We start from the raw sequence: 144,179 nt of genomic DNA, 5'->3' as shown, positions 1-144,179 counted from the left end.
AAAACAGGCAAAGGAAAAAAAACAAAAAAAACAAAGAAGCACTTTTTTTTTCTCCCTCCTCATCTCAAATCCCCGCAGAGAACACCAAAGGTATGAAAAGTGAAGAAAGGAGGAAATAAATCCAGGCGATGATGAATAATTTGAATGTAGAAATGAAGCTGTTTCAGGAGTGAGTGAGATACCGCACAAGGAGCAGCCATGGGGAGCGTGCAATTAGGTCACCCAAAATAAAACGCTATCCTCCAGAAAGTCTTTCTTGGAGTTGTCAAATTCAATATATTTCACTGCCAACAGAATTCTTGATTTGGCTGTGAAGTGAGAGGGCGAAAGAAAGGAAATGGAGGCCTATTTGAGAGAGACAGCTCAGGACCGCATACATTTCATAATTTATGTAAAAAACGGGGGCTTTTCATTTAGAGTCAGGCTGTCCTCTTAGGAGGGACAACAACAAGAGCCTTATTGTCAAGCATGTGCCGAGAAGCGTGACGTGCCTTTGCAAGGATACCTGGTGCTCCTCTGATTTTTTTATGAAAGCACGCTGACATTGTTTGCTCTCAGAGGCTTTATATTAGATTTAATGACACTCACAGAAGAGCCCGAGCCATTGCGCACACATGTGTCCGCCTCGTGTACCGGAGCATGGCAACAAAACTTTGGGGTGGCGGAAAGTTTACGAAGCATCAATACAGTGACAAAAGTCAACAAACAACCCCAGCCAGCCAGCATCTCTCTCCCTCGCTCCGCTCTCTCTCCGTCTACCCCCACGACACCCAACAGGAAGGTGAGGCTTCTCCGGAGAGCACGATACGGCACGTCTCCAGGTGACAGATATGTCACACCACCTAAAACCCTGTGGCACAATTATACCTCTGTCGCTCTGAAGACAGAAGGGGAGGGGGGGCGGGGGAAGCGTGGTGGGGAACGGGGGTAGCAGGGGGGAGAAAGGAGATGGTGGGTACAGAGCAAGAGTGAGTGAGTGAGAGGAGAAGTGGAGGGTGTGCGGGCTCGGTGGTGCTGGTGGATGCTTTACTCCCGGCTTATTCAAAGAGACAGCCCAAGGGATGCCTCTCGTTCTTCTAACAAAGCACTTCTTTTTTTCCTTTTTTTTTTCCTTGAGTATTGCTGGGTGTGCTCCAGTCGAATCCTCTGGGCCCCCAGTCTTCCCCCTCAGCCATTTGAGGATGCCTCAGAAAGTTTTTCTCGCAGATATCGGGCCTGTTTCAGTGCTGATGTTTCAAATGAATATTGCAATGCTGCTGCGGCCATGCAGAGGGGTTACTTGGGGAGTAAGGATAGATGCCGGTTTAATGTCAAACTTGCAGCTGAGGGATTGTCACTCTACTCGTGTTGTGCTGCACAGCGGTGACAGCCTGCTTCAGCCGCTTTAAAGTCATTTCATAAAATTGTCTTGATCCTTGATGAGTTTTTTCTTTGGCTCAAACTTAGTTAAAAAAAAAAGAAGGTGCTTTTTTTTCTCCTTCGTAATGCAAATAAAACCTCGCATTTCCAGTTGCACACAAACACATACACAGTTTATATTAGCTCCTTCTGACATGTGATGACTTGGGAGTACCTAATATGGGCCCACGGCTTTAACAATGCATGAGTGAGGGAAAGAGAGAGGGGACGTGCCTGCACTCCAACTAGGTCAAACTGTCTAAGGAACAAAACAGAACAGACCTCAAGTTTGCGGAAATCATTACAGGAAAACAAACTTGTCACTCGCTTGACACCCTTGACTGTTTTGCTTTCCGAAGCAGAGAGAACAATAATAATAATAAAAAAAAAGAAAAAAAAATCTCCATTGCAAATTAGCCTCTATGGTTGTGAAGTTTTTTCCCCCGTTTGAAATGCATATCAAAAAGCCAGCCAAAGCCACAACTTACCTTGTCGTTGACATCGGGGGACAGGAGAAGAAAAGGCGCTTTTCTCTGCGAGAGCTGGTTTCGGTTGTATACACAAGCCCCACAAAGGAAGATAAACCAGAGGCATACATTCATAAAATATACATTTGCTTCTTTGTCTTTCGTTAAGATCTTCAACAAATAGTGCTGATGCAAGAAGGACAAAAAGAGAGAAGGTTACGGGGTGTTTGAAAAATAGAATTGCAGCAGGATGACTTAACCCCCGCCTGTTCCTTTATGAATTACTGCTAATCACAGCAACAGGCTCATTTATACTTAAAGAAGCTTTGAGGGGCACTTTCGGCGCCATTTGCCACACTCTGTCGTGGGTTTCCAGAGCGGATGACTTTGGTCTGCAACCCCTGCTAACTCACTTAGGATGCTCCACCGACACAGTGACAGACACCTGTGTCAATGCGCGACACTTAGTTTGTCATTATCTTATAATACGTGTTGATATCGCCCATTTCCTCGTAGTTTATTAACACCTGTCACCTGAATTTCTCCGTCAGTTTGCAGTCGGTTTCCAAACCTGCGCTCCTCACCTTGTCTGTGCATGCATGCGTGGCCATGTTGCCTGTGCGTGTGCGAGTTTGTATATGTGTGTATGATTGCCAGTACAGGAGAGAGCGGCAGGAGTGACAGCGCCCCTCCCCAAGGTCACGTCCAAGGAGAGTCGAGCCAATTACTATGCAGATCAGAGCTGATGGCGTTTAAGGGGATTGCTCCGATGCAATCACATTAGCTGGCCAGAGAGGAATCTCCAGGCTGACCCCAATCACAAGGGCTACAGCGCCGGGGTCAGCCGGGATGGAGGACTGCCACCCATGTTTTCTTTTCACAAAACACTTTTTCCTTATCTCGAGCAGGCACGTGATTATCAAGCCAAACAAGCCTCCTCCTTCTCCACCAGTCGGCTTCCTACAGGCGTGCACTTGCATATATATAAATATAAATATATATATGCATATATATATATATATATATATATATATTTTTTTTTTTTTTTAAACTTTTTTTAAGAATGCATATGGATTGCAACACGTACTTTAGTGCTGTGAGGCCCTTTTTGGCTGAAAATGATGCATCTGCGTGGTAAACCGGGATCCAAACACAGCCCAACAATGTGCACAGTTGACCACAGTTATCCACGGACACATATTCACACTTTTCTTGCCATCTTTTTCTCCCTGCTCCTCTCTTTCTCTCCCACTCGTCTTTCAGGCGAACGCCTGTCTGTGATCCGCCGCGGTCTTGGAGGGCAGATTGCAATTTACTCTCTCCCTGTGGGTGAGGTGTGTGTGTTCAGGTTGTAAATATGCCTCCTCTCTCTTTTTTTTCTCTCCTCCGTCAGTAGTTTCCCTGTTGCCCATATGGCCAGTAATGAGACTGAGTCTGATCAGGTCGCCTCTGTGTTCCTGGAAAGATCTCACTTGAGCCACTGGCCCGTAATGGAATCTGCATCTAATGCATACATAAATCACACCTCTTTCAGGACATTTTCATATGCATAATGTCTTTCAGCCCCCCTTCCCATTCCTCTTTCTCTCTCCCTCCCTCTCTTTTTTCCATCCGGTGAGCTTTGTATGGAGGGATGGGGAGAGAGGTGGCAATGGAGAGAAAAGGCAAGACAGAAAAAAGAGAAAGGTGATGAGTCCCTCTTTATTGTGCCTTTTTTTTTTTAAAGAAAGAAAGAGAGAGATCCATCTGTAATTCTGTCCTGTCTATTGTGCTGACAAGACGGGGCTGAGTGGTGAGATGATGCTAAGATTGGGGAGGATCTTCTTTAGGTGGCTGCTCGACATCTGTTCTCACTGTCTGTATCCTGTGTGAATGTATGTGTGTGAAAGAGTAGCACAGAGAAAGAAAGAAAGAAGCTAAAAGGAAAAAGAGAATAAATAATAATAGCTAAAAAAAAAAAAAAGCCTGGTGAATTTGTCAATTCTGCACATCGGGGGTTGGACTTTGGGTTGATTTAAGAAGGACAGTTACTGTGGCCTTTCTCTTTCTGTCTTTCTCTTTCTACCTCTCTCTCTCGCCCCCCACACCCCACCCTCGGAGGCTTTGTTATGTTAATGCAGACGGATGTGGCGGATTCACAGTGATTTTTCATCTGCCGGTGACGAGAGATAAAAGGCGAGTGACGAGTTGTCGCGATCGTCCTCACTGTTCGCCTCTCAGTCACTAACAAGCTTCTGCATTGTACCTCCGCCATTTTCCACGTGCTCCATTTGCATCTGCAAGCCTCCACTTCATCCTGCCTCCTAAAAGTTTATGCCTCCTCGTTAGGGCCACGTAGGTGTGAGATTAAAATGTTGGGCACACTTTCATTTTCGTAAGCGTACTGACTGCGCGCAAGTGTGTTGCATTTGTATGTGTGCGTCTACATGTCTAGGGCACGTGTGCATTTTCGCATGCTGTAAAGCTGATATTACCATACAGCATCTATGCTAGTCAATGTTATTTATTTATTTGAGTGCCTCCTTAGTATGTGGCACTTTTCTTCCCCCCCGTAGGTGCTCTGCATCTCTTTAGATGATACAAGCTGCCATATCAGCACAGGCTAACCCATTCTTAATCACATTTGCATTTTTATTTTGAGATATTCCTCAAACGTTTGCATTATTGAGGATTTATGATGAGCTCTTCGCCTGATCCTCCATCAACTTCACTCATAAAGAAGGTTCTCCATAACTCATAGGCAAGTGGAATATGCTGCCCCCCCCCTGAAGTAATTAGATAGCAGAATTCTGATATGGAAAGTTTGAATAAATCACTTTGTTTATGAGTGCTGAGGCCCTGAGAACAGGGGAGTCAAAAAGGGAGGCCTGTTCACACCAAAGAGGAGGAGAAATTCCCGGTGTGCAGTTTAGCCGCAGTGCTGCGGAAGTGCACCATTTGATTTTGAACCGTAGACATGAAACTATAATTGTGGTGTAACACCACTCATGTCATTGTTTCTATCTCTTTTGATAACATTGTACCAGGGAGCGCTGCAATGATCCTGCAAGGTGGGGGGGCGGGCATGACACGAGCTATCAGAAGTCTGAACCACCAAGCGAATGTGAGCAAACCCGAGATGTCTCTCAGGAAGAGTGTGTGTGTTTGTGTGCACAACTTACGTCGAGTACAGTAGGTTCGGGTTGAACCAGGAAGTTTGTGTGCAAAACCTGCATGTTGGGAGGTTCTTAAGCGGCTGCTATGACATGCCAGGCAAGAATAATGTGAGAGATGAGGATAGCTGAAGGTGTTAGCGAGCTAGTTTTAGTGTCTTTGCCAGCTGGGCGTCGCGCCTGTGTCATCTGTAGGATAACATTTAGAGGTGTGACATTCGCAAATTCCTGTTTACAGGAACCACTTTTCTCCCCGCGCTGGTTCATACCTTTCTTTCATCCGATTGTCAGACATGCAACTTGAAACCTGCCACTGTCGTCAGCCGTGGCCAGTCAGAGCCAGTAAGGTATTGAAAGGGGCGCTGAATGCCAAATGACTGGAAACTAACCGAAACAGAAATTGTACACCTACGGAAAGGTTTTAACGATAGTTTAAGGAGCTAAAGGAGTGGGCTATATGACAAGAGAGTGGGTGTTCAAGAAATTCAGAGAAACCTCTCGCTGATGACTGAATGAGAGACCCGAGTTTTCCCATCACGAGCAGCATTAGCATAATAGCGTGCAGCCGATAATAGTAAACAAGTAGTACATGCTAGCAAATTAGCCATCTAGCAAGGTAGTCCAAGTAGTAGTAGCCTTCTTTCAGGAAATACAAGCACATGTGCTTTTACTTGCCAGCTTCTCTCTGGTTCTGAAGGAACCAGAAAAAAACATGGAGGGAGTCTTTTAAAATAACAATATCGTGTTGCGTTATGGGAGAGGTTCTTTTCCTACCCCTAATCCATATCAAACTACAAAGTGGATCGATGACAACAAGTCTATCGGCAAACAATGGTTCGAGAAACTCTTCTGCACACTTAATCTGTGAAGTCCGGAAAACCGCGGTGGGATCGGGTCGCGACATTTGCTGGCACAGAGCAGTTGCTCTCTCTCTCACACGCCACAGTTAATGGGAGATAGCTGGCGTCGGCTGCGTGGTAACGCCTGGAAATAATCCACCTGCGTTGAGCATGCAGGACACATGACAGCCAATCACTCGCTGCAAATTACCCGTGCTACTCTTACAACGCGCAATCAGAAACCGCACAGATTTTGTGCCGTGGCGTGCCGGCGGGTTAAAGATCATTTAATGTCCGATCCAGCCGCGAGGATAATTGCGTCCTCACATGCACCTCCGCCGTGTAATGTCCACGAACACGTGAAAGCGGTTTTGAGTTGTTTTTGTGCAGGCAGGAGTGTTGCGTTTACGATTTTGACATCTGCTAAAGTTCATACTTTGGTACAATAACCTTAAACAGGTGCATACCAGTGTCTCCTTCTTTGTCTGTCTTTTTCCCCTGCAAGAAATTTAAATGATGTTCTCTCCAATTCCAAATGAGTGTTTTTGGCAAATCTATGGGAAATGAATCAAGTCGAGTTTTATTAAAAAGGATTTGAATATTCAGATGAACGCTTGACTGATCTTTTGTTTAAGCCCTCTTCCTGTCGCCAGTTATTAGCTCAAGAGGGCGAAAAGTTTCCCATATTTTGGCGAATTTCACATTGGATTTACACTGGAGGGGATTTTATTAAACCATTATTTACATTGACTCATTTCCATTTTAGTTCCCTACAGAAAGTTCAAGCTTGACATTTTTGAACAAACTGTGTTTTTTCTTATTAGTTTTTATTATAGATTTGCAATGATGCTTCGGTAAAAATAGGATTTCCAGTGACTGTTTACCGAGATGTAATTGGCTATCTGGAGTAGAGAGGTATTTGGTGTTGGGCTGAACTTTGGGATGAGACAGAAATTACTGCCTCAATGCCTCTGCCTAATTGCAGGTAGTTATTCTACAAATAGAAATCTCTGCCTCGTGATAATTACTGCCACACACTCTCCAAGTGATGCAATATGAATGTGTGAATCCATTGTATGTGGGGATCAAAATAATGACATGTCGACCCATGAGAGGAAAGGATTAAAAATGAGATGGATTGTTTTTTTGCATGAAAAGCAGTTCAGTGATGTTGAACAAGTGGAATTCGGTGCAGTGATTCAAAAAAAGGACAACTTGCCCTCTGTGTGAGGCGCGTTAAACAAACCAAGTAATAGTGGCAGACTTCCCATTAATTAAGCTTGAAGGATTCAGTTTCAATCCTCCATTTGTTGATGGGGAATTGCATACTTCACAGCCTCTGCCCCTTTGATGGTAGTTTTGGGACCAACAAATTGATTGATGGATAGCTATTTGCATGTATCTTAAAATGCATCTTTTTTTCGCCACATTTTCATTGAAAATAATGGAATGGCAGTAAGTGCGTGTAGGTGGGGCTGGCAGTGTGCAGGGTAGGGCGGTGTTGGTGGTGGTGGTGGTGGGGGGGGCCTTGTTAAGCAGAATTCATTTTCCACCAGATCATAATGCAATCATAGTGGGTCCGCTTTATTGTGCCAGTCAGCACATGTGCACACACACAGACACACACGCAGAAAATGTTTCTTACTCCGTTTAGGATTTGATTTTATTATTCCATCTCACTGTGTCCTATTCAAGCATGCACAACAGCCCGACATTCCTATTTATTTATTCTCAGACTGTTATAATCAACCATATCAAGCATGTGCAACGCGGTTACACACTTCCTTCGCGTCGCATGCGATTCACATTCGTTTAAAGTAAAGTATCACTTTTGTTGCCCCGCACAAAAAGCGGGGCTCGATTACACGTTGGCCTGGTGTAAGAAAATTGAAACCCTCTGTAATCCCACCCAAAAGGAAATTACTCTGATTTCCATGTTCATGGCAATTCCATTATTGATGAGGCAAAGTGAATTGGCAGAGGTGGTGTCCAAAGACCTACATTAAGTGCAATATTTAAATTGTACCCCCTCTCTCAGTATGAGCTGTGACCTTCGGGTGCCATGAAAGCCCAGCCTTATAACCGAGGCAGTTAGTTTGCCTAAGGCATATGAGATATAAGCATATGTATATTGATATATTGAGGTAGTTCGTCCCTCGGCAATGCAACGATGCAGCATATATATTTATATCTCGTGTCCGGTGGACGCAGTGCCTGTGTCCGCTGATGAGAATGGGTATCTAGCTCCACAGCATGTGGGTGAATTTACTCGAGGTAGCGTATGCAGGGGTTTCAATCTCCCCTGCAAACCATTTGAATATAGGCCGCTGATTTATTACCTTATTTGGTCTGTCTTCTGTATGCAAATGCATTAGTGGGGGGTGGCGGGCAGTAGGGTTGAGGGTGGCGGCGGCAGTGGTTCTGTCGTTGGTGGTGAGGGGGGGGCACACTTTGGTTGTATGCATAATGAGATTCCCAGGGTCATCCCTCTGGTGTGTCAGGGACCCGTTCTGAAGCAAGCCTCCAGGGGATGTAGAAGAAGATGGGTGGGGGTGGAGGGCGTCGGGGCGGGGTAGGAGAGCTAAGGGGAAGGTTGCAGGGGAATGGGCTTCACTAGGCATAGTCCTCAGGTGCCCCCCGCACCGCCACCTCCACCAACTCCAACCTTCGCGGCCCCTCCTAAACTCCTGGCAGTTCATCAGCCTATCTGCTGCCAGCTCCAGCTACCCCTGCCACCCAGCCTAGCTTGCACTAAGTGTCTTCTGTGACTCTTGGCTCAGTGGAAGTGCATTAGCCCCCATGACAATATATCCCCCTCCCCCGCCAATTATGGATCTGATCTGTGTGTTTAATAATTGCCCTCTTCAGACGCATTCAATTGTGTCCAAATGGGAGTGGAATTGATTTTTTTTTTTTTTTTGGTAGGATATTAGCCGATTACTTTGAGTGCTCCCCTAATTTGAATCGATTTGAATAATGGTTATTCATGTGATCTTTGCCTTTGCTACTGTGCCACGCAACGACACGCCCTCAAGGTGCAGCGCTGCCACTGTGATAAGTGCACTGTACGCCCAAGTGCTGGCATGCGCACACACAGTTTGATATTACACGTTGTTTCATAACTCGAGAAATGTAAAACGATTAATACGTTACAAGTTAGGGGATACGAGGGAAATTGCGGGGCGCGGATTAATGCGTAATCTGAAGAGTCATCTCCTCAGCCGATCACAATCGGGCTTAAATTGAATCAGAATCAGAACGGCGCCTTTGAGTGTGGCAGTTTAAACTCTAAATAAATATATGGTTTTCATTTGCCTGCTTGCACGCGCAATCGCATAAACCTGCTACATCGGAATGAAAATTTATGAAAGAGATGCTCGGCCTTGACTCACTTTTGTCGAGCATATATGCAAAAAAACGCAGACCTGGCTGCTCTCATCCGTAACCGCGTAAATGCTACCCCGGTCATCCCATGTGTCTCTCAAAGAGACCTGGGGGACGCAGACAGTGATTTACCCTCCCCTCCCCAATAGATAGACAATAGGTCTGTCTGACACTTAAAATATTAAAGAGTGGAATATGCACCGCTACGTTGATCTTCACTATCAATATTTAACATCCTCTTATGCATGTATGCTGAGTTGTCCAATTTCATTAAGGCCATTTGTCATCTTGGAGGGCACTGGTCTTGGGCCCTGAGGAGTACAGGGACAAACTGAGGGGGGGATTGTGTCACCAGCACCCATATCAGGGAGTGTGGGGGGGACTAATCTGCAGTCCTTACGGTATACACACAACAAACACACAAGTAAAATCTCCAGCAACACTGTTTCAAGTGAGTGTTGAGCAGCTGAAACATCACCTGCAGTGTTGAATATGGACTGAACAAGTAAAAAAATTATAAATCTATTTGGGCCGTAGATTAACATGTCTGTGCAGCTGCTCTCGATGGAAGTGCACGAGCACGTGTTGTATTTCTCTAATTTGTCAGCTCTCTGAACAACTCAACACGGGGCTTTCATTTATGCTCTGAATGTCATTATGTGCGTACATGTTGCTTTTTTTTTGTCATTATAGAGAAAATGCATGAGTTCCTAAGAGAAAGATGCAAGGAAGTATATAACCACAAATTGTGCATTCATCAGTTTGCTTCTGTTCTGTGGGCGTCGTTCTGAGCACGTTGACTAAGACAACGTGGTATACACGGAGCTCTATTTGCTACCCGTACATTTGGCTCGTGTTTATCACATTTCCTCTAACAATACATCTCGATTCCTAAAGGCACAGAATCTCAAATGTGACATTTTAACAACCCTTATTCCTTTCACGCTGCACCATTTCCTTTTTGCACTTTAGTGTCATTTTCATTCCAAACCTGAATTACCAATTTGTCTTTGTGGCACGGGCAATTTACATGCATCCGTTTCAGTTTTTTTTTTTTATATGCAAAATGCACTAAAGTGTAGCATTTTTCCCATCACAAGGATATTTTCCCGGGTCTAATTTCATGGTTTTGATGGTGAGTGAGTCTGTCTCGGAGGAACTGTACCTCTTGTTCTCATAGCTCCTGGGTGACGTCTTGATGACAAGTGTCTTTAATATGCATGGAGAATGGCAGGTCCCACATTTTGTCCCCACAGTTTTGCATGTTGAGGGGAAATTGCCCAGCGTTGGGGCTGTGGTTACTGTAGGAGACGAATGTCAGTAACCATTCAGAAAGAGACCCTGGCTTTTTATGATTATTGCCTCTGTGTACCACCATTAAAAACGGAGTGGAGGGAATTGTCCGTGCAGCGTTCTTGGCTCTCTGTGCGGTGGCTAGGTTCCAGCAGAAAGGGTTGCACAGACATTTCCCTCTTACGAAGGAGGTACAGTGATCCCGTGCCAAACCCAGAGGCCTCGTGTCCTACAATGGCACAGCCAGCCTTAAATGGAATCTGAGGGCTCGTTTGCTTGCTTGCGGGAACACGTAACCGTGTTTGTTTGTCAGGTTTGTGCAGGCGACAATGGCCCGAAACTCTGCAAAACGTACAGATTTTCGGCAGAACGTCAACATCCGAGCGTATGAAAGAAATGTCTACCAGTATTAGTTGCATGTATCTTGCAGCTGAGATCACGAGCGCCGGTGTAGGTGCAGGTGTTTTGGCTCTGTGGAAAGAGGTGCACTGCAGTTTCAAACCACAGTGGGCTGAATCCAGCACACAGCCTTTTCACCGTCTGCGCTAAACTGGCAGTGCCAAACAGAATGACGATCAAATGTAATCAAAGTAAATGTAAACATGTTTGTACAGCGTGCATGTTTCTGTTATATCTGACAGACTTTTGAAGCTTCTTTTTTTTAATTGACTATTAAAGGTTTGTCTACAAATGCCAGTCTTTGATGCTGAAATTCAATATTCGTCATGTGTTACTGGCATATTTGATTTCATGTAGCTGACATGGATTCCAGTTTGGCTCCTCTATTTTTTTCTTGGCAAATCGGAGACGTTGTCCTTCTACATTATTAACTTTAGTTAATAAGTTGCTCCACCATTAGTATAACCTCTGTTACTGCTGGGACTCTTTAACTACTGTCAGACCTCTTGATTACTACAAATACCCGAGAGGTAACGCTTCAAATAAGAGGTTTTTTTTCTGGTAAATAGATCATTTTGCTAGCGTTTCAGTTCTTGTCATTATTTCATCATTGTGGTTTGTTCCAACTGACTGTATAAGTGCTAAAACAGAAAAAGAAACAAAACCACAACCTTTTCTGTCGATGCTAAACGGCACATCCACCACATGAGAAGTCATCTTTATCTCATTTGACCTTTAAGTCGCCAAAAATAATTGTGGAAAACATGTATTTGCACCAGAATATGGAATCTTAGAGATATGAAGACTTTTTTGTAAATAATTTAAAAAAAAAAGCATGCTCGCGATTAGTGCGGCTGCACAAAAACAGGTGTAAACATGCTCGGAGCGATCTCGCTGTGGCTGCATAACGGCTTTCTTTTTAAACAAAGACCAAGTTTGATCTGTCACGGGCAACTTTTAAAAATGACAATCAAAGGAGAGGAAAGAGATTGTTTTTAACGATTTCTGACGCTGAAAAATTGAACTTAATTATTCAATGTACAACAGATGCCCTACTCGCATTGTGTGTTTGCGCGAGTTTGGCGAATACGTTGTAAAAACACACTTCCTCATAAAAATCATTTAGTCTCATATTTAGTGCCAAAACCCTGATCAGCTCTGACAAAGCGAACACGGTCTTGTAATAATTTCTCAAGTTTTCCCTGCACGGGGTTCGCTCTCTTCTTTGAAACACTGCAGAATAAGACGCATCACTCAGGCATTATATAGAACATGACAGGTGATACCCAATTATTGAAAACTTGAAAACTGTAAAGGCATCTCGGGCCACTCAGATATGTTTTATTTAAGAATGAATGCTAAATAAAGTCACTTGTTTGGATTGTTTTGCGTTCACTGTTTGATTGCCTCCACTAATGAGTTTATGAAGCTTATCTGTTTTTCCCCTTTCCTCAGTTTTTTTGATTCCACCATCTCTCATCTCTCACCTAAATGATACTCTCCGCAGCCATTCCAAACACACATGCACAAATGAGCACAGCGACACGTCGCACACACCTATTCACTTGCACACTAACCTTTTTTTCCCCTCATGCACACAAACACACACACACACGTCACGGTATATTCATGACTTCAAAAGACCTTTCACCCATATACATTAATTTCCTGCAACCTTAGTCGTAACTGCTCACCTACCGCTAACCTTTATCATAACCTCTTTTTTTTGTCCTCCACTGGAAAGAGACATTCCCATAATGCGACTGTGTAAACTGATTCGAGTCCCCACAACATGAGTGATACCCAGACTACACACAAACGCGCACGCACACCTCTGGTGGCCATATCCGCCACACTTCTTACTGGCGCTAATCAATCTTACAATACATTCATCATCAGCACCCCACCGCAGGCTCCGTCCTGCTGAGTGAAATCTCATTTAGGCCTCTTTGGATGTTTCACTGCGGAAATACGCAATTACATCACGGACATGGAGGGACCGGGCTTGGCGGGGAGCAGCCACTGACAATTAGACACCAAACAGACCAGGTATGAACTGTGTCGCTGCACACCAATGAAGAAGAGCACAGTATTTAAAAACTCTATCTAGCTGTAGAACCGTAGATTGTGGATAGTTTAACATTTAAACCGTCCCCCTTTTTAGTTACATTTACCTTTACCTGGCCCCATTTTTCCTTCAGATCTGCCCTAAATCTTCATGGCATTAGAATCAACAAGGTGCTTAAAACATTCCTCAGAGATTTTGGTCCATCTCCAGCTCCATCACATCCCAAAGGTGCTTCACTGGATTAAAATCTGGTAAATATCGAGGCCATTTGAGTGCAGTGAACTCAAAAAAATTTGATTTGTGATCACTGATTTGACTGATACACTGATGATCTGGGGTCATCAAAGGATGAACATGGTAGGCTGTGGAGTTTAAATAATGCTCATTTAGTACTAATGAGCCTAAACTGTACCAAGAAAATACCCCCACACTATTACCAGCACCCTGAACTGCTGATTAAAATTAGGATGGATCCATGCGTTCACAGAAATTGAGACTGATCAGCCAGGGACTGCTTTGTGTTGTATATTCAGAGATGCTCTTCTGCACACCGTGTATGTAATGAGTGGTTCTTTGAGTTCCTGTCGCCTTCCTATCAGCTTGCAGCAGTCAGGCCATTCACCTTTGACCTCTGGCACCAACAAGGCATTTTCACTGGGTTTTCTCCTCTTTTTCTGAATATTCTCTGCAAAAACTAACATATCAGCTGTTTTGAAATGCTCAGACCAGCCTGTCTGGCTCCAGCTACTGTGGCACATTCAAAGCCACTTAAATCACCTTTCTTCTCATTCTGCTGCTCGACAAGTTCAGCATCTTGTCTTGACCGTGTCTACATGCCTAAACGCACTGAGTTTCTACCACATAATCAGCTGATTGGATATTTGGATTAATAAATTGTTGATGAGGTGAGTGTATGATGCTGTTAATGATTAATTTGTGTGTAAAATTGCAAAGAAATAATACAAATGTCCATTGTTTGCCTCTGATATATGTTGTCAAGCATGAAATAGCATACAGCCAAAGCACCTCAACATGATATGCAAACGGACTGAGTGAGTAATTGTACTTAGTTACATTCTACACCAGGTTATTCATTAAAAATGGCTTAAGTTGACTTGAGAATTAGACCGCAAAGCAGCTAAAACTGGAGTCCATTTTCATTTCTGTAAGATTTACACCACAAATGAGACTTAGTTATGGATTCATGGAGCAGCAATGAGATTTTAGAGTATTGGTTTGGCAAATCCTTAAATTAGCCCTGTTTTGTTTTGCACGGTGAGTTTACAGAAAAGGAAAAGGACACGTGGAACCGTTATAAGCACTGACTACAGGTCTGCGGCAACTCTCAGCTATTTTAAATCAGTAGTTGTTTTCTTTGTTTTAGAATGAAATCAAATCATTTGTTTACTCTTTTCCTTTTTTAAAAATTCCTGCTTAAACGCTTTTACTCTGTCAGGTATGATATCTGCTGCTCATTTTACTTTAACACCTCGACTTTCTTGTCAATTACAAGCATTATTTCACTAAAATTTTATTTCATTAAAATAAGTGTGAAATACAGCTTACCTTTACATATCACATTAGTGTCACTAACCAACCTTACATGGCTTGTTTGTTCCACCAGATTTCCCTTTGCTGCTTTGAGACTGTGATGTGTTGAATGCATCGGTGGCAGCAGAGGGAATTAAAGGTAACTTACTGTAACGTGTACTCTTTGAGTGTACTCTCTTGTAAGCACTCTATTGCTCTGATCTCCCTTGGACACGTGATATTGTGCATCGGTTTTTTAAAAACACGTTTTAAAGAAGGAACGATCTCAGACGAATAAAGCATTAAAGGTGGCGCTCGAGATGACAGTCGGCACAGCTGGGAGGCAGTGAAACGAAACACAAAGGCTCATCCATTAATTATCACTCTTTCACTCACTAATTTCAAGAAAATATAATTGGTATCTTCACAATGGTTGTGACACAACTGGACTGTGACTGGAATGTGACAGTGAATAACAAAATCAGAAAACTGCTCTCCTTCAGATATGTGTGTGTGAGTGTGTGTGTGTGAGTGTCTGTTCACACAGCCAGCTCTAACTTATGATTGTGAATGAACATGCATGAGTACAGTGCAGGTGTGTGCACGTGTACGTGCCCGTCTGCGTGCAGGGTTCACAGGCCCAGGCTTTGACATTCACGCTACACCACCTACGCACTGGGGTCCCATCTCGAGGTCATTTACATATCTTTGAAAGACAGATTGAAAAGAAAGAGAAAGGAGAGGGGCGAAGGGGAGGGTGGGAAGAAGGGAGATAGATGGAGAGGAAGAGAGAGCGATGGAGAGAGTGTGAAAGGGGAGGAAAAAGAGAGGAAGACCAAGCCCGAAGATTACAATTCCCCCCATCTAGAAAATGAGGGGAAAAAGGCAGGGTGTGTATGGGGCCTACTGGGAGGATCCTTATTCATATTTGTGTGTGAATTGTTTATCACGGTGACAGAAGCGTGCCAGGGCTGAGATAAAGGCAGCGCTCCATCACGGGGCTGTGACAGCGGGAGGACACGCCGCGCACTCACCGCAGCAGCCCCAGAAATATTATTAATAGATGCTGACTTGATTTGCCACGATTGCAGCGTCTTGGCACCGCTTGATTGTGGCCTGTGAAGTTCCGTCCAAAGGGGAAGCTATTTTTCATGAAGTGACAGAAGTCTTCGCGATTTCTATCCCCTCCCCATCTCTCCCTCCTTCCTTTCCCTACCCCCTCTTTTCCTCCTCTCCTGCCTTCTTCCCTTCAGTTGAGCAGTTGCATCTCTTTCCAAGGAGCTGATATGCAAGGCTGCTTATTATGAGAGCAGTGTCAGATTTAGAGAGAAAAAGCCAGACAGGGACCGGGAGAAATAGTGGCTCCTTTGATGGGATGGCCTGTGAGATGGCCTGCAGATGATATCCGGTGTGAGCGCGAGCGTGCCGCGCACGTGTGCGTGCGAGCGTGCCGCGCGAGTCTTCAGTAGTTTCGAGCAATATCACAGCTTTTAGGAATATTGGAAAATTTGTTATCACATGTGCACATACATAAATTCATAAGTTCACACAAAGCTGGTAAACACAGGTTTCCTTTAAATACACACACACACACACACACACGTGCGAACGTCAACGGCGGCGATGATGCACGCATTAGCCGCCCCTTGCTCGCAGCACGGCTTGGATGAAGAGCAGAGCAATTTACAGTACAGAGCGGGAGGCTCGAAATCCTTTCCATACTGACAACATGTGAACCCCCCCGCTCCCCGAACACGTCCACAATATCTCGCTCACATTGCGGGAGGCTTGCTTTCACTTTTTTCCCCCCTCTCCATTTAAACTGCTCTCTGGGTGTGTGCTCGTGCAGCCATGAGAGGGCATTGCAGTCCCAGATGTGTGAAGAAACTGTGAGCAAACTTGGTTTTTGCCTGTCAAAGTTCAGCTCATGCACACGTTGCCTTTGACAAATGGGTTTGCGACTCTGATTTGAATTTCAATCCCGGGCCACCAACAAGTTTCACAGGCGTCCTCCCCCTCCTAAAGTGCCAAGTGGCACAAAAAGATCAGTGACGATATTTGACAATGAAATAGAGACAGAAACCTTTGTATTGAACAGTGTCATCTCAAAACCGCAGACGAGCCTCAAGTGAGGGGAGTTGAAAGAGTACAGTGAGATCACGACATCTGTAGACCGCCGTCATAACGGTAGGGCCGCCTCACCCCTCCTGACCTTGTTTGCTTAGAGACTTATCAAAACGACCATGAGATCAGAACACGGCGGAGTTTCTCAGGTCTGTCTTTGTCGCCGCACATACACACACACACCTGCGCCTGGCAACCGCAGGCTCTGTCCTCATTGGCGTGGAGACGGGAAGGAGCCTGCGGTCACACACACACATACACACTTGTACACACACAAATATACATTGCAGCGGAGTGCTGCGCTGGTGGGGCCCTAACCTCATACAGGATGTGCGCTTGTCTCCGTACAGCCCTTATCTCTGCGCGCTGCACTGCTACTGCAGCCCAGAGGCCACAGTGTGGGTGTGACACCTGCCAGGGAGAGAGAGGGAGGAAGAGGGGGGGTGGGGGGGTGCAGAAAGAGAGAGAGAGAGCAGGAGAGCTGACAGAAGAAACAGAGACAACAAGATAACTTTTCAGAGGATAGGCTCGTAATTTGACTATCAAGTCTCTTTTAGCCTTTCTTGCACCGTAATGAACGAAGCTGGGAAAAACGAAAAAACAAAAGCTGCGAGGCCGGGGTTGGCACCCACGTTTGAACGTTTTATCCAAGAAACAATCCCCCCTCGCTACAGTCCACACATGCGCGCGCACATTTCTTTGAAAACTGCGGGAAATCTCTTCAGTCTCCTGACAAATAGTCGATGTTCGGTATCGTCTGACAAATTAATTCCAATAATATTCAAATGCAGCGGCGGCGGTGTTGGCAGCAGCGGGTCATCTTTATTCAGCATTATACTTTCCACGCCCAACGTTGTTTATTCAATCTGCACCCATGCCGACCAGCCGCCGTCTACTTTGGAGTGTTCTGTTTTTCAAGCAATCTGTTTCTGATATTGCTCTATTTTCCTCAGACGGAGTGATATTTTCACACTGCACCACCCTTAATGGAATCACGGCGCTGCCACCCCTCCCCAACCAAGTCCCCCTCGATTTGAAGGAAAAAAAACCCTCATTCAATTAAATCAAAACCTGGAATACTGTAGCTTTTAATTGAAAGGGAATTATCCTCTATATGATTTCAGAAACGATCTCTGGGGAGGTAGCGCTTGCTTTTCAGCAACTCACCAATTAGACACTTGTCTCTTAAATGGAAACTACCTCCAAAGGAAATGCCCTGCATTAGGGCTTAATGATTTGGGCACTTACCAATTACGGTAGCAATGAATTTCTTTTCTCGTTAAAACAAGACATCATTTTATGGATTCATAAAAAGCTGCGCTTGTGCATACTGCCGAGGAGCATTTCAGGGTGAGGGGAAGCAGCGCACAGTCGCATCGTGTTCCTTAGAATACCATTTATTTAGTTACGTAATCGTTCCAGCGAGAGGAATATATTAAGAAAACGAAGGAGCAGATTTTAACAGGTTAAATGATCTGAAAGAAGAAAATGTGTCCAACATTTAAACTGTTCTCGGATCGTCAGTTTGACCACCGAGTTTTTTCTCTGCAAGCCTTTGAATGCTCCGATCAAAACAACAGTCCAGCGCAGCCATGACACTGACAAAAGAGGGCAGCAGGCTGCTGCTGAATGACCACTGAGGAAAAAACAAAAAAAAAGGAAAAAGAAGGGAAAAAGGAGAGAGCGAGATTTGGCCAGAGAGAATCTGGGTCTGGTTTTGCTCACTGAAGAGGGTCTGCCTGGCTGCTCGCCTGCCTCCCTGGCTGTCTGTCTGTGTGAGTGACTGTGAGATTGGTTTATTTTGGTTCATCATCTCGCTCATCAATCTTTTACATGGGACTGGGTCAGCAAAGATGACAAAAGTGAATCGCTTATGTGGTCTAAAGTTTCTGGCAGCGACTCGGTGTGAGTAAACACAAAAGACTTGCTCTTCCCTTTCTTCTTCACCCCCCCTCACACACACATCCACCCACCAGCACCACCATCCACCCCTCCTCCCCTGTCACCCGCTCCCAGTTTCTGTCTCTTGCTCTCATTCCCCATCACACGCCCTCCGCTCACCCCGTTTCCAGAGATATATGAAGGCAATGTGTGGATCTGGTTGGCTTTGTGAACTAGGTGCCAGACCACATCTGAGACGCTGTGCTGAGGGAGCAGATTGCATGGTGACGTCTTTCTCCTCTCTCTCTCTCTGTTCCTTCTCTTCTTGCACTTCTTCTTTTTCTCCTCAGAAGGTGTTGCGAGTGGCCACTGATTGATAGGTTTCTCAGTTTTTCCATGCATCTAACTGAACTAAAGAAAAAACAAAAAAAAACTGTGCCGCTCTTCCAAAAGTCCACTCCGGAGTAATTCTCAATCATGTAATCAGCTGAGTGACTACTGTACTGCAGCCTGCGTGGGTGGGGCGGGACGTGTGACGATGGCCCACCGACAGCTCTAATCAGGAGCGAAATGCAGAAAAGATGCGAGAAAAAAAAGGGGTGAGAGAAAGCAAATGAAAAGATGAGCATGGAAAAAGTGGAGTCTCCACTTGACCTTTTGAATTCAAACACATGTCAGATGTTGTAAAGACTTCTCAAAAACACAGGGGCAGAGGGAATGCTGGGACACATTGGCGAGGAGCGTCATTAGGGAAGCCTGACAAATCTCAGTGGGCCACATGAAATTACTCACAGCTTCCATAGGTTTATCATGGAAAACTTAAATAGGATGGGAAAGGTAAGATTAACTTTCCGTGACCTTTTTCTGCCGAGCGACTGTTTAATGACACATCAGGCTGTCGTGTAAATTTTATGAAGGCGAGATTTTACATTTGTTCGTCATAATAAGCTGCACGCCCATATAAAGTTTTTTAAAATCACGGCTACTGATTGCTTTATTTCTTAAGCTGATTAACTTAAAAGACAAAAGCTTTCCAAATTTAAATATTTTGATTGCATGCTATATGTACTATTTAATTAAGCCTTAAATTAAAGGGCTGATTAAGTCAACTCAGATATTTTCAGTTAATGTGACTTTGTTTTCACAATTTCTCCTTTAATTATTTTATTTGCGTAAAAGCACTGTAGCTCCATTACTTTAGGCAGCTATGAGTAATGTATACCTTCTTAAATTAAATGTGGCAATTACTTATATCTAAACGCAATCATAAATCATTAGTGCTGCCTTACATAAAACTTCTGTTGACTGATTACCCGCTTCTGAGCATCAGTAAGAGATCTTGAAGTTAAATTCCAAAATCTTCCCGTTTTTTTCATTTGTTACAATGAGCAAAGTAGCACTCTGCACACTGTGTGCTACTAGATCTGCAGTCAATATCCCAGTTATGCACCTCACTCTGCTACAGCTTTGATATTCTAACACGACGGCACATAAAGACAACCTCAGCTGCTGAACCGTGATCGTAATGGAACAACTCAGCATGACCGAGCAGGCAGAATATTTAATGTCCATAACTTGCAAACTTACAAACTTCCACTCTGGACACTGCAGTATTAATGGATTAGTGCGAGTTATAATACGAACACAAAATAGAAAAGAATAAGAACTGAAACTACAAACGAAGAATCTGTTTCATCAACTCAAAAAAGGGAGAAAATGTCACAGAAACTCAACAGATTGAAGCAGAACCACTGAAAAAAACATTTACAGTGCGCAACAGCAACAATTAGTTCGAGCACGTGTGTTTTCTGTTGATTTCTCTGTACATAACTGTCGGTCCAAAATCTCCCATATCTGTCCAGTTTGGTTGAGGTGAGGCAGCTGCAAAGGCCACAGCTTATGAAGTACTTCTTGGTAATACTCATCAACCCATCCTGTGCTCCCCCCCCCTCTTCATTCAGGTAGGCAGGTGCACCCAAACCATGCTACCCTACAACATCTAAGAAGCACCAGATTATCCCTAACAAAGCACATGAGCTGGACAGGCAACCACCACTGACAAGGGCTCTTTTGGCTCAACTCACTTTGCTGTTTCATTTTTTAATAAAGTATATTTATGCTATCATCTGTGTGCACAGTTGGACTTGGAGTCACACATGCTGTGTGTTGCACCGTCAGAGAGACATGACTCCATTCTCCTTATCATCAGCAACCGACGCTCTCACGTCTCACACACTGTTTTTCTTTTTTCCTTCTGCGCTTACTGATGACATCACAAGTCTGAACTCTAACCTCCTGGAAGTAGTGAACTAAAATAACACTGAAAATGTGTCCAAAACAAAATACAGTTAAATCAGTATACTCTTTAGAGATTCAGAAAATGTCAGTTTTATAACCACTCTTAGATTGCAACATGTGCACTGTAAAATAAGCTAAATGTAGATTTAGGACAGTACTGCAAGAGATATAACAGGCTACCTTTACACATGCTTCAAATGCAATAAACTCCTCTTAACTGCACTCTTATTGCAGTAACTTTAAAAATATTATTTCTCTTGTCTTTGTGTACTTTTGCAGCAGTTTTCTAGCTCCTGGTGTTTTCTAAAGTTGCAGTGCAAATGTGACCTCTCAGGGCCACCCTATAAATCAGTCAGATAGACAATTAGTTCGTGTCCATTAAATGTCACAGGTTAACACAATTTCTCTAAAGCCCAAGGTGACAGATACAAACGAGTTGAGCACAGTTAAAGATGTTCAGTTTTCCACAAAAGACAAAAAATAAAAAAAATAAACCTTGCACAACTGAATATAAGCGCAGCATTAAGTGACCTTACACTGTTTAGTTGCAGGTTAGGAGTTAATAACATCTTTACTTCTCAGCTTTATGTGTTAGACGCTTATTTAAACGAATCCTTAGTCATCTGTAATCTTTTAAAAGTCCCGGCTGTGCAAAATATGCGAATAGTTCAACATAACAAGATACACTCTGACTGTATTTTATAGATGCAGATGGAAAGCAGCTAGTAGCTAATCTGGCACAAACCAAAGAGATCAATGCTGTTTTTTTACATGATGCATAAAAAATACATATAACAAAAGTTAAACTGACATATAAAGTCAGGAAACGTTCCTTAACAGTCTGCTTGCATTACATCCCATCCTGTGTCTTACATTAAAAACTAGAAACACCAGATAAACGTCTTTAAGGCTTAAAGGTTAAGAACAAACAACAAACAAAACTTGCGGTCAGCAGCTGGAAAGAAAAACTCTTCCTTAGCCAAACTGTGAAAACACAGCTCTGCAGGAACATGTGACTCACCATACAAACTGCTTAGCCACAAACGTGATCAGCGCCTTTCCAATTCGGCCCTTTGCCGCCCTTTCTCTCACTAACCCGCACACATATAGCGCGCAGCGAACGCAGGGCAGGGTCGGCCAGCGCACATGAGAGGGACGCTTTGAAAAATAAGCCCTCATTTGGACAGAGTGGATTCAGATGGTTTGGCTGCAGCTCAAAGGCGAGCAGCTCTCTGGGTCAGCTTATTATTTCAATGGATGCAAGGCGCTGATGTTCTCAAGTGTGGTGCACTTCAATCAAGCAGCCCGGCAGCTCAGCACATGGGTCAAGGCTACAGTCTCATCTTTCGGGTCTGAACCGACTGAAAGGCTGTCCTGTAGCGGTTTGGACCGGGCACTGCTATCCCCTACCCCCCTGCGCCCCAAGTCTTCTGTATGAGACAAACTGGGCACCCCCCCCCTCAAAAAAATAAATAAAAGTGCAGTAAATTGAATTCAGCTGCAGTAAGGGAATCCCAGACCTGACCAGGAAAAAAAGGAAGAAAGAAAAATTACTGAAAGATGCCAAGTTTTGCAGGAGTGAGGAAGAGAAAAGACAGATGTTTAATTTCCGTCAGTGTGTGAGCAGTGGGGCTAAGAGGTGTGGATAAATGTGTGTGTGTGTGTTGGGGGGGTGTTTGTGTTTGCACAGAAAAATATTTTTTGACTCTTATTCTTCTGAAACAGCACAGAGTGTAATTAACATAAGCAGAGACTCTGAGCAAAAACAAACAATTAAACCTGTGAGTCACACAAAAATATGGAAGTAATCTTTGTTGTTTCGTCTTTATCTTACTTTCTGGCCGCTCTCAAGTGATTCCTTGCTCCGTGCGTTTACTTGTGTATACACACTTTTGTTTGTTCGGCCGAGGACCGATTATTACCATAAAGGATTGCCTTTCCATTTTTAAAGTTGTGGTAGTGGATTTCATAAACACCGGCTGCAATTAAATCACACTACAATTGACCGCACAGAACAGGAGACACCTAGCACACACACACGTGGAGAAATGTGCCTGTGCAGCCACACGCACACACAAACAAAAAACTAAAACTAATAAACACTTAACACAACAGAGTGAAACACAATCACAGCTGAATGAGAGCCATCATGTGCGCTTGACCGAGCCTGCGCCTCTCTGACTGGTCAAAGGCAGCCTTGCGAGAAGGTTAACCGGACTATATTTGTTGTTATTCCACTGTGGGCATCTGTTCCATTGCTTACATTAGCAGTTATCGACTGCACCAATATTTGTCATGGCCCCGGAGTTGTGTAATTCAGACTTACCAAAGCGTACCATCCACCACCATGGTCTGTTTCCCCCTCTAGCCATGCCCTGATAGGGTAATGTGGGGTGTAATGATGGCCAATTAGAAGGGATCACGAAGCAGGACGTGCAAACAGAACCCAACAGACCAGATCTGAAGGTGCGGCGCCCTGCTGTGGCTGCAGGCAACCTAGCTATCGCCTCGCTTTCCCTGGTGCTGATCCGTTATCGGCATTCCTCCTAATGAATAAGGACTTCATCTAAGGCAAACTGATTTGAAATCTGCGTCCCTGAGAAACATCACGGGGATTACGGTACGACTGCGCTGGGCAGTGTAAAATAGTCGGACCACCCAGCTTCCAGCCCCACCAAAAGCCCATTGTGCAGCCACACAGGCAGCACCTTGATTCATAACAGAGCTGATGGTCTATGTCTGAATGAGTGCAGTATGTGGCGAGAGAAGATAACCTCCAGCACTTTGTATCAGTAATTGGCCCTGATGAATTGAACAGCCTTAGAGATTTGCTTGGTGCAAATTGAATAACGGTTGTTTTCCTGCTGTAGATGTATTAGATAATGATACTGAACAATGACCTGCACACAGTGTGTTTGTGCGCAGGTCATTGTGTGTCTTTCTGCTCCTCGTGTTACAATTCAAAAAACTTGGCCCTATTGTTTGGGTGACTTTGGCTTTTCTTCCTCATTGTCTGAGGTCCCGCAGACTGAAGCTAATTGCTGTTTCCTCTAAATGTGTGTTTTCTGCTGACCTTGAACCTTTGTGATCAAACTCTAGTAACACAAATACAAACAAACTTCACTAACTCTGGGGGGGGGGGGGGTATTTTCACTAGTGTGTCATAGTTGATTCATGGGTTTATGACTCTTCTATCATCATGTGTGATTTCCCTCCCTGAAAACCTCAGTGAATCCTGAAATCTAATCCTGAAAAGACTTAGCAAGTATTATGCATATTAAAACTCATATAAGCGGATGAATATTTAAATATTTGAGAAAAATGTCAACCCTCTATTTTCAAGAAACTTCTGGAGGTTATTTCACGCTTTTAAATTTAAATGGTTCGGGGGGTTTAATAATTCTATAACAGATAATGAAAATGTGATATAAACCTCCACAGTATTGTGCCCATGTGGTGATAGTTGCGTAGAGCTGTTAATGCCTGATTTAACAGCCTCATTTTCTTTTTAGAAAGACTATAAAGATTGTAGTGTATATATCTGTATATTAGGGATGGAAGGAAAAAACATCAATCCAGTTTAGTATCCCGATGTTTCATGTGTATACCCAATGTCTATATTTTAAATTAAATAGTAAATAATAAATAAAATAAAATAGTTTGATAATGCATTCTGGTCCTGAGATGGTTACCGAGAAAACCTGTATTAAAATGGCCAAACTGGAAAACTACCCACACTTAGCTAACACGCTTAGCTTAGCAAAGCTACCTACTTAACTCGTGGTGAGTAAATGGTTGCCCAAAAATTTACATAATAATAAAAACTTTTCTGCTGAGAAACTTTGCATGGACATCGTCAGATATACAGCAGTTATTATCATCTATGTGTTAAGTTCTCCGTTTGTGTTTCTGTCATGTGTTACGTGACTTAACGGTCACGAAAAATTAAAAAAAACTTCAATAGGAAATATAATTTCCTAAAACTCATGCAAATTCTAAAAAAAACACAAATACATGCACACAAAAAGTAGTGTGTCACCATGGAAACCAACAAAAGGCAAAGTTATAAAAGACTTAATTTTTTAACATCGAAGGAGGATATTTTTCTAAAGCAATTTTTTTAAGTAAACCTAACCAATCGACATATTTGTAATTAATGATATGTTCTAAAAATGTGTGTGACTCAAACTTAGCTCTCTGGTGTGGAAGGCTGACGCTTCTCACAGTCCTCCACAGTTCCTAAATGCAGACTTTCTTCTTGCCTTTTAAAGAGAACATATGAGAGCAAACTATCCGATTATCAAGCAGAGCCAGACTTTATCCTCATTATTTACCTGCAGATTAATTGAGGCCATTTGATTATATCAAACGTTTATAATATTTTGGAGTTAAATATGGGCAGGGATAGCTCAGTAGGTAAAGTGGTCGCCCCATGATCGGAAGGTCGGCGGTTCGAATCCACTTAACGGCTACCCTGAGGTACCCCTGAGCAAGGTACCGTCCCTACACACTGCTCCCCGGGCGCCTGCTTAGTGGGCTGCCCACTGCTTCACTGAGTGAATGGGTCAAATGCAGAGAAAAACAAGTAATTTCCCCATGGGGATCAATAAAGTATCCATTATTATTATTATTATGACAAAACGAAAGTGTGGCCCCTTGCAGTTAGTCCGATAAAATCTAATAAAGCTAAGTGAATGTGCTAGTGAGCTGCACAGATCAGATGCAGGAAAAGCATTTCAATATGAGTTAAGTACACAACTTCAAATGCAACATTAGCTCTGGTGCATCTAATGGTGTTACCAAGTAATAAAGCCCACTGGCAAGCATAGTACTGTAGACAGGTATTGCTGACAGTTTTAATCTCACCTGTTGTTCACCTGAGCTTTGCCTCATCTCTGGGTCTCTTTGACTGATTGACAGGTAAGTAATTCAAAGTGTCCCCTCCCCAAACTCTACCGAAAGCCGAGCCGAAACCAAGCCACTGTAGGGCAGTAGAGGAAGCTACAGGGGAGCAGTGTGTCATGAGCTATGAGAAGAATCAAAAGTGCACATTTTTTTGAAGACCAGGAACATAAGCAGCCCTGCATCTAAGGCTACATCCACACATACACAAGTATTTTTTTAAATCCCGTCCACACGTGCAGTTTTGAAAAAATATCTCCGTCCACATGTGAATGCCAAATCCTAACAATGCAGAAATGTTGGCCAATCCAAAATCTAGTAGCCTGGGAGGGAAAGAGTAAACAGGGTTTTGTGCCTTAAGTACTTCTGAAAAGTTTTTGTGTTTTTCTGGGAGGGCAGCTAATTTTGTGTTACTTTTCAAGTGCCTTCATCATTTCAAATGTTAATAACTAACGACAGTATTTTGGCTGGTGTAGACTCACAACTTAAGGAATGGACAAAACACATACAGCATACATAAGTTTAATGTTAAAAAATTAAATTTATTCAAAACCAATGTTGTGATTTGGGTTGTGAGAGCTCTGTGTTGACTGTAGAAGCCACATCCGAAGTTCACGCTGACGTCTTTCTAAATGGAGGGACAGTAACTGTGTGTGTACATGTGTGTAAAAACTGTACATAGTAAGATTAACTGCAACAGTATTTTGTCTGTACCCGCTAATGTTGAAATTAATCTCATGTAAACAATAACGTGGCGCACAGAGTGACGTCATAAAGGCGCACACCTTTGACGTTGCGTCCACGGGTGAATGCTAAAAGTTTTCAAAACATCTCCACCCTGGAAGGAGTTTTTAAAAATCTCAGTTTTCAGTGATCCAAAACGCTGTTTACGTGTGGACAAAAGGACCGTGTACGTGTGGACGTAGCCTAAAGCACTTTGGGTCAACTTCTGTTGTTTAAATCTGCTGCAGGCTATAAATAAAAGGTTTCATCGTTTTTCACAGTGCATGATTAAGGTATATTTTTTCATTTCCCAAAAAATTTATTTAACATAATTTGCTACATACTGAATCTTAGGGATAAAAACAAAGTGCTAGTATAGACCCGATGTTGATACCAGAGTTGGTATCGATACTATTCTTTGGCTAGGACTAAATCGCTTCCTGTAGAGATGTTGTGATGGGGAAAGCATTCTCTTGCTGTATTTTAACATGTGATTCTGTATTGAGTTGCCTTGTTTTAACCAGCCTCAAGGGGAAATAAGAGGAACTCCAGCTTTATTCTTCAACATTAGCCTCGTTTTTCAACTTGGAGGTTGGAAGTAATGTTTTTTCTCCAGTAATAAACTTCTGAAGCATAATTTAAAAGCCATGTTTTTACAACAAATTCTCATACAGTTATGGAACGTCACAAAGAATCAAGATGATAAAACCATGTCAAATATCATTTTGAGTGTCGAACGAAGGTCAAGGTCTTTCAACATGAAAACTGTGGCCCAAAAGCTGAAATATTACTTACTCTAATGATCTCCTGATGACACTCCAGTCTGTGTATGCAAACATGACCAAGTCTCTCCCAAAACTGCAAACCACACATACCAGAATGCTAATTTGTGATGTTTATGACAGAGATGATCTGGAGCTGCGACAACTGCAGTGAATACACGACTGGCAAAAATATATTTATTTAAATCTCTCATAAATTCTTTTTGAAATCTGTATTGTGTTAACAGTTCTCCAGAAGAAAATACCCACAACACAAGAAAATCGCCCTGAGAACCCAGCCTCGACACTTCATCTATGCAGGATACACAAGCAGCATCACGAGTGCCTTTTTTAAAGCCACGCGATTAATTCATTCATGTGCACAATTCATATCGTGAACTGATGACAACGCCAATAAAACCATATGAATTAAGTTTCTGTGCAGATTTCCACTGTTAATGCTTCAAGTCTGAAACCCATTTGCTGTAGCAGGAGATGGAGGAGATACAGAAATGCTTCAGATGTTTTACAGCCAGTTTTACCAGCAGTAAAATTGCCTCACTTCATATACAGTAGTACTGCTCAGTGTCTGCAGGGTAACATGTGGGCATCTTGATACAGTATGGAAAACATATAAAACACAGCCATGAACTCTGTGTTGGATGACATGAAAAAACATTTGGATAACATGTGAATTTACCTCTAAATGACTGAGTCATGCTGGACGTGGATTTACTGCGAAGCCTCCAGAACAAGTAGGTCCTAATGTTTAATTTATATTTTACTTTTGTTTTTATTCACTATTAAATATTATTGCTTTGTTTCTGGGCTGCCTTGTGTGTTTCATTTATGCTGTTTGTGTTTAACATCTTGGACTTGTGTTAGCTGTCTGAAATGTTATACATGGTTTTTGTTTTATGCCAGAAATCCATACATAGACCAACTGATGACCTAAAAACACTAAGCCAATGGCTGTTTTAATAGTAGATTTATAATGTTTAACCTCGTATTGCTTCCCAGTGCAACCTTATAGTAACTACAGTGATTTCAGTGCAAAAAAGGGAGAGATACCGAATATACTGAGCAAAGGATGTTAAAGCTGCCAGGGAGGAAAACAGGGAGGCCACGGAGAAGATTCATGGATGTAGGGCAGGAGGTGGTGCTGAGGACTAGACAATAGTAATATCCAGATGGGCAGAGTGAGAAGTCCACAGAACAGACAAATACAAACAATTTATTCATCCTCATATTCATGTAGTCTATTATTTTTATACAGTCGTGTGAAGAGAGTGTGAGAAACAGTCGCAGTGTATGAAAAAACGACAACTTGGTAAACAAAAAGGTGTCCTCTATCTCATCTCTTTGTGAAGCACAGCACTGCTCCCAGCGCTCCTGATTCACTCCCAGGAAGTCCAGACTAACCGCAGTTGCATTTGATTCCCTGGTAAAGAGGTTACAGAGTCAAATCAGTTGGTGCAAGGCTTGAGCGGTGGAAATGTCCTGTAGGCTCAACTGCCAAAGAGCGCTGAGAGTTTGCGTCTTTTGGCCTTTGCACTCTCCTGCAACATGTTTCTTCATCACAATCAGTTTTTTAAGAAAATCTTTATTTCATATTAAAGGGTGATACAGGACATATAAAAATGTGTGGATAACGATTAGTAAACTTTATAAATTGCTGAACAGAATAGAAAACTGAGCACAGACAGCCTGTGAATGGATCTTCTTTAGCTAAAGCAGCAGTTTAGCTAAAGAGCCTAGCTAAACTGCTGCTGTTTAGCTAACTTCTCCATGTGCCTTTGTGGTACTTGCATGTCATATTACTTTGATTTACTTTAACACAAAACAGTTTTGTCAATCTGTATGCTTACTTCATAGATCGATCTGTGTGCTTATAGACATGCAAACTTAATTAGCTAACTAGCTGTATGGCAGCTAAACCATGCTTACAAAGGAGACAGGTGATGCCTTGCAATGAGAGGTCTGTTTTTATCTTTGTCTGTTTGAAAGGAACAAGGAACTGCTTTAAAAAAAAAAGACTTTCAATTACTTCAAATCAGTTGAGTCCAGCATTATTTTCACGTGCTAGTAACTGCTGATTAGCAGCTAAGCACGATTTAGCAGTTGGCAAGTTACACAGCACTACAACAGCACCTAAATCCTTAACAACTAATTGGTGAGAAAGAGAAAAATAAATGCTTAACTGCATGGTTAAACACGTTCTTGACGCAGTTCTCTCTGAACGATGAGCTCCAGCTTCGTCGGGAGCTGCAGGTCTTGCAGTTTCCACACAGTGCGCGCAGTCTCTCCCTTTCCTCATAGTTTGTTTTATTGGAGCTTCATCACTAGATGCACATGCACACATAAATTATGCTCAGCTATACACACGCACATGCAAACAGGCGCATACCGCTCGTACACATGCACTCTTCTCTTTGGCTTTGAGATGCCTCCAGTGGGTCACAAAGCGAAACAGGCGATTGACACCCTCTGGTTTCAACTTCTGTGACCCTTCCAGCTGCCTGTGAAGTAGGCACAGAACAGCAGAGCGAGGCTCTTGGAAATATCTGCGGTCAGCTGCATGGGGAGGAGGGAGCGAAGGAAAGAAACTTGCTTTTAATAAACAAGATAATGGGTGCCATACGCCCCTTCTCACACCACCGCTGCTCAGTCGCTCCCTCGCTCCCATTACTTTGTTTCTGTCTCCGCGCCTCGCCCGCTCTATCTGACTTTCGCTATAAAAATTACATTCATTGTTTAAGGATGGAATGAAAAGACGGAGTAAGTGTGAGAAAAAAGGAAAGCAGAGTTGAGAGGGGAGGTGGGAAAGGGATGGGGTGGGGGGGCTGCTGATCTTCAAACCAACAATTAACTGGCGTCAGGATGTTTATGGGCAGAGTTAGTTTAAGCGACTGGTCCTCAAGTCAGTTCAGCTGTGGCCTTAAAAACTCATTCCCTTTAATACTGAAATTACGTAGAAAGAAAGAACGAAAGACAAAAAAAAAACAAGCATGTTCATTTTCAACTCTCGGAGGAAGAAAATCTGTTCATACCAAAATCAAAGGACGACTTTCTGTCTGTAAATTGAATTGTTTAACAGCAACAACTTCATTCCTGCAACTCGGGAGCCCAAGCGCTGGCCCCAAAGCGCATTTTCTCGATGTGCGCGTGTGCCAGAATAGGAGCCGATGGCTTACAGCACCGTCCTATCTGCCTCACCCTGATTTCAATAAGTTTGACAGCAGTCTGAGTGCTTTTCCAAGAATCACAGAGAGGTGTGGATGGGCTGACATGAAAACTCCACAATGAGATTTTAAACTAGGGGGAAAAAAAAAAACGCTCACCCACAGCAGTTAGCACTTACACAACCAGGGTAAGCTGCGGTGCTGTGTGTGTGTTTGGGGCCCACATCTGGGAGAACCCCGTTTCCCTTAGACAAACACTTGTTTGAATTAAATGCAACCAATCAGACTCTTAATATTTTCCTGATTTACGTGTCAAAAGTGGGAAGAAAGACGTTTAAAATGTGTCTTTTAGAAAGCTTTTCTAAAGCACAATCTTGGAATATTAAATAGTGAGATAGTTTTCCAAGAGAAGCAAACAGGATTCATCTAATCTCTCCTTTTTTCACCTATACATATTTCTCTCTCCTTTCCAGATTAAGTTCGATTACAGCTTTGAGAACAGTCATTCAGACAGATTCATGTCTTCACGTAACCTTGCGGTCTCAGTTGTCAACAAATTGCCCTGCGTCTGCTTGACAAATCAGCTTAAACGTAACTGTTAACAACTTCACTAACAACTACTCTTAAGTGAACCGCAGGACGAGCCGATGAAGTGTCTTTAAGGAGCTGCAGTCCTGGGAAAGTGCACAGCCAGAGTGCAGCCTCATGTCATCGAAGTCACACACAAAGACAGTAAGTGGCTCAACGATTTTCATGTTCATTGAGCGAGTCCTACCCAGCAACTCGAGCCGTAATAATGCCCAGACTTTCCAAATATGAGACATCTGAATACTTTTTTTCTTTATGGCTTTGTAATACATATTCATGTCTGGTGAGTGGAAAACACAGAGGATCAGTATTTTGGATCCTTTCAGTGTCAGAGCCCGTGATTCTGTATGAACACGTAATTTACATCCTAGGCAACAAAGTGGTTTTCACCACAGTCATAGCTGTAAAACCGCTGCTAACTGGTTGATGTGGATCCCAGCGTCTTGTGAAATGTAACGTCCCACAAGACTCCATCCTGGCCATCGCCCCGCTGTACTGGGACTCCTTTTTTTATTAGCAAGTCCTTTCTTTTTTTTCTCACTTTCTCAGCTACCACCCCCCCCCCCCACCCCTTCTTCATTTTCATTGTCTTTCTCTCCCACTTTTTGCTCTCCGCTTGTGCTGTTAAGCCCTCTGAGACCGCCGCTGTGGTGTTGCGCCAAGTATTTTTGGCTCGACACTGCTTACATGCAGAATGCAAATTATGGTGAAATCCGTTGCTCCACGATCTAATTTACTGCTAAAACCGCATTTTATAGTGATATCTTTTCTGTCACCCCTGCTTGTTTCAGATAGGTTTTCACTGACACATTAGTTATAGTGCCTCATATTTCTGGCAAAGAGAGCATGTGTTTTATTCAATTATATCACTTGACTTGAAATTGACATTTGGTAATGGATCCAGTGCTGTTATTAAAATGTACTCACCCTACCACATCTGCATCGCAGCATCTTCATGTGACTTTTCTCCTCAGTTACATATAATCTTAGGATGAGCACATGTCTTTACAGGTAATACCACCTTCCACTTCAACACAGATGTATTGTTTTCAGCCAGTATAGGGGCAGGGGATTCCCCCCTCTATTTATGCGGTATTAGTGCAGCCCCTTGGCCAGACACTTGGCCGGCCCTCTCCTGTCTGGCACGGCGCAAAGCGGGGCTTGCCAGAACACGCCGGTGAGCCAGGCTGTAGCTGCTGCCGCTCGCAGGAATGTGTCAGTCATCCTTGCCAGTCCATTGCTGCTGATAATTCAAAATGACAATATAATGAAAGCGGTGGGGTAGAAAGTGCGTGGCACTGCGATGTGTCGCTCTCACCCACTGCTATCAGCTGAGTGGGCTTGGGGGAGGAGGGGGTGGATGGTGCCAAGTAAAACACACATAAAATGTTAGTGAATGGGGAGAAGTGTGAGTGGCCATGCCAAATTGTTTGTGGATATCAGTGCTTTTGGACCTACAGCATATTTGGCCTCGCTTTGCACAGCGCGTCATAAATTCCAGGCGGAGGAGAAGCTGGCGGTGCTTTTTTGGCCCGTTATTACTTGATGTTTTGTCTCCATTTTTCCAAGATGAGCGTCCAGGAAATGGCATCAGAGACATACATCAGAAAAAAACACAAAAACAATAAAACAAAGGCCTTAGCTACTTCCAGAAAAGTTTCTACTTTTTCCTAATTAATAGATTTTCATCCCATGAAATATTAATCAAGATGGATGGTTTAACATGCAGGGAGGGATTTGCATACTCGAGGTTCTTTCGGCTCGCCCATAATTTCATCTCTCTGATTCCACCTTGTGGCTTCTGTCAACTAGAGAATACCTCTGATGAAGGTGTCCTAGTCTGTCTCGTTCTGGCTCCGTTGCCAGACAGATGTTGGCATTTGAGTCGGGAACCTTAAGGGACTGGCGTAGTCCTCTGGGGTGAAGGGGAGAACAAATTATATTGACAAACATGCATGAGATTCATCCTCTGTCACACAACCTTTTCAGCAGAGGAAAGTTTGAGTGAGTCAGACAGGATATGAATATTCTGTTTTATGTATTAATGACACGCGCTCGCGATGCTTTCGATTGACTGACAGATTAGTTATAAAAGCTGATCACTTTCACTTTTTGTCTTTAAACGAGACATTTAGCAAAGCACCATCGCTTCACTTAACCAGGTCAGAGGAGAACAGTTGCGGCCCTTAAGCCCAGCATCGCCTTCCAGCATCCCGGCGAGGACGGCGAGTCTAATCGGTGGATAAGCGTGCTGATACTCCTTGCTTTCCCCGATGCCTCCCGAGGGACGTCCTGGCTTGGCCGTCAGCTCAGGATTAATTAGAACCTCCTGTGTCCCTGCAGACGTATTATAGAGCTCAGTGCCGGTCAAACACCGGTTAGCGGTTAGTGCAGGAGAGGCTAATACCTTGTGCTTGAACACATCGTGGTATAATTAATAACTACCTCTCTGCTCCCTCAAGCATCGGCAGTTATTATTTACTACATGCGGCCTAAAGGCATTTTTATTCCTGATGCAAGGGAGCACAAGCTTTCTCTCCTGTTTTTCTGACTTTAGTAATACTCCGCAATGTAGTGCAATTTTTAAGACATCTAGTTGCCAGCTAATTATTGGAAAATGACACTTTGAAGAATCAGTCATGGAGGCACGATGCAGTGAGATAATTCCTGCCGTTTTTTAAATGTTTGTTTGCATTTTTAAAAAAACATTTTATATAAATGTAATGAATAATCAACGATCAGATCCTTTGAGGAGTCCCAAAATAGAAAGGATGTGTTTTAAAGACAAAAGCAAAAATTTCGTAGTTGCAGATCAGCAGATTTGCTTTGTATTTTAACAAACCAACTGAGATTACTGTATATTTATATATAGCTTTCGCCCTGTTTTGCTATGCACACTGATTTTGTCTTCATCTCTACCCTCACGCTATTAGCAATTTTACTTGTGTTCCTTGGATAAACTTCTTCTTTTTCAAGCTGTTCCCGTCGTCACACGCACCCCGACTCAGATGGTCCACCTTGCTCTTGAATAAACATGGGCTGAGGAAGATCAGGGTGGCCTCGATTGCCTGTGGTTTGGCGAAATGTCACCACAGAAAGGCGCTGAGGTAGATGTGGGCTTGATCACTCAGTCATACTGCGTCCATTGAAGGTTAGAAGTGAGGCGATTTGGGCAGAATATGCTCTCATAGCTTATAGACATGCAAACAAACACACACACAGTCTTAGTGGATCACAGCATATCCCTTCTATCCGACTAGCAGGTAAAGGAAAGACGCACAATTCCATATTTCTCAGGTTAGAGGACTTGACCGTTGCCTTTGAAGGACTCGGTAAGAAGGCATAAGGGTATGGAGAGGGGATATAAAGAATCCCTGCAATATTAATGTCCAAAATGTCACAGAAAGGCCACTGTATCATTCAAAGTGCGACAGGCCTGGCTCAGGCTTGCAGAGTGACATCTAGAGCCAGTGAGATACTTGCCTGGTATAATGAATGAACTCAGAGTTCCCGCCTCAGATCCCTCTGGACTTGGGTTTGTCTCCGAGTAAAGCATGGCCTGGACTGTCAAGAGACTTTCTGTCTAGACGTTAAGGGGAAAACAAACTGCACTCCGCGAGGTCCAGTTCAAACAACAAGGCTATCATCCTCATACTCACTCAAGCCTGAAGTGATTATTTTCCTGATTACTCCCGGCTGAGGAGTACATGTTTAGTTACCTCAAATAAAACAACAATTTGCCTTCTGTTTTGTGATCACCTCCTTTTATAAATTAAGCCGCGCTGAAATTCAAACAGCCAAACGATGAGCACGAGCGTCAATATTGCAACATCTCTTTTGAGAGGGTGTAAGCTCCTTATATCAAACTGGTTTGTTTGTCCCCCAGTCACAAATCATTTAGTATTTTTTTTTCGCTCAGTGGGTTATATGAAAATGAGCGACGAGCCTCCGTTTCTCCTGTGTGCGGATTATGAGCCTGTGTTTGGGAGGGCCTGACTCTAATGGGCTAGTAATTACAGTTTGTTTATGAGTTTATCGATGCATGCCACCACCATGCCTGCATGGGTTATGGGCAATGCAAGATAAGGATCACACATTTATTTTCACCCTCCCCTCGAAAGAGCGAGTTAACTCACGTTGTGCACTCCCACTGTGATCATATTACAAGGCCCAATACTTTTGATCTGTGCTGGTATAGGTCGGGGGCATGAATCTTACTTGACTTTGCAACCTTGGGATAAACAAGTTGTACCGTTTCTCACTTTGATGTGGAGCCAGAAGCTGTGAAAAACACAGAAATAGCTCATTATAGAAAAAAAAGTAAAAAAAATGATTGTCCAATTTACACCTCCACCGTGTCTCTGCAGCATTGCTATTAACAAGGTCAGCAGCTAACCGTACGGTGAATTTCTAACATAGTTCCTTCACCTGTGTTTACATCTCTGGACCGAATCTCGAAGCAGGGCCGGATGGTGGGTCATGCTCCTGTGGCGTCTCAAGGGAGGCTGCGGGTGGGGGGGTCTGAGGGTACTTTCCATGGTGTGTTGTCAGCAAGGCAACAGCAGCAGGCGGTTTGAGATCCTGCTTACTTTCCCGGGCTCCCGACGACCTGCATGGCATATGCTCTGGGAACCCTTGACGCAGACCCACTCGCCTCCATTTGTGTTTGTGCGGTCAAATTTAATCAAGATGGCATCTGTTGGTGTTTAATGTGAGTAATTGTCCTATACAGTATGCTTGCGAGCATGTGCGTGTAAGTGTGTGTGTGTGTTCAGACGGCCAACCTTAGCATACACTCAGGGAAAGCATTTAGGCAAATGTGCTTTCTATATGCTCGTATACTATCTCACATTTACTATTGACGCATAATTTTGCTCCGTATGCCGTCAACACCCCGGACTGCTTTTTTTTCTCGCTCTCTACAGCAGTGTCTTCTTGTTATGAGTGCATTCCCTCTATGATGGTGTGTTGGTCTGTGTCAAATCATGTGCCAGAGTAATAACTGTCTTGTATGAATCTACCTGCAACTGGCTGGCTGTGGAAATGAATTTCCTCCTCGACAACAAATAGAGCTCTAATCTAATCTACCCTGCATCTTTCCAGAGTGTGTGAAGATACACGGACATGCAGTATATGTGTGTGGTCGGTCGTAAGTGTATCTCTGCAAGTGTGAGAGCAAAGACGGAGCGCAAGTGTGTGCATGACTTCAGTGTGTGTGTTTGTGTACAGTATGTGTGTTTGCATTAAGGTTCGCCTAAGAGCCCATTGTTGACTTCAAAAGGATTCCTCTGAGGTTTTAATTATGCTACTGCTTAACTTGGCACCAGAAAAAGAGAGTGATCCTGGCTGAAGCCTATAAATCTCTCGGTGCAGACATATCCACGCCCTCCAAAGCCATCGACTCCCCTGGACCTCCCAGACACATTAAGAAGGAGCGCTAAGGTTGGCCCCAACCACAGTCACCTCACTCGCAAACACTAGCACGTACACACATGGACACAAGCAAAGTGCTGAGCACACATGGGCAAACAGCCGCCTGAGCTGATGCCGCCAGACTTGCCCTCACATGTGTATGCGTACACGCGCATTTATGTTTGCATCTTTACAGGTATGCAGAGTTTAAATACTGTTGCTCTAAAAGACTATTTCAGAGCTTTGTCCCGTAGGGTCAAAGGAGAATGCTGGCACACAGCAACCTCATGCCGGTGCTATCGTTCTCCGGATAAAATGCATGCGAGAAAAGGAAAAATGTTCCCCTTTTGTTACATGAACACGCTTCCCGAATCACACACTAGTCCGATACTCGGCAGAACACAAATCAAGGCTTCCGGGATGCATTAAGGGATGGCTTTAAATCCATCTGCTTTCAAATGCATTCTAGCCAGATGTTGAAAAGTAGTTAGTGCAACTGTTTCTCCCAGATGCATACATAAGCCGTACTCCCCTCCTCCCCACCCTGAGTGCCCTTGTCATGTGTGATTAGCTACACAGCTAAACTTTTTGCACATGTTATTTTGACATAGTTGCTATTTGGGGATTGTTACCAAACAGCTTCAGGTGTAGCATCATCCTTTGGACTGTGCAGACCCCGACCCCAATTTGTCTCACGTAAAGACAAGATGCAGTCAGACATGAAGAAAGACAGAAGGGCAAACCAAAGGGTTTTGAGTGAGGGTTCGGTTACACTGGGCTTTAAAATGTGAAAATAAAAAGGCCTACTCGGTCCCAAAACTTGGTGCCCTTATCGAGGCCTGAGGGCAGGCACGTAAACTCTTCAAAACAGTTCCTCACAGAAATGTTGCTGCAGTTATACAAAAGACAAAACTCAAGCATCTACTAGCAATGTGAAGAAAAATTGTTTATTTGTATCAGCTTTTTTTTCTCTCTTCACTGTGAAATGACTTTCTTGATGTCTTCCAGAGTGGCTGACATATAGTTAATGTAGTGTATCCCCCCTCCTCTGCCTTACCCATATGCCTCTAAAATCTGAAGTGGAATACCCAGATTTATCTCAAAGGCAAATGATGGTTGTTGGTAGCAGACAATCTTCAAATGACTGTATCTTTTATCTGTGTACCCTTTTCCAGGGTAAAACCGAAGGAGTGAGGGACTTGAAAAGTGATACCTCTGCGTACCTGCTTGAAAGAGGTGTTTTTTTTCCTCAGCGAGGGATTAAGAGCAGAATGTTTTTTTCTTTCTTTTTTCTTGTTATTCTTCACCATTGCGCTCCACCCTCCTCATTAAAGACCATGCATATTCTCCCAGGAGAGTCCTCCAACATTACAACTCTTCTCCACAGGTACAGCTCTCTGGGGTCCTTCACTTTTTCTCATCCTTTTTCTCTCTCCTCCCCTTTCCTCTTCTCCGCTCTCCCTCCACCTCGTCTCCTCGTCTGTTTCCCAGTCCGTCGCCCTTCTTTTCATGTACTTCCCACTCCCTGCGCCCTTAGATCCTCTCTACCTCCTTCCCTCGTCCTTTACCTCGCTACCTTTACTTCGGCGGCGCGCGGCGCACTCCTTCCCTCGTTCGCTCCTATCTCCCTCACCTTCCATCTGCATATGCGAGTGCTTATTTTGAAGTCGTGGCCCACAACAGATATTCAATATTAATGAGGACCCTCATGAATTTTTGAGCTCTAATTAGATGGCTCAGAGTTCGTTAACTGAGAGGGTTTTGGTGCTCAGTAGTGGTGATGGAAGGCTTGGGGGGGGGGGGGGGGGGGGTGAGCTGTGAGAGCGAGGGACTGTCCCACCCTCATCTTCCACCTCTACGCTCCTTTCCCCCACATAATGTCTTGCGGTGGGGACGGCAGCGGGGCGAGGAGGGGGGGCCTGGATCGCCAAGCTCATTATAAGACAGCTGGCCATTAGTTTGCGGGCCCTGTGCATTGTATCATCTCGGCAAGCCGCCTCCTGCTGGGACATTATTTAGCTATTCTATTTCATCGTCGCTTCAAATGATGCAATGGCCTTTTCAGGAACAGGCAGGCAGAGACAGGGCTGAGCCGAGAAGGTGACACCTCCGCCCTTCAGTGGCAGGAGAGGCATTCCTCTTCACGAGCGAGAACGACTCGGGCCGTTCATCCGTGGCTTGCCCTATCTTTACTGCACCCTATTGACCGCCTGCGGGCTGGAATTGCACCTTTAAAAGTTTGTCTTCTTGGTACCTATCCCCATTTGAAGAAGGATTTTTCAAACGGCTTGCTAGCTGACACCTCTGTGTCATCTTGCACAATGTCAAAGTTGCGTGCCTTGCCCTTGCGACACACCCGCCAACACCCAAATTCCCTCTACTCCCATGCCGATTCTCCCACTCCATCTCGAGAAGCATTCCCTCTGTCCTTTGGTTTCTGATTCCCAAAGGTGTGTCATGATCAGCAGATATTACAGGCGTCTTTGCCTCGCCACCTCCCCTCCCCATCCAGTACCCTCCCACCCACCCCTGCCTTGCTTGTGCATATGCAGAGGAAGGAAGCATCTCCGCTGTGGCAGCAGCAAAACACCACACTACAAAAGAGATGCGCACCTCTGACAGTAACCATCAAGAAGGGCGTTGACAGAATAAGGGCGGGAGATGATGATCTGAGAGGCAGAGATGTGCAGAAGGATGCAAGAAGGAAAGAGAAAGGGCTTTCTTTCCTCTGTCTCTCTTTTTTCATATCTTTTTTTTTTTTTTTCCCAGGATTCATCAAGCCCCACTTGACACATGTCTGACTGGGGTGGCGTTAATCTCCCCAGAGGGTAGGGTCCCCCTTTCTCCTCTTCATGCCACTCCTTCACGGAGCCCTTTCCTTTTCCTGTCAATTTACATTTCAAAACAGGCGATGAGCCGATCAAAGACGGTCACTAACGATGAGGCCTTTCATCAGCGGCTGGCATGGTATGCAGAGATAGTATACAGTGAGGTTTCATTGATCATAAGCAGGTGGGTGTGCTGTTTGGCACTGGTTTGTGTGCTGTGGGGCTCCTGTCATTGTTTTATCCCAAGTTTGTCTCTAGGGGCAAGACGTCGCTAGCGGGGGATGTGCCAGTGGGTCTCACCGGAGAATGTCTTTGTCATCTAGAAGCCTTACATGCCGGTGAATTAATAACAAGCACCTGAATCCAAATGAATCTAAAAACTGTCTGTCAGAGAAGTTTCAGTAGATCTTGGCCATTTTAACTACTCGCTTACTGAAGTTAAATCTCAAGTCAATTCAGTTCAAGTCAGACGTAAAATGGCAGGACGGGAGAAAGGAAGCAGAAATGTCACTTGTGATACCGAGGTGAGAAAGGAGCACAGCACGGGCTGAACGCCAAGTCGGTGTTCTACAAAAAGTCGTGGGGTTTTTTTGTTTGTTTTTTCGGACAGATGCAGAAAAGCATAGTTGAAAATACCAATAATGCTTAGACACACACACACTGAACACTGTGATTCAGCTCATCAGTTATTCAGCTTTGCAGGAGAAGATAAAGAAAAATACTCTATATGGTGAGTCCGCTTATATTTGTTGCTAAGTGGGGAGTTGGGGAACTTTCCTCTGGTTTGTGGTAAGCACCAGGCTTAAACAAAATTACAACTTTTGAGTGACTCAAAGAGCTGAATACTGCAATGAATACTGAGTCAGACCCTTAATCTTAGGATCAGACCCCCCCCCCCCCGGGGTGGGAGATTATATTAGCAGAGACATTCATCTCCAATAATTTAGTAATGTAGATAGTAGATTAGCTCTATTCCCCATTGTCTGCCAACACCTGGGGCATAGCTCATATTCAATGCCTCCTTGTTCTCTTACTGTATATTGTTGTAGGTGGCCTGGACTCCCTGCTATGCTCATTTGACTCCAAATTGCCAAGTTCTCCGGGGAGATAATTCAATAGCAGCTGACCAAAAGACCCCCACCCACCGCCCCTACCCCCACCCTTTGCACAAGTCTGCACTCTTTCTCTCAATTACTATAAAAGATCACACATTAAGGTGTAAAAAGAGCCGGATTAAGCACATTAATGCCTAATCACATGTCATTTTTATTATACTCACTCGGTATGTAACCCATGCCCTTTTTCCTGTAATTACAGCCAAGTGGCAGAAGGAAGGCACGCTGTAATTGTCTTTGAGGGAGGAATGGCAGTGGCAAAGATAGATTTCAGATGGCATATTTGCACTGAGGAATTTGAGTTTTTTTCCTCTCCCCCTTTGCTTTCTTCCAACCAAAAAAGGACCCTGTCGTTTTCAGAGCTTGCTGCTCCCGGGGTAGTATGCTTTTTATTATTTTTCCAATTAGAGTCAATTGACCTGACAGAATGGAGGGCAATTAGTGATATTTCCCCCTCCTCGCAGGCCTGCGGGGTAATTTGCTGGAGGTTCTCGGCGCTGCTTTATGTGAATATACGCCCCGCCCCGCCCCGCAAACCCTTTTCGGAGCATAATGGCTTATGATTTTTCAGAATATATCTCCTCTTACTTTTTTTTTTCTTTCTCCCAGGAAAGTACAATTACAAACTGTTGAAGGGCATCATCTTTTAAACTGCCTATAATCTCTCTCTCTCCCTATCTGTCATATAAAAAGAGGGGCTTCGCTATCAGTGCATTGCCTTAGTATTTATGAACAGAATAGAGATCATGTTCAGGGATTGTTGTCAGAGTAGTAGCGGTAGCTGTGTTGGTTTCATAACACATCCATCCAAAGAGGCATAATTGCAAGAAGAGAATTTTTTTTCGGGGTATGCAGAATTAACTTGTGCGTTGAAAGCCAGACTTATGGAGGATGGAGAGGAGGCGCTGCAGAGGGAGCCTGTTGGCTTAAATCTCCACTTGCTATTGATAAACTTGATGAATGTAATTTGTGCCTGCAACCCCGGGTTTTTTGTCCCCCCTTTGTACCTGCAATGCCAGAACTCTCTGTTCCCGTGTGCAGAGGAGCACAATGGACGGGTCCACGCTGGCTCCCATCTGAATACCTGTATCTGCCTCTGCCTCTGCTGACGAGCCTGACACACAAAGAGGAAATAATCTTCTGAACTAAGCTTGTCTGGCGTATCCACTGCTGAGTCTATAAGTGCGGAGAAAATCTCCTCAAACTGATGCACTGAAATAAATACGCTTAATTTACCGGCGCGGAAGCGGCATTGCAGACCGTAGAGGCCGTCAAATAAAAAGAGCCGTCGATTGGAGTTGTATGGAGACGGAGATGCAAGACAGTGTGGGTTAGTGGAGCATGATATGTATATAAGCAACATGCAAATTTACTGAGAGGGGGAGAGGATGCAACAAAAACACGTTTGATACATTGGGTAAAATTTATTCCATGCATGCGAATGTGCCGCCCCAACCCGAGCACATCATTTGCTCGACATTCAGTACATCTGTTGTGTTAAGTGACTGTAATTTAGGTGACATTGGCACAAAGCCTCTTAATGTAGCCCCGGTGGACCCCCTGTAAGAGGGGCACGCGGGACCAAACAGAGGCATCTCGCAGCTGGAGCCGCGTCAAGGATCATTTCCCTCTTCACATGATTAATTACATTTTGATCACTTGAATCTAAATCTGATTAATTTCGGTCACATGTCAGGGAGGCATCAGTGGTCTATAATGTATACTGTGTTAATCTCTGCCAGGCTCTCCTTGAGAGTCATTTTATGAGACTACAACATGTGAAACTAATGTTGTGCATGTGTGAAGAGCCGAAATGATCACTTTGTGTCATTCATGTGTGAATCTTCTGAATCATCGTGTGTGAATCAGTGGATCTGGCAACAGGGAAGTGAAATGTGCTCTCTTTAATGGGCCACCCATACAAAAAGGGGTGGTAGAGACTCTCCACACTTTTTCATCTGCATAGGAGCACTGCAGCCTGTGTGCACAACATTAACCTTTTCTTGGAAATCACTTGATGGGATATATATGAGGAGCTGCAACCTTCAAAAACCCATCATGGCTGTTTTTTACTGTGATCAACGGGAGAAATACCTCAAGCAAAAGAAGGGGCTTTAAATCACACACACACACATGCACCCATTCCCTTAGGACCACAGGCAGGATTCCTGTCTTAAGTGCTTGTTGTGGAACACCTCTCTCACCTCTCATGGGTCAGGGCACAGTGTCAGAATTCAGCTAACTGAAGACTAATTATTAAACTATCAATATTGAACAAAAAACTATGTATTGTTAGTATATATGGTCCAAATGTTGATGAACCCTCATTCTTCCACGGTTTTTTTAGTGCACTCTCTGAACACCTTGATTGCACACTCATTCTTGGCGGTGACCTCAACCTTGGACTAAATGAAGAAATGGATAGGCTCAACACAACAGGAACTCAGCGTAATTGGCAGTCCACAAATATAATCAAACAGTATATGAACGACTTTGGTCTTTGCGATGCATGGCGCTCTCTTCACCCCACCAGTAAGGAATATACTTTTTTCTCGCATGTTCATCACTCTTACTCTCGTCTGGATTATTTTTTGGTCAGCAGCTCACTGCTGTGTGACATTTCAGACACTGAGATTCATCCTATAGCTGTCAGCGATCATGCTCCTGTATCTTTAACACTAATGCACAAGAATAATACTACGCCAAGTAAAAACTGGAGATTTAATATATCACTACTTAAAGATGAAGACTTTATTAAATACTTTAAAAAGGAATGGACTTCATATTTAGACTTTAATGACACTCCCGGAATATCTGCTTCTGTTCTATGGGAAGCAGGGAAAGCTGTGATGAGAGGTAAAATAATTTCTTTCTCATCACACAAAAAGAAAGAAGAAAACAAAAATATTCAGGAATTAGAAAAAAACATCAAATCACTAGAAGAAGCCTACGCGTCCCACCAAGATCAGGAAACATTGAACAAAATATGCAAAACAAAACTAGAATTAAATGAAACTATTAATAAAAAAACACAATTCCTTATACAAAGACTTCGCTTGCAGAATTTTGAACACAGTAACAAATCAGGTCGATTTCTAGCTAACCAGCTAAAAAGAAATAAAGAAAAAATAACTATATGTGCTGCTAAAGATTTATCGGGGAACACAATATATGATCCTGGAAGAATAAACAACATTTTTAGGGATTTCTATGAAACTTTATATTCACCACAAATAAACCCATCTAAAAATGAAATTGATCTGTTTCTTGACAACGTAACTCTTCCAAAATTACTAGACAGTCAAGCAATGGAACTGGATTCGCCACTGACGCCAAGTGAACTCCAGGAAGCCCTGATAAGTATGCCCAATAATAAGGCTCCAGGTCCAGACGGCTTCCCTGCAGAATTCTACAAAGAATTCTGGACAATTTTGGCACCAGTATTCCACAGCATGTTGCAGGAAATCGAGGAAAAGGGCAGACTACCACCAAATATGAATTCTGCCAACATTAGTCTCCTGCTAAAACCAGGCAAAGACCCTTTATTTCCCTCAAGCTATCTTCCAATTTCTCTTTTAAATGTAGACCTTAAAATAATCTGCAAAGCTCTCTCAAAGAGATTAGAGAAAATGACCCCCCTCTTAATTCATCCTGACCAAACTGGTTTCATAAAAGGTCGGCACTCCTCAACAAACACTCGTAGATTACTTAATTTAATAGACTACTCATACGATAAAAACATCGAAACCATAATATTATCTCTAGATGCAGAAAAAGCATTTGACAGAGTTAATTGGAAATTTTTATTCGCAACTTTACACAAATTTGGTTTTGGAAACTCTTTCATAAACTGGATAAGAATATTATACAATTCCCCAACGGCTCGTATCAGAACAAATGACCAGACATCCTCCAGCTTCTGTCTCCTGAGGGGCACCAGACAGGGATGCCCACTCTCCCCTTCACTTTTTGCAATTTTTATCGAACCTCTAGCAGCAGCATTTAGACAGGCTACAACAATTAAGGGCATAAAATGTAAGAACATAGAACATAAAATCAGTCTCTATGCGGATGATGTGTTGCTTTTTCTGCAAAACACACAAACCAACCTCTCTGAGGTAATTACTTTAATAAACTGGTTTTCAAGAGTTTCAGATTATTCAATTAACTGGCCAAAATCTACAGTTCTCCCCATTAACTGCTCCTTCCATAACTCTTCCTCTGCCCCACTGCAATCCGGAAATATTAAATATTTAGGTATTAATGTCTCTCCTAAGCTTTCAGACTTAACTAAACTAAACCACATCCCACTTCTAAAGAAAGTAGAAGGCGATCTGACTAGATGGAAATCTTTACCCATATCACTCATGGGAAGGGTCGCCACTATAAAAATGATGATCTTGCCAAAAATAAATTACTTATTTTTGATGATCCCTAACAAACCATCACAAGATTGGTTCAGATCTCTGGATTCATATATTTCCAAATTCCTTTGGAAAGATAAATCCCCGCGTATTAGCTTAAAAACGCTACAAAGAACCAAGGATAGAGGAGGATTAGATCTGCCTAATTTTCACCAATACTTCTTAGCCAACAGGCTTCAGTTCATCTCAGAATGGTTAAAACATACCTTCTTAGTTGAGCCCTGGCTAGATGTTGAACAGGCACTATGCAAGGATCTAGAGATTTCAGACCTACCATTTATTAGCTCAAACATCAAAAGACATGAATGCTTTAAAAGTATCAACATCAGCTTTTCTCTAACAGCATGGTGGGAGTTTCTAAAAATAACGGAGTCTTCATTAATCCCATGCAAACGTACACCTATCTGGAATAACCCTGACATATTACAAAACAATAATATGATTAATTTCCCAGAATGGAGTTGTAAAGGAATTAAATACTTAGAACATATATTAGAGGGAACAGAATTTATTCCATTTGACAGACTAGTTGAACAATATGGGATCAACAAGACAAGGTTTTTAGAATATCAACAAATTAAATCCATAGTAAAAAAGAAATTTAACCTCAGTCAAGTTGAATTACAAACACCACTAAGTGCGGCACATTTTCTTACTCTTAAATCCCCCAAATTATTATCTAAAATATACAGAACACTTTCTAAATTAGATGAATCAATATCCCTTCCTACTGCAAAGTGGGAAGCAGATTTATCAGTCAACCTAGACCAAAACTTCTGGTCTCAGATTTGCTTAAAAACTTTTAAATTAATTAAAAATCCCAGTCTGCAATTAATACAATACAAAATACTTCATAGAGTGCACTATACAGGTCATCGGATGTTCAAGATGGGCTTTACATCTTCCAACAACTGCTCACACTGTCAAGGCAATACACCAGACAATTACATCCACGCTCTTTGGTTCTGTCCACCAGTGCAGAAGTTTTGGCGCGAGATATGTGAAGACTTATCAAAGTGTCTGAAATGTAACATCCCAACTTCCCCCTTAGTGTGTCTACTGGGCAGCTTAGATAATGTCACTTCAGAAAAGAATATAGCCCATATGATCTTCACTGCCCTATGCATAGCCAAGAAAACAGTCCTCATGAACTGGAAAAATAAAAATAATCTTAATTCTAACCAATATAGAAATTATCTATTAGATTACATTAGTCTTGACACAGCCTCTGCCACCACATTAGATCAATTGCTCTGGGCCCCTTTTATCAGCTCCATCACCTAGTGGGGGTGGGGGGTCATAGTTTGGTCCCGCCTTCACTGTTGTGATTGGTGAGGGGGTAGGGACAGGCTTAGGGCGTCGGGGGGTTCCCCGGAGGCATCTTCCTTGGGGAGCTCAACCCGGGGTAGCGGTCACGTCCGGTTGGGGGCTCTGTTGGCTCTCAGGTGACTGTTTCCTCGCGGCTGCGTGCAGCGGGGCTAGGGGAGGGTCTGTGCTGACGGACGTGGGTTACTGACCTGGCAACCTGGCTGCCCCTGGGTGGGTCCGGGATGGGCGTGAGGTTCTGGGGGCGCTCCGTCTCTGGGCTGGGGCCCGGGCCGGGCCTCGGGGGCTTGGGTCCTGGTTGGTGTGTTGCCGGGGTTGTGGGCGGGTGGGTGCATGGGGGCCCGGCCCTGGAGCAGGGTGCCGCCGGTGCGTCGAGCCGCTTGGGGGGCTCTTCAACTGGTGGGGGGGATGGTCACATCTTGCAGGAGCTTTCTTCTCTTCAGGAACTCTCTGCAGGAGGGGGAGATACAGGAGAGGTGGAGGAAGATCTCAGCCTGGGCGTTTACCGTCTTATGTAGTCTGGAAGATGTGTGGATGGTGGGGTGGGTGCAGTTTTCTCTGTGGTGGGGTTGGGTGGACTGTCCAGGGCTCTGTGGAGCCGGGGGGCGCTACTGCACTGCACACTCTCATTACACATACATATAGGATCTTGGGGGTGGGCACAATCACGGAGTCCAAATCACCATCAGGGTGTATACCTCACCCCTGACGTCGTTGCCCACCTCTCAATTTTAAATACACTTAGTCATTGAGGGCTAGCAGGAGGGACTATGCGCTTACCTGCTGCTCCTTGGCAGGTAGCTCCAAGCCCTCCTGGGTTTTAATTGCACCTTAGAACACATATGCATCAACACTACAATGAGCGGGTGGAGGGAGGTTTGGAGTCTTCTCCCACCCCCATTCTCTGCGGCCTGCTGGAGCGGGAGGGCTAGTAGGAGGAGTTGGCCGTCCGACTGCGGTCTGGGGTGTGGGGCCTCCCTGCTGCTGCGGAGTCGGGGTGGTCTGCCTCTCCCCACCGCAGGGAAAAGGGTAACACCACCTGGGTCTGGGTGCAATTCCCCCCTCCAGGGGCAAGGGTACCTAGACCCGGTTTGTAGAGTACGCTTGGGGAGTGTGATTGTGTGTACAGCGTCTCTTTATGTCTGTCTCCACGTTGGTTGAGTGTGGAGTGAGTGCATATGAGAGCATGAGGGTGGGAATGGATGTTTGTGTCTGTGTGTGCCTGTATGTCTGTGTCTATATGTCAGGTTGGGTATCAGACGCCACCTCTCTGGGGACACCTCAGGCCCTCCAAGGTTTGGAGGCCTATCTCCACCCACCACCACTTCCCCTGCCGGTGGCGGACTCCCTCAGGTGTCGGTGTGTTGGTGGTTCTTTGTGTCTGGGGGTGGGCGTCCGGGTACACACCGGCTCACTCCTTGGCGGCCGCTTGTCGGGGCCTGGGGCCTGGGGCTCGCTCGGGCCCCTTTGGAGGTGGGGTGCCCCCGGCCTCTCGGCCTGGGGCTCGGTCACTCAGGCGCAGCTGGGGGCCGGCGGAGCTCACGGGCGCGTCACTGCAACTCCCCCTGACTTCTGCTCCGCGGCTGCTGGGCGAGCCCTCATCTGGGACTCTCCTCAGCTCTTACTGGAACAGTGGCGCGGCTGCCCCTCTGTTGGTCTTCCATGGTCTCTTGTGTTCTGGGGGCCTCTGGATGTCTGGAGTTTTGATCTCCTCCATACCCGCTTCACACCCTGGAGGACGGGGCTGTGGCCCCCCCACACTCCCTAGCAGATCATTACATGGAGAAACCTTTGGAATGCAAGCATGCTGATCCACACAGGTATGCACACATGGGTATTCACAGACGCGGACTAAAGCTTTCTTGGCTGCTGCCTCAAAGCACACTGTGCGCTGTCTATCTTGCGTGCTGCACAATATCGTTTATTATTTAGTAAATATTGATATCTATGACTAGCTAGTTTATTGTGATGGTGCTTTGTTTTCTCTATTATTATGTTACTCTTTGTTGTTTGCTGTCTCCTCTGTTTGTTTTTTTTGTTTGTTTGTTTTTTTCTCCATACAGGTGACCCAGGAGTTCTTTTTTTTTTTCTCTCTCTTCCCCCCCCTTCTCACCGTCTCTTCTCCCCTTTGGTTTTCTTTCTTTCTCTCCCCCTCTTTCTCTCATTCATTCCCCCTGTCCTATTTATTAAAAAAAAAAAAAAAAAATGACAAAGGATGAACTGAAGCTCTGCCATCACGTAATGTCGCATACTGCTGTTTCTGATGTCATTTAAGAAAAAAAAAAAAAAAAAAAAGAATTCAGCTAACTGTATGGTTTATTTATTAAGTTGTATTTTTACTGTAGGCAGAGTCAACACTTTTGTTATATTAAATCATTAGTTTCATTAGGTTTGACCAACATGCCTGGTTCAGTTTATCCAGTGACAGCAATATGTTTGCTCCAGCATAAATGCGAGGAAGTAAATATTGTTGGATTGTGTATAAAGTTACTCTATGAACTGTTTTCTAATGTCTAGCTGATAGACTGTATATAAAAAAATGGAAGTATCTTCCATACCTGAAATGTGATATCAATGCAGGACTTTTTTTTTTCCAATACAGAGTTACTCCTGAAAACATCCATTGTGTACAGCTTTATGGGAAGTTAACCTTCAGCTGCCCTGATCAGTGAAATCTGATCGTTTCTATGATCTTCAAATCAAATATTTCAGTCAGATTAGCTCAAAACTTCACCACGCCTATACCCAAACATGTTCTGATAAAAGCTTCGAGATAGGAGGATCTCACTTACCAGTGGGTGATGTCACAGACACTGTGTCCATCTTTTATATACAGTCTGTGAACCTGTGTTTGACAGACATCAGAAAAGGGGTAGATCAGCCTCACAGGGGCCCTGATGCACGGCCTCAGAAGTATGGCAGGAATGACTCGTGACAGGAGTACAGTGCAAAGAAAACATAGAGAGGCCAGAGGTTACTTTACAGTACACGAACACCCTCAGGCCTAGGGCTTGTTTGTATCTCTTTCCCTATTTTCGTGTGTGTGTGTGTGTGTGCTGTAGATTTTTGTGGTTGCAACTCATCAGTGAGCTACAGGATCACAATTTCTGCCAAAACCAGTAATTAGATAAGAATGATAAACACACCAAAGCTAACAGGGAAATTTGGGGGAGCTGAATGTCCAGTAATTTACGTTGTTTTAATAAAATATCAACAGTGTGTGTGTGTGTGTGTGTGTTTACACCTTGGCCCCCCTCCCCACCGTGGGCCTATTTTAACTGTCAGATGACAGCTTAGTCAAATTGGTGTAATGTTTCAGTTCTGAGATGTCACGAGACGTCGTGTCCCGACTATCTTGTCAATGTCAAACATTGTTTGGTATAATCGAAATCACCTTGACTGCGCTTTGTGGGCAAACAGAGGAGGAACTGTAATTGTAGATATGCTGTATGAAAGAGGGGCACAACAACTTTCAGGGAGGCTTTGTGAAGAGTGCGAGCTCTGGAACTGTGATCCTCAAGGGCGAATCAGCAGAAAACAAAAGCACACAACAGTCGTGGCCTACATTCATGTTGCAGCGCTTTCAATGCCAACAGAGCTTATTTTCATACGCCATTAATTGCTTGAATAGATTGCCTGTTGAATTCTTAATGTGCTATAAATTCCATGTTTGTTTTCCCCAAGTTGACAGCACACAGGCACATTGTGTCAGGCCTTGCCCTGTAATCAGCACTGGCCTTGGAAGAACCTCAACTAAAGAAAACCCTTCCATGTTCTCCTCTCTGCAACTTTACGCGCTCCTTGCCTATTGTGGCAACATTTGTCTCCTCTTGTTTTCATCGCAGTGGAATCTGGCCATTACATTTTGCGCCGTACATCGGTGGCATTGTGCCAGAGGGATTTCTTCTTTGTATCTATTGAAGAAGTAAGTGTGAAAGCTGGAGAGGGTCACCGAGAAGTGCGCAGCGTCGCCAAACCGATTATCCAGCAGCACAGTGAGGAGTTGGACAGGACTGAAGGGACATCTCTGGTTTTTGTCTCCTCAAAGTGCAGAATCAGTCACTCCGAGGGTTTTACCTGTAGGAGTCAAACCCTGCTTCCAATCCATTTTAATGCATAACCAGCAGGGCTTTCCTTTCCAGCTTAATTCGTACGCAGAGACTTTGCATGTTTTAAGCTCTATGCAAATATTATTGGATTTTCCAAGGATTTGGGCGGATTTCCTGCCATGGATTTTCCTTTACAAATGTCTTTAGAAAATAAAGTGAACCTATTTTATTTAAATTCGGTTTAAAGAGGCAAACAAATATTTAGATGCTAAAAATATTGAGTAGGGATCTTCTGAAGTAGGTACCCAACTTTATATGAATTTTTTTGCCCATACTGGCATTTACTTTCCTGCCTAATCTTTTTTTTTTTTTATGGGAGATGAACTTTCGCTTGAGTCAAATCCAAAGTCTATCAACTGGATCATCATCACCGTATAACCCGTGTGGCTCTGTGATGCTCAGTGTGTCTGCTTGCAATAAAAGTAGATCATAGCCAAACAAACAGACAAATTAAAGTTTGAACCCTTGATTCTCACTGTTATGATGATATGATTTGGCTACATGTTTTCCCTGGTCTGATTATCTGGGGTATTAAAATGATATGAATTTCTTTGGCTCTCATAGTCAACAAGTATTAGCCAAATAAACACCTAAGGCTTCAGTGATGCAAGCCTAGACTGGTCAGCAACATCTTGGCAACTACTGGTCGCTAGGGAAAAATGCGTATTCCCCAACCAGTTGGCAGGGTTGCTGGGTGAAACTGGGTGAAAAGAGCAAAGGAGATGCTGTACCACAAACCGGCTTGCTCACAAACAGATTGGGACACATTTGTCTGCAAGTCTCCAAGTGGGCGTCTTCTGTGCAAGTTACGGGTGACCACGGCAACCTGCTAATGACCAGAACAATCGCATCACATGGTGGTTTTCGGTGGAGCATCGTCTACCTCTTTCCAACAACCACTGACCAACCAGCCCTAGAACACACACACTTTTCCATAGCAACCAGAGCAAAAGGCCTGAGGGAGATGTTTGATCTAGAGCATGTTACACTAGCAGTCCGCAGGTGTTACACAAGTTTTGCCTACAGGTTTCAAGGGGTTAGTCTCAAAAATATCTGGAACGGTCAGTCATGTAGTTTAACTCCTGCCGGAGAAGATAAAGATGTTCATATACAAAGAACTTAATGAGTCTTTAAAATAACAAAATAGTGACAGTGTTCTTCTCACCTGTGTTTTTTGGACTTTGGTGGGTTATTTCTTCCTTTTTTTCTTTTAGTTTTTTCTTCTCTCCATGCTGAACTCCAATCAAGAGACTTGTTTAAATAAAAGAAGTGTTCTACATGTAGGCAGCCGAGCATTGCAGTCATGCTACATGTTGGTTGCATTTTGGAGGACAGCAAGTAAGTGTGTCTCCAAAGCTTTTCTTCAGTTAACATCCTACGTAACATCCTGCATTAGGCCACAATCTCAACTGCAATCTTTTAAACAAAACAAAAGGCAAGAGGTGGGGGGGTCCAACCCTCTAGTAGACTTCAAGAGACTTGGAGAATGAGTACCAAGAACCACTGAAGATTAACGGCACGCAACACTTTATGATGATTTCTCCCTGTATCTGTGTAATGTTCCACAGCATTGTTTTTCCCCCAGCCTTGAAAGGCAGCACTGACAACATCACATCCTTGAGCAAACCAAGAGGCTGTCCAGAATAATGGGCTGCTGTTGCAGTCATGTCATCTGAGAGGGCGTTGTATTCAGGAGCCACAGCAAGGAATATGATGGGGGTTTGTTTGGACATGACCGCAGCGGGTACACCATCCCCTGCGGCCGTGGAAAATGACACTGCGAAGGAAGAAAGCACACAAAAACAGGTAAAGATTGCCCCCGAGAAAAACTCTAAGTGCTGCCCTCCTGAGCAAAAAGGCTAGCTCCTCTGAAAGATGTAGACTGTGTACACAATTTTCCCAGTCGCAAATATTAACCCAACAAACAGGGACAAAGGCGAGTATATCCCCCACACCCCTCACCCGCTGTGCCTCCTTCAAAAACACAAAGTTTCAACAACTACTCTTGTTTTTCCAGCGTCCGGCATTGTAGCTCTCGAGCATTTTAGCAATCAGCTCCTGCATTTTTCTGTGAGAGTGTAGCTGGTGGCAAACAGAGCTGCACACTGAAAGTGCATCTAAATCTAAATCGAAACAGAGCCGGGGTAAGTAGTGACTCTTATAGTGATACGTTAAAGCAGGAAACTTGCCCATCCCTGTTTTGACAAAGGCTAATCAGACAGTGCTATGAGTGGAATTTGAGATGCACGTGTTTTTGATTAGCGCTCACTTGTGTACCGTTCCTGCATTGCAGCTTTAACGGTGGCAGACATTTTGCCAGTAATGTGTTTTTTTGTTTTTGTTTGTGTTTTTCTCCCTCCTTAAAACAATGAACAGCAATTCCTTCATTTACAGCATTACAGTTAGCTGTTCTCTCAGTATACGGGGACCAATTTTAACGACTTTCTCTCACACCCCGCTCACTTTCTTATGTCTCTACCCTTCATTTCTCTCATAGTTTAGTCTGTTGGTGGCTTTTTGGGCTGAGAGGGGGGTAGGCCCTGGCCACAAGCTGAAGGCTTGATTACAGTCCTGGCAAAAGAACAGAAAGCCGAGGGGCAGAAGGGATGGAACAGGATGGGGAGGGGGGAGGAGGGAGGAGGGGGGAGTATGGTGGGACCTCAGGCTTTGACTAAAAGCAGCTGTGGAGTGAGCTGGAGTGAAGGCCCTGTTTGCTCTTAAGGGCTCACCAAGACTGACCTCAGCAGAGCTACACGTGGTAGCGCTAAGAAGCCCACGTTAGCAAACTTGGCATAGAGCTCCACTCTTAAACACTTTAGCATTACCTACGGTTAATTGGGTCTTATTTATGTGGCCTTGAATGCTGGTTCTCTGATAACTTGTACTCACCAAAGTAATTACTGAGATGAATGAACGTAACACTGCAACGTTGAATTGCATTTTCGCTATATACATTGATTTTTTTTCCTTCCAAATGAGACCACATTTAAAAAAACACCCTTTTTAAATGGTTTATACCCTGTAATAAATTGCTTTATTAATAATTTATTTCTTTTTTTTTTTTTTTAGATCAGTCTATAAGGGAGAAAAACAAATTTACTATTGCTTTTCCTTTTTTACAATTTGGCTCTCATGAATGAACACTTCAAAAGTTTTTATGAATTCTGTGCAGCCATTTACAACCTTTCTCACTGTGCATTTTATTTATTAAGCTCAAAGCCTAAACATGTTTCAGTAAAACTCCTAACTGATATATAATGGTTTGTAAAGAATTCGTTAAGATTTGCAAAGCCAAGAATTAATTGATATCCCAGGTTTATTTCCCCGCTGAGCTTCCCAATACTGAAAACAATATCGGCAATCAAATCCAGCTTCTGAGAAACCAGCAGGAGCTTAATCGTGAGCGATGTAACATAAACCTTGATACTTAAGGCCCTAGTGGGATAAAAGAGATCTTACAATCAAAACCAAGTAGTAACATAGTAAACCTCACGAGCAAATGAGTCCGGTCAGTAATTCAAGTGACTTGATGCTGTCTTTTCATGAAGCTTTTATCTATTCAAGACAAAAAAAAAGGATGGAGAGAGAGAGAGAGTAATGGCGATGAGCTGGAAGTGATAGTGCTGCCAGAATAATAATATATTCAATATAATGGCAGTGAGAGAGCTCCCTAATGGCAATATTCAGGAGCTGAGTATTGTAAAGAACCGCGACAAGGCTAAACTTGTGCGGTGGATTTACATGAGGAAATAGCCAGCGACTCCCACTCTTTTCCTCAATATCCGGGAGTGGGGGGTGGCGGGAGGGGCGCGTTTCTGCACATAAAAGATTTGCAATAGTCCACACGGTGTCCTAGTATAGTTTTTTTTCACACTCCCACAAACCTTCTGTCAAATGCAACACTATCATGGGAGAGAGAAAGCACCAAAGAGGATCGAGATTTACGAAGACAGTGGATCTGAAAACAGGGCGAAATTATACTTTCACATATGTAAAACTTTAATGCTGCAGGAATTCAGATTTCACTTAAGTGCATTGTCATCTTGGCCAAACGGGCACAGGAAAGGAGCACAGTTTGTTAGTGTCTTCTCCTGAGCTTTAATAGGGGGAGGAAATCAGCTTATGTATACAGCTTATGTAATTTGGGGGATATATTGCATCCAAGCGGGGTCTCGGTCCAGCATTTTCCCCCCAAATCTTGGGGGGAGGCAATCTTGCATGCATTTGGGCTAAAGTGAGAAGGTCATCCTCGGAGGCTAAGGTTAGGTGCAGTGTGTGGATTTCCCGTTGAAGCAGCGCTGGGATCAAATGCCTTTTGTTTTCGGAAAGGGGCTTTAATGTGAAGATAACATGTTGTTGTTTGGAGATGTTGAAAATGCAATCTTAAGTATCCCTCTTGAATGTGAATCATCTCATTACCAGGCATTCTCACACTGAGATAATGCGAAACATAATGTGTTTTATATCATCATGGTATGAAGCAGGGCCAGCAGTGCACTGTGTAAAAAAAAATCCCCTTCAGTGGCATTATTTTGGTCATCAGAAGCATAAATTTGGATGTGAGAAACATCAAAGCCTCCATATAAATGCCTTTCTCTTCATGTTGTCATCCTATCTTTGAATCACTCCCCCTCCCCCCTAGGGCCATGGTTATTTACATTTTCAAATCTGCATTTTTCATATAGATCTGTCTGCCTCTGATTTTAATATCAGTGATGTTTCCCACGACACCTTTTGTTTTATTATGCATTATGAATTTCTTCCCCTCTCACTCCTCCCTCTCTTTCTCCCTCTCTCTCTCTCTCGCCTCCATCTTTTTCTAATCCCTATCCCCCACACTAGGCTTATGAGTCCCAGTGTTTTATCATGGGGAGAGAGATTTATCATTTCAATCTCATTTCAATAAATAAAATAATCTCTCTTCTCCTGTACGTGACAGCAGCTAATAGTATTTTGTTATCGTGGAGTGAAACTTTGCAGACTTAGTGCACTTGCTGAAATGCTTTGCATTGGCATTCTGCAGCAGCGTACAGTCGCCTGCAGTAGTGAGGAACGCTTATCGTGTTGTAAACTGTGCACCGGTACATTTAAAGAAATGTGACTCCGGCCCACCTGATTAAAGTGAAGCGTGATGTCAAAACATTTCACGCGCCGATTTAATGGATGTAATAATGTAATGTGCCTCGGTTGCAGCACGCACTGATTGGCTGCTACATTGTCATTGAGAGGTTAAAGACAACATCGTGTTAGATGCTTAGTAATTAAAGATAGTGCACCTATCGGGTTTGGTTTGTACCTATTTCACTTGCAATATAAGGAGCCTCTTGTACCAATTCCGTCCTCTTAAAAGCTACTGGGCTGCACTCATGTATGCTTTTATCTTTCAGCCAGGATATGTTCTTAAAGCACGGTCTGTCAGATCCGCCTGCACTGTGGTGTGCACAAGAACAAGAGCAGCCATCAAAACGACAGTTTTATTTTAATTGCTATCTCCCTTTCCTCCCAGTCCTTCATTTTCCCTTACCCCTGGAGCAAATCAACAGAAAAAATGTAAAAGGACTGACAGGAAAACAATTGCGTTTCAAATTGAACTCCCTGCAGAGTGTGTTCACTTCCTTAACCTGACATCCCTCCCTTCCCCACACATGGCAGAGGAGAAGGCAAGGCGAGCGGCAGCCACACTAAAGCCAGAGAGAGGGGGGAGACCGTCCTTTTGAATATGTGTTTTCTGTTTATCATTAGCTGACTGGGTGCTTCATCATTCGGCGAAAATCCCTATCTGCTGAACATAAGGCCGAGAGACAGCGGGGAATCAATCTTTTGTGCTTGGGCAGATAAACACAGGACGCAATCAGGGGGAGACGGAGCGACGGAGCAGGCCGCGGGACTCACGCCGCCGGTGATGGATGGCGGAAGTGAAAGTGTCAGGATGGCATTATGCAAATGGGGGAGGCATCCGAGCATCGCCCCGGTGATTATGGGAGATGGGAGAGCAGCCTGTGGTCCCCCTGGCACCAAGGCAGCCATTTTGGGGGCTTGTTGTCTCCTACTGGAGCTGGGGGGGGGGAAGGAGGAGGAGGAGTAGAGCGATGGATAGAGTGGTCGACAGGGTGGGGGAGAGAAAGGAGGAGATGAAGGAGGAGGAAAAAGGGAGGGAAGAATGTGTCATGGTATCATTCCCTCACATGCGCCACCGCCTCACCCCCACCCCCTTTACTCCAGAAAGGGGAGGAATAAGTCTATAAGCAGAGTGAGAGGCATCTGTGTCATTTACTGAAACAAATGATCAGCCTTCACTTTCCGTGGGGTTGGAATGAGGAGGGTGAGGCTGCCGAATGATAGAGATAGAACACTGATGGAACAATCATGAATAATGAACTTGAACTGGACAGAAATAAAAGCTGGTCTGCGTGATTGCGACAGCCGGCGTGTTTTTCGACAAGTCGAAACGACTGCATGCAGAGTGGCTCTCAGAGGCCTACGTGACCCCTGGGTACAGTGGTATCTGTTCTGACTGTGCTGCCGTATAGACTATGACGCACACACACACACCAATCTCAATGACAGGCAAGCAGGACACACACTCTCACGGTAATGACCAAGGATGCTACTTGTATTCAAATGAGGGTTGAAGTGAGAGCAAGGCAGATACTTCAGGGAGCAGCCGGGCCCAGAGGGGAGATCCAGCCGCAGTCCCTGCTGCACCATTACAGTAAGATTGGATGAAGATGGAAACATGGAAAATATGATGGCGTGTGTGCGAGCGGATGGGATGGCGCAAGGAGACGCCCCCCCCTCCAATGATCTATGCGCATGAGCCTGTGCAGGTTTTGTATATCCAAGAGGTAGTAAGATAGTGCGTGATAGGTGAAATTAGTACCCTTAGTCACACAAGCCTATTTTTCTCTTGTTTACACAAGAAGAGAGGGAGAACATATTTGTTTGTGAAATGAAAGAACAGGTGAGAGTTGTGGGCGTCACAGTTGACTCTGTTATGTTTCACTAACGCTGCTGCTACTACTGCTGCCCGTCTCGATCTTTGCAATCCTAAATTGTTGTCCTGTTTCTCCTTTTGAGGCTATTTTTAGTCCCTGACCTAGCGAGACAAAGCGGGCTGAAGTGCCCGTCCTCCACCTCTAACTTTACCACTCGCCACAACGCACAGACAATACCCCTCCGTTCCGCCTGATTGGATCCATTTGCATTGGACACCTCCTCTGCATATTGATTGATGGGTTTAATCAGCGAATCAGGGGGAGCGCTCAGACATCAATCTCTGTCAGGCCCCTACCTTTTTTCCGAGCCTGTGATTCCCTGCTAGGACTCATCAAGGAAAGCAAGTTTAGACAGAAAGAAAGGGTGGGGGCCGGAGAGGGGAACAGAGGCAGAAGATTGGGGGGGGAGAAGAAAGGCATGCGGGGAGTGGAAGGACAAAGTATTTGCAATAACTTCAGGTGGATTTCTCTGACTAGGCCCTATAAAGTAGATCAGGTGTAGCATAAAGGAAGGTTGGCCAACTGTGACTCCATGCAGGAAATCTATAAATGAAATAGAAGCCAGACCAAAGACATTTATGCAGGTAATACATGTACAGTAATGCAGAAAATGTGTCCATCAAGCATAAAAAGGGGTTTCAGCGGTGCTCATGTGTGCTTTACATATGTGCATTTGCAGTTATTAATCATATCATTTGACACATTTTTTTAATGTATTTTTTCTGTACTTTTTCTTTTGTGTCACGTTAACTTACATAACAGAGGATGACAACAAAGGGAAAATGAGTGGCATCAACCAACTCACGTCGTGTCTTCCTGTTGAATTTTTTTTGCAGGTCCTACAACACATGTAGCTGTCAAAGCCCCGGGATCGATAGGAAGGGTTGGAAAACAGCTTCTTCACCCCCCCACCGCCCCCGCTGTTTGTGTGCGAGTGCATGCGAGTGTGTGTTTCCCTGCGCGCACAACTGTATATATAGAAAGTGTTAATTGAGTTGTGATTGCCATTGTGTGCCTCATCAGGGGATGAACAAGACCACCCTCCACCCTTCTCGTGTCGACGTGAGAGTGTACCTGTGACACGTCGAGCTGACAGATACTTCGTTTCCTTCTCACTTGATAATTGCTGCAATGCAAACTCAATTAAAAGTAAGCAGCTCGATGTGGAAGGCGATGAGTTTGATTAAAATGTGAATAAAAATACAGATCTGTGATCCTCGCAAATGTATCGTCGGAGACGGGTTTGGTTTTTTTTAGTTTTCCTGGATGTTTCACTTCTTTGTGGCAGAGATTTATCATCGAGTCAGTAACCAATAGATGAATGAAACATGAAAACACTCCTTCTTCGCCATGAGCAGACACTCACTATTTTGGAAGTTATTAGGGACCAGATAACTGTCATGAAACGGCCTCAAACACCACTAGTAAAAACAGCAAATGAGCTCTCTTCCTCTGTATTTCAACATTTGTGTTTGGTTTTTTTTTTTTATATATCTTCTATTAAACTCAATTACTTCCTGCGTGAACCTGGCCTTGACGAAAAGGGCCCCATAATTCAGTTCGAGAGTACAAAAAAAGCAAAACATTGCAACACGCTCGTTTTTTGGAGGAAGAAACTTTTAATACCCACAGCTCTTAATGACGGCACTGCAATTAGAGTGGCTGCATTTTTGCTCTAGCCGCGAGTCAAAGGAAAACAAATAAAGCAGCTCGATTTAGAAACCTTATTAGACTTTGAGTCCCTGAGCAATTAAAGTATTACAGCTGAAGTGCTTCTGTGAACCCACCGATGGAAAGCATTTATAGGTGGTCTCTACTTTACTGGTGGTCTGTTACTGGGCATTTTTTTTGTTTGTTTTTTTCTTTTTCTTATTAGTGGCACTCAGAGCTGCAGACGCTCCACTGTTTATGCGCAAGCCGGAAAAGTTACTGGACAATGAACGCTCTTTATGTATCTCAGTGTTCGTCAAGGACAAATTCTACACGTGCAAACTTCAGCCGCAATCTGCTCACTCGCTTTACTGTGGCAAAATGCCGTGACACATGACGCAGAGTCAAACAAAATCCGGTGATTTAAGAATTAACAAGAAAAACGATTAAAATTAAACCCAACTCGTCTTTTTATCATCTATTCTTTAATCTTCTTGCTGCAGCATTTGCCCCATGCAGTGTCTAAATTGGCTTGGCTGTGATGATGCCCTTTGCAATGCAATCTCTCCAATTTGATGCCTTATCAAATTACTAACCCAGAGGAAATTAATGGTATCATCTGTGTCAAGGCATTGATGTAGTTTCACTTAGCCTGAAACACTATGGTCCTAATTGAATGATTAGATTCCTTTAGATTTTCTATCCATCTTTATACTAATTACAATTGAAGAGGAGAACCGAGTGCCTTACATATCAATTTAAGGAAATAAAACCAGGTAAAAATTAAACAAAAACTTATATCAATCACACCAAACTCAATAACAGGTTATGATAATTGGCGATAATTGGAGGAGAAGTGTTCTGAAGACAGGCCGAATTTCATTTTCTTAGATATGTGTTATTTTAATGGGTTGTGATACATTTTGGAAGAAGAAGCACAGCAATAAAAGACTAAAACCTGATGTGCCACTAGGGGGGGTGGTGATGCTTTTTGGCCCAGGCTAGAACGCAGGGTTGGTATGCATTGGAAAGTGAAGCAAAAAAATCTTGTCTTTCAGTGACTCACACTCACACACACACACACACACACACACACACACACACACACACACACACACACACCTACATGTAGAATGTGGCTGCGTTTTAAAGCAGATAATGAAAAGAAAGCGAGAGAAAAAAAAGAATGTGAGAATGTGATCACACGACTACTTGTGTTACTGCTACAGCTTCGTCTCCACTAACTTTGGCGTGTAGCAGTTTCACCCTCTGCCTGCTAATACCATAATCCCCCTGGAATGACCTCCTCCTCTCGGACCGCTTCTGACACCTCCTGCTCGGCCACCTCTGCCCCCAGTTCCTCCCCTCTGATCACTCAGCGAGAGCCCCAGCCATAATTGACTAATGACCCCATATCAATATTTGGCTGTGGTCACAGGCTTTCAGTACTGTTGTAATTTAAAGTGGATTAGTGTTCGCCTCAGCACGTTTCTTTTGGCAGCCAGCCAGTGGGACGAGCTTTTGATAACAGGTTCCTTCTTGCGTGAGTGTGTTTCCAGTGTAAGTGTGTGGGTGTGTGTGTGTGTCTACTTTGTACTTGTGTTTCTGTGAACTGCGCAAGCTGTCCATCGTCCCATGCACCTTAGATGCCAAAGCGGCAGAAAACAAAACAAAACAAAGAGAAAGCCTGCAGCATTTCCTGGTCAGAAGCTGGGAAAACACGCATGCGGCCGCAGGTCGACTGACTTACCGCCTGAGCCTGTTCCTGTGTAATGCTGTGGTCCCAGTCCAGGTATTTTTGCTGGTTATTGTGAATTGCACCTAAAAGTGGTTAATTACTACATATAGCTGATCAATATAACAGCAAGACAGCTATTCTAGCTGTGGATCAGGGGTTCCTAATCTTTTATCATTTGCGATGATAGCCACAGATTTCAAAGGGTCGTGACCCCACGGGATGGGCGCTAGTGCACACAAAAGGAACTCAGCTCTCTATCTTGACTTGATTTACATTCTTAAACATTACTTATAGATTTCTCCCCCCCACTGTTCTATTTCTACGTCTGCACTGCTGTGGCTGATCAGACACAAACAGATCCAGACTTGTCAGGATACACCGTCTGCCTCTCTGCTGCGCTAAACAAACCATCGAGCTTCGCTACAGCAACGCTGAGACACCGAGACAGAAAGAAGAAAAAACAGAAGAAAAGAGACTCTGGCCGTGTCTTACCTTGTCCCTGCGCTGCTCTCTGTATGCAGAGCGCGCAGGCAGTGTTTATCTGGCTCGCTTGGTGGAATGTTTGTGTAAGTGAACGCTAGGCTGATCGAGTTCAAATCACGGCGGGATAATTAAAACATGTTGATCCCTTCAGTCATGGGAAAGGGGCAGATTTATTAATGATACACTTACCGCAGCTGTGGACCGCGTGTGCGGCTGAGAAATGGTAATATTACTTGAAATCATTGGTTATCATTGTCATTTACCTGCAGGCCCGTACCAGTGTGAGTGGTCTTTCATGTAAATGAATTTGTCGAGAGAATGAGAGAAATGAGAGACGGAGGGAGGAGTGAGAGATAGAATTAATAGCTTCGGGTCATGGGGATAATGATTTCTTCATGGACCTAGTCAGAGTCAAATGGCCCGGGCACCTCGTTCGGGTTTTTCTTTTTCTTTTTTACAGAGGAATGAATGTAAGGGTGAACATTACACCGAACAGGGGCATTTACTGAGTATGTAAATGCATTTGCTTTTATGACGAGGTCCACATGCCAGTAACGCTTCCAAATGACCCACTTTGTATTCACGCGACGCAAATTTGCCACCGCGTCGTTAGATCTCGTTGATTGAGTGCTGCTCCCGTATGTTGAACAAGAGAACATATAATTTGCTCATGATATCAAAATATTATGACAGTTAAAGGTTTAAAACCCCCACCACCTTTTCTTTCTTTCTTTACAAATATAAATCAGACTGCTTGGTCAAGTTCTTCTCATTCAAAATCGCCCAATCCCAATTGATTTTCACGGATTCGCTGTGAATCCCCCGTGCATAAAGGTGCACGTGGGATTTTCCACCCATGCTTACTCAGTGGGGGGGATGGATGTGTCAAAAGTTGCTGGTCAATCTTTTTGCACAGCTATTGTGAAGGGGGCAAGTCTGACAGAGTCGAGCAGCATGGACACATGTGAGCATAAAGGGCATACCTCACACCCCCACCACGCCATGCTGAAAGAAGCCAGTGAGGGTGTTAGCAGGAGGAGAGAGAGGAGGGGACAGAAAAATAAAATAAAAGGGCCCAGGCCAGGGCCTAATGGTGGGAACAGTGCGGAGGTGAAGCCTTCTTTTTGTTCGTCCCGGATAAAGGAGGCTTTTGAGAGGCAGCGTGCGTTTTTGTTCTGCGGAGGGCCATCGAAGCTGCAGGCCATGCTTGTCCTGGGCTGTGTTGTTTGAGGAGGGGGGGGCAGGAGTGTGGACACAGGCAAGAGGCAGAGTTACTTGCTCCAGGGAGAGAAATATGCTACTGCGAGGGTGCTGGAAAGAGGACAGCATATCATCTGTCTATGAAGAAGAAGCAGGAGGAAAAAAATGGGAGAGTGAGAGAGTGAGACGGGGCAATAGAAAGAAACAGATGGAGGGGGGCAGAAAGTGAGACGGCGAAAGAGAGAAAGAGAGAGGAGAGGTGTGAAGGTGCTTTATGGGGTACTTAATGGCTCATGTATCCAAGCTGCCGTCATTTCAGGACATCCATTATGGTGTGTGCACCTGTATACATGTGATTTTCACTCAAAATATTCCAGGAAAAAAACACGCAAGTTCTCAGCTAATAACCGTCTCTGTCGGCCTGTGACAATGACCTGCTGTTCAACTCGATGGCGAGACAGCTTTAGGCAGTCAGCAGTGAACTCTCGGTGCTCCCTGACCCGTCTGACCTATCCAACAGTTCAACTTCCACAGAGCAGCATTGATTGATCTGCCTTCAGGGCCTTTAAATTGCTGCGTGTCTCTTCTGCAGACAGGGAACAAAAAATCGGTGATTCCTTCACTGAAACCTGATCTTGTTATAAAGTCTTAAGAGGAGAATGATGCATTCACACCAACCTTTATCTGCTGACACAGTGTTACACCTCCAGCCTTAAAAACAGCTTCACGTGTCTCGCATTTGCATGTTCAACTGGAAACATGCGTTTTCTCACTTATTTTACATCTAAAGTTTTTTGTTTTTTTACTGTAAACATCAACACTGATATGCTCAAAAGTGTCACTGCAACATTGCCTGACTGTCAAAGGAAAATTATGTAACTCCAACTATTGTGCTGTTTGTTATGTTTACTGCAGTGAATGCAAGCATGATTATATAACTGATTTAAAAGTTTACAATTTAGAGATTTATTGTATGATTGGATGTATGACTGGATAAACTGTTTAAAGGATAAAACTGACAATATGTTTGCTGTTAAATGTTTCACATTGCAGTCGTGTCATTATAGGACACTCCATACCAGGAGTAAACAGGAAGCCAGTCACATATTTTTTATACTATTTTTTAAATTGTTTTGTTTTGGGTTTTTTGGAGGATTTCTTTATTTTTTGTTTTGATGTTAGGTCACTTTTTTCTTAATTGATCCGCGGGGATCATTTGAAAGGTCTTTTAACCTTTTGACTGGCTGTAAAGCTTCTCCTAAACATTCATTAGGTGTGATGGAGAGCACAATGCGATTGATGCTATCAGATGGCATTTCATAAGTGTAGGAGGACAGGCTCCTTGATGAGTTGCGCGGACCTAGGATTAAGTGACAGGGTGATTGCTGAACTCGCTGCTGTTTTTGCTGTAGGTTGACTATCTTTGCTACACAGTGTAAAAATGCAATTTACAGTCATATGAAAGAGAAAACTCTATACAATCCCAAAGTACAGCCCATGATTTAGAACCATCTTTAGCAACAATCAGAGGAAGTAATCATTTTCTATATGAGTTTATCAGCTTCTCACATCAAGCAGCCTTGCTCCGATTTATTTAGGTTTGCGGGCATTAACTTGTGTGCAGGTCTTAAGGTGCTGCCACAGCATTTCTGTCAGGTTGAGGTCTTTTACTGGGTCATTGCAACACCTCGATTCTTTGCTTTTTCAGCCATTCTGTTGCAGTTTTGCTGCTTTAGCTTTCAGACAGATGGCCTCATATTAGACTAATGTAAAACTTGTTTTGCACAGGACTGAGTCCTCTGAAAACGTTCTTATTAACTAGACTGTATCTTTAATGTTTGTTTAAAAAAACTTAAATCTGCTCTCCAGCTGTATAAAAAGCGCTTTTTGTGAAGCGAGAAATGTCATTCAGTGTGACGCAGCTTGTATATGTTTAGCTTTTATTTCAAGTCTAGTAATACAAAACAGAATTACACAATTATAGAGTAATTATTCACTTCAGTGCAGGTAAGAAGAAGAAAAAAGTCTGCAAAACTGTGGAGGATCACAATGTATCACAATGAATGTGACGTGAGAATGCTTAAAGGATACCTTCTGGGTGAAAGGTGAGTTTACTCGAGTAAGCACTGGCAACGGCAATTAGACCACAATGAGGTTTTTTCTTTCACATTTTTAAATGGCAGTATATCACAGTCTGATTTATTGTTACATGGCCAATTAGCACCTCGGTCAGGCATTTACCTCAGGGTCAAAGGTCGTGTTCCTTTAGTCTGGGAGAGAATGAGAGCTTGACACAGGCAGCCAGGCAAAAGAAGAGAGCAAAGAATATTGACTTTTTCTGGGCTCATGTTATTGTGGGAAATTTAAAGCTGGAAGAAACTTCCATTACAATATTACATTAAATATATGCAAATGTGTAACAGAGAGTGGTGGTGGGCAATGTAGCCTCAAAATTATATTGTGATATTTCAAGAAAATTGCAGTAATGATAGTTTTGATAAGATTTTACAAAAGAGAATGCTTCCAGGCAACAGCACTTGCAAGTGTACGTAAATGAAGGCATCTTCAATGTGCTGCTGTCATCAGTGACACACTTCCTGATTTTGAAAAGTGAATGTACTGAATCAAGGTGCCAGCAGAAGCTTTGTAGAGCAATAGTAGTGAAACAGCTTTATATTCAGTAACACGGCGTAAGTCAAATGTAGGCACAAAAGTACCGTAGGTAGTGCTTTTAAGTAAAAATTAACTGTGCTCATCAATTTTAAGTAAGATAACAGCAGCTAAACAGTAAATAAAGCTACAAAACCTTGTGACTTATCAAGAATCTATATAATACTGTCACATAATAAAACAAAAAAAGATGTTTTCCACCTGGGATGTTGTATCTTTTTCACCAGCTGCTTTTCCTCCATATACAGTGGGGCAAAAAAGTATTTAGTCAGCCACCGATTGTGCAAGTTCCCCCACTTAAAATGATGACAGAGGTCAGTAATTTGCACCAGAGGTACACTTCAACTGTGAGAGACAGAATGTGAAAAAAAAAATCCATGAATCCACATGGTAGGATTTGTAAAGAATTTATTCGTAAATCAGGGTGGAAAATAAGTATTTGGTCAATAACAAAAATACAACTCAATACTTTGTAACATAACCTTTGTTGGCAATAACAGAGGTCAAACGTTTACTATAGGTCTTTACCAGGTTTGCACACACAGTAGCTGGTATTTTGGCCCATTCCTCCATGCAGATCTTCTCGAGAGCAGTGATGTTTTGGGGCTGTCGCCGAGCAACACGGACTTTCAACTCCCGCCACAGATTTTCTATGGGGTTGAGGTCTGGAGACTGGCTAGGCCACTCCAGGACTTTCAAATGCTTCTTACGGAGCCACTCCTTTGTTGCCCGGGCGGTGTGTTTTGGATCATTGTCATGTTGGAAGACCCAGCCTCGTTTCATCTTCAAAGTTCTCACTGATGGAAGGAGGTTTTGGCTCAAAATCTCACGATACATGGCCCCATTCATTCTGTCCTTAACACGGATCAGTCGTCCTGTCCCCTTGGCAGAAAAACAGCCCCATAGCATGATGTTTCCACCCCCATGCTTCACAGTAGGTATGGTGTTCTTGGGATGCAACTCAGTATTCTTCTTCCTCCAAACACGCCGAGTTGAGTTTATACCAAAAAGTTCTACTTTGGTTTCATCTGACCACATGACATTCTCCCAATCCTCTGCTGTATCATCCATGTGCTCTCTGGCAAACTTCAGACGGGCCTGGACATGCACTGGCTTCAGCAGCGGAACACGTCTGGCACTGCGGGATTTGATTCCCTGCCGTTGTAGTGTGTTACTGATGGTGACCTTTGTTACTTTGGTCCCAGCTCTCTGCAGGTCATTCACCAGGTCCCCCCGTGTGGTTCTGGGATCTTTGCTCACCGTTCTCATGATCATTTTGACCCCACGGGATGAGATCTTGCGTGGAGCCCTAGATCGAGGGAGATTATCAGTGGTCTTGTATGTCTTCCATTTTCTGGTGATTGCTCCCACAGTTGATTTTTTCACACCAAGCTGCTTGCCTATTGTAGATTCACTCTTCCCAGTCTGGTGCAGGTCTACAATACTTTTCCTGGTGTCCTTCGAGAGCTCTTTGGTCTTGGCCATGGCGGAGTTTGGAGTCTGACTGTTTGAGGCTGTGGACAGGTGTCTGTTATACAGATGATGAGTTCAAACAGGTGCCATTCATACAGGTAACGAGTGGGGCACAGAAAAGCTTCTTACAGAAGACGTTACAGGTCTGTGAGAGCCAGAGATTTTCCTTGTTTGAGGTGACCAAATACTTATTTTCCACCCTGATTTACGAATAAATTCTTTACAAATCCTACCATGTGAATTCATGGATTTTTTTTTCACATTCTGTCTCTCACAGTTGAAGTGTACCTCTGGTGCAAATTACTGACCTCTGTCATCATTTTAAGTGGGGGAACTTGCACAATCGGTGGCTGACTAAATACTTTTTTGCCCCACTGTAACTGCATCAGTGACTTCTGTCCTCTACTGCTAACAAGTGCAGCTAGCTGTTTTGAGGCTACGTCCACACGTACACGGGTATTTTTGAAAACGCACATTTTTCTATGTGTTTGGTCCTTTCGTCCACACATAAATGCAGTTTTGGGTCACTGAAAATTTTTGCATTTAGGTGTGGACGAGGAAAACGGAGATTTACTCAAGAAACATCTTATTCTTCTTCTAAATTTTATTAGCAGACTCGTGCAACATCAAAGGTGTGCCCCATTTTGACATCAAGCTGTGCGCCAAATTATTGTTTACATGAGATGAATTTCTACAAAATACCGTTGCTGTTAATCTTACTATCTGTAGTTTTTACACGCTTACAGATACACACACAGTTTAAATTGATGAAGGCACTTGAAAAGTAACACAAAATTAACAGAAAAACAAAAACTTTTCAAACCCTGTTTACTCCTTCCCTCCCAGGCTTCTAGACTTCTGATTGGCCAAGATTTCGTTTTTAGCGTTTACATGTGGACGGAAAATTTTTTCAAAACTGCACGTGTGGACGGGATTTTTTTTAATAAACGACAATGCAAGGAAAAAGGATTTGTTTTGGTTCTTAGCGAGGTAAATCCATTCATGTATCCACTAGCGTTACACCTTAATTCTTGCTGTTAATACTGTTAATTCTGGGTTGCCGGGACTGCTCCAACTTTCCGAGTGGGAAATCTGAGTTGAGGGCGCGTTCCCGATTGAAACTCAGTCTTTCTAGGAAGCTGTTAATGTAGCTCCATTTTTAGGCACTACGTTATCATGGGAAGCTGGCACACAGCTCTTGATCTCAGACATGACTGGGCTCGTCTACGAACGTAAACTCCATAGCAAAGATATCGCGACACTTTTATGTCATGCAAAAAATTAGACCGGTATTACTGCAGATGACATGATATGACACAGCCCTAAAAGAAAGGTGAAATCACACCCGTGCAATAACGACAAAGCAACATCTAGATATCTTTGTAGATTAAACACAAACTTCCTCGTGTCACTTCATATCTTGCACTGGATCCTGTATTCATACACATACTATGTAAATCTTCAAAAAGGCATTAGATTGCACACAGTCATTTGTAAAAGGCAAATTATCTCTAATAATACCCTTTATTTGAGCACTAATTGCCATAATCCATAAACGATCCTCAGAGATTACATCACCTAAGGACTGTCAAGTAGCACAGATGCACGGTAAACCTCCAGAATGAGCTAATCGTCTCTGAAAGAGTATATAAAATGAATGAATGGATTCTCTTTAAAAGAAGCTTTGTTTGGATAAGCTAGGACATGCAGTGAGTGAGTAAAGCTTTGAGGTGATAGAAAGCTAGCGTGTGTGGCTCTCCTGTCCATTGCTTTGCTCATTTGGCATTCTCCAGCAAATAGACAGTAAAAACAATGCAATCCAGAAAACATGGCGCAATGGCCCCGATTTCAAACCACCAGCACTCACTCTCGTACCTACCAGGACCCTCCATTAGCCTGCCCATGTGTTTACATTCCAGGGGTCTGTTCACAAATGATTTGAATGTATTTTTCTGACTATGGTTATTTATCACATGCAAAATGGGCTGGGACACCGTGATGTATGCTATCAGCAGTGACAATGATAACCAGGACAATAATTACACAAAGCTCAGGCCATCCATCACAGTCACTTATCACTTAAATAATCAGGCGTTAAACAGAAGGAGGCGTGGAGAGGAGAAGAGGGATCCTGAAGCAAATCCAGCTTGTACACATGGTTTCATTGGTTTCATTGGTGTCAGCGGTGTCACTTGACGCAGTGCTTATTAGGCTACAGGGGTATTAGGTAGCCTTAAACAGAACAGCCTCCACATCTGATATATTGTTGATATCACCACTAAGTTGATGCTTTTTGCGGAGCTCTAAATCACTTACGCCTTAACTTTTATGCCTTACAGATTTGTATCCCTTTTCCATCTTGAATAAGAAAGTTGCTCAGAAACAGTAACATGTTATCTGCTAATAAAGATCACGTGGTCTCACTGAAAAAAGCTCTAAAATGCCTCAAATAGTCTCAAATCTTGTTATTCTAACACCTGAAATTAACATGAACCTAAACCTTTTGTTGATTAAACTTTGACTTTTCAAAAGACTAAAACATTTAAATTCATTTAGCTCATGGGTCACGCCCACTCCCCCAATTTAATCTCTAAAGCATGACAACCTTAATACAAACACAAAGCACATTATGAACAGCCCAGAATAGTTGCAACAAGATCTATCAGGGGTTTTTTTTTTCAAATGCACACACAATAGCTGATGTTCATTGTCATTTTAGGATTGCCGAAGAAGAAGAAGAATGACACTCTCTGTTATAAGTACAAAATCTGTGATCATGTTTTATTTGCTTTTGTTTAATTTCTGTACTTTGGAGACTAAATTTTCCACAGGTTAAAAAAAATGTATCTTTGTTTGGCTTCACTCAGAGTCCTGCATAGTCTCAACATGTCTGGGCTGCGCTGATGGTGAACTTGAACCCTAAAAGCCATGAAAGAATCTGGAGAGGGAACGGCGCACAGAGAGGGAGTGTCCAAAGCAGCCAGAGGTCACAGGTTATGTAAAGACTAGGGAAGCCCTCTGGGTCAAGTTGATGCACTCAAGGGTAATGATGTTGACACCCTCAGGGGGCTTGTAGCCTTTCAAACATGAACCTACCGTGTACTGAGCTGTCGGGAGGAAAAGTGCAAATGCGCACTGGCTAGAAGAGTCGATGGAGGAAATATGGTTTAAAAATTAGACAAAAAGACGACTGAAGAGCAAACATCTGCTGCATGCCAGCACCAAATGAAAAGCACTTTACACCAGCGTTTCATTCCCTTGTTTATTGGAGTAGAATTATGAATACGTTTCCTTTGAACATGATGAATCATTAAAGTAATGGTGTACTGAGGTTTTGTTCTTCTTCTTTTTCTTTTTTTTTTGCTTCGATGTTTCTTCTTCTTAATACAAATTTCTATCTGTGTCTGTGCCTCTCCTGAGAGCTGCCATTGCTCTACTTACCAGGAAATACTTTCTAGATATGCTAATTTATAGTCATGAGAGAGAACAAGTGTGTGTGTGTGTGTGTGTGCTGAGAAATGCATAGTTGAGTATTGCAAAATAACAGCAAAGCAGGAGCATTTAAGTAAGTCAGAGTCTCTGAGAACGTTTGCATGTACTGTTTAGGTATTTAAGGTGTGTCTATATTTGTCATGTACTCAAATGCATACTGTATATAGCCGCCAACAGTTTGCCAGGACAACAATGCCAGAGGGCAGCTTGTGTGTACATCTCCCTTGCTGTCGGCCAAAACAGCAGTATTTGAGCATTTGTCCTGCGTGAGAACTGTTTTTTTCTTTGTGGTTCTTTGAAGCAAACAAAGGCACCAGGGTCTTAACATTATCTGCATTCTGCATATCTGCCTATGTCAACCACACTAGGCAGACCCACTCCTACCATTGCAGTAGGCCACATGTGAAAACCTGTATAAATGCATATAACAGTGCTGTGAAAACGTGAGATGGAGAGCCTGGAATGGTTGTACCTTCCTGCTTCAGTTGCTGTGACTCTTATAGATATTGGCAGTAACCATTTATTTATTACAGACAACAATGTATGGAGTGCTGAGTTTAACTGCCCAGAATTATCATCACTTCGTATCAACTGTAGAGCTGGTTGCAAACTAATATCTTTACCTATTCAGTTTGACAGTAGACATATTTGCAAAATACACAGACAGATGGACGCCACATGTTTTAAAGTGGTGCGCTCCCCTGGGAACAAAGGGATAGTGTAAATGAAACCAACTTCCTCTTCCAAAAAGTGTACATATGTACATATTTCGTATTGGGGAGCAACCTAATTCTAAAAAAAGAACGAGTTAAAGAATAAAAATAGGATGAACTTGTGGGTCATGTGACCTGCCTTTGCCAGCTGTTTCTAGTGGCCCAGGCGTAATGACAAAAGAGTCTGTGGCACCGTTGTCAGAAAGTCAATACTGTGATTAACACTGTCCTTCGGTTGAGCCCCAGTCCACCACTTTAGCAGCCAATAGCTTTGACAGTCATTACCTAACTAGTAAATCACCACAAACAGGATGCAAGTAAATAGGAGAGTCAGTGATTGAATAACTCCACTAAACGGCAAGAGGAAACATGTTGCTGAGTATTTTTACACAAACTCATTGTAAGTGGAAAGTGAGCATATGTTACAGAAAATGAGCTTGTAAAACGTTTTCGTATTTCTTCTCTCCGGACCCCCTCCAATAGCTCTGGAAGTGAGTGTCATTCAAGATGTGGCCTTTCCACACTCATAAAGAACACATAAAACACACATTGTGCTCTCGTTAAGTACTTACAGAGGTGAGATTTATGTGCTGGGGTCTGGATTTCCAAATAGAGACCGATGCTGTCTCTAAAGTGTTTGTGATTTACACAGCGAATGTATTGGCACTGGCAGAATACCAATGTGATTGCTTAACACCGGAGTTTGAATGGAAAGAGGTGAGCGCAGTTAAAATGTTTGCGAGTGTATGCTAAAGGAGGGTCCCTGGTTAGCGCCAACACATTTCTTTATAATGTGTAGTACGGAGCACCCCGGGGTCCTTTTCCTCCCTGCTCCTCATGTACGTAGGCTAAAAAGATCTATTTGCTTGTGTAACCAAATTCTCTGTAACTGCAGAAAAAAGACGGTGATATACTTCAGAATTCCTGCTACGATAGTACAGGAGGTGCTCCTGCTTTAGTCAAGGAAAGAATGAAGTCCCTCTTTACCTGGAAGTGTCACCAACTTCACTAATGTGTCTTTAATGTAGCCCGTTTCACCCTTGGACAAGGATATCAAAACACTTAAATCGACCTGCTCACTGGAGGCAGAAGTGAGCCTTGTAAAATGAATTATTGATGCCATGCGAGGCTCCTCGCTGACTGAGAACAATGTAACATTGCGCTGGTGAATTCATCTGAGCTCTTTAAAATCAAGGTCTCTCTGTTCGCTTTCATGTTCTGACGAGGGCTCAGCCTCCAAGCCACAAGACATTCCTTGATTGCCGGTGATGTCCAAGTCTTTCTCGGAGGCACCTCAGTCCTGTCGGGACAGAGAACGTTATTGTTGGGATACCTGCATAGTTGCATGATTGGTGTCAAATAAACACGGTGCTGAGCTACAGTGCTAGAGGTCTTTTTACCTGTAATTATGGCATGGCTAGCTTTCTTCTGTGGGCCAGCTGCCAGCTTGCTTTGGCTTTTATGGGGCTTCTGGTCCTTTCTTGTGGTTGTCATGCTGCAATTAAAACTGTCTCCAATCGCTGGGTGGCAAAAGGCGCTGAGACAGACTCTTGTCTCTCTCACACACAGACACACATATGCCTGTGTTCTTGCATATGCACACACACACACACACACACACACACACACACACACAAACACACTGTGGAGCCTCTGGCTGGAGGCAATGGGAAAGTGTATGATATAGGAAAAACATAGTTAATTACATTTGACAGGTATCTATTAAAGTGCATTCTTAGACCTTAGAGGCCTTCGCACATCTAATGGAAATACACACTCAACTTCTGCCCATGAATAATAGGGCTTCTCAGCCAAAAGCTTTGGCTTTTTTCCCCCTTATCTCACCAACATCAAGCATCTGTCAGCGAATATACAAATCACCACTAATCAAATCCACAGAAGTATAAACCAAGGTCTTACACTGGTATTCGGATTCTTTTTAATTAGTTATTCAGGGATTCTTTTCACTTTTAAGTGAACAGGCACTTGAATCCCTCCTCCGAAGCAGCGCGAGCTCGCCTGTTTATTACAGACAATAGCAGTGTGATTGTAATGATGGCACCCGATTTTGCCATTAAAGAGGGGACGTATGCATCGCAGAGGTATTTGATTGTAACCTGCGATGTTCAAATCCATGGGTATGTGTACAATAAGGCAGGACAAGGTTGAGATGGCTGTCTGTTTGGTCTGTGCATTGCCTCGTTCTCTGTTATGGTCTGTCAGTCTGTCTGGTTTGTGGGTTCAGCGTGTCTGGATCCCCGTTCTTTGCCGATCTTTCATCTAATCTGCCTGAAGACTTTGTCAGATCAGCTGTCTTGGAAAATCCAATTTAGGTTCTTGATAAAATATATTTGAGGCAACAAGAACAGGAGACTGACTCAGTTTAAAATAACACGTGTTCTCAAGGAGGAAATTACACGATTTTACAAGATTTTTTATCAATTCCTCACAATGATCAAAGACGGATTAATTAGTGGAAGGGTTACATTTTACATATGTTGAATTTGTAGAGCGCATTAGTTGTCATTTCATGATAATCTCAGTAAAATGCCTCATAAGCATTTCTAGCTCAGTAGTTTTTACACATATATGCAAATTTATTTTGAAATCTCCTTTTTGTACAACAAACTACAAGAACACCCAGGAGCAGCTGTGGCTCAGGTGGTAGAGTGGGTTGTCCACGAATCGCAGGTTTGCATGAATAAATCCAAGGACTTGCTCCGTTACAGATAGGTTGCTAGGCAGTCCCTGAACTCAGCCAAGGATCAGTTTGGCCTGTCACCTCAGCATCATATTAGATATTATACCTCTTTGATATTAGACCGTTTTTGCATTTACTAACTTGAAAAGTTAGTAAATGCAAACTAAAAGACTAAAAGCAGACCAGCGTGTTCCTTCACTTTCTCTGCAGCAGACATAAAGGATAATATTAAATAGTATTGGCCCTGTGCATGATTTATTTGACACCTTAAGTCCCACCCATCAGCTCAGTGGAGTGGATTGATCCAACCTTGCAGCTTCTTCTTCCATTTCTTCTTTATCAGTTAAAATATGATAAGCTTTGGTGGTCCAACTTCCAAAAAGAAAACTTCAGTTTATGCAACAAATCGAGCGCAGTATTTGATCAAGCAGTTCACATCAACTAATAACTTCCATATCCAGTTTGCTATCTCATATGCTTTAGCCTGTCCACAGTTGCTGCACAAGCCACTTTGCAACCCACCTCGACATCATGCTGTTTAATGTCACCACTGTTGTCACTGATCCCTGGACTGTTCTGTGATACGGGTCTTGCTGCTGCCTCTTAAACTTTCCATATATGTGCATGGAGCGCTTCGCTGCCAAATATGAATTACTGCAGATAGAGATATCAGCCTTCTTTTGACTATAGCAGGGCTGAGTTAAATATGTTTCCTTATGGCAAGTAAAGATTGTGATTACAGGCAATGAAATGAAATGAAACAAACTGTGGTTTCCTACTTGAACCTCAGAAATGCAACGAGCGCTCCAGCCTTCACATTTTTATCCCATCCAAATTTTATCATAGAGGCGATGTTGACACCTTAACCAGTAGTGGCATTTTATCCTTGGCTACAGCAAACACTGAAAAGAATAGAGGAAAAAAAGGAGCAGGGAGATGTTTGATGTAGCCAGGCAGGATGTCATGAAAGCTTGTGGTGAGGTAAAGGCCATTCAAATCTGGAAGTTCTGAAAACTGTGGAAGTCAGTGACATTTTGAATTTCTGCCCTTCCAAGAATTTCCAATGCACAAAATTTGGCTCTGTGCAAGTTTTGGCTTGCTGTGTTTGGCGTGTTTTGGACAAACTATTGTCTGGTATCAAAAAAGTAATGATCCTACATGAAATGTCAGATATTAATGTCAAAACTAGGTAGCCATCATGTTCATACCCCTTGGTCCCTTGATGGGCTTAACAGGAAATATTTGGTGTAGCACTCGGTGTTATCAGACAAACTGGCGAATGCTTGTGGGTTCAGGCATTCATTGTGAAACCTGGGAAACATCCATGTAATGAATGTTTGCTGGCACAATCCATTCCTCTGACTTTTTTTTCCTGGCCAGGGAGTTCTTTGTGTGGTCTGCAGCGTTAGTTAACCCAGTCACCAACTGAACTACTGACTTGTTGATTCATGTGTTTGTTAATTAGCTTTCGATGCCTCGTTAACAGCAAAGTTAACGAGTGAGTGTGCAAGAATTTTCCCCGTGCATCGATTGGCATCTTTGCTACTCGCTCTATTCTGCATTCCCCCACACCCCCCAAAAAAATCACCTCTCCCATTTCCCCCTCCTCCCACACCCCTATGTTTCCCCGTGTCCTATCTTCTGCCTTTAAAAGGGCTCAAGGATCCCACACAAAGCCAGGAAAAGATGATGATGATAGTTTTGTTGCCTGCCCCCCCGTCTCTGTCCACATTCCTCTGAAATGAAAGGCGGCAACAATTATCTTCATGTCTGATGCCTCAAGTCTTTTGACATCTACCTGGTAGAGCAGGTCTGGCTCACTGCGGCTTTGGGAGCAGGTTTGTCGTTTGCCCCAATTACTGTCCACGTTAAAATGGCTGAAACCTGGGAGTTGCCCATCTCTTCAACAAAGTTGTATATGTAAAGCCGGCAATTTTCTTTGGCACCGAACGCTGTTCTGCATGTACAGGCCAACCTTTTCTGAAACAACTGACAGCACGAGTGCTTTATGTGCTACTTATGGACAGCTAGTCAGGATTCACTCTAAATATTACCACAGGTCAGGAGAAAGGCAGCGTGTGGGTATTTAAATAGACCATACATCAAAGCGTAGCAATTTGAAAGTGACATGTCTGGAAAGTGCTAATAGCCTCCCTGAGCTGATTCCATCCAACCTCCTGCCAATGTCAGAATCCAGCTGAATTTGCTTTCCAAGATGTTCTTCTGAGGTGAAAGCCAGCAGTCAGTTGTAGCTCCACTGGTAGCCGTTTCCGATGCTTTGGTAGCGTAGCATCAAAGTCACGGGGCACACATATATTCCGCAGGATTAGAGCAGCGTAAAAGGACAGCCCCAGCCCATTCACTGTTGGCACGGCCGCCACAGCCTCGGCACAAGTGAGTTTTTAATGCATTCCATTTAACTTTAATTACTCCAATCTCTGCGAGGGCACACAGGAAGAAAAGGCCCGGGCGTTTGTGCCGAGCAGATTACCCCACTGCCCTGCCAAGTCCGCGGCGCGCTGCATCCTAAGATAGAATTCAAATTCAAATGTGGGCTAAAGAAAGTGCAGCTGTCACCCCTCTGGCCTGCGAAGCCCCAACCGGATCAAAGATGAGCTGTCCTCCTCCCCTGCCCGTGTAAAAATGAGCTGTCCTGGCCGTGCCAGTGTCTCGTCCCCCTGGGGCACCTAATCCTCCTCTCCTGACTCCACACTGACAGTCTGAATAAAGGCATTAAACCCCGCAAAATAATTACCAATTAAAACGGATGGAGAAGTCATCAGGTAGTGACTGGGGGGGAGAGCAGGCAGAGGCGGCAGAGAGGGATGGAAGCTGTGGCGGGTTTCTTTCCTCCCTGCCAAGAACAACCTGTATTTTCTCCTTTATGGGTTATGGTTTTGCAGTTCTGGATGAGTGAGTGACCTTACACAGTGGTATCAGACCGGGAACAGACTTCTCAGAGCTTCTAGGATGTCGAAGAAAGTTTATGTGAGGCATCCCAACTGTACCGAAGCCAGAAATAAGTTTTATAAGCTGCTGAAATTAAGAGTAGTTGTTTTATCTTGGATGATGCTGTGTAAGGCTGAGTTAGAGTGAAGCTTTAGAGACTGCTGGTGTTTTTCTCCTTTTTTCATGTTTTAGGATCTTGGTATGTTTGCACACGTGCAAGGATACGGCGCATAGGTGCGTTTGGAAGTGACCCTAAGTGCAAAATGAGCCATTAACTGTGTGTCAGCTTGCTGTGCTTGTGCTCTAAATTAGCCTGCGTGTGTGTGTGTGTGCTTTTTACCTGTCATAGAGTGTTATAGGGTGTTTGCAGACTAGCGTGCCATGAAGCCCCGGGCACTAATCCACCAGCGCCACACTGCCGAATCCAGGTAAAGTGATCCTAAAGCCTTCTTACCCCTCTCCCTCCCCTGTTCTCGCTGCTCCCCTTTGAGCTCTGTCTATTAGCAGTGGCAGAGATCAGACTAGAGAATATCCACTCAACAGACCAGTCTGGACCAGGACATGCATTTTGACAACTTAATCTCCTCTTTGACGGCAGGCAGAAAAGGAGTGAATTGCCATGCGACAAAAGGGTTTCTGACTTGACCATGTTCTTTAGAAATTCCTTCCTCTGGTATGGGAGACAACCTGTGCGGTGCTCGCACAAGACTGCCGATACCATTGTGCAGTGCTCACTTTGCAGCTTCACTAAAACTTAGCTTTTTTTCCCCTCCTCCTGGCTGCACGAGGTTCTTAGCAGGAGGACGGATGGGGACGGAACATGAAATTCCAGCTTGACACTAACGGTCTAATAAAAGGCAGATGGCATAAATCAAAATTACGCTTGAATGCTTGTTTATGACCCTCTGTTTCATAACGATGATTGAGCAGGGTGTCTCGTTCCAGTGAATCCAACTGCTTGTCTGTGCCTCACCGCGGTGTTTCACTGATGTTGATCACTTTTGACCTGAGGGACAGTTTGCATTGCTGATATGACTTGCCTTTTGGTTATTGTATCTGTGCCAAATCTCTCTGGGCTAAGTACAATGGGTGTGTGCACTACTGCGGACGTTGTAGCTTGTGAGTGTGTGAGAAGAAGAGGGAAGGGATTTTTTATTTTTTTGTCCATCCTGTGAAACCCATAATTAGGTCATGACTTTGACTCAGACACACGGGAGTATTTGCAGAATGCATATGTACTATACACAGAAAACACTGCAGAGTACACTACATTTATCTTCAGCAGAAATTTAAAGGTGATCCCATGTGGGTGTTTTCATCTGTCTTTTACTGTCTGTGATTAAGCCTGGGATCACTTTAAATCTGCTCCCGTTTCATCTCACTATCCCACAATTATCATGTTATGGTTATATTATCATCTTGATTTACAAACTGAGCTCTGCTTTTGCGGGGGCAAGTCGGCTCAAAGCGGCAACTTTAATTCCGTGTATTTTTAAGTGCAGCCTCAGGTATTTTATACCTGAACTACCTTGATCTCTGAGTTGACAACAGCACTGTATCCAGACCTCAGTTTCAGTCTCTTTCTAAAGATCAATCAAATACTGTCGGACGATATAAGGGGGAGAAAAAAGTCATAGTCGCATAACTCAGATGATTTTAGGGACTTATTCTAATGGCAACTATAGCCTAACATATGCAACTGTACCTTTTAATATATTTAAATACAAAATCTCACATCCATGCAGCGTGCCCATTTTTTGAGCTTTTGATTAATCCCATCAACAGTCTCCTTTGTTCTTGTCAGCTAAATTAAACACCTTCACTGATATCACATTAAAAAACCCTTTTGACAGGTCTGTGCGTCGTGTCAGGAGAACTGGCAGCTTATGTTAAGTTTAGTAAGGAAGATCTGTGTTCACTCATCTGCCTGCATTGCAGGGTGTTCAGGCTGTTAGGCTATCCTTTACATCCCTCCGCTCTTCCTCGCTTAATTCATTCCAATTGGCTCCACCCACGTCGCCTAACTTATCCTGACCATGTACGGATCCTCCTCCAAGTCCTGACCTACCTCCCAACATCTGTGTTGTGTTATGTAGCTTAATCAGAGTCTTAACACCAAGTCGTTTATTTCTCAAGGCATAAAAAGTTTTTTAATTTAATTATTATCCTTTAAAATATGTTTTTGATGAGATGATGCCAATTGGATACATTTCTGGAACGTGCACAACCTTAAAATTGCAAAAAGACAGCTTCCTCTCAGCCACTATCAGTTTCCACAAGCCCTTCCCCACTGCCACTGTCCCAAAGACCAGCTAGTTTTTAGCAAATCTTTAATCCACTGAGTAAATGCTGGCTTCAAGTTCACTCTAACCTCTGCTACATTCCATAACAAGATTTTTCTTCTTTTTTTGGCAACAAAAGCTATAAACAAAAGCACAATTGCACAATTGGAGATACAGTATCTGAATTTCAGGAGCGGGACCACGCCTCCAAACACGCTCCTTCCGGTCCTCATCTATATAGGTTCCCCCAGTTCTGCAAGCTGTTCGTTCTCGTTTACGTGCCCCACGTTCCCCCCCTTTTCTTTAACTTCTTACATGGGGATCAGCGAGGCACGGGAGCCGCCATCCCCAAATGGGGAATGCTGTCAAACCTAAAATGAGGACGTGGGCCCAGTGAGTGAAACAAATCTTTATGTTTTTGAGATTTCAAACCTATATAGATCCCAATTCTCAGGCAATCAATATACAGGGTGTGGCCAGGGTGTCAAAAAATGCTTTAATTCTGCAGCTCGGGGAAATGGATTCACGACTTTCACGGGCTTGCAGGTAGGTAGCATCACAACAACAGCGGGTGCAGTGACTCCAGACAAGCCTGCAAAAGTACGGGATGAGTTTGGGTATCATATGGACACATGCCGTACATCTGGAGACGACACAATGGGCCTTGTGAACATTGTACGTTTTGTATATAAAACTTTATTCGGCCATGTATTAAAAAATTTACCACAAGTTTCTATGTCCATTAATTTAAGGAAACATGGCCTTTTAAAGTTGGAGAATTGGAGAAAATACAATGCGTTGTGGCAGAAGATGAAAACGGTACAGTGGTAATACTCACCGTTGTGACATGAAAAGATGCTGGAGAATGCGTGGAAGTGATTAAAAGACAATATTGTTTAAAAAAAATTGGCTAATGATGAATTTCTAGTGTGTGAGACATTCAGAGCTTGCGGTCGCTTTCTCTATTGACTTTTTCTCACTTGGAGGTGGCACACGTACAGCAGCGCTAGCACGAGGTAGACATTAGCATATGATTGCTTGCGACCACTTTCCACTTCTGCCATCCATTACGTTTTAAAAGAAAGGACTTTTAAATCAAATGCGGCACTTAAGCAAAGGCAACATTCAGTGCGCTCGAAAGCATCTTTGATAAAAAGATGAGAAACTTTGTGATACGCTAAGGTCGAAGGACAATTTGATAATTTAGGGAGGGCAAGGATTTCTCTTTTCATAAAGAAAGAAAGAGTGCCATATAAAGAGAAAGAGAAGGCCTTCAGACCTTGTCAACCATCTTCATTAGAAACCCCACTTTAGTCTTAATGCATTTCTAGTCATTATCCAGGGCACAATATGTCACAGCCCTCTTTAAAAGAATATATACACATTGTTCAAATAATTACCCTGTGAAGGACAAAGAAGCACCATGTAAAAGGCATCATTATTTAGGTGAAATCACTGGCAGGGACTTTCAGGCCTTCCCTCTTCTTTGCCATTGTTGCAGAAGGCCATTTGATGTCAGAGTGTCTGAGCGATTTGCCAAACAGCAGCACGAGCGCCTGTGTGGATTTAAACAGTCTTCGATCAGAGCTGCTGCTGCTGCTGCTATGATCAACACGTATCCAAGAATCACGATCCTTAGTCTAATGATATTGTTTCAAACTGGGTGTGTTAATCTAAACTTACAAAAAACACTCTGCTAGTTTGGGGGAAAAAATGACACCCTTTAAAAACACCCCCCTACCCCACCTCCGGTTGTCAATCACCTGTTATAGATCTCAGGTTTTTAATTAATATGCATAGTTAATTAGCTTCTTTCTGTCAGACAGCAGTAAAATGGCAGCTTGCTGAACTAACCAGCATCACCACGCATGGCTGGTTGCCATATTGTCTTATGTATTATCATTACTCACACTTGATGTCAAATCTATAATAACCCATAGAAACTAAATACTGGTGGCCTCTCCTACCAGTCAGACGAGTTTTTACGCCCTCTGATATTCCTACTAAAAAAAACAAAACAAAAATTTTACTTTATTTTACTTTATTGTGTGCAGGTGAGTGTGAAATGTCGTCCTGTGGCAGATTAGAGACCTGATAAATGATAGATAAGTGTAAGAAGATAGATTTTGCCTGTTCTTAATCAGGCAAGGTTTGCTTAGGGTCAGGCTTAAAATCCTCACTTTCCCAGCATTGAGAGGCCAAACTTCTCTGCAGCCAGCTTCCCAAATATTCCCTTAGTTACCACAATTATACAACCTGCAGCACCATGGGAGCACTTTTCTCAGTCGTCTTATCACAGCTGTAGCCCTACTGGATGAACTTGTACATCGACAAATTATCCTAAAGGTGTATAGTGTGAATAGTGTGTCTGAATAAACTGATCAGGATGGGGGTGATTATAAGTGAGTGCAGGATAATCCTGACCACCCCCTGCACCACCTACTGGACAGTCAGCAGAGCACTGACCCTGACAGACTGATTCAGCTCTGCTGCCGTATTGGACAGATGCAGGAAATCTCCCATACTTCGCCCTCTAGGTCTTTACATTGCAACACATCTGTGTAGCAGAGACTCATCTCTTCTCTCATGTTAAGAGTTTAATTCAACCCTGCAATGTCACAACACTTAACGCTGATATTCTTAAGCCACTTGAACGTCATCTGACATCTGCTGTGCCTGTTTTGTTGTTTTTTTTTACAACATTTAGCAAGCCTCTTTTATTCTGCTTTGGTGAATTTACTGCGCTATCTGACTTTGTTGTCACTTCATTAGAGCAGCGCGGTGGTTAGCACCATCGCGTCACAGCAAGAAGGTCCTCAGCTGAAATCCACCAGCCCGTCGGGGTCTCTCTTTGTGGCGCTCGTAAGCTCAGTCCGTGCTTGCGTGGGCTTTTTCAGGGTACCCTGGCTTCTTCCACCAGTCCAAAGACATGAATTTAGGTGAACACCGGTGAATCGAATTTGGCTGCAGGTTTGAGTGGGAGCGTAAATGGTTTTCTCTCTCTCTGTGTGAGCTGTGTGACAGACTGAGAACCTCTCCAGGGTGCATCGTGCCACTTGCCCTGTGGCAACTGGGATAGGCTCCATCCCCCCTGAGACCTTGAATTGGATAAGAGGAAGAAAATGGATGGATGGATCTTTTTGCTATTTTTTTATATGAATAACTGTATAAATGTTATTTTTACCTTTATTGTCTTTTTTCTAGATTTGTAATGTTTGACATTTGCTCCATTTTATGATATTTATTTCATTTTATCAAGCTGTACTACTGTATTTAGGCTATTCTGTTATAGGTTTGTATTTAATGTTTTGGCTGTTTTGGTATATTGGTGATCATTAAATACGCTTGGCTAGTAGCCTGTTGCTAAGTTAATTTGCCCACTTTATATGTATCCTGCACACAAGAGTCAAAATCCTCTACATAAAAGTGCAGCGCATGTTTTACTGAGATGCTATTGATAAAATGATTACAAAGATCCAATCTGTCATGTGAAAAAACACATGTTTGTACATCCCATGTCAGTTTTTCAGGAAAGTCTTAATCTCTTTAAAAAGAAACAAACATGTCTACAGATGAGATCCTCAAACAAATTACAGATTGTTGGCATTTTTTGTTATTTTCATAATAATATGAAAGAATAGACAAAACCGAAACATCACATGTCACAAGCACCCCTGCTTTTATCACACATTCAAATTCATAAAATTATCAGGGTTTCCAGCTCCGGAGCCAACGGTACAGCTTTCTTAGGGAGCTAGTTCAACCTCAGACGTCTTGGGTCTGCTGTTCTCTTTGTTATTGAAGTGTGTGGTGTCAACACGCCAAGATCTAAAGAGCTCTCTAAAGCTTCTGGGGGGAGAGGGGGGGGGAGGTTGTGGATGCCCATGAGTCTGGGATTTTAAAAGATCTCCAGGTTTTTTTTGGGAATAAATCAGTCCACGGTAAGGAAAATCATCTCCAAGTGGTGAAGATTTTTTAAATGACTGCCAGTAATTCCAAGACTGGCCTGCACAGTAATTTCAACCTAAAAGCAGACTCAAAACCTCTCCAGGACGTGCGGGTAACTTTTGCAACTACTGGTGTCAAAGTGCATCTATTGACAACCTCTGCTGAATGTCTACACAAAGAGTTTGCCCAAATTTAAATGAAATGGAAAATGTGCCAGGAAAATGTCTTTGCACTCCAAAAATGTTCTGGTTTGGGGTTGCTTCACTGCCTCGAGGACAGGTCTGCACGCAGGCACTGATTCGGCTACGCTTTCTGCATCATGCGAGAGGGGCTCGAAGTTACTTTGAGGCCATCTGTCCGAAAAGCGAAGCTGAAATGGAAGACGACGTTTCAACGGGATCGCGATCCTAAGCAAACAAGCAAATCCACCACAGAATACCTCAAAAAGAAGGAATGAAAGGTTATGGAATGGCATTGCCTGAGCCCAGATTTAATACCATCATAATGTTGTGGGAGGATTTGAAATAGGTAGTACATCCAAGAAAACTTTCATGAATCTCACAACCGAAGGAATTTTGAATGTAAGAGTGGTCAAAATTTTCAGCAAGCTGATGAGGAATGAGTGATTTCTGCTAAAGAGGCAATTCTAGCTTCTGAGGGAAGGGGTCTAATTCTGTCTGCAGAATAACATTGAAATTTTTCTTCAATAGATGATTGAAAAAGCTCATTTTCCCTGCAGTGTTGTTATGATGTTACTTGCAGTTACTGTTTCACACATGTCAAATATCCAGCAGTTTCCAAGGGATATAATTGCTTTTTTTCGTTAGAATTCACAAAGGAATTTGTGCTCTTTCAATTACACTAACAGAAAACATGCAATACAGATGATAGTGATTAGATGATAATACCGGTAGGGTCAAGATCACGGCATCTCTCTTTCTTGTCTGCTTTTGCTTTTGTGGTGCAATTTCTGACATGGTTTATGTGGCGTGCTTTATATTTTGGCTATTTGTTGGATTTTTGTCCCCTTTCTGCCAAGGATCCAGGTTGGCTTTTGCCTGCGTTCTGTCAGGCTGATGACGTAAAGAAAAACCACGAGTCCGGCACTTTTAAAACGACACAGGACCTATAAGTGATCTCCTGATAAATAGCAAAATAGAAGACGTGACAGCTGAGGTGACTACGCAGATGTAAAGTTTAATACCCACACTTTGTCTGCCAAAACAGGAAAAGCAAGGGTAAAAAAAGGACACATTTTTGGCAGCCCTTCATCAAAAGCATAAAGCAGTGGCCACAAGGGGAGAAGTAAACAGATTAGAAAAGCTATTGACATTTCCCTGTAGCAAGGAAGGGGTGTCGAATGGCAGCGGGGATGATAAGGTGTACAGGCATTTAGTCCCCCCTCTCATGTTTTATGTATCTGTGATCACAACCGATCGTGAGCGAAATTAATCAATAACAATGCCGCCAGGATGTGTGGATGACACATGCCACTGCCCGCCCCCCACCGCCGCCGAGCTGGCCCCCACCGCCCTCGGCACCCTCTCGCCGCACTCCTCCATTCTCCACCCTCCTTCATTTTCCTCACCCCATCCATTTTGATACGGGGGCCTGTTGTTCGCCCACGTCTAGGTGAGGGATTTTTACATCCCCGGCGTGCTTGGAGGAACTCCATATGGCCGGGATCAAAGGTGTTGCTGGGTGCATGGTTCTGCTTGGTTGCCAGCCACCGCCGTTAATTAGAAAACAAGATCAGAGGCGGTATTAAAATCCAATTAAGCCCGTATGAACAGATTGCCAAGTGATGTTCACTAATGCATTACTGAGCACCATGCAAATTTTAGTGGCAGCATTTGGCTTTATGTTATGTGTTCATGTCATTAAGAGTCTGTGTGTATTTGGGAGTGTATCCGAGTGTCTGCGGGAGTGTGTCTATGCGCATCACTTGCCGGCTATCTAAGGCTCTGTGACATTGCCTGATCTTTTCCTTGATACACAGCCCTAATCTCATACAAACAATCAGCTAAAGCTCTGCAGAGCAACAACACCTATCCACACAATAAGATTGGATGATATTGCTTCTTACAATTAAAGCATAATTGAGAATGCTGAATTATTGATCCATCATAATTGAGTTCTCTTCATTTGATTTGTATGAGAAACTAATATGATACACAGAAAATACAGCAGATTTGACTAAATTGCCTGAGAGTATTTGAGCTTAATCCAAAGATCCATAACGTTTCTACGTGGCCTCCACTGGCCACTCAAAGACATAAATTACAAGCGGGACAGGAGCCTTCTATTTAAATCAGTTTAAAATCCGAGATAGCTGTCAGCAGTACATAAAATGATTCTGCACAATAAGTGCCAATTTAGTCCATGAGTTTCATTCGCACAGCAGACAGACAGGGCATCTGTACCAAAGACTGACAAGTGGATGCAGCTGGTGGCCTATGGCCCGAAGCATCCACATTATCTCAGACGAGGGTTGTTAATGTTGGGCTGAATGGAGCCCCTTTTGAGATACAAAATAACATTCTGATTAGAAAGCCAGGAAATACACATCTGAAGAGCCGGAAATTGTCATAATGCAGAACCGCGGCACATTTGGCACAGTCTCAAGCTGGGTATGGAGGAATAAGATCTTAATGAAGGGATGTGCTCTATCAAATGCATTGAGCTTTCTCATATAGTTGCGCTGTTTATCAATTTCCACAGGATATGTTCTTCGAGTTAAAGTTTTGTGACAAGAAAACAAATTGCTGCACCCCAGTTTTTGGTTGGCGCCGATGATTTGTTTGCTGTAAAAATCTTTCGGAAATCTAATATTTTACGAGGGAGCCGTGTGACGGGCCTTTTGGCACTTTAGCTCCACCAGCATAGGACATCTTTCTTGTGTTTTAAAATGTTATTTATCTTTAACAACCCAAGACTCTGAGGAATTCAGTTAGATAGGTGTCCGTCTCATTACAGTATGGACATGCTGCTGAATTACTGGTGCACGTTAACCATGATAAAACAAGTGACCAATCAAAATCACTGGGCCAACACGCAGTGAGGCACAAAACTGTATGTAAAGAAAACGTTTTGCACGTACTGTAGCACTGAACAAAATCATTGCAACTGGACCAGCTTAAATTTCAGGTTGAGGGCTCCGCCTTTATCTGTGCAGCTGTGCGTGGTTAACTTGTTATGCTGTGATTGGTCAGGGCAGGTCATTTGTAGCATTTATAAAGCTTTGACAGGGCAGCAGTGGCTATTAAGAAGCTCGTTCAACATGATGGATGTTTGGCTTTCCTTAGGGTAAGTGAGTGGTTATATTTTCTGAGGGGTCTTAGTTGTTGCCAAGTTGCTGTAGTTAATATTTTTTCTATGTCGACAGGGCTTTGCTGCTTGTCATGCTGAGTGGCGATAGTTACAGCTACTCTGTGAAGAGAGGTAAAATTCAACAAGTCTCAGCATTTCTAATTCTAAATGTTAAAAGTCTGCTTTAAAGTTGTACTAATGACTTCTCTTGCTGTGCAGGTACGGATCCTGACGTCTCCTCCAGCAGTGGTTACTTTAAATCTCCTGCTGATTCTGATTGGGAAGTACCTTCTGCTGTGTTTGCGCCCGTGTCATCTGATTCTTGGGTTGTCCCAAATTCAGATCACCCTGAAAGTAGTGCTGCGAGTGGATCAGCAGGCAGCTCTCACAGCTCTGATGCTTATCCTGCGTCTGCATACTCGGGACACAGTAGTGACTCCCACGCAGACTCGACACAACCGAGTTTTCAGCTGGGCTTAAATCACGGTAACTAGTACAGACATGTAGAAATAAACTCTTAATACAAGCTTGCCATAATACTCAACATCCCTCCTTTAACTTTTGTGCTCAGACTTCAGCTGGGCAGTTATGCCTCCCAGCCCTCAATCTGACAAATTTCCACCTTTCTATGTGGGAGCACCAGACCCTCTTCCCCCTGTGTTCCAGAAAGGCGAACTGTCTCGTGTGGAGAGGGCCTTTGAGCATGGCAACTCAGAATCTGAAACTGAAATGCAAGGCTTTGAGTCTTATCCTGATGCTGAAGGTTTCAATGAGGACTTCAGTGACCCTCTGTCATCAGACCTTGATGGGTTTTGGTCTGAAAACCCTTTTTTGGGCTACATGTTGCTTACTGGCAAGTATCCCCCAGGCACAGTCACTCACTACAGCTCCAGTTTTGAGCAGGGGGGTGAGCAAACACATGATACGCACTACATTAAGGGCCAACCTGCTGGCTCGGATCCTGATGACCTTACGCAGCCAAGCCAGTCTGTGCAATAGTAGCTGGCTACACTAGCTTGTGAAGTGACTGGACGACACCAGGCCTCGCGGTGGAGGGTTCCCCCTCACAGCCAGGTTGATTTGAGCGGCCGTGCCTGTACATCTTAGCAGGCGGCTGCAGCCCTGAGGACACTCTGAAGGCCAACTTTAATGTTGCCCAATAAAGATCTGATTCACTAATACTGTGCTCTCTATGGGTTCTTTTTTTTTTTTTTCACCCTTTTTCAGTACACTCATCTAAATGAGTTGACATGGCAAAAGACATTACTTAAAATGACACTTAAGATTTCTAAATTTATGGTTTGTAGTCCACTCACAAATTTCAGCAGAAACATGTGAAGGCCATTGGGGATTCACATATCCAATAATGACGGAAGCTGTTTAATGGGGCAAATGCTAAAAGCATCTCGTCTAACCATTTTCTACAACACCCCTAGAATTAGATGCTCATAACACTTGAACCGATGGTTCAAAGCTTTTGAGCTTGAACAAGCAGATTTATTAGAATTGTGCATTATGTGCACTTAATGGTGCACTTCAGCCCACACCAGATTAGCTTATAAACTTCAATGCGACTGCATACAACTACCTAAAACCCAGCAGAAAGATGTATGCTGCTTATCAGTCTTCTGATGACTCGTATCCCATGCATTTGTAAACTCATCTAGGAGGCTGCTCGCAGTTCGCCGTGCTACGAATAAAGGACATTAATGAGCAAATCCTAATGTCATGAGCTACAGTTTAGACTGTGCTATTTCTCAAGCAAGGGCACATCAATACCCAGTCTTACAGTGATATTGCCTGACAGCATTAATGGACACCATTCTAATTCACATAACAAATCGGCTCGGAAAGACTCTCCATTGATCTTTAATTAGAGGCGGCTGTTAATCACCTTTATGACTCCTCGGTGGCACCGTAATAGTTTCTGCAGTGAAGCCACAGCAGTCTGTTCTAAGAACCGCATCAGTGGGGAGTGTTTACTGTGTTTATGTACAGCGCAGCACATTGCTAATGGATCTGCTTGGAAGATTTTGACTTTTTTTATCTTTGTGGTTCTTATTCACGAGAGAACGACAGAATTGCAGAGCCTTGATCCGAAGCTCTGCTGCTGTAACAATCTAAAATCCTCTTTCTGTAATGGTCTTGTTGGGCGTAGGGACAAACAATGACCCACAGGAGAGAAATGGCAATTACCTCTAGTAAGATGTCCACTTCACATACCTGTCACAACGCTGATGAACCCATCTTAAAAGGCCGGCAGAGAGGGACAAAAACAAGGGGATTTTCCCTTTGTGACCCTTCAGCTTTCAGTCTTTCTTTTTCATCTATTAAGACATAAAAGGGTGAGTCCCCAGACAGATCCATCCTTTATCCCTCCCTCACTCACTCATCGCTAACATGAACCCTGCCGTGTCCATATTCTATGGCTTATCAGTACCCACTGACATGACTGTAGCATGTATTTGCTGTATTGGTGTATTATTTTTCTGAGTGATGGTTTCATGAGTTAAATTGGGACCAGAGCCAGTTTGTCAGTGGGTCCAAACCAGCCCACTGAGTGGCTTTGCAGAGACGGTGGGTACAATGTTTTGACTTCATTGTATTTTACACCAGGAAATGCTGTGTTGTAAATCTTGAAGAATGGATCATGAACCCTATATTATCAGTTTCACAGCCTTCATATTGACAAGTCATATCCCCTGCCACACTGTGAACAATAAACTTATTGTTTAAATACTTACTTATTTTTAAGACATCTGAGGCTGTTCATCATCTGGTTAGTAAATCCATTAAATGTGTACATTTATACAATCCACTGTAGGATACCTCTTTTAACTGAATGGTCTATCCATACCTTCTCTTCCAATTATCCAATCCAGGATCGGACTGAAACCCATCCCAACTACCACGGGGCAAGAGGTGGGGTACACACTGGACAGGTGGCCAGTCTGTCACAGGGCTAACACAGAGAGACCGACAACCATTCACACCTAGAATCTCCAGGTAACGTAAACCCACTAAACGCCTGCATTGGACTGTGGAAGGGAGCCAGAGAACCCAAAGAGAATCCACACTGACACGGCAAGAACATGGAAACTCTACACAGGAAGTCTGCGCCCAGATGGTGGATTCAAAGCCAGGACCTTCTTGCTGTGACGCAACAGTCCTACCAACTGTGCCACCGTAAACGAAAACATAAGGAAGAATTTTAAGGTGCTTTATTTATAGGTTTTCATACACACATTACTGAGATCAAATTTGAGCACGTGTATGGTGACCCGAAAGGCACTGCAACTAAATGAAAACAAGAGCAAATAGAAAAATCCTGCAAAAGCACACAAAATGTAACACAAGATTTTTTTGGAGACAATAATGCAACGGACCAGCTGTGATCATTTGCATGTTTTTTCCAACATGTTTCTATTTCCTCTTGTTTTCTTAACTTGCAGTAAGTTTTGTTTTTTCTCTCTCGGGGCTGCCGTACATTTGTGGATTTTACACCCTGGTTACAAGTTGTAACACTCGTGTCTAGACGAATATCTGCAAAGCCATGTGTGCATCTGTGTAGAACCAAACACAGCCATGCCAGTCGCTTACACTGGACTTGTTGCATTTTACGTCTCTTACGCTGCTCAAACTCTTCCCCTGTAAATCAACAAATGTGCAGGTTGTGTGTGGAGGCAGTTTGTTGTAACCTATGGTTACATTTTAAGATTACCTGACCTCAGGGGGTCGAAGAGTTTTGGTGCCTAAATTTGAGCAAACTGTGAGTGAAAACCAAACAAATGGTCTCACAAGAGACTCAAACCACATTTCTCCTGGTTGAAAGTGGTGCGTGGAGGTTTCGCAGGCTCTGATGTCCACTTTGTCCTCTTAACTGGAAACACTCCTGTTGTTTCTGACAGACTCCGCAAGCAGCCAGTGTATTTATTTGGCTGGAATATTTGTTGTATCAGAGCATGAGCATTGCTTCAAAATATGCTCCATGAATTACAACCCCCCCCAAAAATTCACACTTTGTTACCATATGCTGTGATTGGGCATCTGGCATCCTGCTGTGTGCATTGATGTGAAGGTGAAATCTGGTTCGACTTAACCATTTGGCAAATGTGGGCCTAAACAAGCATGTATTTCAGTTGCGTGGCTGTAAAGACCAGATAAAGAGCTGAAGCCCTATGTGGAAATAATTTGCCCATAAAATTCATAGATAATACACGTGTGTTATTTTGTGTGTTTTATGGCTCCATCCTAAGATAATGCACGAGATAAAAGAGCCACGGTTTATTTAAAGGCGTTCACACATCAGTGTGATTTCTTTTGATGAGATTTACTCATTTATTGTTAAGTTTACTTATCTGTCTGACTTCACACAGTCAATTTGAAGTGTACAAAGACCAGGAAAAAAAGCCCCTTTATTCTCACCAGAGAATTTGAATACCTTTGTGGGATGAAAACCATATCATTAAGTGCACCGCAGAAATAGAAGAGGCATCGTATTCCATTACCATGTACATCTGCTTAACTCTTGACTTTTTTTCCCCCAGAATCCACAGGATGTGTACAGACCAGTGTTAAAATCTACCCTCAGCCATTGCAAACGGCCAAATTGCCTTGTGATTAACGCACAATAAAAGAATGTGATGGCTTAAAGAAGCTGCAGGAAAAGCTGCCCAGTGAAAGATGGGTGTATGGCGCACTCTGTAATTAAGCCAGTCTGCACTTGATGAAAGTAGATCACACTGGCGGGCCATGGCTTCACAGCCAGTTTGTTTTTACGACATAATTACAGTCCAAATCAAATGAGAAGATTTAATATTGCACCACAACGAGCATGTGTCCAATGTCAACAATGACACTGACCCCCCTGAGGCAAGGTGTGCATGTGTATGAGTGTGAGGGTGTGTGTGTGTGTGTGTTTGAGGGAGGGGGGGGGCAGGTCAGGCGTCAGGAAGCCGACAGCACAGAAGCTTCCCCACCACAGCAGCTATCTACCTGTGTAGGAGCCTACCTGGGAGGTCTGACACCAGTGGAATTACACTGACAGTGGGACAGAGGGGAGTAGAGAGGAGGAAGAGTTTATCTAAGAAATAGAAAGAAGGAAGAAGGAGAGGGGGAACTCGACGTATGAGGAAAAAAATGATTAAGAAGAGGTTAATCTAGCTGAAGGACAGGAAGGAGAGGAAACAGAAAACAAAGAGCCGAGAATGAAAGAAGCGATGTTATGAGCAAGTGATGAAGTGACTGAATGAAAAGAGAAAGAGAAGCAGCAGACTTTAATATGCAGACAGCGAGGGTGTGGCTGGAGCGTAAAGATAAATAAACGTTTTGCTTGACTGTGTCTCCATGGTGAGGTGTCGGCCAGTGGTTAGGAGGACTTATGCAGTCACGACCCACTAAGTTTGTATAAGCGCTTAAAAAACCCGAATCACTCGAGGACAAAAAGGGGGAAAAAATCACTGTTCAAGTGAAAAGAGCGTTTGTGAAAATAACGGAAACTCTAATGACTAATTGTCAAACAATAGATTTCAGGCTTACTGTAGCCGAGGAATCCTTTGAATATAGGTTGGAGCAATTATAGCATCTGAAAGTTGTCATTTCTGTTTTGAGGTGAGTGCTGTTATGATGCTTGACGACATGGTTATGCTGTAAACGACCAAAACCTCCCACTGAGCGGCTTTTGAGTTTTCTTCCCACTGTAAAAAAAAGTCTGCATTTCCTGTCCTCTAGTTAAACACTCAACACAACCACAAAGCCTTTGTTCCTCTGGGTCAGATTCTCCCAGAAGAGAGAATCGTCCCCAGCCACAGCTGTTGAATGACCACCATCGACCACACTGCTTTCTGTCTTCTGACCACCCTTCTAAATTGCTCTTCTCTCTATCCAGTCCTCCCTCCACCCTTCCCCTACTTCCATGCCTCTTTCCACCCCTTTTTCCTTCTTTTCCCAAGAGCAGCCAGCTGGGCTGGATTTACTCTGGTCGGCATGTCGCAGGGCGAAGCGCCGTCTGCTCTTTGGGCGGGCAGCGTCATTTGACTGGGTCCTGGTCAGGGCTGGCAGATTACTAACTGGATATCTACAGAGAGGCCAGTGGGGCCTGAGCCCTGTCATCCACTGGAAAGCGGGGTCTCTGCGGTGACCCCGTGGTTCTGTGGGGCCCAGGACACGAACCACAATCCCTGCTGACACCCTGTTCTCCGAGGACGCGGTTTTACTCCAAATCGTGATTTCCCATCAACTGCTCCGCGACAGACTGTCTGTGACTGCAGGCCTCTGCCCAGCGCTTTCTAGCGAAGAGGATACAACGCCACCTCACTAGCGGTGCTTGTGGCCACATTTCCCCCACGAAGCTGGGCACGCAGGAGGGGGCCTTCTTCTGCACGAGCTTAAAAGAGAGCTTTTTAAACTCGTGTGACATGTGTACTGTGAGCCGGTGTCAGAGAAGTGGCTGGGATGTCTTTGATTACATGGAGAGCAGCCCTTTTGAAAAAAGAGACAGTTCAATATGGGCACAAGGTTGCACCAAAATAAGCTGTATAATAAGATGTTTAGGGTTGTAACGTGATTTACAGTTTTGCAAGTGGAAACTCACAGCTTTGTATTCAAACTTGTCCATCTGAAAAGAAAATGTTTAGGAAAACCATAGAAAACGCGTCCGCCGTGTAGTTGGTGAGAAATAGTCTGAGCAAATATTAACTTTGATCAATCTATTTGTATTTTATTTCTGTCATTAAAAACATCTGCAGCCACAAACAATCGCACAGTCACACTGTTCCAATTGTTATGTCAATAGTTATGCCATTGCTAGGATAAGAGCTGTGGGAATGTGACATCTTCTCAACATGCACATTTCTGCTGACCAGAATCATCAACATGGTACCCAGATGTCAGCCTTCAGGCACAAACACACACACAGAGTCAGCAAAATCACAGTCAGATTTCTTCAAGCACCAAATCCATCATCTGAGTATTTGTAGCTTCTTATCTGGCAATCCAGAGAATATTTTACAGTAATAATCACATTTTACACACCGAATCGCTCGCAACTTTGGGACATTTTGTTTCGGCCTTTGCGCCGAGAGCTCCTCCTGATTCGACTTTCTCACACAAACCCACCCAGCGCGCGCCTCTTTTCCTTACGTTACTCCACCACCTCCGCCCTATTGTGGCGTTTCTCCTCTCCCTTCTCGAACTTTCTCTTTGAGCACGCGCGTCCTGCACACGCACTATTTCTGTTATGCTATCCAATGGCCTGGAGGCTCAAGTGAGGACAGACTTGACTGCTGTTGGCCTCATATCAAGAAATACCTGATGGGTCCCTGCACTCATGCCAAGACTCATTTATGAAGCGTGAGACCGTCAACAGCCATCTTCAGAAATAAAAACCTATGAGTCACATTCATAGCATTACTCTCAATAAGAACAAAGGAGTTCTACTAGCAGTTATCGCTGAGGTTCCATGTAAGGTGTTTTGTTTACCCGTGAGCTGGTGTGCTAGCGCGCTGTGAAATATGGTTTATCAGATTCTAATCAAGATTCTGTACTTACCATCCATCTGTGTCTTGTCTTGCCCCAGCCTTCGGCCAAATGTCTGCGAGGCAGCGAGATTTCTCACTGACAGCATGATAGGTATTTCTTGAATTTCAACCATAAAGATATCAACTTGGAGAGATCCAGCTGAGACTGCAGTTCAGTCAGCAGGACATTCAATTTCAATTCAATTCAATTTTATCGGTCGTGGCAGATGGTTGCCCCTCCCTGTGCATGGTTTCTTCCTGTCAAAAGGGAGTTTTTCTTTCCCACTGTTGCCAAGTGCTTGTTCATAGGGGGTCATCTGATAGTTGGGGTTTTCTCCCTATTATTGTTGGGTTTTCACTTTACAATCTACCCCACCTTGAGGTGACTGTTGTTGTGATTTGGTGCTATATAAATCTCGAGATTGAACATGACTGATTTAGTAGGAGATTTCTCTCTTCCACTGTAAGCACAGGAAATATAACTTAAAACTGGACAGCATCAGAGAAATGCTTAATTATGCACTTATAGTATCTCACAAAGAATTTGACAAATCCAGCAGCGCAGTAGTCCAGCTCGCCATGCACAGTGTCATAACCCTTTTGAATATGTTTTGTCTTCTGTTGTTGTGAGTCAGAATGGATTATCTGATCTGGCCTTCTTTTTTTGTCTTCTGTTCCAGCAGTTTCACTTCATACTTAAATATGATCATAAGACATGACTCCTTGCTTTAACAGTTTACCACATCAGTAATATCCGTAATCGGTGGCCAGAGTTTGGTGTGGTTTTTTTTTTTTTTTTTTTTTTGACAAAATGCAATAAAGCATATAAGGATAAGCAAAGATTCACTGAGGAGTAGGAATAATGTTTTGGCTCATCAGTCCATGCAGGGCCATAATGGTGGCTGGAGCCTATCACAGCTGCACACTCTGCACAGGTCCAATCAAGTCCAACCATTCATATACAAACAGCAACTTTAAAGACACAGATTAACCCATCGTGCATGTTTTTGGACCGTGGAATCAAACCTTTCTTTCTATAAACATTTAGATTAAAGGTAAGAGTAATTGGGTTTCTGTTTGGCTGGCGTGTGCTTTGTATAGTTTTCATTCATGTTGCAATCTGCAGATCAGCAGCACACTTGGAACCAACATCAGATTATGAGGTTATACTAAATTATGAGCAGCTGTTTCTGTTGGTTTGTACATAAGTGTATGCAGAAGTCAGTTTCTCGTGTGTGTCGGCCCAGCGAAATGATTTAAAAAATAACTTTTTCTTAATGCCTTACAGAGATGCCTGCCGCAGTTCCGAAAATGGATGACTATTCACATTTTAGACGTGCACTAAAATTAAAAGTCGCGCACAGTAGCTGTTCCACGGCCGCGTCCGAGTCAAAGGAAGAAGAAATAATCAGAGAGGAAAATTGTTTCAATCATAGAGCAATTGCAACATTTATTGAAGTGTTGGCTTTCTTGTATTGATTTTTCAACACATTACAAAAATACATATATGTTCAAAACAGCAGATGTGTACTGTTCTGAAATCACTTATTTTTTCACAAGGATGCACCCCCCTCCCCCCACCCTCGCCCCAAAAAAAGAGAACAAGGAAACTATTTTGTACAAAGAGTGTAAGTGAAAGTTGTGAAAAGTGAAATATGAAAATGTATTTAAAATTACATTTTAATGTGCTAGCACAAGACCTTCAACCAACCATGAGGATAAACACCAAAAAAAAGAAGAAGAAGAAGGAGTCCATGAATGTCTGATAAAATGATTCGATAAAAGTATTCCTGCACAAAACCACTGTATTCGTTTTTCTCAGTTTTGAAAATCATTTTATTTTACACCCGTGGAGCATAGCTTCACCAAAAAACAGCAAATTCATTAAAAAAAAAAGAAAAGTGAAAAAAAAATACTTAAAAAGATGAAGATACCAAAAGTCAATAATGGCACCACTGTTAGAAAAAAAATGATAACCTGGCATGATTCTGCAATATTACATTAAAAAATAAACCAAAAAATCTGTTCATAGAGTGAACAAGCAATCATACAGAAATATATTCATGTAGATAAAATCCCTCCACCAGGACAATCATACAAAAACTGCTATGGCATTCAAATCATTTGAGAAAACATTGGAGGAAAACAATAGTTTATTATCATTTTTAAACACTTACACAGAGTATTTCATTAATGGCATACTTCAACACTGTAAACATATTGTAAGACTGAATGTCCATGTGTGTGTGTGTGTGTTTGGGACACTGTGAGGGCTCCACTCTTCCAGTTGCACGACTCACTTTGGCCTAAGTCTGAAACTGGGCTTTCGGGGGAACGTGCGCGTTCTCGACAGAACCTTGATTCTTTTGCAGTCGTGCGTCAACACGTGTAAGCAAACTGAAAGTAGCTCTTCAGGCAGTCTCGCTTTTCAAGTCGATTTGATAAAATATGTCAAACTAGCAGGTAAGTTTGATAGTTGGGATTTTCTCCCTATTATTGTATAGCCTTGTATTAAGGCTGTCGAGCTCTTCATAAGCTTATGAAGAGCTCGACAGCTTGCTCCTTTTCGAAAATCATTAAAAGAAACAAAGAGCGCTTTGAATTCAAGGTACCGCGTAGTTCAGTTTCTTTAAAAAACTAAATGGCACAGATAAAATCTGAAAATAGGCCAAAATGGGAGGTCAAATCTTCAAGTGACAATGCTTTTGATGATTGAGATTTGCAGTAGTAAAATGAAAGATGTATTCTCAATCTCCTTTCATGTGGCTTTGCTGTCTCCCTCCCCTCTCACGCTCACTCTGTCTGACTCTGATGGTCTGTTATAAGATGTGGCGAGTAGATGTGCATTTGGTTACAGAAAAAAAAATACACTTTTCATATGCTCCCAATTTCATTTGAATGACTATTCTCCCTGGTCAAGGTCTTGCTCTCTCTCCCTCCATTTCTTTCTCTCGCATCTCCATTTCTCAGTTCCAATCTTTCATTTTATGCTCTGAGAATAGCCCCCTACTCAAGGTCGGCCGGCCATCCCTTAGTGCAGCTGTGCTCAAAATTATCATAACTCATTCAGCCTCTCTTTATATATATATATATATATATATTACAGATTCATTTCAGAATGAACGATGCAGAAAATAAAAACTCCAATCCCCAGAAGACACGAACTCGCACACTGTCTCAAAATCTGTTACTGACAGTTAAACCCGTATCACTTTGTGAGGCGAATGAACAGGCTTCCCTTTAAAAGCAGCGCTAATACACGAATCTGAGCTAGTGAACTGTGAAAAGACGCCGTCACAGAGAAGGGCTTAGAGCGCGCCGCCGAGAGGAGAACGCACGCCCAACACGGACTGATATGAATTTCATCTGAAACCATTTTGTGCGCCGTGAGGGGAACACAGGAAGTCGACCTGGGTCAGAGAGAGTCGCCGTGCCAGACATGAGTGGGAGATGGAGAACGATTTAGAGAGTGTTGAAGCAGGTTTGGATTAACAAATTACCTTTAAGTAAAGCACACATCAGGTGGGGTCGTGGGTACTCGGACAGTCTGATAAAGCAATAATGTATGGTAGTTACATTTAGCATATACTGTGGATGACGCAAGCAGCTGGTCTTCTGATTGTTTAGTCTCGGCCATATTTCATGGTCAGTCAGGGCTACTTTTACATATATAAAAAAAAAATATATATTTACAAACCATAAACAGGACTGTTCTCCTTCTCACATTAATCACAAGTAGTCTCAATTTATTCAACATATTAAATATGGTGGTTTTAACCTACACTGGGAATGTACTGAGCATCAGTTAAGGGTTTCTCCATCAAGTGCAACCTTTATTTATGTCCTTTGTGAAGCAAGGACAGCAATACAGTAACTGCATTTTCAAATTATTCACATGCCAATGTTGAAAAGGACAAAAAATAATAATAATTCCCTGAATAAATTAATAGGAACTCACCAGATCTCTAAGGTAATGCTGGATTTTTTTAAAAATCCGCCATATTGTTTTATTGTCAGGCTGACATTCAGTGCTTTGAGCCTGTACGAAGGGAATGGATTGTAGTCCGCTGCTGCAGTTAATATAGAAAACAATTATTTATTTATTTATCTTACTTTTAAAAGCTATCTGCTTCACACAAATTTATTCTCACTTGATAATAAGCTTCCTTACAGGAAAAAAGAATGAAAATTTGTATTAAGGGTGACTTCTTTTATCACATTTTTGTAAAGAAAATTCTATTTTTTTTAAGCACATTTCAAAACTAACTCCATATGAAATCCCACAAAGATGTACCTGCACATGCCAAATATCATTACAAAAATCCAATAAATACAGAAATTATTGCACAGTAGAAAGGCTCCATGGATTCCTAACTGATAAAATCCTCAGACGGTTTGCCAAGAAACACCTAGTTAGGCATTCTAGGCAAGTTCTCATTAAAGTTTCCCTTTGTTTATATTCTCAGGTGGCAGTTTCTGTGACGAGGAAAAGAAAGAAGAAAGAAAAAAGGATGAACATCAATCATCAATCAAAACATTTTCTAGAGAGATTATCCAGCCAAGCCCCATTGCAGAAAGTGGTTATAAGGATTTTGTGTGTGTGTGTGTGTGTGTGTGTGTGTGTGTGTGTGTGTGTGTGTGTGTGTGTGTGTGTGTGTGTGTGTGTGTGTTTGGGTACACTGTATGCTGTGTAACTAATGGTTGCTGGCTTAACTTCTGTCTGCTTGCTCCAATTTGACCTCGCTGGCCATCAAGTGTTCACCATGCCATTTCTTCATGTGTTTCTCCAGTGTGCTGTAGACACTGAAGGGCATGTGGCAGATGTCGCAACGGTATACCTCTTTTCCATATTGCCCGTGGGTCTTCATATGGCGCGTCAGCTTGGAGCTCTGGGCGCAGGCGTAGCTGCACAGGTCACACTTGTAGGGCCGTTCCCCCGTGTGGCTGCGTCGGTGCACCGTCAGGTTGCTGCAGTTCTTGAACACCTTGCCGCAGAACTCACAGGTGTCATTCCTCCTCTCTTTGGAGCTTGGAGGCCTGCCAGGTCCGGGTCCCCGCAGGAGGTGTGGGGTGCTGCTGCCACTGCGCCCTGAGGCACTCCCGCCTTCCATTAGCTCCCCAGGTGGGGTGGAGAAACGGAGGCTTCCCGTTTCTGAAGAGGAGTGCTCCGAGGAGGTGGCAAACGGCGACTGACGGGAGTCAGTGAATCCCAAGAAAGGTTCTCTGATGAAGTGGCGCGAAGCAGCGTAGCCAGCCAGCAGCTGAGAGTAGACGTTTTCCGGGGAAATGAGAGGTATGGTCGGGGGAATCTCCAGCTGTTCTTTCTCGATCTTGATCCTCTTGTTGTTGGAGGGGCTCGGGCTGGTGATGGGGGTGGGCCGCCTCTGGAACAGCCCGGGAAAGCACTCTGCTTCAGATACGCTGATTCTGCCATTCATCACAGGCCTCTGGTCCTCCTGCTCCTCTCGCTGTCTGTCAGGTTCCCTCTCATTTTCTCGTTCTCGTTCTCCTTCAACCCCCTCTCCGCCGTCGCCGTTAGGTTGTCTCTCCAAGCTTCTCTTGTTAGGGTTAAGTCTAAGGTGATTGTCCAGATGGTTGTAGGGGTGCATGATGCCCACCCCACCACTGTCGTTTACTCTATCCCCACTCGGGGGCTTCTCACTGGGAGACTGTCTTGAGCCATTTTCTCTGTTCTGGGTGAACTCTTGGGAGTCCTCGCTTAAGTTGGAATCTGGCCGACTGCCATTTTGCAGTTCTTCCTCCTCTTCCTCTTCCTCCTCCTCTTCTTCTTCCTCTTCTTCCTCCTCCTCCTCATTGTCCATCCCCATTCCTCTTGCATCTCCCTCCCTATTCTTCTCTTCACCCTCTCCCCCCTCCCCTCTATTTCCCTGTTCTGGTGAGCCGGTTATGGCCCCAGACTTGTTGTGCATATGTGTCTTCATGTGCCTTTTAAGCTTGCTGGCCTGAGAGCAGGCGTGATCACATAGATGACACTTGTACGGCCTCTCACCTGTGTGACTGCGTCTGTGGACGATCAGGTTGCTCTGGAACTTGAAAATCTTGCCACAGAACTCGCAGGATTTCGATTTCCCCGGGGCCTGGTTCTGACCCTGTGTGTCAGGAGGGCTTGAAGAGCCGTGTCCCCCCTGAGAGGTGGGTGGCTGAGGGGGATAGGTGAGAAACGGCGAGAGCTGGGATCCGGGCTGGAAAAGCGTGGGACTCAGGAGGCGATGCATGGGTGGCACACGGTTGGGTGAGAGAGGAGGCGTGGGTCCACCGTTGTTGGTTGTGTTGCCTGCCAGTTCCCTCAGCCGACGGGAGAAGTCCATGGGCGGGTGCTCCATGGGGGTCATTCGCATCACCCTCTCGAAGGCACTGGGGTGCTGTGACAGCAGCCCCATTTCCTCTGGGCCCAGCCGCTCACGAGGTGGTCTTGGGGGAGGCGGTGGGCTGACAAAGGGTGGTGTCGCGGGCAGCCGCGTCTCCATGTAACCCGGAGGATGGGGGTGATCCCTGAGCTGGGGTCCAGCCATGCGGAGGAGGTGGAATGGGTTGCTGGCATCACCAAGGAAAGTGGGGAGAGGGGAACGGGGCAAGGCGTCAGCTCCTGGGGGTGGAGGAAGAGCCATGCGGGGAGTGAGGGAGCAGTTGACTGGGTGGTTGTCCAGGTAAATGCGGATGCCATGGGTGTGCTGGGCGTGCTGAAGCAGAAACCAGGCACTGGTGAAGGTCTGCTTACACGTAGTACAGATGTAGCTGGATGGCTCATCTTTTTCTGTGGACCAAGAGAGGAAAAAAATCACCATCAGTGATGAAACAAGAAACTCAAAAATCATTTTTTTCCTTCGACAACTAAACCAACCCATAATATTTTATTAAACACAAGCAAATGAACTGCACATTGTTTTTCGGTGTGTGAGTGTGAGTGTCTTCTGTGGGCTTTTGTGTTGTCTCTGTGTGTGTAGTGTATGAAATACATGTGCAGTCAGGGCATGTGTCTACAGGCTAGTGTAGGTGGCAGGTATTGCCCTTAGGCCATAGCATATTATGCTAATTCTAATGTCAGCTTGGCTTTAATATACAGATCCATCTCGTCTACTTTGTCATTTCCATATGAAGAAAGGGTAGGCAGCAGTGGAAAAGGGGGAAGAAGGGAGGTGGGGGCGGCAGCTGGGGAAGGGAGGTGAGATGTGGAACTAGAGAAAGAAAGCCACTCAAAAGGAAGGAAGGAAGAGCGAGACGACGTGTAAACAGCAAGAGCCGACACTGTATCCACATTAAATAAAGCTCTACGTCACGGATGTAATAACAGCAGTAAAGTGATCTGTTGTGACTCCGCATGCAAACACACGCACAGAGCTATATGCCACACACTGACAAATTGGCCCTTTAAATGTTGAGACTTAATAATGCCAAATGAATCTATCAGTCACTGTGGCGTGGCCCTGTCAGCCTGCTTGTGACTCATAAAAAGGGCCTTCGTAGAGATTCATCTAATTCAACACAGGCTCGTGCTGGAGAGGCATTTCCACATTTCTCGTGTTTGCTCACAAACCATCTGCATCTACTTTATCATCAGTGGCTACCGCGAGCGGAGTCGAGTTGGTACGGTGGTCCCAAAGTTTGAAGCCCGCCAGGGACAAAACAAAGACGGGGAAGTTAGTAGCGCTCAAAGTTTTGTGTGATCAAGAAAGCAGTCCTGAACCATTGGCTGACGAATATAAAACACACATTTCCCCTTTTTCCCATTTCCTTTTTCACTCATCGTCTCCCTTCTCTCTACACCTCTGTACACACTCGCACAGATTCACACATACACTCGCGCTGTGGAGAACAGATGAGCGAAAGCTGATGTTGGATCAGTGTCTAGTACAGGAAGCTGATTTGGCGGTGTGATTGGTTTGGCTTTCCCCAGGGGAGAGAGGGTCAGAAAGAGTTAATGAGGGGCTCATTTACTGATTCTGTCTGTTTTTCTCTGCTATTAGTGGTGCTCTGGTGTAGCCATCGCTCTCGCTATTTGTGTGGGGTGGGACATGACCTGACTCCCGCTACTTAATGCGTATGCTCGAGCGTGTGTTTGTGAACGTGTGTGCGGACATGTATGTGGATGTATTTTTTTTGCGTACGCCTGTGTGTATGTGTGGGGCGAGTGGCGGGCTGCCTGCCTGTGTTTAGTTTGGCTAAGCTTCACACGGCCGCTTGGCAGCAGAGAGCTGGACAGCTTAACAGCTTGGACGGGGAGAAGAGAGCGAGAGAGGGAAGGGGAAAGGAGGAGGAGGAGGAGAGGGGGTAAGAAGAGAGGTGGAGGGACTTTAAGGGCCAGACGTGCTTGGCTAAACACGCGTGCACGTACGCATACACACAGACAGCACACATACGCACACACGGGGGCTGCTTACATGTCCCCAGGGAGCAAGTTAGGTGTATAGACTGAATAATCTCATCAATGCACAAGGATCAATATTAGATGAAAATGTGAGTTTAAGAGAAGGACTGGTGATTTCTTTTTTTCCAGTTTTGTCTACATTTTTGTCAGCGCACAAGGCCTCATCAGTACAAATTATCCAATCAAACAACACCAGTCCCACAACCTTCCAGCCCCCCACCGTTACAACAACACATTTGCATCTTGTCATATCTTACACAGCCGTGCCATATGCTGTTAAAGGAAGCGTGGCAGCTAATAGAGTGGCAGCTGATGGCTGCTGCCTAATGACGGCCAAAGACAAATTTCATCAACTTCCCAAACAAGCAAGCAAGGAAGGAAGCAAGCCGGGTGGGGGAGGGGGGAAACCGAGACAGGGGAAAAGAATAGAAAGCAAGTGCTGTGCTGCCAATTTTGGTATCAAGTAAATACGGCACCGGTGTTGTCGATATCGATACCAATACTGTTACTTTTAACCCATAAAGCCAGCTTATGTAATGGAGATCAGTGTGTCATGACTTATGAGATGAATCAATGATTTGCGAGTTCTGAACTCATTTTAACGACCGCTAAATCAATGTGATTTTTACTTTAATAATAATTAATTAACACAACAAAACACAGCTTTTCATATATTTTGAAACTGCGTTTTTTTGGGAGCCTGTCTCTAAAGGACTGTGGCTAAACATGTCATAAACTATAAATAAAATAAACTTGAAAGACAGCAAAAAGAAAAATCAGACATTTTTGTAGTGTATGAGGTGAATAACACAATCTAACACAATTCAGTGAACTCACAGGATAGAAACAAAGTATCAATCCTATCATTCTAGTATCAATCTGATACCAATGCCAGTGTTGGTACATCTAGGAATCACCAAAGGGACGAGAGCGGTAAAACAAAGCCTGCAGCCTCCCTTATGAGTAACATCACAGGGCACTACCTTCTTGTTGCTCGCCGACTACGAGCCATGACACACACAGCTGCACAAATAAGTTATGTTACAGACATCCTCTCTCCATTCTTTCCTCTTATATAAAGACTTCCACACATGCTGAGAGAGCGTCGCTCGACAGTGCTCCGGCCAATAAAAGCCTTCATTAAAGAATCACGGTGGGCCGTGTCATGCTTCAGTTTGTGGTAATTACAGTCGTCTGCCTGACACACAGGCAGGGACCCCTCCACCGCTGACCGCCAAGGTCAACTACCAGTTAGAATAGTTACATTCTGCTCTCTACGCGATCGCTGATGCTGGACCTAATCGCCCAATTTACTCCAGCACGCCATGCGCGCACAGACACACGCAGCCTTTACACACACACACACATTCAGCGTGTGTGTGAATGAGACTGAGAAGAGAGGTTAAATGAAATGGAGTCACAGCAGGATTCGGTAATGTGGTACAGTGCATTTTGCTGTTTTTTTCTTCTTCATTTTGCTAGCAATAGTGTGGTTTGTAAATGTTCTAGTGTAATGGGATTCACCTCGAAAAGACTCCCAGCCCAGGTGTTCACTCCAGCAGACTTTTCCCATGAAAGAGAGGAACACAATACAGAACTGAGACCAGCTTAGGAGGGCAACTCTTTGTCCTGTGCAACAAAACAAGGGCTAAGGGCCAGGAGGCCTGGAGGAAGTTATTAAAACATTGGCACATGCGTGGAGCTGAGGTGGGCCAGTAATAATGCTCTCCTTCTCTCCTGGGTTGTTTTTTTTTTTTTTACTAAACCACCAGGCCAATTAACCCAGACTTCGGGGACTAAGATCTGAGCTTTACATCAGATTTTATTCTTTCCAGATTGCCTTTTATAGCCATTATTTTGCCTTAAAAAGTACAAACAAAATGCCAGTGAAGGAAGGGGAGCCATGACATTGACTGCTTGCATATGGCCAGTGTAGTTGGCTGGTAAGGGTTGACGTAGACACCAGGTGTATGGCGGAGACATATGGAGTTGTGTTTAATTCACATATTCCATCTCTCCAGCTTGTCTGATTTATATTTCAAAGCATGGGCTTCCTCCATTTACATTACACTTACATTATGAGGCCTTTATCGGGTGTGCTAATCCACACGGACTTATAATAAGACCACAGAAGGATAACAGAATTCCACAGGCTCAGCCTTCAACGAGAGGGGCAAACAGGAGCCTCTCTGCTGAGTGAGAACAGCGAGTGGATGCTAATGAATCCTCGCTGATGCCAAATTAACTCTCAGAAAGCTCAGGGAAATACAATCATAACTGAAAATAAGTAGCGATGAATTCCAGACCGTCAACTTCTGGACAGCACCAAACCAAACAGCATGAATGAAAAGTGTAGAACAAAGTTGTTTTAATGTAAAACAACCCAAAAAAGAATAACCCAGTGCAGGTTTTTGGTTGTTAACAAGAAAACAACTGGGGTAGAGAGGATGTGCTATACTCGACGTCTCACACACACACACACACACACCCACACACTGCAGCATTCCTGGGGTTCACGTTCGCTGTACTGCTCCAACATTCCATCAAGGGCGACAGAACGCCACAGCGACAGATTTGCATACAGAACAAAGCCGCCCGCCGGCTAGGCCACTGGGACACAAACCTGCGCCCCTGCAGCCCCTCCTCTCCTCTCCACCTCTGTGCACGCACTCACACTGCCTCTGATGCCCGTGCACACGCCTGCACAAGCCCTGGGAGTACGCATGTGTGCACCTGTCAGGGGTTAGCTGACACCTCTGCTGCTGGCAAAGCAGCTTCTCATTAGCATGGCTGTGATCTAGGGGTCCCCAGGGGTCCCAGCCTCCTCACCTCACCCCTTGCCCCCCCACAAACCTCTGCTCCTCTCCTCCTCCTCTTCCTCCTCCTCCTCACTTCTCCCAACTATCCCTCTCGCTCGTCGTCCTCCTCCTCCTTCTTCTGTGCTGCACTCCCTTTCTGCTCTTGATGGCTTGTTTGTCATGAAGCAGACTAATCAGGAGACACAGGGCCACGCAGATCAACTGTGGAAGCCTGTGTGTGTGTGTGTGTGTGTGTCTGCTTCACAGGAGATAGGGAGTTTGGACGGTAAACTACAGTACAGCCCCCGCTGACAGTCACACATAGGTGGGTAAAGAAAGAGGGAGATGGAAAGAAAGAAATAAGTGGAGAGACTGTGGAGGGTGGCAGTAGTAGGCAGGGGGTAAGGCTCTCACACAGTGTGGCTGGCTCCATGCTAACTCAAACCAGCTTTAGCCTGCTAACCATATACATCTGTGTGTGTGTGTATGTGTCTGCAGCCAATATGACCAGCTGAAATGCCTGACAGCCTCAGATGGGATTTTAAAGAAACAGCACTCTTTTTAAATTGTGGCAAACTCAGAGCCACACACAAAATATATATAAATATTTATTATGATGTGTTTTACTATGGCCTCCTTTCTTTTTTTAATCTCTTCACTTGTCTGCGTGTTTTCTCTCTTTTCCCTGTCTTTCTTTTTCTCTCACGCACACACTAAGCACCTGTACATGCTATCTGGGTACTCCACCCTGACCCTCATGCCTTTTGCTATGTGGGTCAAATGAACAATATAAGGGATCGGGTATCTCCAACAACTTGATCACAGACACGCACACACACACACTGACTAGGTCCAGCTGCACAGCAATGCATGAGTGGAGGAGGCTCTCATGTAGCACGACTGAGGGAGAATGTTACCGCCATGAGGCAAGCTATCCCAGCCAGGGCACGGAGGACACGCTGTGAAAAATAACTGGCAAGACCTCTCCGTCAGTAAAGAGCTATGACTTTGGCTCAGGTTCTAGGACAAAGAGGGAGAAAGAGGGAACGATATAAAGTAAAAGGGGAGAATAAAAAGAAAAAGGGAGCTCCATAAAGTGCATTAGCTAAGCCCTCTGTGCCATTTCTCTAAGCCTGACTCATCGCTATCAGCTCCTAACTGGTCCCAGCGCCTGTGTGTGTGTGTGTGTGTGCGTGTGTGTGTTTTGGGGGTCTTTGAACACACTTGTGGGGTCTGCTGTCTATCACGTGATGATGACAAATGGATGACACTCAGTCGTGCTTGTGGTTGAAAGAAGATGCAAGAAAGTCGGAGTGAGATGGAAAAGGGGATTGAAGGAGGGAGGAGAGGAAAAGAAGTGGAAAAAGTAGAACTGCACGCAGCGTGGAAAGAAAACAGAATCGCACTTTGTTTTTGTTGTTTTGTCTTTGTCTTTATCACATGCATTTCAATTTTCAGGCAAAAATTACATCCACTTTAATCTCTTGTTCCATCTCCTACCCATTTTACCATGACACAGAAGCGCGAAAAACAGACAAAACATAAACTTTAAACTTTAAAAAAAGGACCCAGTAGCGGCGGCGTCACCGGGTGGGGGTGATGAAGGGAAAATTCCAACAGAAATAATACGAGAACTCAAAAACCACTTTCACAAACAAATTGAGAAATTGAGTTAGTGGATTCGCACAAGGTTTGTTGAAAATGTCCTTCCCTCTAAAATGGGCAAATACGTCATTCATGAAGGCGGTTTTTACAACCTCCAGTTGTTTTCAAAGTTTAGCCACCTGTAGCCGCCACGTGAATGAGTAAAACGCTCGCCCGTGTCAACATTTTCACACGGAGCAGGTTTCTAAACACTCTTAACCTAGAAAACTGAGCTTTCTAACAAACCCAAGCAATTAATTTTTTTCCTAAAATTACCCAATCAGTTTTACAGCAATCTACTGAAACAGCAAGCGAAACTACAAAGAATTGAGACGAGACTTGAATTGCATCACACGGTCACAATTTATGGGTGTAAATGTTTTTTTACTCATACTTTTACAATGTCCTAAAATAGAAACATCCTGAATATTTTCACGTATTGTCTCAGACATGAGGAGCAAACGGCAGATATCACCGGTTCGTTGGAGGTTTTACATCCAAATGAGTTTCACTTATACCCACAGGGACACTTTGTCCACAGAGCCAATTTGCTATTCAGCGGCGCTAAATAGCAAATTGACTTGTGACATGTGAGCGAAATGTGCGTAATTAAAACAATGTAGGCATTATAAAATGATGTGAAAATGTGAGCTTTAATATGGCGAACATGCTGAAATGTAGTGTTTGTCCTGACTTGTATTAAAGAGCACATCCTTTTGCAAATGGATGAGCCGTCTGCATTGACAGACATATCTTTTGCAATGTTGCTTCTGTGCCTCGGTTTTGTGATGTATGTGTATCTATGTGGCATTCCATGTGCCCTATATGTGTTTGCATGCATGCGCCCCTTGTTATTGTGTGTATATCTCGGTCTACCATTCTGTGAAGGGGTGAAATATTCTTTCAGCAGTAGTAATGATTCCCAGCTGGCTTCTGCCCACTGGAGCCAAGAAGCCAGTCCCGCTTAACTAACAGCCCACAGGAAGACACCAGCATGGCCTTGAATGGAACACAAGTCCTTCCAATCTAATTACCTTACTATAAAACTCGCCTCTTGCATGTCACAAAGGAGAAGACCTTCGTGATCTGAGTTACTATTAATGAACACCTTTTCTATATAAACGATCAATTCTGTTCCCCTATTTCAGGAACAAAGCAGAGGCAACAAGAGAGACTACAACAACGATTGCATGTAATTAGTGCTAGTTCACTAAAGTTGTGTTACGGGGGGGTAAAGTTGGACCATAGATTTACATTTTTCTTATCTAACTCGGGGTCGAAAGGTAGTGTACATATTTGTTCATCAAATATGAGGCTAAAGCCAGGAAATTGTGCACTTGGTTAACAGAAAAACTCAGCACAGCGGAAAAACGGGGAGCTTGGGCAGTCATTTTCACACTTCAGCTCATATGGATTAAATAAACGAGATATAACTTAGAAAGCTTTAAAGCTGACGGGCTTCTCTTAGATTTGTGGTATAGTTGGGTTTTCCAACACGCTCTCATATCATAGTCACATGCGGCCATTTTATCAAACAGGAAACAGCGGTTCGCGTCTCATTTCGGAGGTGTTTGCTTTGCCCTTATTTGCCCTTTGTTTCCATTTGGCTGTTTACCTTTTCTTCTGCTGTTATCTTGTTGGGCTGTTTTTTCAGCTAAAGCATCCATTTTTCAGTTGGGTGATGTTCGTTTTGAGGGCTTCGTGCTTTGCATTTTTTTTGTGAACTTCTTGGATACATTTGGGAAAATTCACAAATTTAAACCTGGGGTTTGAAAAATCATGCTTAGCACTACCCAAAATGCAATTAAACGTGACCGTAAAGGGCCCCGAAGCATCACATGCATGCAGGCGTCTACAGGGGATGATTTGAGATCTGTTATGCTATTCCCTTAACCAGCATGTTGAGCCACAGATGCCACTGTGTATACCTCGTGTGTATCACTGTGATTTATCACGAAAAAACGCACTGATGCCAGCATTACAGCACAGGAGTGAGCATGTACGGAAAAAAAATTTTTTTTTCTAAAGATCTTCTTTTTAAAGGAAAAATGTTCCAAATCTCTACATGTTGAGATTTTTTGCCTTCAAAGATAAAAGGGTCATGGAATGTGGAAAAAACTGCAACATAGTTTTAAAATTGCTTTTTTTTTCTTAAAACATTTCAGTTTATCAGCTATTGTGTAAATGGATGGTTGGTAAATGTAAAAGTTTATTGAAGGTTTTGTACTTTTTTCACCAACAGAAAGGGAAAATATTTGGAGTTTGATACTTGAGATCAAATTAATTACACTCCACTGCGCACAAAAAACAAGATATCAGTAAAGTTTATTTTCATTATTACTGTCTCTATATGCAAATAAATGAATTAAAACCAATCAGCCTCTGTGCCCCCCCCCCCCCCCCCCCCCCCATGTATTTATGCATCTCTCCCAGCTATATAATGTCTTGTGATCCAGTAAAGGCCAGCAGCAAAATGCTAAACGTTATTTGTAGTTGTAGCTGTCATGTCTCCAGGGGGAATTCTGTTTTTTATCTCCTATCAGTTCTGAAGAATGCCTCTGTATGTCAAACCATCTCCTGTCCCACATTGTGTCTAAAAACAAAGCCTCTCAAATTACCTCATGTAAAAAAAATGTAAGCACGAAGATCTGAAAAAAATAAAAATAACTACAGTTCATCGAAACCACATAATCTACCGAAGACTTCTTCTGACACAAGGACAAGTCAAAACAGGATACTAATTTTTTTTCAAACATTTTAAAAGTATTTTGTGGAAATTCAGTGTATTAAATCATTGCTAACCCATTTTATTAATGTTGAATACATTGTACTATCATTTCTGCGAGCATGACTAGAGTTAATTCATGCCTTTTGTGATTTAACTTATATTTTGCCAATATCAAAATCACTGTTCCATTTTTATAACATGAATATAATGTTGTCTTTTTTATATTTTAAGTAATATTATATATTTTCCTCTCTAATATTTTACAAGTAATTTATGTCAAATGTAATATTAATTTCTGAAGATTGCAGCTGATGTAATCTTTGGTAGTGCTAAAGCAACTCAAAATAGACGATCTTGGTAAGGCCTCCTGGAAGTTACTACATAAATGAGAAATCTTGGTGTTGCTGCTTCACAACAATAAGGAATGTCTGAGTAGAGTTTTTTTTCTTTTCAATATAATTCTATAACTCTGCCACTGGCTCCAATAAGCAGCAGCCTTTGCAGGTAGGGAGAGAGTAGACATAGATGTGCTGTAGATTAGCTGACCTTGGGTACTTTGCTAAGCTAAGAAATTTCAGGTGCATACAACATTTTTTCCAGAGTAAAAAATTCTAAATGTTATCTTGCCAGAAAGGATAGTTTACAAAGCCTGCAGTTGTGGAGAACAAAGACTGCACTCGAGCTGTTTCAAAATGCTGGCAGAAGACATTTATGGATACATTTCAGGTAAAGTCTAAGTAGCAAAGGCTTCGTAAATAATGCTAAGTGCTAATGCTATTCAGCAAGCTAACAGAGGCTAAACTACTAATATTCTGTGTAATTAGATGGCAGAAAAGTAGCAAGAGGTGTCAGTCTAGCTTTTATTAGGCAGATAACATGAAGAACAGGAGCCTGGACAATCCTCTGGTCAGTGTTTAGGGTTTCGAGAGGATTTTAATCTGTACCAAATTAAGAGCTAACAATTCTAAAACAGAAGGAACAAATGACAGGTGTGGGCTTATATGTCGCTAAGCACAGGTGAGGGGAGACACAAAGAGAGCAGAGCATTAGAGGCTGAATAAGGTTAATCTGTTCAAATAATTATCTAGCCCATGTAATCACTAATAGTGGGCGTAAGTGGACAGATACTAATACACAATTCTGAAAATGGTGTTGGCCATTTTTACATGGAGGTTAAAGGTAGCCAGAGACTAACTGGAACATTTTATCCTATATTATCCTATATTATTAGGAAGTATTATCTAGCTAATCTAATGTTTGCACGGATTTCGTTTATATATATATATATATGTATGTATATATATATATATATGTATGTATATATATATATATATATATATTGTAAAGTAAAATCCTAAAAGTAAAATGTATGTACATACATTTTTTTCTGCAGGATTTAAGCAGTTATGTGCAACATTTACATATCTTACTGCAAAGTGGGACATAATCTCAGTTTTAAAAAAATGGAATTGCAGAACAGCAACAGTCTCTTTTCCTTAGCTTTGACAAAATATTAACATAGAACAATGATTTGTTTTACCCCACATTAATTGAGGCTTTGATGCCTACATCTGTTCTGTGGCAGGATGTTTTAATCATCTGCTTGTATTTCTCTTTGAAAGATTGAAGATGGAAAATAAAAAGCATTTCCTCACAAATTTTCAAAATCACCTGACAAACTATGTTAAAGTTATCTATTTATTCAAGTTTACTTTACCTGTTTATAAACTATAACAGTAAAATCTAATTGCGTTATTCCATGTGTAGATGAATACTTGACCGTTAGTTGGTCATCAGCAGCATGGTGGAGGTATGGTTAGCCCTGTCACCTCACAACAACACAGGCATGATTCAGACCTGCTGACTGTGTTCTGTGCAGGTTCTCTGCCAATGAGAGGATGAGTTTTAGTGGTGTAGAGTTCTCCAGCTTCCTCCCACAGTCCAAAGACATGCATGGAAGGTTCTAAATTGGCTGTAGGTGTGAAGGTGAGCACAAATGATTGCCTTTCTGTGTCAGCTCTGTGATTGACGGGCAATTTTTCCAGGCGAGAAGAAGATAAGAGATTGAGAAGAAGAATAGGTAGGTGGATGGTCATTTTTAAATGGAGAATATTTTATCTGCACTGCATAATATGGTGTTTTTATTCTTTTCTGTGTAGGTCTGCGATGCCAGACTGGGACACAATAGGGACTGATTCTCCTTCACACACCACCTTGTTATTGCCACAGTTTGAAAGATTTGAACGGTACAAGATGAGAAACACCCTGAAGGCCTCAGTGGAGGTAAGCTGAAGGCAAGGCTAAGCTCACCGCCTGTTTGCTGATGATCCATGAAGGCTGTCTCTGTAGAACCTTGAAGTAGAGTTTTCAGAGACAGTCAATCTACGCGGATCTCGTCACTGCACTAGGGCTGGATAAGGTGTCAAATTAAAATTAGGGTTAAAATTAAATTTGGGTGAGATGATCTGTTTATCCCATAAAACTATGCCAGTGTTTGTATCTCTCCAACTTCTACCCCTTCCTTTGCATCTCTCATAATTTTTTTCCTGCAGCATGGTGGGAAAGCAAAAGTCAGTGCAATAAGTAGCAATTCAGAGTTTAAAGGCATACGCTAACAACATGTTAGTTGACAATGGTTCTTCCCACTACACACACCATGAAGAATTAGACTTTTTCTCACTAGGACTCGACAATGGTTCATGTCACCACAGCAAAACCATTAAATCCTTTTTTTAAATATAGTTTTTTGACTTCTTGATCTCGTGCCAGCTGCCATAGTGCCTGTTTAGACTCACTGATGTCATACCACATGGGACTATTGACTTCTTTGTCCAATGTGAACAATATCACTGGCTGGAGGTTTTTAATTTGCACATGCCTTTACATACCAAATGGGTCTCAAGAAAGCAGTGGCTCTCTTCAAAGATTTAGTCGATAAATCTGAACAAGAATCTCACAACCCAACGACCCAGCACCTCTATGTTCTGCAAGCTTTTGTTAGTGGAATCTAGAGGCTTTGACAAGAGCAATATAATAGCTTTAGCTGCTTGTTAAATGGGCTGTTTGTGGTAAACATGCCCTTAAATATAGTGCACACTAAATTGATGTAAGTTTTAAGAAGCAGCTCTTCTGTGTGCCGTTCATTCGCTGTAGGGAATAAACTGACTATAGATAAGTACCTCATACTACCCCACTTCAAAGGAACCAAACTATGCCTAAAGGAGTGAAAACAAAGTAAAGTGGTTGTTATTTTAAAAAATGATGGTGACGTATGTAAAATGAAAATTGAAAAAGCTTCTGGCAAAAAAACAAAAAATAAATATGTTGTGTGATATTGATTTTCGCTCGTGAACACTCACATTAACTTTGGCAGTAAATGCTGAGATTCACATATCCTGTATCACCATTCAGACTGACAATGCAGAGGACTGATTTTTGATCCGTATTTCCCAGCCCTACACCATATCTGTGACGACAGCAGAAGCTCTGAGGTATTTTCAACCTCCACAAGAATTCAGACTTTTCCTGTCCTGTAACCCAGGAGAGGCTGAATGCATTGGCCGTGCTGTCAGCGGAAAAGAGATGACTTACTTTAACCAGAATGTAATTGAGAAATGTGCTGGCCAGTGTTTGGGCAGCATGACAGGGTGGTGTTTTGTTTTAAGTCTTTTTTGACTTGAGTTTTGGTTTATGTTAGGCAGTAAAATGTCTGAACAAATATTAAATGGATTCAGGAGCGTGTATTTGACACACTTCACTGGCATTTCTTTGAGTTTTGAAAATACACATTTTAACTGGTAATGTGATCGATTCACAAATGACAGCATGATAAATACTGAAACTGAGGAATTTGATTGTAAAATATATAAACTCACAAGCTTTAAAATTTGATGGCATCTTTCAAAAGATTTTGGCATGCGGCAGGAAAAGGTTAGCACCTAGTGGATTATCTCACAATTAATAGGGTAAATAAATAATATGATTAGGTATAAAAAGTACATCCCAGAGAGAGATTATCTATGATTGCTAAATGTGTGTACATATGTTTACACACATTACTAAATGGGGTAATTTTCAGCTCCTGCATTAAAAATCCAATGATTTTGTTGTGGAAATAACTGCAAAAGTGAAAGAAACATAACGGGATTTATGACTGCATTATTGGACATGGACTGGATAACCTGCACAAACATGAAGGCCCCATTAATACTGAATCGTACGTCCCTCTGGGGTTGCATCACGAAGGGTAGAAATCTGCCATGCGGAGCCACCCGCTGTGGAGCAGCAAAAGTCACTCCTTCTTAAATAGAGGGTTTGAAGCATCTTATATCCTGATAGCATCTCTTAAAAAGAAGATCTTGCTTATTTCAGCAAGAAAATGTCAAGTCACACGTGCATGCATTTCAACAGCGTAACTCGACAGTAGTGTTCGTCCTTTCCTGCCACCCACAGAAAACACTCGGCACATTATGAGAGAAAAAATCATGGAATCTGTTAAGCAGCTCAAATCTTAACACAATCAGGAATCATTAAACAGGTTTCTTTCAAAGCTGCAGCAGTCCAAAGGAATTCCAGAGGGTTGTCCAGAGGAGTCCTCTGCTAATCTGGTATCAAATTCAAAATGAGAACAAATATTTCTCAAAGAGTTTAAAAAGAAAATTCATTTTCAATTTTTTTTAATTCAAGATTTTTTTTTAAAATTTACAGATAAATGACTGGTTTCAAAAAGTTTGATAACTACATCGTAGTTTTACCGTGATAACGTGATTATTTTCTAATGTCTCACGTATTATTGGTGCTCTTAAATAGGTTCAGTTTTGCTTTGTGAGTGTTTGGTGGTGTTCACACTTGAAGTCCCCGATCAGTGGTACCTTACTACAGGGGCTAACAGTGACTTTCCTTCTTTCTTTTTTTTATTCCTAGCCAATAAGCAGCGTTAATACATGGATATATCCTGTGTCAAGTGGCTTTTATCTAGTCACACATTACTGATTGTGTGATTTTCAGTGTGTCTGCACTCACAAATTTTTTTAGCATTAGCCGCCAGTGCACCTAACACATTTTTATGAAGGGCTAAGTTTGGCTCCAGACCTCTTTCCCTCTCTCCTTTCTTTCTTTCTCTTTTTCGTTTTTCTCTCTGTCTCTTATCACGGTGATACATTTCCTGCTCCTGGCACGGCTCCTGCATAGCTTATGGTTAAAGAAAGCTTTCATCTATCCAGTGCCTCTAGGACACACACACACACACACACACACACACACACACACACACACACACACACACACACACACACACTCACACCTATACTCACACACACACACATATACAATCACTGGTACAGGCCAGCACTGCCCTGCCACACCACAGGCCCAGACAAGCTCCGCTGGCACCAATCACCCTGATAACATCTTAGGCTTTATTTCATTTTGGCTTGCTCTGTTTTGCTCTGGGAAAGACCGGCACATGCAAGAGGGCTTTCTGGAAAAGAATGAATTAAGCCAGTATACGGGGAGAGTGTAGCCCCTTAGCCTTGAGCAGTTAACTCCCCTGTCTTCAATGCCATCTATGGACATGACAGTGCAAGCCCTCTTTCATCCCAAGAAAAAAAAGACCAGGCCAGAGCTGATGTTTCTTCTCCATTCTTATAGATGGAAACACAGTTTTTATAAGGTAACATAATAATAAAAGATAATGAATAAGGCCAGAAGGACAACTATGAACCTTTCATCTAGAGGGTGTGTTTGCTCAAAGTGCTGAAGAAATAAATTAAATGTCAGTCCGTTAAATGTCCCCTGTAGTCTGGGTAATTCCAGACTTCACCAAAAAAAGTCTCTAACATGGAGATAATTTTTACAATGTAAAAAAGAAAAAATTTATATTTTATTTTATTATTTTTTTAAGTTTTTTTTTTAGTAGTAGTCATTTCTCATGCAATGGGGTGGAGCCATTCAACCCAGAAATCTGTATCTCAAATCTGAGTGAGTGAATGAAATCAGATGACTGATTTGGTAAGTGAAGAAAACTGACACTGAAAGAAATGAAAGTGTAAAAAACAGAGGCGACGGTGACCTTTGCACCCATGCTTTTTCCTTCCCTCCTTTTTCCTGCTTACAGTAAATCGTTGCTGATTGCGTAGCGTGTAGGAAGAAGGCGGTATTAGTAGCATGTATATCACAGCATTGCTCTAGGAGCACTCCTGATTTATACTTAAGTGGTAGACCAGCATAAAGGCAGCCCGCGTTCAGCACGTGTTTGTCTGTGTCTAGTGTTCTCTCCCGGCATAATTGCTCAAGACAAATAAGTAGATGAAATAAAAGGAATTGCACCATGAAAGGCTTCCAATATCTCTTGCGGTGAAGCAGCCTGCAAAAAAGGGGTGGAAAAAAAAAAAAAGACATAAACGCTGTCTCCTTATTTTCTTCTCGCGACCATCCCACCCAATCAGAGGCAGGACGCTAATAAGATAAGAGGAAAGGAACAACAGCGGTGTGGCAAGTAGGATTACCCCTGTCTGACTGGCTAACAAGCACCATCTCTTTTTCTTTTCACAAACACCTAATGCTAGCCCCACTTTTCCTCCCCCAAAGGCAAACACACACAACTTTTCAATAGGAAAATGGGAGCGAAAATTTCCCCGTTTATGTCTGAAAGGGGCATATGATATGTTTACGCACTAATGTCTCCGCGATAGCTGAGCACACATGTGAGGATTTTATCCGCATGTTTACTTGAAGGTTTCTCCGAGAAGTGTTTCCAGAGTGGGAGAAGGTTTATGTGCAAGTTCCCATTTAAGGTCCATGCACGTGTATACTTTAATTATAAGCACTTACTGTAGGTTCTTTAAAAGATTTGCAACATTGCCCATCACTGATAAAAGCACACCTGTTATCAATTGTCACCACCAGCGAGGGGAAGCGAGGGGTAGCTCAAGTTCAGCGGTGGAAACACCTTGATTATAGCTATTTACACAAAGAGCATAAACACATTCAGATTCCCACTGGCACAACGTAAGGTCTTCACTTCCCTCAAACTCTTGCGCCTGTGTCGGAATCCCAAAGCGCCATCATCACTCGCCGTGCGTACGTACACATATATATAGAGCAGGGACCAGGGGTGTGAGGTTCCTAATGCCTCTTCAGTAAGGCCGTTAAGGAGCAAAGAGTCCACACATCTGGAAGACACAGTCAGTCAGCACATGCTGAAAGTTAGCGGTGGCGCTCGCAGTCCAAATTAGTGGCGAGTTTTATTCCCCCGCTGTGGTAGGAAAATATCAAATCTGTTGCCATATGAGTGCCATAAAGCCGGCTCTGGAGTGTTTGATGCCTTCATGTGGGAGCCTTTAAGCCGTGTGTGTATGCCCGCGTGCGTGTTTGGTGGGAGATGCAGGCCTTAATGGAAGATGAGAGTCCCTGTATGAATTCTTGCATGCACATATGTTTTCTATGTGTGTGTGGCTCTTATCAGTTTATGTTTCTACTTTCCTGCACACACATGCAAATGGTTTCTTGAAATCTCTGCGTGTGTGTGTGTGTGCGTTGGATGCTGTGGCAGTGTGCATGTGCAGCCGTGCCATTTAGCAGCTTGCTTATAGACCTAGTTGACCCTGCTGCATAGAGCAGACAGACAGACACAAGCAGAGTCAGACGGCCCCTGGGGTGGTCCTGTCTGAGTCGCGGTGTTATGGGCCAACAACACTAGGGGCCCATACACAGGCAGGAACACATACGGTAATTGTGCGCACGCACACACACACACACACACACACACACACACACACACACACACACACACACACACACACAGGCAAAAAAATTAGATTTTAACCACCACAAAGGATTTAATTATTTTAACCTAAATTTAAAGCTGAGGCAGGAACTACATTTGCTGTGTTTTCACAGGTTCAGTATTACTATGCATGTGCAGCTCCTAGAAAACACACAGTCCAGCGTGCTTCTCGCTCTTTCATTAACATGTTAGAAGCTGAAAATTGCAAATAAATAAGTGGCCAATTATTTTTGCTTTCAGCCTGCAACCGCCTGTAGCTGTGCAGAAAGGATGACTTGAGAAGATTTACGTGCAGCTTTGTGCAAAAGCACCAAACAAAAGCGTGCGCGCCAACTCTCCAGACCAAACTGCATAAAATAGAAATACTTTTCTATGCACGTGCTGGACGTATTTTGCAATTGACTTCAGTGTTTCAAATGTAAAACCGAGCCAAACATGTTTTATTTATTAATGCAACTGATACTGTGAATTTGTGTTACTCAGTGTTGTGTGTTTAAATAGAAGAGGGAGTGTTCGCCGTTTTTTTTTCCCCCTGCAGAGGAATAAGGAAATATTTGCCACTCGTAGAAACTAGGAAACACACACACACACACAAATTAAAATAGACGCACATGCCTAACAGCAGACACAAGATAAATTCCTTGGCAAGCATTCAAAACACTCATGTAAGGACAGAGAAACACACTCAGACCGCAGCAAAAGACACACACACACACACACACACGCTACCTCCACAACTCCCACCATGTGACCCCTAATCACAACCCCAGAGCTTGGACATCAAATGAAGCAAGTTGAAAAAAAAATCATCAGGAGTAATTAACGCATTTTCATATGCAAATGTGATTAATGCAAAACTACAAAGTCATTATGCAAATCGACTTTTCCTTGAGCCTCTGTACAAATATTCGCAGCTCAAATCAGGGATCAGTCTCGCCATCTTTCTTTTTTTATCTCTTACCCCTCTCTCTCTCTCTCTCTCTCTCCTGCTTTCCCTCTCTCTCTCTTTTGGAGTAGAGATAATACATAAGTAGCATGTGAAGTTATTTCTAACTCACGCAGTGTGTGTGTTTTCATGCGATGGGCCGGGGCTATGGCATTACGCCGCCTGCCTACTGATTACTGGCTGCTTGGCACTGGAGCGAGACAGGGAAGCCGGCGAACAGGGGAAGGTATGAATATGCAAAAGCCTGATTGCTTTTCATGATTAAAGCCTATTTAATATGGAAATGAGAGCAAGCCAGGTGATTAAAGGAACATTGGGTGGTGGGGCAAAAAAAAAGAAGAAAAAAATCAGGGTGGGGAGGGAGAAACAGAGAGAGGAAAGAAGAGGAGAGAGGAGAGGGACACCTTCAAATCTAATGTAGAGGTGTGGAAACAGGAATGTCACCGTTATTTTGTGGCAGTTTTGACCTCTTTGATAGCAAAGGTCAGTGTTGCTTTTGTAAGTTACTCCACAGGCCTTTATCTAGAAACCATAATGACTCATTTCAGGTAAAAAAAATAGAAAACGTAAAAAAAAATCCCCGTTTCATTAGGACTAAAAAAGACGTGTTTTACGTTAAAATGCCTCTGCGTGTTTTTGCACCTGCAGAAAATGTAGGTGTGACGGTTCTAGAGTGGCGGGTGCCTCATTTGAATTCTTTGATCATGAATCCAGCGCTACTTTGGCTCAGTTAAGAAAAGAAGTATCGGTATCGTATTGAGTTTGTGAAGAAGAAGAAAAAAGAAGGAGAAAAAAAAAGCAGCGCGAAATCTTTATCTCAGTGTAGTGACATGCCCACTAAAGCGAAAGCAGGGGGATCAGAGGTGGGCCGAAGAGAGAAACACAGAAAGACGTTTGAGGATGTCACTGTCGTTCACATCACCTCATGAAATATTTACTTTGAGCTCCTCGCAACGTGTTTGCGCGCGCGGTAGAGAATGAGATAGAAAAAGAAAGAGGCTGTCATGATGCGACTTCACCCGTCTGTGCTGGATGTCTTAAAGTGCTCCAAGGGGGCCCAACAGCAGTCCTAGGAGGAGTTCAAAGCGGGGCCAGGGTCGTCTTAGTACACTAACACTCCCCTTGCGACAACCTCTCGCTTTCTGGATGACACGCATCATTCTTCACCCACACATACACATATACAAATTCATCCCAGGCACACACGCACGCATATTAACATAGTCTGACAAAGCTCTGACACACACATGCACACATAGTGCATGCATCAGCAAGAGAAACTCTGGAAAAAATACAAACAGGGCACAGAAGGGCCATTTTTCATCTACGCCGTCGAGTATGCATTTGCTTGCGTGCATGTGTGTGTGCACGCGTGTGTTTGTGTGTGTCTGCGTGCAGCTTTTGGGGTTGAATCTGCTAGCCTTGCAGCATGATTGCAGTTTAAGCAAGGAAGCTGACAGACAAAGAGGCCAGACAGGATGTTATAAAACACAGCCAGGTGAGGAGTAAAAAATAAATAAATCCAGGACCGGGGGGAGGAAGGCAGAGGGTTAATAATGTTAGATATGCAGGGACGGCCCAGGCATTTCATGCATTATCAGCATGCTTACATTAAAGCTTATTTCATCTTCCCGCAAGTCAGATACACACTCTAATTTACCTGTGTGTTTTGTGTCGACTCCTGTGCTGCGAATATTTGCGTGCATCTGGTTGCGCACCCCAAACTTCCTCGATACCACGTGTAAGCCAATGCGATGTTTCCTTACAGTGTGTGCGTGTACAAATGTGAGAGCTGCTAACACACTGGACGTAATTAGACCTAATAATGTAATCCAATTTGGTTGAAACTTGAGACTGCCTTGAGTGGCAGTATAATGTGTTAAACAAAGCCATCCTCCTTTCTTTCATTTGGGGCTTCGAGTGCTTTCATGTTCTGTTCTCTTAGTGATAAGACTGTCTGTGTGAATGACTAACTGACTGCTGCTGTAACAGGTTGACTCACCCCCCTCCTTTAAACATTCACTCAGCACCTCTGTAAAATGTATAGCATCTTTGTTTTTTTTTTTTGCTTTCAAAACACTATTTTTGCACTCGTGTTGCTACTCAATGCTTCACACTCAGTCTAATGGGAACAAACTAGACAGTTAAAAAAGCTTTTGCTATTATCAGTGCTGGTTGGTTATTTTGTAATTGATTTTTTATCCACTACTGGGTAAAGTCTTAGTAAAGGGAAACAACATCGTTGTACACTAAAATTAGCAGGTACATCAAAAACAAGCTGTCGCAGGTTTGTGGTCAGTAGATATTAACCAATCTGTGTGATAGTGGTACATGCAGCTGCAACCTGTAATAGTCTTTAACTCTGTAACGCCTGACACATTGAATGATGGGTATTTTGAAAGTATATTTAAAAAATATGAAAAGTATCATTGCTAATTTTTTTCTTCTAATATATTTGATATATAAATGTATTCACAGTGCAACGCTGGTCACGACTGTATATTTTTAAATCAAGAACAAATGTTTTTGAAAGTTTATAGCAAAATATTGCACATATGAAAATACATCAAAATATAAATTTTAATAATTTACTCAAAGTGTAAGTTTATTCAGCTGGATGCAACTTTATGCAACATTGTTTCACTAAACAGGAAGGAGTGTGTTTAATTGATAAGGACAAATGCTGTTTTGTAATTTGTATCTGTTACTCCACACGTTATTAACAAAAAAAAATCTTTACATTAAGAATCTTTAACTAGTAAAGTTTATCTATTTTTTATTCACTTATTTTATTTATTTCAGTATGTAACAAATTCTTCGTTTCCCTTTACTGTCTGAAGTTCCTTTACGATCCATAAGTGGGCGGTATATAAGGTAAGGCTTAGAATATATGAAAGGTTTAGAAATTTTAAACTGTATTTAAATATCACATTAATCAGATTTCAAGTCTTCACAAACAAAGGTGGAGGAGGTTTAGGGGCTGCCTGCTAGCAGTTCTCTTTTTGAATGAAAGGAAAAGGTAACGTTTGCCAACCACGTAGCGTTACGTCAAACTTTACATTTCAATCCTTTGATGTTGTTCTGAAGAATCTGAATTTGTTTTTCCTTTATCAAAAGATATTTTTAATGCACACTAGTAAAAGAGATAGCACAGCATGCTTAGTAGAAGGACATAGAAAGGAGGGTGGGACACTTGCAGAAAAGGGCAGTACTGAAAAATGGGCACATATCAGTGGGTCTAACAAGTAAACGTGGAAGTTAATGGAACTGCTGAGAGACGCTTAGCCATGGTGAGACTGAGAGAAGGTAAACCATGCAGGCAGAAAAGAGGAAAAATACCGATATATTCATGTTTCTGGACAAAAGGAAGCTCTAATTTAATCGACGTGGTAAACATTAAGAGCCTGAACACTGGTGCAAGCCTGCTTTGTCTCCATTTAGCCCAGGACCTCACAGCTTCTTCAACTCCACTGACATATGACGAACGATATCTGAAAGCTATCTTCATGTCTTTGCACAAAAACACATCGTACTATAGCTGTTGTGCTTTTCAGCAAAGATTTACACACTTATCCAGCACACACAGAGGCCTAAACAGGTGGCAGCCTACTTTAGACAACAGGGATCATGTATGTTTGTTCAGAAAAATAAGATGGCATGGACTTCATGTCTCCTCCACTGAGAATCATCTCAGACGCCTTTGTAAAGTTCGACTGCTTTTTTTCGTATAAGAAATTGTATTTTAGGTGCAAGCAAGGCGGGTTGTGCTTAAATGACCCCGCGCTGTCCACAGTGCTGAAATAAAGAAGCACACAGCAGCCTGTTACTGGCTGTGCTTGAGTTATTGTCATTGCTTACATTAGATCGGTGCTGCTGGCGTGTATGATGTTCAGATCAAGTGGCCTGTCTGTGCCTTTGACTCTGCGTGTGTGTGTGTGTGCGTGTGTGCCTGTGTGTGTGTGTGCAGTTAGGCAGTGCAGCTGCTACGGCCGAGTGTGCTATTCTGCGCCTGGCGTCTTTGCCTTTTTGCTGCATCTGTAAAAGTTACTGATTGTTGTGAGCCCTGTACTCGTTGCTCTCATAATGACATTGATTTGGCCGTTGTGGTGTCTGTATGTGATGCAGCATCCTGTTTTACTGTGATAGTGGTGCATCATTGATGGTTTCACTAACCGTGCATGCATGTCTTTGCAGTTCTTCTCTCTCATAGGAGTTGTGTTTTGTCTTTCACCCAATTTAGGTTAGAGTCGCTGTAAATATGGTGTGGTTGTCAAATGACAGCAGCCAGTGGAGCTCTAAAGTGTCATAGTGAGGTTATTGGGTAAGATACTGTTTCACATATCAGCTCGGTCGCTACAATCTTTAAAAAAAATAAAAAATAATGTTACAAACTTAGTGAGGTTTACTCAGGGTCATAATAGTGCCTCTCTGTATTTTGACCACCTGCCTGGTTTGTAACTGTGGTGACTGAATCTCATCAAGTTTGGGATCAAATACTTCACAGTTCACAGTCGCTTCTACTGTACATGTGTGTAAATATATTATAAATTAGTGTGTCACAGCACTTGTTACACGAGGACGTAACAATATAACATTGTGCTGACCGGCTCCTGCATTAACTGCATAATCTCGCATGTAATTCTACTCGGTAACTTTCACAGTGAAGCCATCTTCCCTCTTCTAACCAGCCCTTTCTGACTCTACTGGAGTCTGTGTAATCCTGGATACCCTTCCCAGCTCTCGGGTGTGATGGTGACTGTCTCTCTCCTGATAACTTTGAATTGGTTTCCCTCCGGCGCTGGCACTCTCCAGGCCTTGCCCCCCACCCCTCCGCCTTTCCCTTCCCCTCATAGCCAGATGAACGGCCTTGCTGCTTTATTAATCCCCTTCTCCTCACCACGCACACAGATGAATTTTAATCAGCTTTCTTAACCTCTTCATATGCTGCAGGATTTCTATACAAACGTTCAGACACGTGAGGTGCACTCAAAAAAAGAAGAAGAAGAAGAAGGAAAAAATACAGGCACACACAAATAGACACACACATTCTGGGGGCGGCTCCTCTATCACCTTCTTTCACAATTGGTTTCAGCTGAAGAAGTCCTTGAGGCCTGCAAGTGTGTGCGTGTGTGTGTGTGTGTGTGTGTGTGTTTGTGCGTGTGCGTGTGTGTGTGTGTGTGTGTGTGCGTGCGTGCGTGTGTGTGTGTGTGTGTGTGTGTGTGTGTGTGTGTGTGTGTGTGTGCGTGCGTGTGTGTGTGTGTGTGTGTGTGTGTGTGTGTGTGTGTGTGTGTGTGTGTGTGTGTATGTTTGTGTGTGTTCTGGTGTGTGTGTGATGTTTTACTTAAAATGGAGCAGAATAGACACACAGTGCAGCTCTCACTCACTCTAATAAAATCATCTCAGGCTACATTAATCCCTCCTGAAGGCCACTGTCAAAATAACAAACAGCTGGGATTCTTTAAAGAGAGCTATCTGTCTCGGACAGGTGAGAGACGTGTGTGTGCCCGTGTGCCCGATCCAGGTATTACTCATGTTGTGGGGACCTAAATCCGTTTGCTCTGCCATGATAGGCCAAGTGTCTTACTGACAGGGACAAAAAACATGATATTTTCAACACAGCAGGTTAAGGTTTGGGTAAGTGTAGTAAAATGAAAGCAAGTCGACAGCAAGTCCTCTGAAGTCACAGATATAAAACTCTATATGTGGATGTGAATGCTCATTTATGTAAGTGCGCCTCTTGTGTGACAAGAGAGCTCTTTCCCGACCTCTGTGTTTATGGGCTCGATGTGTACTGGTGCGCTACAATCTCTTTACCTCCTCTCTCTTGTTTCGGGCAGATCCCTTTGGCTGGGGTCAGCCTCCTCGCCTGATCCTCCTCCCCTCCTGGGGTCACCTGGACGCCCACTTCCACCGGAACAGCCCCTCTTCCCAGCTCCAGTGACCTGGCCCTCGGAGAGATGGGAAGGCCCATAACCCCGCCAGCTGCCCCAGGTTTGGAGAAGGACCCCAGTCCGCCAATGGGCCCCCGGCACAGACGGCGCTTGTGCTCGATGAAAACCAGGATATCACCCAGAGGGAAGTTAGTCTGGCACTGGCCGCAGGTCAAGAGGTCATGCTCTCCAGATGCTCTCCTCCGAGGGCTCGGGGTGGACAGCTCAGGAGATGGAGATCCTGCCCCTGAGTCATGATTGGCCTCTGCTGCCGAAATAAGAAGGGGAAGGTAAAAGATGTCAGTCAGTGATGTTATTTTAAGAAAGATAGGAGTAAGATAGTTAGAGCCAAATATAGAGAGGTAAAGGGAAAAAACACCCAGCGAGTTTAGTTATCCCTGAAACCATTACCTGATGAAAGCCATCTCTTCCTACCACACAAGATGATCATTACAGTCACAACTGTGTGTCACTTTCATGGCATGAAACAACGCCGCTGTTAAGTTGCTTCGCCTAGGCAAACACCTGCACTGCTTATCCGTGAGAGATCTGCGTGGGCTGCACCCAACACATAAACTCCACGTGTATGTGTGTCTGTGTGCATATCAGCCTGTGTGATTGTGTGTGTGGCCAGGAAGCTATTCATCTCACAGTGCAGGCTTGGTTTCCGGTGAGGGCCTTTTGCTGCACTAAGCTGTCATAGCTAGACGGCTCCCTACACCACGGGAGCCCCAGCTTGTGCAGAACAAAGTGTAGAGTAACGTAGGCCACATCCACCACCCTGTGTGTGCGCGCGTGCGTGTGTGTTCGTGTTTGTGTGCATCCTAGAATAAGACAGCGAGAAGAAAAATTAAAAGGAGAGAGAAGAGAAAAAAAAGGGCCATGTCTAAGTGCGTGTGTGTACATGAATGGATCAGGTGAGTTTGAACAGTGTATTCTCCACAGACAGAAAATCTATAAAGCCAAACCCGGGGTCCTGTTAGGAGAGTAAATCTCATTCTTTACAGATCTGACACGGTCATTAATAACATTTACACATTCTTCCCTCTGTTCCTCCCCGATGGCGCAGACTCTGTCCCTCAGCTTAACGTAAATCCCTCATGGACAACCTCCATTTTTTTTTACATTTTAAAACTCTACCCTCATGCACCAGTATGGAAATGTGTCCTCTTCTAAAGAGCCCCGAGGAAACCTGAAGCTCCAGAGACTGAAGGCGTGTCTGAGTGAGCGGGTACCCAGGGAGAGGTGTTGATGCCTGGGAGAGAAGCATAGCAGCACTTGCCTGTCTGCTGCGTCTCCACTTCTAGTGCCCGTATCTCCCCCCCCCTACCCACGCCCCCACACCCCTCCCCCTACACCCCTTCTTCTTTGCCTCCTTTTCTCTTTTCCTGACACCCTAATAATTGCAAAGATTAGACAAAGAGGGTGTGTGCTCTCGCTCTCTTCTTCTTTTTTCTTTTTTTTGTTCTGCTGTATTTATCAGACCAAAGATCCTAAACCTTCTTATCAGCCATCTCACTCTGTCAGGGAAGCATTGCGTCGCTGTCATAATGCTTAAACTCGGGCAGGATTGGGGATGAATACTAACGCATCCCTTTTTCCCCCAAATTATCATTATTATTATTATTATTTATCATTTTCAAATATTTCTTTGTAACTATGATCCCCCCCACCACCACCCCCTTTACCAAATCACCCATCCGCCCACGTATACACTCATACACACTTTCCAGTCCTCTCATTCCACCCTGGAGTGATGATCCGATGCCAAATATCTTTTCTCTAAATGGCGATGGCTTCCTGGATGTCCGCCAAATAATTTCCATCTCATAATCTTTTGGCGGCAAAGAAGGAACACAGCCGCATATTTACCTACAGTTCACAGCTTGTGACCATGATTCGCTCGCGCAGGCAATGTAACTCTGCATGTATGTGCAATGCATACAAGTAGGACGGTGCAGGAGATCTTTCTGCTAACGTTATTTTTTTTATTTATTTTTTTTTACTTTGGGGAAAAAAAAAACAAAAGAGAAAAGAAAGAAGACAGGTGGCATGAGGCACGGATCCTCGTGTGAGAAATGCGAAAATGAAAAGAAAAAAAAAGACAACTACAAGTCAGCGAGCTGACAGACACCTGGGCATTTGAACTCGACTCTCTCTCCCTGTGAGAGACAGAGGCAAATAGTGAAAAGGCCTGTTTGTTAGCCTACGGTTGAGTAACACGGCCCGAGGCTGAAAGCAGTAAATTAGCAGGAGTTGGCACCGTGACTGTGAATATCTGGAATATCAGTCGGACATCTTCTGAAAACCGCACCCCTCTCTGAAACCCGCGCACTCATCTGTCCCGAGGCTCACCTGTGTGAGAAAAACATGTGTGCAAGAAGGAACCAAACGTGGAATGCTTGCGGGGCGGGAGGGTGGTACAAAAATAAAAAAATAAAAAAATCTTGGACACAAGCAGGCAAAATGGAAACGTGAAAGAATAACAGACTAATGTAGCCGATCACGGTGACAGACAGTGTCTAATTCCTCAGTATAAACTCCTATGTGAGAGGAACAAGCTTGATAGGTAAAGGAGCATAGCTGACACGCTGTCAAACATGCCATCGTTGGGGAAGGCGTGATGATGGCAATGAAACCGGGCTGTCTGACATGATAGCACACATACTTTATTTCTGTCTCTTCTTCTTCTTCTGTTTCTCACATACACACACATATAAACTTGGAGTTATATTCACCCTGTGACAGTCCTGCTACTCTGCCTTATCAAGTGTGAGTTAACTGAGGCAGCCTTAGAGCACCCCCTATCAGTTTGATGAGGAGAGAGTCAGTCATTCACTCCACTATTACTACTGCTGCTGCTGCTGCTGCACACAGCCACTGCACAATATGTACCAGATGGGAGCTCAAGACAATGGGCCTCTTTCACCAAAATTTCCATCTTTGTAGAAGGTCAAAAAAAGCTGTTCAAAGGCCAGAAAACACTTAATAAAAAAATATTTTTGGGATTTTTTAGATACTTTTAAGTGCAAATGCTGAAATTGATCCCGTGTAGTTTGGCTATGCTCGAGCGGTGATTAAACTGGTAAAAAGTTAGCGGCTGGGTGAAACCAGCTAGGTGGGTGAAACCTGCCAGAGTGCATATAGGAGGACTCTGGCCTCCAGTCATGTCCTCAGACATTAATTGCACCTATAAGTCCTTCTAATCCTCAACTATTGTGTTTGTTCTTATATGTTCTTATACATGACGACTCTCTCGCAGTTTCACTGTGCCCGAGGTGAGGGCAAAAGCAAGGAAATTTGACAGCACGGCAAAACAAGCTCTACTCTTCCCAACGGAATAAAAGGAGGAGAAGAGGGGGGGGAGTCAATTTTTTTTGGATAAGACACAATTTTCTTTTTTCTTTTTTTTATTTGAATTTGACGAAATGCCCCGAAGAAGCAGTGTCAGAACAGAAAACCACGAAACTATTTTCCGCTGGTCTTACACAACACTTTAATACCAGCTGCGTGCTCTGTTCGGCAGTTGAAAGGCAGAGGAAGGCCATGGGCACTCGTATGACAGTCGGCCATAGCGTATGGGTTCAGACCTGTCTCCCTCTCTTTGTTTTCCCCCTTTCCATTTTGCTGAGCTGAGAACACATGCACACACACAGAAACCCCCAAAGGGGAAAGTTGGGAAAGATTCACGCTGTCGTTGAAAATAAATGACACCAGCAACGACGCAGATGGTTGCAATCAAAAATTCAAACGACAAGCGGCCTCGCTTAGCCTCTCCCCTTTTTTCTCAGCAGCGATTGCCAAGGAGAGCTGCAACAGTGTGCGTTGTGAAAGGCCAGGCCTGTGTGTTTCATTATCATATCACCATTTAATCTGTAGCAGCCCTATTTCTTATCATAAATCTTAGATTATCAGGCCTGAAAGTGAGCAAAATACGACTGCAGCTGACTGTGACTTGTCACTAAATCGCTATAAATGACTTGCAACCTCTGAGGCATGACATTTGGTGATATAAATCAAATTTGCCAAACAATTTTAGAGATATCATAATAATAATAATTTAAAAAAGCCGCTTTATAAGCATTGCAAAACGGATTAAACGTGTTCAATAATATTGAAATATAGAAGGAAAATCGGCGAACAAACTGCAGCACTGCCTCGCAGTGAATCATAAATCGCTCAACAGTCATCTCCCCTGTGAGATTATCATCCGGTTACCACAATGTGTGTGCATATTTACTGTGGCGTAAGACTGCGTACGGTGGGTTTCTCCCCATCATTTGACAGCCATATGGTGTGCATAAAGAAGAAAACATTAACTGTTTCACAAGTAGCATGCCAATTCGGAGGGTAAACAGTTATCACGAGGCGTTTCCACGGCTGAATCCAGAGAAGAATTCACAGTAATAAATCTGATTCGAGATTGCAAATGCACCACTCTCTGAAGAAAGGGGGGGGAGCAAACCTGGGATGCTAAACGCCAGTCGTTCCACATTAATTTGACTAATTCATAAGGATATTTGTGTGACAGGTCTCTCTTTGTCACGGATGTGACTCCGAAGCTGAATCACCGAGCCTGAAAAAGCCTATAGGGATGATTTCCCTGTAAGGAAACCGAGAATGAACTATAAACTGCGCCGACTGAATCGGCCTGCTGCATTTGTCACAGTGAGAGCATAAACAGATACGTGCTGATGTATTCTGAGCGTGGTTCTTTCTGCAGTTGCACAGTATAGGCAGATCTACATAGAGTCAGCGTGTTCCTTCCTTGCTGCATACTTGCGCACTGAGTGCCTCGACTGCAGTTACAGTCGCTTGTTCACCCCTTTAGATGTCTGGCCTGGCAAGTACACAGGCTTCTGCTAAGCCTGTCCAGAAATATGCAGATATTCAGGTTCTGTTCATAAGTAGTGCATGACCTGTAGTCCTGCAGCTGGCACAAGGCTGTGTTCTGTTACAGTGAGCCATGATGTGTGTTTTGATGAATGCTGGTGCCCTGCAGAAGCTAAATATCATTCCTTTTATAAAGAGATACGCCGAGACTGGTCTCGACAGTTGATACAGAAAATGTGAAACCGTCGAGCTGCAAAGTGATATTAAAATCAAACTTTCTTTTTTCAGAAATGTACTTCTTTCTTCTCGTCTTTCTTTCTTTTTCTTTGGCAGTATCTCCGTACATGTGTTGACTTAATCAAATAACAAGTTGGCTTTCCTCCCACTGCCCCTCTTTGTCCTCCAGCCTGAGTTGTGGACACAGGTCCAAGTCCTCCCTCTTGAACCTGAGCCTCTCAGGTCTTTGCCACTGCTGGAGTATGTTTTTTTTAAGTAGGTGACACTGAAAGAAGATGAGAGCCAGGCCCTCTCTCCACACATTTCCCCTCCTTTCCTCCACCCTGTACTCGACCACCCCTGTGTTATTAGGCTAAGCACCAAAACATTTGTCAGCATTTAGAGATATTAAGTTGTTTTGTGACACTTGCAAGTTTTGTTTTTTTGTTTTTAAAGACCAAGCCAGAGATGATTAAAAAGATTTCTAAATCCAGTCATTTAAAGCTTCAGGCAAGAGCAAATGAATCCTGGGGACATTTCAGCGCAGCTTGAGAGCTTGGACAGAGAAATTAAGAAAATGAAAGCTGATCTGTGACAGCTAATTATCAGCCTAATGACATTCAGCAGGTGCAGAAGCAGAAGCAAATATTATTTTAGCCTTAATTTGTATGAGTTGACTAATAACAGAGGGATGTTATGTAAAAAAGAGGGTGAAAAAAAGCTGCAATTGTTAGACACACTTTATCCAGATTAAGTGTTAAACACACAAAAGCAGTGCCTGAGGTGCAAACAAAGTTTTGCAAATTTTTGTTTGTTTGTTTTTCGGTTCAGTCGAAAAAATGTACGACTGGGGCTGAAATCATCTCCACCTGAATTAATTATCAGACAGCCAGAGCGACAACAGAGAGAATCAGCCTTCACATCAATAGCTGCACCATAGCCAAGCATCAGCTTAACGTGGTGCTGCACGTTATCACAAATAAAAATAATTCCATTAATTTAACAAAAAACCAACCGCTTATATCTGGATGTGTCTCTCAGATCGCTCTCTGTGTCTGAAATTGGCGAAACAATTTCAGCAACAACAAAAACAAAAAGAAAAAAAACTTCAGAGGGGAAAGTCAATGAGAGAGTGCCAAAGTGAATAGTGATGAGTCTAAATGTTAAATGTGTCGGGTGGGACGGAATGCACCTAACCGTTTTCAACGCAAAACAGATTGGCCAAAGATTACATCATGAACTTCTGCAATGAATTACCCAGATTAGGCCTCTATGAAATTGGATTTAGGCACAGCAGAGCGCTGGGAGATGAAGGTTAGATTGATATAATTGATTTGAAATTGGATTATAAGACTTTTTAATCATATGCTCGCCTCCCTAAAAAAAAGAAAAAAAAGAAAGAAAGAAAAAGGAAAAATCCTGCGCAGTTTTTTTTTTTGCCGCACTCGTGAAAAGAAGTTGTGACCCTACGGATCCTAAAATGTGGCCCACGTAATAATAAGATTAGCAAATATAGTACAAATAAAAAAATAGTGATCTTCCCCGTGTGTGTGTGTGTGTGTGTTTATTTTCGTGCCCTGCTCCATTCTTAAATATTCTTCTTGTGGGCCGGTGTGTCGCAAAAAAATCATTTTAAGTTTGATGCTTTGTGCCAAAATGTTAGAGTGTGTGACAAAAAGTGAGAGAGAAAGAGAAAGAGGCTATTTTTTAAGAAAGAAAAAAAAACTTTAATCGTGCAAACTCACCCTCTGTGGAAATGTTTAACAAAGTATCCACGCGCAAATGTGACACATCCCGGGAGAAGAGAAAACGTAAAATTGAATATGAATTGTTAGAGTACAACCTCAGTGCACGTGTGTGTGTGTGTGTGTGTGTGTGTGTGTGTGTGTGTGTGTGTGTGTGTGTGTGTGTGTGTGTGTGTGTGTGTGAGTGCTACTCACACACACAATCAAGCAGACACCCCAGTTGTAGCTGTCACAGGATCGTCCCTTGTAGTAAAATCCACTGAAGCCGAAAAAGGCGCATGTAAAAACGGTCTCACTTACACTGATACAAATGATAAAATAGTTTAGAAGCCATGCAGTCACTCGCATCGAGTCTAAAAGTTTAGTTTTAAATAAGCAGCTGCACGGTATACCTACTATTTTTTATTGTTTGTGCATGAGTGATATCACATGATCTATTTATTTTTTCTTGTTCGGCGCATTTTTTGCAATCACTGAAAACAACGTGCTGTCTTCGTGTTTTACTAAAAAGAAAAGTGCGTTATTAATCACGTTTAGTTCTTTATTTATTTATATTGGCCCGAAAGTCCGAATCGGGCTAAATAATAATATTGACAAAATTGCAAAGCAGTAAATGTTACGATAAAGGAAGTGATAAGCGTGTAAAGATTTTAACCTCACCTTGTATTGTCTCCCTGTGCGTCAACGATAAGTGCTGCGGGTTCACCTGCTTGCGGCGGGACATTGCCCCGGCATCTACTCTGGCATCGCCCGGTGAACGGCACTTGGAGTCGGCTTGGACCGTGGTGTCGGTCCTCTCTGGATCACAGGTCCCCGACTTCCCGCTCCCTTTTGTATTCCCCTGCTGCTTTTCACAGTCTTTAGCTGGAAATCGTCTTTTTTTGTTTCTTTTTTTTTTTTTCTTTTGGAAAGATCACCAGTCGGACAGCAGCGCGATAAGGATGAAGGACCGCTCAGTCCACGGTGTCCTGCTGCGCCTCGGAGGAAGCAACACTTGGATTAAGGACGCCAAAAAAGTGTAGTTTTAGCAAGGAAGCGTCTGCAGACGACCGATGACTTAATGAGTGCGCCGGTAAAGTGAGCTTTTGCAGATTAACCAAATAGGACAAGGAAAGGAAAAAAAAATCCTGGACTGTCCGCTTCTGCAGCGACCGCGGTGACAGATTAAGTAGCCTACGGAGCACTCCACCAGTGATGGATGTTGTCACCTATTTAACTCCTCTCCTTTTCTTTAATTTTAATGATATAATTATATCATCTGGGTTCAAATGGTGGCTCTTTAGTTTAGGATTCCCTACAGTCCTTCCATCTCAGCAGTGGCGCGCTACAATGACCCTTTGGCACTGACTCCCCTCGCGCGTTTTGGCATCGGTGCGCAGAAACGGCAACTCTTGGCTCTCGTGGCAGTAGCCGCGTTGATTGAGAGAGGGAGAGAAAGCGACAGAGAGAGAGAGAGAGAGAGAGAGAGAGAGAGCGCAGGCGGGCAGACGGACAAGAGACACCTCCCTCCCCTCCTTCCAACAAGCTCCAGTGTCTCCTATTGAGCCGTCTTTGCAGCTCACACGACGAAACATGCCCTGTTTGGGGCGACCCGCATGTGTGTGTGGGTGTTTGTGTGTGTGGTTGGTGTTGCCTCATTCAAGTTTAAGTGCGTCCAAGACATCAGCCACTACAGAGGTGTGAACGGCAAACAACACAGAGACAATTTGCGGGGGGCAACCAGCAGTGGCTCCCCAGAGCTCCACCACCAGCTTCAGACGCAAACATCACTCAGCAGTGGCTACTTCACAGACACGCTCATGTCTGGCTATTGGAAGCAGTGTCGAGTTAGCAGCCAAAATTCACCTTGACTTTCTTTTTTCTTTTTGGTAATTCTATCACAAATAGTATGAAGTAAATCAATCTGGTCATTTCACCTTTTACCTATTTAGAACCACCACCTCATCATCCTTGCTTACAGAAGCCTCACAGGCACGCCAGATGGAAATGATCTTAAAACAAGAACAGCAAACACCTCGATCAGGTCCAAGTCAAACTTGGATGAAGGGTCACCTTTAATTTAGACAATTAATCCTTTGTGTTGCTGTGCGTTTGTCGGCTGTGTAAACGGTGAAGCAATGCACAGGACACATGGCACCATACATGTAGTATTTACTCACATTTGAGTCAGAGGGTGGAAAACCCATGCTGTAGCTTTGTTGTTGGGGATCATTTAAATATGTTGTGAGGCAACAGTACCCTCTGTTGGCACAGTCTGGAGAACCTGTTTAGGCGGTGATACCTTAATGCAGCATTACTAAACTCCATCCCTATTTTTAGAATGAAGCCTCCTTAATTTGCCATTTATACAGTTCAGCGTCTGAGAGAGAGTCCTTGGAAAAGCAGATCGGGTTCACTGAGAGGCAATTAATAGCACTAAGGGAAGGTAATTGCACACGTACGGGTCTGCATTGAGATACAGGTTAGTACAGCTCTAATGCCACCACACCATACAGTCCAAAGTGGTGCCGTGCCGTAATTTGCTTGAAATACATTGTCGAATAAAAATAATAGCCTCACACGGCCGTTTAAAGTTGACACTGTTTCCTCGTAGATCAGCAGAGAAGTGTGCAGCCATAGCAATACATTTTACAGCCCGCCATTAATAAAACATGGTGGGCAATTTTAAGAGCATTAGAAGTTTGATTGCTTCGGGGCAGGCCTAGGGGACTTTCAGGACAGTAATTATTTATATAAATGAAATGTCATCTCAGCTCTGGCTCAAGTAGATGTAACCTCAGCAGACACCACATGGAAACACTACGGCACAACAGCTATCTTTCACAGATAGGCCAAGCATGTTGTCGAGCATATTGCTTTGACTGGAGCGCATAAATTCGATATGTGATATTACACGGAGTGTCTTCGACTCCGCGTCGGGCCAAGAGAGCAACAGCAGTCGCGGACATATTGAATGCTGAAGGAAAACATTATCCTGAGTTCACGCACGCTCTCTCTCTCTCGCTCTCTCTCTTGCCATCCCTGCCGGCTGCGAGCAGCTCCTTGATCCTTACCCATGGGTTTCTCAATAATACATCAATGTCTCCATTATAGCTTGTAACTGCAGGCTCTGGGCAAAGGCAGTTTAAAGCTGGGTTGCATGGGGCCAACATACCACAAATACCCCACTTGTGGACACAGGAAAGGTTTTAAGTCCAAATGTTGCCTCTAAGGAGACATGCATCTCTCATGCTAAGTGCGGTCGCTCAAGAGGAGGTACCTGAACACACCACGGGGCAACATCCAAGCAAGATGTGAAAGTTTTGTCCAACTTACAAGGGGCCACGGTGCTGACATGCAATCTACTGACTTTAGAAAGATCTGCCTTGTTTGTAACTTACAGTTAAGCATTAAAATAATGAGCCCGATAACAAAGTTTTTTTTTTAAAATTAGAAGCTTTTGCATTTGTGTGGACACGCGACTCCCCCGGCTTTGACTCTGGGTCACCTCCATCATTGCATCCCTTACGTCTTCCATTTTTCATGTCCCTCCCATTTATTTACTCTCCAAAGAATACAACAAAGACATTAATATAGTCCTAAAATAGACTAATGTACATGACGGAAACTGGACTTTATACAGTTTTTAGGGTTAAGCGTGCAGACCTTTGGAGGCAGTCGCTTCAACGCGTTTAACCACAGCGTGACAGAGCTGACATAAACAATGAAAGGTCCACTCCAGGAGAGCTGGGGTAATATGAATATTGCTCTGGGATTTGCTTATAGTCGGTGCTTCATTATGCAATGTTTAATATTAATAAAGAAAGTATAAGTATATATTATTCATAAGCTGATTTACGGTGGCTGGTGTGTGTGTGTGTGTGTGTGTGTGTGGATTTGAGTGACAGATTGAGATGCTCCCTTGCTACAGGCAATACAACTAGACAAGGCTCTTACTTTTCTACAGGACACATCCTGACAATTTCTCCCACAGTTAAGAGGATTTGTCCGAGCAGGGGTGAATATATAATGCATGCAGATTCCAAATTTTAATTTGGACGGAGTAAATGATTCAATGCTGGCTTTTCTCAGAAGTGAGACTGGGCGGGAGGGGGATGCAGAGGGCACAAGATGTTACTTGCAAGCCCCGCTCTTATGCAGTGACATTTAAACAAGCACAGATGATGCTGCACCTTTCACGTGTCAACAACAGGAGCCTAAAGGAAAATTACTTTTCTAATATTTTCATTTTCCTGCTTAAAATTCCTTTTTGGTTAATATGATAGCAAGTTTCCATTACCAATAAACACGTCTTTTTTTTGTCCTAATCAGTCCCTTTTCTCGCCTTCTCCTTTGCAGCAGGATGAGGTGGTAAACTTTCCTAATCTGTCCTGTTTCACAACCTTCATGTTTGAACTCAGAAGCCATAGTGACAGATAATACATGATAATTATTTGCAGTTTGAATCTCATGTGCATATATTGTTTTGCGTATTAATTAATATCATCGTCATTCTGTGCATACAGCTCAAAACCAATATTTAAGTTAATTTTAAACGTGTACGTATTGTTTGATTAGATATAAATAACTCACGAGTAATATAGAAGATAACGCCGGCACTGAGGTAAAAGAATGAGGGATTTTCTTGTGTTTAATCAGTAAAATAAACCAGTGATGTTTATTTTAGGGAGTCAGACAGAGTAGATTTTGGCTCAGTGTTCTTTAGTATGTGCACTATCAGGCAAACACCGGCAAAACTCATCTACTCTTAGATCCAGTTGTGCATCAGAAGTATGTTTGTAACACATACAGATGTATAAAGATCTATAGGTATCAAAGGAAAATCTGCTTCAGTTTATGTATTATACGTGTTTAACCTTGTCATTTTTTCTTTTTAATTTAATTTTTAACTTACCTGCAGATTCGCATTTATACTGGTCACAACTCATACTTGTTTGGTTGGGTTCCTTAAACATCCTGCTACTGCTACATCGAGTGATATTTCTTATGAGGAGCATATTTCTATGTTTGGGTGTTACCTGCTGCAGGACTCACCAGGTGTGAAAATAACCGGTGACTATTTAGCACAATGTAAATAATATTTGCTTGCTTGTTTGTAATTTGCACATGTAAACTATTTGGTCAATGCTGACCGCCAAAGTCCAAGAGAGATTCTGTGTCTCCCTCTAGTGGATATTATTGGGAATATCATCCTTTAGATTATTATCAAGAATATAAGAATTTAAAATGTTTTCAGGAAAGGCGGGCTGTTTCCAGCAGCGCTAGATAGACTCAAAACACGAATGAAATTAATTTAGCAGTGGAAATGGAAAGAAAAATGTGACCCGAGAGCACGTGTACCTCAGTGCCTGCGTGATGACGTCATCCAACGGTCTGACGTACCGCAAAATGGTGGTGCCCTTGTTACAATGGGGTCTGTTGTTCACTTGTTAGCCAACTTATTGTGATCAACTGTGGATTATTGCTACAACTGCCTGATTCAGGCGATTTATTCGGACGTCTACATGTTAAAGGTAAGAGTTGTGTCTCGTTGGAAGCGGCGGGGAGGTGAAGAGGCTGAATTCTGAACTACTTGTGACATGTCGGAAGCTTCGGCGTTACACCGAGTGGAGCAAGTTTGCTAGCCGAGGTTTAGCTAGCCGAGGCTGGTGCAGAGTGGCCCTGTTGATGTGACGGCGTTGGTTGCCCTCAGCTTGAGTGTTTCATAGATGTTAGCCTGTCGGTGCGTTTAAGCCGCTTCGAGTGTGTGGCTCGTGTTACCCTAATCTCCGCCTCTAGCGGCTTTTTTAGTTTTACGAAGCTAAGTTACCATCACAGCTAACAGTGCCAGCAGTAGCGGGTTCGTTGCAAAGCATTATTCGCTGTGTGTAAACTCGACTGTTGATTCTGCTGTGCTGCTGTATGCACACTGGGAGCCGACATTCACAGATCCGTGAAAACTATAGAAATATATTATGTTGCTATCTGAATCCATTTTAATCATCGATTTGTTTACAACGAGCCTGGACTTGGAGCTCAGTGTAGCTCAGAAATGTTTACTGCTCTTTAGCGTCTCACACCGTGGACTACAAGCTAATTACACTTTTTATAAGCCTGAGTGTGTATAAAACTGCGCTATGGCCCTCACAGAATACACTGGTGGCCAGGTTATAGACAGATCCTTTTTAAGAAAGAGACAGGATTTGTGGTACTCTTTGCCTGAACGTAAATATCTACTCGTATGAGCTATGCTATTTAATGCTTTGCTGCCCTTAGTGATGATCCTTTTTATTTTTATCTCAGCAGTCCAGCACAGCGGGTCCATCCACCGCCTCTCCTCAATCAATGAAGGAATCCAAGGAAAACTCGTCAATGACGGGCCAGGCAATCTTGGACCATATAAAACCATGCTGGTACTGGGACAAGAAGGATTTAGCCCACACGCCCTCTCAGTCTGAGGGTCTGGACCCTGGCACAGAGGCCCGGTATCGCAGAGAAGGGGCTCGCTTCATATTCGACGTGGGGACCCGACTTGGCTTGTATCCTTGATTTAGATGATAGATTCATTGCTACAGCTACAAGAGAAAGGGTCACAAGATTAATCAGTGCCACATGCTTCAGTTTTATAGTTAAAGATAAAGAGACTTTTAAAAAGCAATACATCTGAAAACGCCTTTTATGGCTGTCTTGTCCTTTCTCACAGAACCTACTTTGATGTGAATGTGAACATTTTTACAGGGTCTGTCTGATATATACTTATTACGGGTGCAACGATATTCGTATCGATATTGAACCGTTCGATACAGTGCTTTCGGTTCGGTACGCATATGTATCGAACAATACAAAATTTTTAATTTATTTTATCAACTTTCCTTCTGACGATGCTGTCTGTGTTGAGCGCTCAGTGAATCTGCGTTCGACTACTCCGCCTAGGCTCGACAGTGCAGCCTAGGCGGAGTAGTCGAACGCAGATTCACTGAGCGCTCAACACAGACAGCATCGTCAGAAGGAAGAGCGCAGGGCAAGCTAGCGAGACAGAAGTTAAGCTCTCCTTGCAACATGGACCTCCCGCACCCTCATTCAGATCTGGCGTTTGGAATTATTTTGGTTTTCATGTGACGTATGACCCTGAAGGTAAGTGCGTCATGGACTAAAGTAAAACAGTATGTTTGCCATGCAATGCTCAATTACATTGGTGTGAACTAGTGTGTTAGCGCAGTTAGCTCGTTAACATGTTGGCCATCTAGCCCCATGCACGGGCGATCGGCGGTAGCTCGTTAACGGAGATTTGCCGTGTTGTGGCGTTAAGGTCATTTCAACGAGATTAACCTGAAAGCACTAGTGGGAACACAACGAATATGACTGCACATTTACGCTGACATCATCCTAGTGCAAAGACAAGTGGAAGCAGAAAAAAAACAACAAGCATGCTACTAACTTTAGCCGAGTCATTTAGACAGCTGTTAGCACATGATTCTCCTTATGCTGCTGAGAATATAGCCCAGAAGAAGCGGATAGTATAGCTTTTATTTTGGAAAGAGCCATTTCTCTGTAATAAACTCTCTTTTCCAAAGATGAGTGATTCCTCAATCAGATACAGGGCTCGCAATATCGCTAGCCCGACGTCCCGGGGCTAGCGATCTTTTCAGTCGGGCTACCAAAATCTATCTCTTCCCTGCCCGTCGGGCTATTGTAGGAAAAATATATGTCAATGCTTTTGCATTCTTTCAGAAATGTAGCTGGGTAATTATGTCATTGGCATCGGTGAGCCACTGTCAATATGTGACATATTGAAGTCGCGTTTGAATTTGCGCTTGTTTTTTGCTTTCACTTTGCAATCACGTGAACTGTGTATAGAGAGCGACAGCACTGATCTGTGAGTGATGATAATTTGTGCACCAATTCCTCTGACATCGTCTTATTAATTGTTAGCTTACTATGCAAACATGACAAGTGAAATCTCCCGCAGCTTAAACATGTGAGAGGTTGATCGCGCAGAGAATCGCTGAGCTTATGTGAGTGCGTGTGTAAAAGCAGCAGGATTTATATTTGACTACGATGACCTGGATGACTGAGAACCTTCACAGACAGATATATATTTTAGTTCTGCTGAGCCAAATAAGACAGGTCAGGGTGAAGAAGTGACAGCCAAAGAAAAGCTTACCACAAAACGGAGAAGTTATGACAAATCAGACTATAAGGCAAAAAGAAAGTGCAGCTTTATGGTTTCATGGACAAAAGAATTTCTGTGGCTGCAATATGACGAGCTAAATAACCAGGGCTGCACATAAGTGGTCCGCAGGTGCGCATTCGCTGTCAAAATAAAAAACACGCACAAGGGTTAGGGTTAAATTTAAAAACTGTACTTTTGAGTTAAAATATATATTTATAATTTTAATAAATGACAAATTAAAAATGCATGAACATTTTTTTTGTATCGAAAAAATATCGAACCGTGACACCAAAGTATCGAACCGAACCGAACCGTGAATTTTGTGTATCGTTGCACCCCTAATACTTATATATAATGATGTTTGTGGAAGCATTATTAAAATAATTTTTTTTTTAATTTAAAGAGTCACATGTTAAAGCTGATATTTTGCAAACCGTTAATAGTCTTTGTGAGTCCTTGACCTGCATTCAGACACTATGACACACTGGCAACGGGCATCATATATTTCCACCGCTTCTACATGTTTCACTCCTTCAAGCAGTTTCCCAGATATGTAAGTCAATCTGATAATGGTCTCTGTTTGTTTCACTCCTGGAAGCAGACCTGATGTTTGTAATGGTGAAGTAATGGTGTGATATGTGTCTCGACAGGTGACGGGAGCTTGTTGTCTTTTCTTGGCTGGTAAAGTAGAGGAAACCCCAAAGAAGTGCAAAGATATCATTAAAACTGCCCGCAGCCTCCTGAATGATGTGCAGTTTGCCCAGTTTGGAGATGATCCCAAGGTGCAGTTCCTTGTATTGACCTTTGTTTTGAGAGGTTTTTCACTTGTGATTGCAGAAGCAGAATGGGTGTGAATACCTGTTTAAAAACAGGTGGTGTGTAACAGCGCTCACTGATACAGGCAGAATAAATGAGGTCCTGGTAAAACTGAAGTTTCCAATAACCTAAAAAGTTCCTTACTTATTTTTTTAGTGATCAGGGCTTTTATTTACCATTGCTGCCTGTAAGCGAAGCAGGCTTGCATTACAAACAAACTTTTATTCCTCGCTTTTATTAGAATAACTGTCTGTGTTCACTTGCATACAAAGCTTTGCTCAAACACGCTTACATTTCTTTAGTTTTAAGCTGGTACATTAGGTGTGTAATACCACAGTCAGCCATGACTCATTCTTTAAACACATCAGCGAGGTCATCAGAGCGTCACTCAACACAGCTTTATGTGCCCTGACTCACAGAGACAGTAATCAAACCGGCAGCTCTCACGGGGTCAAAACCAAACAAGAACAAGCTGTAAATGCAGTGGAATATGATTATGTCATTATGCCGCTTCACGTCTTTGCTATTAAAAACTCCCTCTCAACATTCAAGATTTTCTTTTTCCTCTTACCAGTTGGCGAGCTAAAATATCTATTAACTTGAAGTAGCCTCTGTTTCACTTAACCTTGAGTACTTTTGATAGAGCTGATAGATCTGTGACATCTGGACCTGGCTTATAACTTGTCACTTTGTTAGACACATTTACAGCACTCACATGAAGCGGCACAAGCATCTTACAGACGGCTTGTTTGCTTTCCCAGTCGCTCTTTAGCTTATTTAGCATCATGCTAGAATTAGCCAGTTTCTCCCAAAACATGAGCCTGAGTGCTTTACTCAGTTGAGCTGAAGCCTTTAGTCCAATAGCTTTAACTTATAGAGGGCTTTTACTGCCAATCATTTGCAGTCATACCAAATACCTCATTGGTATTTGGATATCAGCCTTTTAGTTATAAGCCACCATCAGTGTCCTGGCTTTTCTCACCAGTTTTTAGTAGCTTAACTACTGTCATTAAGTCAGAATTGTACATCAGCTTCTTTCTTACTTAAGTGTTTTTAAATGAAAAGTTTAGCTATTCGACTCTCATCTGGCTTATCGTTACTAATTGGAAGTAAAGGTAATGGGAACTTGTCTTGTTAAGCCACTAAAATTAGGATTTTTCCAAAAGACAATATTATTGTTACATTTTTTAAAAGGAGAATTTTTTTGTCATTCATTGCCACAACAAATGGCAACATCCAGAGAAAACGACCACACATGCAATCTAGTTGTGAGCTTTCATGTTTTTAACATGTGCAGGATTTCCAGCACCTACAGCGTTTTTAGAGACTGCCTCCACATTTACGAGCAGGGTGTTTTTTGGAAGAACGATACTCTGACACAGCAGTAAGCTTTTAATTAGCCTGCTTGTTTTAACAGGAAGAGGTGATGGTGTTAGAGAGAATTTTGCTCCAGACGATCAAGTTTGACCTGCAGGTGGAGCACCCCTACATGTTCCTGCTGCGCTATGTCAAGCAGCTCAAAGGTGAGATAGGATAAGTATGACATCAGCTCCACAGAGCGTGAGAAATGATGGTCCTGTGGGCAAACTCTGACCTGTTTCACGTTACAGGGGAGAAGAATAAAGTGTGCAAGGTGCTGCAAATGGCTTGGACCTTTGTCAACGACAGGTGAGGATTTTGTGCGTCAGGTTTTACAGCCTGGTTAGTTTTCATTTGTAAGGAATGCAAAGTTATATGGTGATGTCACAATAACCTGGTGCTTCAACGGGCAAAAACTCAAACCACCTCTCGTGTTGTTTGCAGCCTGTGCACCATGCTGTCTCTGCAGTGGGAGCCGGAGATCATCGCGGTCGCTGTCATGTACCTGGCTGGCCGCCTGTGCAAATTCGACATCCAGGAATGGACCAACAAGCAGTCTACACGCCGCTGGTGGGAGCAGTTTGTCCAGGACGTTCCAGTGGAGCTACTTGAAGGTACTCAGCATAAAGACGTTCCACTTAAAGCCTCTTCCTTTGTATTTTTTTTTTTTTTGTCTTTACCAAAAAAAACATGTCTTTGCCTTCCAGACATTTGCCACCAGATCCTGGACCTGTACTCTCAGGGAAACAAACCCATCCCTCAGCAGATGCAGGAGAAGGAGAGGGCACCTGCTGCTCCGATCTCTGCTCCTCCAGCTCCACAGGGACAACCGCCAGCCGCTAACCCTCCTCCCCCACCACCAAAAAAGACTTCCCCTCAGGGTGGTAGCCCGTCACGCCAGCTTAAACGCTCACATGTAAGTATACATTCAGCCTGTGCTGTACAACTCGTGTTTAACATGATTCATGCACGGGGCTCATATTTTATTTCCTCTGTGTTACAGACGTCCCCCAAAGATGAACCAAAGGCTCCAGGTAACATGTTTATTAATGATTAGGCAGATTTTAAAGCTGTTAAAATCTGATGAAATTAAACTGAAATGTCTCCAAGAAAGCAACAAATTAATGTCAACGAAGAGCAGTTTAGAGAAAGATGAAAGACGGCAGTTAGATTTTCCTGGCAGGGTTGAGGTTTTTATGATTATCCAGGAGCACAGAAGCATTTGCTTACGCAGTTACAGTTTTGTTTTGTCTTAAAAAGCTTCTATTTAATTCACAGAACAAGTTGGATCAAAGATTCCTCGACTGGAGAGCCCCATGCCTCCTCTACCCACAACGCAGCCACCCCCAGGTAAGCGTGACTGTGTAGCTTACGTCATCTGCATTCTTTACACTGTCCAGGAAGTTCAAATGATTTAGAGCTGGATCAAAATATCGTTACGTGCTGGCGTCCTCTTAATACTCTGTTTGCGTGCGCCACCACAGCAACCAATAATGAGCAGCCAGGACCCCCTGCCTGCAGCTCGAGCTTAGAAGCAGCCCACAGTCGTTAGTCCTTTCAGTCTGCTTACGTAACCACATCTCGTCTGGACATTATTTCCCAAGACACGCATACCCCTAACCTATCCCAGACCAATCTGATTAGTGCTTGAGCCTCATAATGAGACCTCCTATGTGGCTAAGCCTGGTAGTTTTGGTCTGCCCGTGTGCTCACTGTCTGAGAATGGAGAGCTTCATTTTAGATCTTTGCAGTAGGGAAGCTGATTTTTATTAACAAGTCGTTTCTCTTTACTTTGTCCTTTCACTCCAGCTCCTCCCGCAGAAGCAGAACCAGGAAATGAAACAGCTCCTCCTCCCCCACAGGCTCCACCTCCACACCAGCCTCCTCCGCTGCCCCACCGCCCTCCTCCTCCACCACCTTCCAACTACTTGATGTCCACAACGAGCTCTTATATGTCTGGTGAAGGCTACCAGAGCCTACAGTCCATGATGAAGACTGAGGGTCCCTCCTACTCCATGCCGCCCAGCTACGCACCCCCAATGTATCACGTCTATCCACCACCTTCAGCACCTCCTCCTGGGCCACCACCTCCTCCCTCCACATACCCACCACCCAGCTTGCCACCATCCTATCCACCACCGGTCTACAACAACTACCCCCCGCCACCGCCTCCACGCATGCCACCAGGCCACGTGCCTCCACCAGGGATGGCCCTTCCACCCACTGGGTACCCTCCTCCACCTCCAGTGCCTCCAGGACAGTCACAGGTGCCCTTGCCCCCTCCGCCTGGTATGCCTATGAACCGTGGCGCATGGATGAGATGAGAATGTGATAAGTCTGTGAACTGAGCTTGTGCAGAGCCACAACTGGGGCGAATAAAAACAACCAGGATCTTGTTATCTTGGAGCAAAACAGGAAAAGCGGAGCTGCTTCATGACTTAACTTCTGATAGAGAGGTGCAGGGTTGTGAAAGAAAGCGTGTAGGTAAATGGACTGTAAAGATAAAGTGAGGTCTGGACAGTTTTGTTATGGGAGGTGATAGGAAGGTTAACAAATTAGCAAATATGTAGAGGATAGGTACTCACAGTGCCCAGTTCCAGGAGCTTATGAGAAACACTGTCCAGTCATTGTTTTTATTAGTTTTTTTCTGGAAATTTATCAGGAAATAAGAGATTTTTTTTCTGTTGTCATACATGCACTCTCACTAATTGTGGGATGGTGAAATGTTCCAGTTTCATTCAGCCTTTGAGTGGATCTAAGGTTGGGTCTTGTGTTCCTTCCTTTATTCTGTCACCTTTATTGGTTTTCCTGAATACACCTCCCTTCACTTTGTGTTCTCTTCTCCACATTCTCATTGTTCTGCTGAGAGCAGTGTAATAAAATCTTAAGGTGGTTGAATATGCTGTGGGACTGTCGTATTGAAAGACTTGAACAGACACATGCTGTATATTTTTTGTGGTTTAAACAGCGTTTTTTCTTTTGTTTGTTTTTTACATTTTACTCTGATAACACTGAGGTAGTGTTGCAAGACATTTCTGCTGCTTTTCCCCCCTCATGTCACCACCCATCTTCTCATCCGCTTCTGCACCCAGAGCAGTAAACATTAAAACAATAATTTCCTCATTCACTGTCACTGGTCTAAGAAGCCCAATAAAGAAGAAAAGAAAAACTGACTTCAGCTGTTCTTTATCTGGGTTTTGCTTTGGTTCTATTTTTTTTAAATGGTACTTTTTATGGCCGTAAGTTTAAAAGAGTCAAAAGTTCATCAAAGAAAGCAGAGCGAAGTACTTCCTCTGGGTTAGGTACCTCTGAGTGGCTGTTCCTGCAGTGGGAACACACACGCAGAACACTAATAGTTAAAAGGATGAAAAACTGCTTTTTGGAAGAGCGGAAGGTTACAGCCTGGGCAGGTCATCAGTAAACAGTGACAACTTTCCTACAGCCACACATAAAAACAACTATAAAAATAAAAAATAGCATCTTTTGAGTGAATCTAAGTACTCTGAGAAAAGAGACA

At 43.3% G+C, this 144,179-nt stretch overlaps 3 protein-coding genes across 6 annotated transcripts; 2 read left to right on the top strand and 1 right to left on the bottom strand.

The window, feature by feature from the left end:
* Positions 1-85,777: 85,777 nt before the first annotated feature.
* Positions 85,778-86,805, top strand: LOC146651806 (uncharacterized). Its single transcript, XM_085382637.1, has 4 exons — positions 85,778-85,803; positions 85,883-85,938; positions 86,026-86,292; positions 86,378-86,805. Exons 1-4 carry the CDS (start codon positions 85,778-85,780, stop codon positions 86,803-86,805), a joined length of 777 nt encoding a protein of 258 aa, XP_085238763.1.
* An 8,107-nt stretch (positions 86,806-94,912) lies between these two features.
* On the bottom strand, positions 94,913-131,834 carry bcl11bb (BCL11 transcription factor B b). 3 transcript variants are annotated; one of them, XM_085382558.1, is made up of 4 exons: positions 130,996-131,834; positions 123,426-123,809; positions 98,162-100,098; positions 94,913-97,799 (listed from the first exon to the last, which is right to left on the bottom strand). In XM_085382558.1, exons 1-4 carry the CDS (start codon positions 131,057-131,059, stop codon positions 97,761-97,763), a joined length of 2,424 nt encoding a protein of 807 aa, XP_085238684.1. In that variant the 5' UTR covers positions 131,060-131,834; the 3' UTR covers positions 94,913-97,760. The 3 variants fall into 3 exon arrangements, with proteins under 3 accessions (XP_085238684.1, XP_085238682.1, XP_085238683.1); XM_085382556.1 differs by having other exon boundaries at positions 94,913-100,098; XM_085382557.1 differs by having other exon boundaries at positions 94,913-100,098; positions 123,426-123,806.
* Positions 131,835-135,695: 3,861 nt separating this feature from the next.
* Positions 135,696-143,835, top strand: ccnk (cyclin K). Of its 2 annotated transcripts, none has more exons than XM_085383368.1 (11): positions 135,696-135,848; positions 136,621-136,853; positions 138,959-139,040; positions 139,138-139,269; positions 140,721-140,826; positions 140,914-140,971; positions 141,107-141,276; positions 141,370-141,578; positions 141,666-141,696; positions 141,941-142,012; positions 142,472-143,835. In XM_085383368.1, the coding sequence occupies exons 1-11, from the start codon at positions 135,840-135,842 to the stop codon at positions 142,984-142,986; spliced, it is 1,617 nt and encodes a 538-aa protein (XP_085239494.1). In that variant the 5' UTR covers positions 135,696-135,839; the 3' UTR covers positions 142,987-143,835. The 2 variants fall into 2 exon arrangements, with proteins under 2 accessions (XP_085239494.1, XP_085239493.1); XM_085383367.1 differs by having other exon boundaries at positions 136,618-136,853.
* The last annotated feature ends 344 nt before the right edge of the window (positions 143,836-144,179 follow it).

Source organism: Rhamphochromis longiceps, linkage group LG15 (assembly GCF_057381845.1).
Source record: "Rhamphochromis longiceps isolate RC_006_pf linkage group LG15, R_longiceps_female_GT1.1, whole genome shotgun sequence".
NCBI lineage: Eukaryota > Metazoa > Chordata > Actinopteri > Cichliformes > Cichlidae > Rhamphochromis > Rhamphochromis longiceps.
Note: the sequence above shows the minus strand (reverse complement) of the source record. Positions and strands in the feature narration are given on the sequence as shown.

Coding starts and splice junctions, on each gene's coding strand:
- LOC146651806 (XM_085382637.1), top strand. CDS start 85,778: ATGATGGATGTTTGGCTTTCCTTAGG. Junction 85,939..86,025: donor CAGCTACTCTGTGAAGAGAG/GTAAAATTCAAC, acceptor CTTGCTGTGCAG/GTACGGATCCTGACGTCTCC. Junction 86,293..86,377: donor TCAGCTGGGCTTAAATCACG/GTAACTAGTACA, acceptor TTTTGTGCTCAG/ACTTCAGCTGGGCAGTTATG.
- bcl11bb (XM_085382556.1), bottom strand. CDS start 131,059: ATGTCCCGCCGCAAGCAGGTGAACCCGCAGCACTTATCGTTGACGCAC. Junction 123,810..130,995: donor GCACAGGGAGACAATACAAG/GTGAGGTTAAAA, acceptor TTATTTCGGCAG/CAGAGGCCAATCATGACTCA. Junction 100,099..123,425: donor CCCGAAACAAGAGAGAGGAG/GTAAAGAGATTG, acceptor CTTGGTCCACAG/AAAAAGATGAGCCATCCAGC.
- ccnk (XM_085383367.1), top strand. Junction 141,579..141,665: donor GCCAGCTTAAACGCTCACAT/GTAAGTATACAT, acceptor TCTGTGTTACAG/ACGTCCCCCAAAGATGAACC. Junction 142,013..142,471: donor CACAACGCAGCCACCCCCAG/GTAAGCGTGACT, acceptor CTTTCACTCCAG/CTCCTCCCGCAGAAGCAGAA.